This window comes from Leptidea sinapis, chromosome 2, assembly GCF_905404315.1.
Source record: "Leptidea sinapis chromosome 2, ilLepSina1.1, whole genome shotgun sequence".
Classification (NCBI taxonomy): domain Eukaryota; kingdom Metazoa; phylum Arthropoda; class Insecta; order Lepidoptera; family Pieridae; genus Leptidea; species Leptidea sinapis.
The window spans coordinates 8,333,665-8,477,843 of NC_066266.1; the positions used below are offsets into that span (position 1 = coordinate 8,333,665).

At 35.0% G+C, this 144,179-nt stretch overlaps 4 protein-coding genes across 10 annotated transcripts; 2 read left to right on the forward strand and 2 right to left on the reverse strand.

Annotated features, from left to right (window-relative positions):
- Window positions 1-5,879: 5,879 nt before the first annotated feature.
- Window positions 5,880-33,733, reverse strand: LOC126975885 (SET and MYND domain-containing protein 4-like). 4 transcript variants are annotated; one of them, XM_050823983.1, is made up of 11 exons: window positions 33,578-33,733; window positions 22,243-22,392; window positions 20,892-21,150; window positions 19,574-19,751; window positions 18,216-18,360; window positions 16,428-16,580; window positions 14,503-14,640; window positions 12,554-12,761; window positions 9,734-9,926; window positions 8,193-8,289; window positions 5,880-6,080 (listed from the first exon to the last, which is right to left on the reverse strand). In XM_050823983.1, exons 1-11 carry the CDS (start codon window positions 33,580-33,582, stop codon window positions 5,891-5,893), a joined length of 1,716 nt encoding a protein of 571 aa, XP_050679940.1. In that variant the 5' UTR covers window positions 33,583-33,733; the 3' UTR covers window positions 5,880-5,890. The 4 variants fall into 4 exon arrangements, with proteins under 4 accessions (XP_050679940.1, XP_050679949.1, XP_050679958.1 ...); XM_050823992.1 differs by lacking the exon at window positions 33,578-33,733 and adding an exon at window positions 23,231-23,347; XM_050824001.1 differs by lacking the exon at window positions 16,428-16,580.
- LOC126975448 (histone-lysine N-methyltransferase trithorax) lies at window positions 32,533-63,594 on the forward strand. 4 transcript variants are annotated; one of them, XM_050823378.1, is made up of 13 exons: window positions 32,533-32,719; window positions 36,883-38,083; window positions 38,683-38,874; window positions 39,281-39,606; window positions 40,426-40,986; window positions 41,293-41,466; window positions 42,060-42,269; window positions 43,147-43,308; window positions 46,036-55,530; window positions 55,618-55,841; window positions 56,523-56,665; window positions 57,960-58,150; window positions 58,634-63,594. In XM_050823378.1, exons 2-13 carry the CDS (start codon window positions 37,030-37,032, stop codon window positions 58,805-58,807), a joined length of 12,906 nt encoding a protein of 4,301 aa, XP_050679335.1. In that variant the 5' UTR covers window positions 32,533-32,719; window positions 36,883-37,029; the 3' UTR covers window positions 58,808-63,594. The 4 variants fall into 4 exon arrangements, with proteins under 4 accessions (XP_050679335.1, XP_050679307.1, XP_050679318.1 ...); XM_050823350.1 differs by lacking the exon at window positions 32,533-32,719 and adding an exon at window positions 33,841-34,542; XM_050823361.1 differs by lacking the exon at window positions 32,533-32,719 and adding an exon at window positions 33,841-34,542 and having other exon boundaries at window positions 56,529-56,665.
- A 10,744-nt stretch (window positions 63,595-74,338) lies between these two features.
- LOC126976088 (ras association domain-containing protein 8) lies at window positions 74,339-97,272 on the forward strand. The gene is made up of 10 exons (XM_050824278.1): window positions 74,339-74,617; window positions 75,030-75,140; window positions 77,071-77,189; window positions 77,816-77,998; window positions 78,526-78,751; window positions 79,955-80,071; window positions 81,578-81,780; window positions 83,058-83,172; window positions 89,740-89,866; window positions 90,821-97,272. The coding sequence occupies exons 1-10, from the start codon at window positions 74,546-74,548 to the stop codon at window positions 90,919-90,921; spliced, it is 1,374 nt and encodes a 457-aa protein (XP_050680235.1). The 5' UTR covers window positions 74,339-74,545; the 3' UTR covers window positions 90,922-97,272.
- Window positions 97,273-98,115: 843 nt separating this feature from the next.
- Window positions 98,116-112,482, reverse strand: LOC126976378 (inhibitor of growth protein 1). The gene is made up of 5 exons (XM_050824683.1): window positions 112,228-112,482; window positions 106,911-107,117; window positions 104,040-104,225; window positions 101,297-101,410; window positions 98,116-100,353 (listed from the first exon to the last, which is right to left on the reverse strand). The coding sequence occupies exons 1-5, from the start codon at window positions 112,361-112,363 to the stop codon at window positions 100,034-100,036; spliced, it is 963 nt and encodes a 320-aa protein (XP_050680640.1). The 5' UTR covers window positions 112,364-112,482; the 3' UTR covers window positions 98,116-100,033.
- Window positions 112,483-144,179: the final 31,697 nt, after the last annotated feature.

Below are 144,179 nucleotides of genomic sequence, written 5' to 3' on the forward strand. Positions count from 1 at the left end.
GCACGTTTAAAAAATTTATCATTTAAAAGTTTCTTAAGGCCATGTAATGTCGTATTAAAAAATTCGACATCTATTTCATTAGAAAGGTTATTATAACATCTGCATGCTCGTAACATAAAAGTATTTATTCTATAGTTGCATTTTACGTTATATTTTCTATGATTTCATTGTTCCTATTAATAATAATTTTTAAATTATAATTTTTAGTTAATGCTTCAACTATCGAATAAAAATATATAATATTAATAAAACTGCGGTCCTATTTATTTATAAGACGCCAATCACTTCAAAATAACGAGTCCTTTACTCTTTAAAGGAGCAACAAGTATCCTTAGGATCGCTTCGAGTACCAGGCGAACACGACAACGTAGGAGTTGTTTTGTAATATTATTGATTCACATGTCGTGTACTACGCACACTGAACAGACTCGACGTAACAAGGTTGTGTGCGCCACGGTTGTGCCTATTGAATGTGCGCACAGACGGAGCCTTCTCGGTCGCGATAGATTAAATTCTGTAATATTTACTTAGCTCATGTGCTTAGTAACAAAAACATAAGCATCAATATAATAAACAAATATATATGCATATCTATCATTATTTTAATTTTAAATAGAATGTATTGTATAATATATTTTAACATACTATAGTAGGGTAAATTAAATAGAATTTCTTTTAATTAAATTTAAAAAATAATAATTATGGTTTTTAAGGGTATGGTCGCTGCTTGCAAGAATCCCGTCCTTATTTGAATGAAATTAGAATTCCTAATCTAATGTTTAGGTGTAACGAAATGTGACTATAAAAATATGAAGATTCTTGAAAAACCCTAAAATTCTGAGCGGCACTACACTTGCGCTCGTCACCTTGAGATTCATATAATATTAAGTCTCATTTGCCCAGTAATTCACCAGCTATGGCGCCCGTCAGACCGAAACACAGAAATGTTTACACATTAGTGCTTCATGACAGAAATAGGCGCCATTGTGGTACCCATAATCTAGCCGGGATCCTGTCCAAAGGAGTTTATACATTATCTTGGCATATAGACAGACAGAAAACTGAGTAACAAAGTGGTATATATATATAGGAATACTCTATTCCTTTAATGTTTGTCAGATTTCGGATGTTTGTGCCAATTATAGTTTGCACTAGGTAAACGCCGTCTAAACTATTTAATGTATCTATATTAAGTGTGTATCATGCAATCCGGTTACAGAAACCACAACAACATGTAACTTACTGTTTTAACACACACAGAACCGGGCTAAAACTACTTGATGCCATAAGCAAACCAGTACAGACCCAACCTCCTACTAACAAACTTGTATTCGTTTTTTCTTACTACAATAAGTTAACTCCAAGCGGATTTTTCAAAAATTGCTTTGACGACGGGGCATGATACGATCCTCGCCAGCCACGTAGGTACCAACAAGCTCTCGGTTATCGAATTCCTTATGTAGTTTATTCGACTTTTTATAAGATCGTCACTGTCTGATTCCTCTGGTGATACAGGAGAGTAGGGAGCCAGTGATTACATAACGTCTGCCTCAGGTTATCAGGTGATTCGTAAGTACGCCCATTTGTCCTCTTCATCTGAAAAAAAGCGGCCAAGGGCGAGTCGGACTCGCCCATGGAGGGGCCCATGTGACTTAGACAGACAGACAGACAGACATGACGAATCTATAAGAGCTCCGTTTTTTGTCATTTGGCTACGGAACACTAAAAACTGCATTTGTCTTCCTACCTATTAGGTACCTTCTTTGTGCAATGCTATTACACCAATTCAATTCTCGTTTATCATCCCTATCCATTTTAACATCACATGTATATTTATTATATATTCATAATACTATTGGTATGTTAAATATACTAGGGAATTCGTTTCCAAATTCTATGCCTAGCACTAGGCTGCATGAATGCTGCTGCCGAATAAAATCTATACCGCTGTTATAAAATTAATCATATAATTTTATACAATGTACGCAGATCCGGGAAGCTCAGTAAGATTAGAACATTAAATTTTTCAATTTAAATGTGTAACGTATGGTAGTCATATACACACTGCCGGGTCGGTAACCAAATATTTACCGCTATTACTTTTAATTTTATTGTAACTAAAAACCGTACATTTAATATTTTGTTTGAGATTTCGCAATAGCTACTGAATTGATTTAATTGTAATTTTGTATAAACACTAAAGATAAGCCCGAACAACATATTAAATAGGCTAGTTGAATTCAGATTGATACTTGAATACGTCAGACACAGATGTTGTATGTTGGCTGGTTTTTAGTGTCAACAAAAACTAGTTCAGTCATAATATAGTTGCTTCAACCAGCTCATCTGCTAATATCTAGGTAACACCAGGGCCGGATTTAAACTCAATGCCTCCCCTGGGCACCGGAAAAAAATCCGCCCCAATAATTTTACTTAAACTTATAGTTTACATATTTTATTTTTCAAAGCTGAAATACCTTGTTTGATGCAGAAACTTTATCAAAACAAATACTAATTGATTTTTTTGTAATTCCAGAAAATAAAAAGATCGATTTTTATTTTAAATCTCCAAGGGAATAAATTGATTAAATCGTTTTTATTTTTAATTTTTACTAAACGTGCCAAAATTATAACTTACAAATAATGGATAAATTGAATTTCTTGAATTATAAATTAAACCAGAAATTATTAAGAGAATTAATTAATTATATTGAGCAATATTGATAAGACTAAAAAAAAATTATTTCACTTTCAAAATTTTGCCGCCCTAAAAAATTTGCCGCCCCTAGTGTAAATCCACCGCTGGGTAACACAGAAAATCTTTAGAAAATGAAAAACGGGTTAATTTAGAAAGTTGCCAATACTTTTATTGATTTTCGAAGTAATCTCCGTTCCTCTCTACACATAGTCGCATTCGATGGAACCACTGAGAAAAGCAGTGGGCCCATTCTTCCTTAGGGGTCTCTTCTATGGCATTTTCGTACGCTTTCACCGCATCTTCAGGGCTCATAAAACGGATACCTCGAATTTTATCTTTAGTTCGTCGGAATAAATAAAAGTCGCAGGGCGCCAGGTCAGGACTGTATGGTGGATGAATCATTATCTCGACACCTGCCATAGTCAAATATTCAATAGTCCGTTTTGCGGAGTGCGGTGAAGGAGGAACCTGCTTCGAGGGCGCTGCTGTCGAATTATTTCCAAAACAACATGCAAACAGCGATTAACATATCAGTCTGCAGTAACTGTCCTTCTATCTTCTAACACAACTGTCGCGAAATGACCTTTCCGAACAGAGAATGAGGCAATCATCTTTTTTCCTTGACTTCTTCCTTTCTTTACCTTAGTTGGCCGATCCTCGAAAGGAAACACATACTGACCTGATTGTCTTTTGGTTTCGGGTTCGTAGCAATATCTCCAGCTTTCATCACCTGTGACGATGTCAAATACCTACAGCATTTTAGTCACCACCGTTGAACTTATCTAATATTTGGCGACACCAGTCCATGCGAAGGTATTTCTGGTCGTCGGTTAAAGTATGGGGAAACCATCTGGTACAAAGCTTCCTGACGCCTAAATGTTCGTATACTATTTTTTGAACTTGACTCACACCAATGCCTAAGCTTGCCCGTATCTACTGATAGGTCACTCTCTTATCTTCCTCTATCATGCCTCGCACAGCACTGATGTTATCTTCAGTAGTCGCTGTTAAAGCACGTCCCTCACGCGGATCATCATTGAGATTGCTACGTCCACGCTTAAACTCGTTAAACCAATTGTAAATAGTGGCACGAGATGGGGCTTCATTATGATATGCTAATCGCAGCCTATCATAGCTTTGTTGTTGGGTAACCCCACAACGAAGGTCATAATAAATAATTGACCGAAAATTTTCTCACGCTAGGTTCATTTTCACGTGTAACAAGTTTTAGATTTGCCGCCAATTCACAAAAACAAATGAATGCAATATACTGCATTAGGTTACCAAAGAGTTCTGAAATTGAAATTTAAAAAAATGTTTAATTAGCAATGTTTCTAACTGGCCAGTTCTAAACATTTTCAGTGTTACCCACGTATATGACATATAGATTTGAATGATCTATGGTTAAACTAATGGAATAAAACGAAAAAACTAATGTTTCATAACATGTCATTGGTTTCGACAGACTAATTGAACGCTAACGCGGGTGCAAAACGAAAGTAAATTAGAATAAGTGCGCACAAACAGCAAATTTATTTGTGTGCGGCGATGTATAAAAAAACGTATGAGATTCTGATCTCATACGTTTTTTCTATGATCTCTGGATCATCTTTAATTTGTTTTATTCGAACAGAAAAACAAGAATGTGTGAGATTTAGAGCAATATTCAAAGAAATTAACATCTTGACTGTTGCTTCTCAATATATTCTTGATAATGTATTGTATGTTCATAGGCACATAAGGGAATTTGCTAGAAACTGTCATAACCATAATGTTAACACCAGGAACAGACATAAACTTATAATGCCTACTACTCGGCTATGTCGAGTTAGTAAGTCTTTTGTGGGGTGATGGTCCCAGAAAATGTTCAAAACAAAAGTATTACGTTATTCAAAAGAATTGTTAAAAAACGTTTGTGTGGTAAAGGTACTATAACCTAAATGACTTTCTTAATAATACCACAGATTGGGAATGGAGCGACCGCCCTCAGTAACAACCTTCAAATTAACATCATAATGGTTTGGTGTTATGTGGCGAGACACTTCGCCCATGGGGCCCAGAGGCGCGGAGAATATTCAAAATATTATCTTCGCGCCACAATAAGGCTACTAGAAACCCAAGCACTGGCAACTATCTAGGTCAACGGATCACCTATCGCTATCCAACCCGGAAATACCAGTATTCTTGGTATGCTTCCACGTAATGATAGTTTTAATTTTATGTAGTCATAGTATTGTAAACATAGTTAGTTATAAGCAATGTTTTGTTTGAATAAATGTAAATGTGTTATACTAATTTTAATGGCATTTAGTTCGAAAATTACATATGACTGGTAGGAAGTCATTTCATATTAACCTATATCTCTTTTCTTTAAATTTTGTTATCTAATCAAAAAATCCAGCCGAAACCTGAATTTATTTTCTAATAATAATAATTTTTGGACTGACATTTTGCTGTAATTATCACATCAGGAATAGCTCCATTTCAAATACGAGTTTATTTAAAAAAAATTGAATAGTTTGATATACTTTTATTGCTTACTAGCTGATAACCGCGACTTTGCCCACGAACACACATGACTGCAGCATGCCGCTGACACGCATGCATATTATGCATGATAAAAATCGTTCCATAAAACTATAATAACTTTATATTTAAATGAAAATATCGCAATATTTTTTTAGATAAGGGCTAAGTGTCTAAGGAATAAAACTAGGAAGACTTAATTGAAAGCTATCGCGTTGCTTTTCCGTGATACGCGTACAAATGAAAAACTCCATCACTTCATTTATATAGATTGACGTTGACGAGCAGTCTTTTGATTTTTATGTCAATAAAATATTTTTGAGTTTGACTTTGATACAGAACTGTGACAGTTTTCTCGGCTAATTATACGGACTTAAGGTACAAAATATGACGTGTATTCCAAATTGTTTTCTTATTACAACCCCAACAACTAATGTTGTACAATACGCCAGATGTATAGCTACAGGTATACTGCTGTAAGCATTTTGGTGACACGAACTCACGAGATGTCACCCATTTAAAAAGTATCTAACAATAATATATACATATTTTTTTATTATTTATTTATCGCATGCGTCAGTCATGAGCATGTCGGTGAAGATTTTCCCCTACCAAAAAGTGCCCAAGGATTTATACTTATGAAAAATAAACACAATTTGTATAAAATCAATTTATTGTCGTTGTCTCGTCACAGATGCAAGCAGAACAGTTGCACGTGAACAAATATTGCGCCTGCAACTCAGCGCGGCGTGTGTTCGTAGGCTGTCTCGCAAAGTGAGGGCCGTAACAGTTGTAAACCTCGGCACCGGCTGGAATATCACGTGAACTCCTCACAACTAACCGGTTCTTGTAGTACCTGTAACAATAGAGACATGGCTCATGGTCCGATTGAAAAAAAAAGAAAAAAAAATGTTTGTTTGAAAAAATGTTCACACACAGATGAGGTGAAACTATAGAAATGTAGTATTATTATTTAAAATGAAATTACAATCATATTAATATGATTATTAATAGTAGTTTATGGGCATTGACCAAGAGTATGGGTAACTTTTATGTGGGTGGGTTTCATAATAACACCACATGAGTGTTTTAATGCCTAATTATGTTAAGTTACATACATTGCATGCATTCAGTAGCCGCCTGCCGCATATTATGACCTCCACAAATAACCGATATTAGGGGTAGTGAAAAGTTCTCTGGCAGAAGTCATAGTTTTTTTTAGTTCAGAGACAAGCTAGAGTTAGCCCCAACTATCATATCGTTCGATATCTTACCTACGTGCGACATTTGTCAAATTTATTTTTATACATTATATTTAGAAATAAACGTCATCTCGAATGATATTATAATAGCACACTAGCGAAGCTCTCTACGAAAAAAGCTATCAATATTTATAGCACTCGATTGTATGAAACGTGCAGTCATTGACAGATTGACAGATGACGGCTATAATCTTGCAAAAATAGAGATCCGAAATCTACTACGTTTTAAGTGACTGTCAAAGCAAGTAAGCTTTCAATCTTAGCCGGATTATACTTCGTGGCCAATCGCGATACTGTAAATACTACTATTTCAAACTTATGTCAAATCATTGTACATTTCATATTAAATTAAATTTAAATTTTTACTCAGGCAGACCCACCTCTTATGACGTAGTATTTACACCCTCTTACATAGAATAGAGGTCAAAACATATTTCTTTGTTTTTCAGAGATGTTCGTAATTTGAATGAAATAATATTATCGAAATCGATGTTATTAATCAGCAATAATACCATTTTCATAGATATGACATTTATTTGTAACAAAACAGTCTATTTTTATGGTAGTCGTGTTTAGTGGTAGCGTTCAAGAGTTCACACATTAGTGAACTCTTGAACGCCTCATGGAGAGTTTTTGATGATATTTGAGCATATAAATTCATTTATTAGATATAAAAAAACATTATACTGTCAAAATATTTTGTAAATATATTTAATTAAAACAGAACACAGAAATAACGCGGAGCACTTGCACGAATCAATGGGAATATATCTCGATTGCTCTACCGGCTTGAGCGCTCTGCCGAGCACCTTTCACTTTGCCCCTGCTACGCGGCCGACAGTAATGAGGCATGCGATAGATTGTCGAAATTAGTTGAGGCTGTGTAATAATAGTTTCACTCTAAAAAACTAGTCAAGTGCGAGTCAATCTTGCACAGGAAATGTCCGTAGCTAGTGAAATTACTGGGCAAATGACATAGATACGGCGCGACTAGTATACTTTAGTTATTTCCATAGTATTATGTCCTATGGTATATTGCTATGGGGCAACGCTGCCGATATTAATACAATATTTGTGCTGCAGAAGTGGGCTATTCGCGCTATTTATAACCTAGGTCCTAGAGAATCATTGAGAGAAAAGTTCAAAGAAATTATTATCTTGACTGTTGCTTCTCAATATATTCTTGATAATGTAATGTATGTTCATAGGCACATAAGTGAATTTGCCAGAAACTGTCATAACCATAATATTAACACCAGGAACAGACATAAACTTATAATGCCTACTACTCGGCTAAGTCGAGTTAGTAAGTCTTTTGTGGGGCGATGTATATGCTTCTACAACAAGATCCCATTACATTGTAAACATATTTATTCTATGAAAAAAAAGCCCGCTGAGTTTGTTGCGCCCATTCTTCTCAGGTCTGAGGCATTCATTTTGGAATGGGTGGTAGTTTTTTGACTTTCAATAAGTGATGTCACATCCTATTTTGAATGAAAATATTTTAATTTGAATTTGAATGAGACTTGACATCTTTTGTATCAAGGTGACGAGTGCAGATGTAGTGCCGCTAAAAATTTTTGGTTTTTTCAATAATATTGGACGGCACTGCATTGTAATGGGTAGTGGATATCAATTACAATAAGTTGAACGTTCTGCTCGTCTCGTCCCTTATTTTCATAAAAAAATAGTGATAAAATACTAACGTGTTCTGTATATTTGGGTCACAGGAATGGTTCATCATTGCAGCTGATGGGTATATGGCCGTGCTACGATGTACCTCTTCTTCTCTTAGCGTTTGACCTGTGGATTTCACTGTTATTAAGTTTTTTAATAAATAATATTGCACAGTAACTGGTGTATAAATTTCATTTTAATTTTATTTTACGACCCATATAGCCGTATGGTTAGTGACCCTGACTACTAAGCTAGAGGTCCCGGGTTCGAATCCCGGTAGGTGCAATCATGTTTGTTTGCGAGTCATGGATGTTTATATGTATTTATGTCTGTTTAAGTAAGTATATTAAATATATCGTTGTCTTGTACCCATAGTACAGGCTGTGCCTAGTTTAGGGCAAGATAATTTGTGTAAAAGTGTGTCAATATTATTATTATTTTTATAATTTACTACCGCTTCAGCAGAGGCGTCGTACAGCAGATTTGGCGTATTTATGTAGTTTAGCGAACAGTAAGATCGACTGTCCAGAGTTACTTAGCATGCATGGACTAGTAGCGCATGCCTTTCCAATTCGTAACCCTAGCCTTGGCGAGCGAGACATACTCCCATGGCGAGGTGTACCTATCGTGCAAATAGCTTCATTACTAGATCCTGCAGAGGTTATAACGACTTGTCAAATGACGTAGATTTAGATTTATATTCTATATCTAGTACTAAATTAAAAATAATTACTTTAACTAATAAGTTTCTTCAATTTAAATAATTGTATTAACATAGTTTTAAAGCGTAAAATTATCAATAATTCTACATAAATGTGGAAACTTCTAAGTAGCCTTCATTAGTTTAATTTCATAAGTTATAAGTGTAAGCTTAGTAGCTGTAAGTCTCTCAAATAATAATAATAATATTAAATTGTTTATTTCTTTAACAAAAAGTACTTAAAAACTAGGGGCAGGTGTCTCCCGTTAAGCTTATCGCCTGTGTTGGGAGTCACCGCTCTTTAACCTTTATTTATAACAAACAAAATTACATTATACTTAAGAGTTATTCATACATGTAAAAGTTAACTAATAAAAATATAATTTTGACCTTCTTTTTTTTACAATGCAAATTACACAAATGAAATAATATGTACTTCAAAACTATTTATGAAAATTCTACCATTATACGTTACGTTACTACTATATATAAAATAGACATGATCAGAGAAAGGGGAAAGAAGGGAAATGAGTGTGTGTGTGTGTGTGTGTGTGTGCGTGTGTGTGTGTGTGTGTGTGTGCGTGTGCGTATCTGCGCGCGCGTGTGTGTGTATTTATATAAATATACTTGTAGCATACACAACTAGCTACTCAGCAACTGTTCTACCCAATCATAGGATTTGGGTTCTAACCAGTTAGATGTAAGTTTTTTACATTCATTTCATTTTTTGAATATATCTGTAATTCTTTATTTATTAAATTATATAATTTGGCAGAGCGCTTATTATATAAACACTATTTCGGAAAATTAACATTTTTTTTGGCCTTTAAATACGGCAATTATTAACTAGTGTATTTTATTAATATTTACCTGAATGATCCTTGATTGTTTCTGAGACAACGTTAGAGTGTGCATTGCATATTAGTTGACCCATACTGCGTAATACAATTGCCGCAGAAAACAAATGCAACTGAGTCGAGCTCAAAACACACGGGAGTTTACTCGGCACCTCGTCGAAGAATACCGTGAACTTTTCCAGGTACAGAGTTAACATTGTCGCTGTCTGGAATATAAAAAAAACTAAAGTAAAAGGCATAAAAGGCAAAAGGCATACAAAGGCATTTATTTTCTCAAAATTGATTCCTTTAGAATTCTTTTTGATGATTTTCTAATAACTACAAGATATTACTACCGCTTCGGAAACAAATGGCGCTCTGAGAGAGAAGAAGCAGCGCAAGAAACTCTCCCAGCATTCTTTTTTTGCGCTCTTTACAATAAAAATATACAATATTGTACAGTCATTTCTATCGCTAGAAAATAATCATAATCTAGTCCCAGGCTGTCCGATCATTTAGATATTCAGCAGTGGAGTAATAGGATTTACGACAGAGCCATTTTTTTATAAAACATTTAAATTTATTTATAGATAATGCCTGAACAGTGGCTGGGACTTTATTATAGAAGTGTATACGTTTACCCTTAAAGCAATTATGTATCTTAAGAAGCCTACTAGAGTTAGTTACAAGCAATCCCTTATTTCTAGTGTGACTTAAATGACATGACAACTTCCAGATAAAACTTTAACATTGTCGTTTTCTGAAAACTATACATATATACATATAAATAAAATTGGAGTGTCTGTTCGTCACATTGATATAACCGTTTTTTACTACATGTATATGAATATATCAAAATAACATTTTCTACTATTTTTGTCTGTCGGGCTGTCTGTTTGTGCCGGCCATTTTGACGGGACATTTATTGGCAGGTAGCTGATGTAATAAGGTGTAACTTAGGCTACGTTTGTTTTAGAAAAAAAATATTTTATTTTAGAACAATAAAGTAATGTTGCCATGTCCAAAAAACGGTCTAACTCTAAAAATAATAAAAATGGAAAAACAACGTTTGCCGGGTCAGCTAGTGATAAATAAAACTTAAGTGAAATGACACTGTCTGGAATAATAAATATTTAAAAACTAGAATTGTCTATTTATTATTCCTAACAGAGTGACTATTAGATAGAACTATAGAAGGAACTTCCTTAAAGGCCGGCAACGCTCCTATGATTGCTCTGGTATTGCGACGGTGATCACTTAACATCAGGTGACCCGTACGCTCGTTTGTCCTCCTCTTCCCAAAATAAATAATGACGGGACAATAATTTCCATATAAAATCGATAATATATTATTATGTATCATTTTAACTAATAATATCCATTCCAGCTTTCCAAAGGACGATCGTTAAATTACAAGTTGACTTGCGTATTTCGTTTTATTTTTAATAGATGACTAGCTGCCCCGACAGACGTTGTTCTGTAGATTATAAAAATAAAACATACAGTTTTATAGGAATTTGCCAATAATATTTCAAAATATCAAGATTTATTTCGTAAAAAATGCTCCTGTTATAATGAAATTGTTTCAAAGCGGAACTGTCAAACCGTGCGTCACTAAATTCTCTCATAGAAAATATGTCCATACAAAATAAATATTGAAAATAAAAATAATTTTGGGTCCCAAATCGAAATAAAAACTATCCTATCTCTCAAGTTGGACCAAACTGTACTCCATGAAGTAATCCCCATTTAAATCCGTTCATTAGTTTAGGAGTCCATTGAGGACAAACATTGTGACACGAGATTTATATATATTAAGATTTTGATAGATGATAATTAATTTCACAAAGAAACAAGTCGCGTTGAGTTTATTTTATTTTTTTTATTTTATGGAAAAGGAGGACAAACGAGCGAACGGGTCACCTGGTGTTAAGTGATCACCGCCGCCCACATTCTCTTGCAACACCAGAGGAATCACAGGAGCGTTGCCGGCCTTTAAGGAAGGTGTACGCGCTTTTTTTGAAGGTACCCATGTCGTATCGTCCCGGAAATACCGCACAATGAAGTTCATTCCAGTTTTATTTAGTACCAATATGCAATGGAATAATCCGACAGTAGACAGGGCGGGCATTGGTGGACCGCTCTCCTTCATTTCAACTCCTCATCGTGCCCTTTTTATTTTATTTCTTTGGGATAACAAACAGTTCACACAATACATATTACAATTTCAAAGTACAGTATTAAATTAATTTCTAATGAGAACCCACACCGTTATCCTCAGGTTGATTTTGCTGTTTAGTGGCCAAATTGATCCACTATTTGTATTTTTTATGGAAAATGACGACAAACCAGCGTTCGGGTCACCCGGTGTTAAGTGATCACCGCTGCTCACATTCTCTGGCAACACCAGAGAAATCACAGGAATGTTGATGCCTTTAAGGTAGGTAAGCACATATCACATATCTTAATGGTTGGCGTATCCTAATTTATTATATAAACCTATTGTATGGGTACCGAAGATCACATACAATCATGGGCTCTGTGCGCACATTTGTGCCCCACTCCCATAAAAAAAAATTACATAAAGGCAAAAAATAAATTGCGAAACTGAAGTGGCAGTGGGCAGGGCACATGATTCGACGGATTAAGCAGTAAAGTCCTCGATTGTCCACATACCGGAAGTCGTATTGTTGGTAGGCCCCCAGAAGATGATGTGGTCAAGATCGCCGGAATACCTTGGATGAGGGCAACGCAGGACCGATCGTCGTGGAAATCTTTGGGGGAGGCCTTTATCCAGCAGTGGACGTCTCCCGGCTGATGATGATGAAAAAAGATATAAACATTGTCAACTTACCAACGCATAATGCATATAATCGTTGTTGCTCATTTTGTCAAAATTTGTGACTAAATTGAACATTCTATAAAAATCGAGATGATCTCTCTTATATATCGCCATGTCATCTACTTCTGAGTATCTCTTAAACAAATCGGCGGCTGTAAGTACCTTCGGCAGCTCATCAGATATAGCAGGAAACCCATTATATGCACTTATTAACAGTACTCTGTGGATTTATAAATTATTATGTTATTTACCAGTGGGGGGGCTCCTTTGCACAGGATGCCGGCTAGATTATGGGTACCACAACGGCGCCTATTTCTGCCGTGAAGCAATAATGTCTCAAAAACTCTGAACGGCACTACAATTGCGATCGACATCTTTAGACATAAGATGTTAAGTCTCATTTGACCAGTAATTTCAATAGCTACGGAGCCCTTCAGACCGAAACACAGTAATATTTACACATTACTGGTTCACGGTAGAAAAAGGCGCCGTTGTGGTACCCATAATCTGGCCGGCTTTCTGTGCAAAGGAGACTCCCACTGGTAATTGGTAATAACTTGATCTAATAAAACACGCCAGTTAACCTTCCAGACGGAATAGAAAATCACCCGGAGGTCTACTCGCAAAATCGACAACGATACATACGGAACGATACGATAATACTCCGAATATATCGCAACTATCCTACTCTAACAAATGTTCGAATTCCTTATCGTTTATCATTACCTTAGACTAATATTTTGATTTTTTTACGATGTTAGTGTGAATGAAATATGTTCAAACCTAAACATTATCTGTGCTATGTCGCTATTAAGTGTCAAAATTCAAAACATAGTTTAGGCGCTAAGGACCATGCCACACTCTGCACCACCAATTTGGTATCATTTACGCATAATGTAAATGTAAAAAAAATATGTAATGAATATAATATGACCATTTAAAATTGAATAAATAATACAAAACTTGCGGATAATAAAATGTAAAAAAAAAGTAACTCAACCCGACGAAGTCGACGAGAAGTCGACTTCCTATTTCTCAGGCGGCCATTTGCATTATTTCTACGCATAAACGATCAACAAAATGACTTAAATGACTTATTAGTAAAAAAAACCTGTTGAATAGTAAATCACATATAATTTTTTCAATAATATTTATTAAGTATGTATATTGTATGGCAAATATATCTATACAACTTGAAACGATTATAGCATCGACAGCATAGGAGGTGTCGTTGAGATTATCGTAAAAGTAACGTTTGATTATTTGTGTAATTCGAATATTCGTCTCTGACATTTTCAACTAAGAGTAGGGTTAGGACCGATAATATCGAATAATGTTTCGTTCGTTCAATCATCGTTTCGACATTGATTACGATGTAACTAAGAGTAGTATTCGATACGACTAATGCCACGATTTATCGAATATCGATTTTAGGAGTAGGTCCCCTGGTATATTTATATTTCCAATAGATATAATAATAATAACAGAGCGGTTTTCAAGGAACTTTCTTCCACTTACTACAAAGCTGTGGAATGAGCTTCCGCCTGCGGTGTTTCTGAGACGATACGTCATGGGTACCTTCAAAAAAAAGCGCGTAGAACTTCCGTAAAGGCCGGAAACGCTCCTGCGATTTCTCTGGTGTTGCAAGAGAATGTGGGCGACGGTGATCACTTAACATCAGGGGACCCGAACGCTCGCTTGCCCTCCTTTTAAAAAAATACAAATAGTCGCTCAATTTGGCCGTTTGTGTAGAAATGAAGGAGAGCGGTCCACCAATGCCCGCGCTGCCTGCGGTCGTAATATTCCATTGCATATTGGTACTTGTATTTAAGCGTGTCACGTACACGAAATCAGATTAATGCAGCGTTTGGTATTCCGGTTACAACGCGACTTTTCTTCTTACTTTGTGAAATAAATTATCATTTATCAAATTAGTAGCTTCGAAAATTAAGTAAAATTACCTTAAAGCTAAATGCCCTATTCCGATTGTTGCGAAAATACCACATTGGCCTCCAACACATTCCCACTTATGGAACATATTGTACCCATCTGATCTACAAACTTCGCTGCAATACACACTGCGCGAGCAATGACTGCACCTGAATGTTAAAAGAACACAATTCATTGTAATATTCGGTGTGCGTTTTGATTGACCAGTGGGAGGCTCTTTTGCAACGGCTAGTTTATGGGTACCACAACGGCGCCTATTTGCCATGAAGCAGTAATGTGTTAAAATTACTGTGTTATGGTCTGAAGGGCGCCGTAGCTAGTGAAATTACTGGGCAAATGAGACTTAACATCTTATGTCTCAAGGTGACGAGCGCAATTGTAGTGCCGAAGCTTGTAAGTATTACCATCAGCTTAACATCTTGCCCGTCTCGTCCCTTATTTTCATTAAAAAAATCACCCTTTAAGTAAGATTTGAAGTGATTTAGCTTGATCCCCTCCCCGCTAGAACACCTTACGTAATTAATGGACGCCCCAAAAGTCAAACTCACATAAACTTTATTCAATTGGGCTTAAACTCACTCTCTTTTGAATCACTATGTTAAAAGCTATGGTAGAAGCTGGTTGCTCCATTATAGGTAAATTAAACCTTCCTGCCATTCAGAAATTATTTGATTGATATAACAAATATCCAAATAGTGCTGAGCATTGGCGTTGCACTGTGAAGTCGCTTTGCTGTGTGTCTTCTTCCCTATTTACCAAGGGGACTGTTCCGAACAGCTGTTCTGATGTCTGCCGTCTGATGTAATGGGCAGCGTTCGGGTAGCTCTATAAAAACTTCTCGTCCCAAATACCACAGTGTCTGAAGACGAAGGTTTTTAACCAATGTGTGTTGCCAGTGTTGACATACAGAATGCAGACGTGGTCGCTAACTATGGGCCTTATGAGGAAGCTCATGGTCGCTCAGAGGGCAATTGAAAGGGCTATGCTCGGAAAATCCCTGCGAGATCGAATCAAAAATGAGGAGATCCGTAGGAGAACCAAAGTTGAAACACTGACTTAGCCTAGATGGTTGCGAAACTAAAGTGGAACAGGGCAGGGCACATAGCTCGACGGACAGTTTGCCGTTGGGATAGTAAAGTCCACGGACGGCAACCACGCACCGGAACACGTAGTGTTGGTGATCTGGTAAAGATCGCTGGAATAGGTTGGATGAGGGCAGCGCGGGACTGATCGTCATGGCGATCTTGGGGGAGAGCCTTGCCTAGCAGTGTACGTCTTCTGGCTGAAATGATGAAGAGACGTCACAAACTTTATTCAATTAGAATTAAACTAAGGGGTTAACTTCGATTGCGATGTCATTAGCCAAACCACCGTGGAGAATATATGTTCTTAGATGCATGTTGTTTTATGAGAGCTCTTCAGAATTTAGACTTTTTTTTTATTTAGATTTGCAAATAAGCTGTGTCTGCGGTATGATAAAGTGAAGGACGTCCTGACGGGGCCTGGAGAAGATATCAAGGTAAGTCCCTGGAATTTTACTGCATTGGGCTTACGGAGACGAATTCTTCTACCTAATTTCATACAGTCCACTGTAAGGGACGAGACGAGCAGGACGTTCATCTGTTGTTAATTGACACGCCTTGTCCATTTACCATTACAATGCAGTGCCGCTCAGGATTCTTGAAAAATCCAAAAATTCTGAGCGGCACTACAATTGCGCTAGTCAACCTTGATACATAAGATGTTAAGTCTCATTTGCCCAGTATTTTCACTAGCTTCGGCGCCCTTCAGACCATAACACAGTAATTTTAACACATTACTGCTTCATGGCAAATAGGCGACGTTGTGGTACCCATAAACTAGCCGGCATTCTGTGTAAAGGAACCTCGCACTGGTAAATAGTAGTAGAGAACTAATTTCTATTTGATCAACTTACGGCAAAGGGTTAATGTTGGTTTCACAACACATTTCACAGACATACTCATTGGAAGGTAATGCCACCCATGCATATGGCTGCTCTGAAAATAATACGGCTCCTTCTCTTATGTTGTGTTTTGCGATGACATGTCTTCCTACTTTGTCATTATGCCTGTAAATACAAGGGTATAATAAGGGTACTTAAGCCAAGCCACAGACTTAGATTATACTAACTGATCCGACAGACGTTGTTCTGTACATAATAAATAAAATATATTTTTAATGTGTCAATAATATTTCATAACATCAATAATTATTTCGTAAAATATGCTCCCTGTTGTTATTATAATGACATTATTTCACAGCAGGACTGTCAAACCGTGCGTCACTAAATTCTCTCATAGAAAATATGTCCATACAAAACCAAATATTGTAATTAAAAATAATTACGGGTCTCAAATCGAAATAAAAACTATCCTATCTCTCAAGTTGGACTAAACTGCACTCGATGAAGTAATCCCCATTAAAATCCGTTCATTAGTTTAGGAGTCCATCGCGGACAAACAACGTGTCACGTAATTTATATATATTAAGATAAGCGTATAAACGACAGCTCGATAATTGTTTATTTTTTTATTTGGAAAATAAACAGCTGTATATTTTACATAGTTTTAGCCTTAATTTAGATGAATACAAGCCAGAAAAGTTTTCACGAATGTGTAGATTCATAGTTACATAGATTAACATTCCGGGAAATCGGGAAGTGCCCTTTGGCACTAAATCTTTTATATACACCAAAATCGAAATGTAACAAAAGGATGGACGTCAATAGTAGGTAGCTAGCATGTGCCGTGAATTAGGGAATCAAAGACCAAAACGAATTAGACGCCACGTGGACAGATTGATGTTACTATCAGTGTCAAATGTCAATGTGTCAAGAGCTCCTCGCCGCCTTACCGCCGCTGATGAACCACGCATGCATTCTTTAAGTTAATATTCTACATATTATCTAATAATAATAATTAATATATAATATACTATATTTTACTTTATATACAATAAACCTTTTCATGATGTTTACCTAAACATATATTAGGTTGTGTGATAATAAAAGTATCCGCCCATGAAAAGTAAAAAAAACTATTAAAGAATATATGTACTAAATTATTTAAGTATGGAAAAGTGGAAAACAATATAATAGTGAGCTGGATGAGTCGTGAGTCGCGACGCTCGATTAAACGATTCATACAATCGACTTACTGCGAGAGAACGAATCCCTTTTTGACGAGGCGACCCGTTCCATCGCGTCCCAAGACCCGCGTCTTGTGATTCGATCATTCGCGAACGACACATATTTAAATTGGATCGAAATATCGGCTTAAAATTAATTAAAATATATAACGTGGCTACCCATGACAATAATAACTACAGTACTGAACTGTACTGGCACATAAAAATGAAATGCTTTATTTTTATGAAAATAAGGGACGAGACGAGCTCAGTTCAGCTGATGGTAGTCAATACGCCCTACCTAAATTACAACATAGTGCCGCTCAGGATTCTTGAAAAACCCAAAAATTCTGAGCGGCACTGCAATTGCGCTCGTCAGAGACATAAGATGTAAAGTCTCATTTGACCAGTGATTTCACTAGCTACGGCGCCCTTCAGACCGAAACACAGTAATGTTTACACATTACTGCTTCACGGCAGAAATAGGCGCCGTTGTGGTACCCATAATCTAGCCGGCTTCCTGTGCAAAGGAGCTTCCCACTGGTACAAACAATACTACTTTAACATTTTCACGTACCTCAATTCAACAGCATTCGAAGCATTAACGAAGTCTTCATTATCTCCACCATAACACCTGGGCAATTCAGTTTCAGTTTTTACTGTTGAATGCTCTATACTCTGCAATTTGCTTTCCAGTACTTTCATTCTTCTTTCAAAAGTAGCTAAAAGAAAAAATTAAGTCAAATTACAAATAACTTTACAAAAAAGTCATTTTTGTACACTCGAGGCGCCGCACGGGATAGGTAGAGGCAGAAGAGATAGTTGGAGGCTCTCTCGTAAGCTGGTGAAACTCACACGATCAAGATTACGTAAGATAACTCATGTAATAACGGGTCACGGCCCCTTTAACAAACATCTGTTTAATATAGGTGTCACTGACAGTCCCCTGTGCAGGGCTTGCATGGAGACAGAAGAAACGGCCACACACCTCATCCTGGAGTGCCGCAGTGTGGCCACATACCGGGCCAAACACCTGGGGTCACCGAGGACTCTCCCCGAGGTCATGGATGACATCAGAGATTTGAGTAACTTCCTTGAGGAGTTGGGATGGCAAGATTAGCAACCCAACCCTATGACGCAAAATAGGCGCATAGCAAACGTCGAGTTGCGGAAAGTAGCCCGTGAGTACCAATACCTATAGGTAGAGGTAGGCCTGCCGCCTGTCTCACTCCCCATGTAAGTATCGAAATCGTGAGTTCGTGCGGCGGCCTCTACACAGTATTTGTTTCGGACATCACAGTTCCGACCGATATTTTAAATTTTTTTAATGAAAATAATGAACGAGACGAGCAAGACGTTCAGCTGATGGCAATTGATACGCCCTGCCCATATATGACGTCATAAATCGCCGCCATTTTCTACTGTGAGCACTGGCGTTTTCGAGGTAAGGCACTCGCAGTACTTTGATCATTACCAGTGGGACGCTTCTTTGCACAATGCCGGCTAGATGGGTACCACAACGGCCTGTTCTGCCGTGAAGCAGTAATGAGTAGGCATTAAGAGAGGGTAGGGCACAAAACATTCTGTACCACATATTATTAGTCTTGAATAAATGATTATTATTATTAATGTGTTTGGGTCTGAAGCCGTCGTAGCAGTGAAATTACTGGGCGAATGAGACTTAATGTCTTATGTCTCAAGGTGACGAGTACATTTGTAGTGCTGCTAAGAGCTTTTGGGTTTTACAAGAATCCTGAGCGGCACTGAATTGTAATGGGCTGGGTATCAATAACCAACAGCTGAATCTTCTGCTCGTCTCGTACCTTAATGTCATAAAAAAAACAAGCCCTTAGTCAGGCTCACTCAGCACTGAGCTAAGAAGTCGACGGTTATGGCCAATTGCCAAAACTAGATTAGACAAAATTAATTTCTCACCCCACTGTTCTTCAGACATCACTAATCGAGCATGTTTTGATGCAATAACTAATGAATCTTTGGCCTTATGTTGTTGTTTCAGTTCAATATAACACTCAACACGGCGCAACAGTAACTTGGGTTGTAACTCTACTTTATATCCATTTTTCAGTGACAGTTCTATATCAGCAAGGCACTCCTGAAATATTTAATAACAGTACAATTAGGCTTCTGATGGGTATTGGATAAAGGTCTCCATAAATTGTAATAAAATGTTTGTGTGGGAAAGGTTATTGTAACATTAATGGTTTTCTGAATGAAATCACAGACTGGGAATGGAGCGAACACCGAATTATAAATATTTTATTGTACGATATTACACTGTTATCCATATTTTTATTTAAAAAAAGCTTGTTGAGTTTCTTGCGCTCGTTTTTCTCAAGTCTGGGGCACTGTACTTTGTATGGGTGGTAGTTTTTGATGTTCAAAAAGTGATTTTAAGTTGTATAAAAATATTTGAAGTTGAGTATCTTATAATGGACACCAGCAGTTAGCATATTATGAACTACCAGATCTTAACATTAACACGGCAGTTTGTCTGAACTATGGTACAAGGTTATTAATTGGGTTATTAAACACATCCTATGATTTCACAAGAGTTTTAACAAGTGGAGCACCAGCTTCCTTACAAGCCGTAACATATAGTTATCAATGGTTGTTGTTTGAATTCCAAGCCAATGTTTGACCTTGGTGTTTGGTATGAAATCTAAAAGAATTATTAAAAAAATATTTGTGTGGGAAAGGTTATTATAGCATAAATGGTTTTCTTAATGATACCCCAGACTGAGAATCAAGTGAACACCCTCAGGTTCTTTATTATAAATGTTAATTGTATGATATTACATTGTAATCATTATTTTTATTTAAAAAAAGCCAGGTGAGTTTCTTGTGCCCATTCTTCTCCGGTCTGAGGCAGTCTATTTTGAATGGGTTGATTTTGAATATACCCCAAGGCTCGTTAGCATAAATTGTAACGCCAGTGATAGTTATACTGAAGATAGTCTATACACTGGCTGTGATTTTTATTTTATTTTACAACTTTTGTCTACATATTAATTTCTTTAATTACTATCAATTGACTGACGTTCAGCAGATATATAATCAGATACAAGAGACCTATGGTAGGTATCTGAAGTATGATACAAATGGTCTAGTTGACCAACTAACACCATGGTGTCGGTTTTGGGTGTAGGTTTGTGCGAATCGTATTAATTCACTCTGATAATTTTTCTTCAAAATGCAAGACAACTACAACATGTAGAACTTTAAAAATATATACCTGAAATCTTTTTAATCTCATCAGAGAAGCCGATCTATTTGCAAGTGCTGTAGCATATTCAGTATCATTTTGTTGAGCAAAAACAACACTTTTGCAGTAGCAGTCATAACTTTCTTCTATTAAATTTTTTGCATACTTTTCGTTACCCCTTTTCCGCCAAAACAATGCAATGTTATTACATTTTAATGCTGTATCACTATCATTCATCCTCTTAGCGTAGGAAGATTTCATTTCTTTTAACCATGTGACTAGTATTTCCCTGAAAATATAACAATACTAGTGGACCCAACAGACGTTGTCTTGTACACACGTCTTAAATTTGAAAAATCTGTCCAGCCGTTAGGAGGAGTTCACTAACATACACATGAGCAGGAGAATTATATTATATGGACGTAATTGAGAATCTAAACCAATCTCAAATTCACTGAAACAAACAAAAAGTCATCAAAATCGGTCCAGCCGTTTAGGAGGTAGTTTAATTGGGAATGTAAACCATTCTTGAATCCACCCGAAGACACACATCAATCTCAAATTCACTCGAACACACAAAAATCTCATCAAAATCGGTCCAGCCGTTCAGGAGGTAGTTCAATTGTGAATCTAAACCATTTTCAAATCCACCTGAAGACACACAGAAAGTTTCAATAAAATCGGTCCAGCCGTCTAGGAGGAGTTCAGTGACATACACATGCACACAAGAATTATATATATAAAAATTGAATCAATTATTAGTGTGGCTAGTGACAGAGGAGAACGGACCCAGTTGGGGAGGCATTTTATCCAAAAGGTGCATGTGATGTTAAGACTTAATATAAGTTTAATCATTAGTTTTTGTTTTTGATTGTTATGTTTCTGTCTGTAAATGAATAATAGTTAAAAAAACTAAATGACTGGATAAGTGCAAGTCAGACAAGGCTAAGATTTATTTAAAATATTAATTAAAACAAGTACTTGTTGTATAAGACAGTATTATTTGGCAAATTTCATAGTTCTAGACCAATAAGTTTTTGTAACATGGAAAATTGACCGTATTTCTTTTTTTGTTAGCGAGCAATTAAATTCAGACAGCATTTACAGACAGACGGATGAACAACAAAATAATTCTATTAGGGTTCTGTTTTTTCAGAACATGTAAAACATGCTTTAATAGAAAGGCAATCTAAATGAGGAAAATAATTTTCATTAAGCTTAAATTATTATTTTATTAGTACCAATGTCATGACTATTTCTATTAAGAACCCCAAGTGGCACTGCATTGTAATAGACCCTCTTTACTTACTTTAAGGCGAACATCATTATAACAAATCCAAAAATGTCTTAGGTATGTTTTTAAACGGTTATTATTACTTACTTGACCATTTCATTTTTATAAAAGTAATTTAAAGTTTCTATTTCATTCGTTCTAACAATATTCTTTTCTTCTCTTGTTATAAGAAGATCAAGAAGCATAAACCAATTTTTGGCACATTCATCAACCTGGCTTCCATTACTCATTCTGTTACTGTTGAGGAAAAGACACAGGTAATATTTATATTATTACATATTTTTATATATTAATATTTTTAAGCCATTTAGATCAATTATAATTCATTGCCATTTTTTTATGGATAAGGAGGACAAACCTGGTCACCTGGTGTTAAGTGATTACCACCACTCACATTCTCTTACAATACCAGAGGAACCACAGGAGTGCTGCTAGCCTTAAAGGATGGTGTAAGCCCTTTTTTAGAAGTTAAATATGTCAAATTGTCCCAGAAACACCACTCAAGGAAGCTCATTCCACAGCTTTGCCGTATGTGGAAGAATGTTCCTCAAAAACCTCACAAAGGTGGACCAACACACATCTAAATGGTGGGGATGACATCCTAAATTATGGTGTGTCGTGTGAAGGTGGAATTCGGTGGCAGGCATCAGGTGAAACAGCTCTTTGGAATACTTCGGCCATAGACTGACAGGTACTTTGATTAAAGTACTCATGAATTTTGGTTAATTAAAAGTCAATTACCTAGTACTTTTCAAATGTGATTACACCCTGGTTTTTCTATCTACCATTTACCTGTACTGGTTTCTGATAATATGTGTAAGAAAATAAATTTTTCTTCAAAGAGTCTTCATAATAAATATAAACCCAGATAATGTTAAATAAACATATGTGCTACACTATTATGTACAATATGCAAAGTCCATTGGGATTTAGCATAATTTTAAGTGAATAAGTATAACAGCCAATTCTTGATAAACCTTTCAATAATTAATATTATTGTGTTCTAAAGTGTAATAAAGGTATTAAATAACATGGCAAGTTACTTTATTTATATTTACCCTAACGTTATACTTACTCTAAACTACTTAATTTGCAATACTTATCTATTTTCTAACAATAATTAATAAATAAATTAGCTTATCTATTTATATAAATAAGATTAAGAGTAAATATTTTTACTCTTTGATTTTTCTTAAAATTTAAACAAATAACTTTTCATCTATGCTTGGCAATGGTCTTTGACCATACAGCATCAACTGTTTTTTTTAATAAGATTTTATGGCCTGGTATAGTAGCATAGTAACGTAGTAGCGTAGTATAGACGACCTTCAGCCCGATAATCATGGTGGATTATAATTTGTGAACGATGTGGCTAAATTCTCTTTGATATAAATATCAATATGCTGTTAATTTATATTACAGGTTACAAGGTTACATACAATTACTGTAACAATAGATACGCTTTCCTTTACTTCTTTAGAGATGTTCTTCTCTCTTGTATGCTATATTTGTCTATACGCAAATATAAAGTAGGTCCCCATTCTTCATCTTTAAAAATACATATTTCAAAATTTTTATTTTAACCTTTCTGGTGAATTTTTTTATATTTCTTATTGTCTTTCTCGTGTGTATTTTCCTGTGGTATTTTCTTTGAAATACATGTCATTATCAATAATATAATCATTTCAGTCTTAAAAATATTACGCTTGCAGACCAGTTTAACATTAATTTCACACAAAGCCATAAAATACGACCACCTATTTTTGAAGAAATCTCAGTTACAAGATATTATTATCGAAATAATGTCAATATCTGAGTCAAACTACCGGCATAACCGTTCTTCATATTGTACTATTTGGCACCTACACCAAAAAAAATTATCAATCCATGCGTCTTTCTGTTTTAAATATCTGTTAATCATGGTATTGATAACATATATCGGTACACTATTGATAATTTTGTTTGAGGGTTAGTTTATTTTTCGGAAAAAAAGAACTCTCAAACACACAACAGCTTTAAATTGTCTTAGATATACAAATAAGGGCCGTGCCAACATCTCCCGGGATAGCGTCGACGAGAACCGGGACAAACTAGTGTCTGAAGTCTTATGTATGCTTTGTAAAGTCCGGTAAAATTTTCTCCGATTTGACCCTAAGAAGACATATGTTTTTGCGTTCACCCCTTCCCCTTGATTCAATATCACTCCTCTAACTACCACAATTATATATCAACCGACTTTCAGTTCCATGGTCACAATACCAAAGGTCAAATAACGCTCTGAATATTCTGCGTTACCAGTATGGGACCTGTAGACACACGCATAGATGCGAACCGGGATCTCTAAATCTACATCGAGCCAGAGAGTAGACAGGTCCCTACCCTCAAAATTGCCGAGACGGCTACAGTATATGTCCTCCCTAACGTACACACATACTCCACCATGAGACAAAAAATATTCTCAATTTCAATTAACACAAGGCCGGCTGCGCCGTCTCAAGGTGGTGGTGGAAGGTATTTATTGTATAGACATTATTTTATAGTTATGCGTTAGTGTAATCAACTAATTTTAGCCTTTGTCCACTCGTAGGTCCCAAAAACAAAAGACTGTTGACTACAACGCACGAACCGAGCGTAGCATGCCGCAGCAGCGGCCAGCGAGTGCCAGAACCGAATCAGTCCTTGTTTACTAGTAGGTCCCAAAAACAAATTTAATTGATAATAAATTGTTTGTCCAGTACCAATATTAATAGACTCAGCCTTAATCTTATTGTCGGGCTACTAAGTAGCTATTTCTTTAATTGGTGCCTAAGTTAAGTAAGTAAGATTAACTAAGTGAGAACTGTGTGGGAACGATATTTTTGGCTATCTTAATTAGCTAAGAAGCCGGCAAAGGAAGAAGTGTGCTGTTATTGTGTATCCTTGCTAACTGCTCAGTGATCAGAGCAAATGGCGCTCTGAGAGAAAAGAAGCGGCGCAAGAAACTCTCCCAGCATTATTTTTTTGCGCTCCTTTCAATAAAAATATACAATATTGTACAGTAATTTCTATAGCTATAAAATAATCATAAGCTAATCCCAGGTTGTCACCGATCACTTAGATATTGAGCTGTGGAGTATAGGACTTACAACAAAGCCATTTTTTATAAAACATTAAAATTTATTTATAGATAATGCCTGAACAGTGGCTGGGACATTATTATAAAACATTTACCCTTAAAGCTATTATGTATCTTATGAAGCCTACTAGAATTAGTTACAAGCAATCCCTTATTTCCCAATCACTATTAATGCGATCTCACGCGTTCCGTTCGAGCGCTCTTCCATTGAACCAACCGTTTGAGTGACGTCACGTTCATAAATCTTGATGTTTCGTTCAACTCTCAGGTAGTAGCATCATTTACAGAAGTGCCATATATTCTCTTGCTGATCGGTCAATCAGTCACTCAGTCAGTGACAAAATTAAGAAACTTTCAATAGTTACAATTTCTATACTACTGGTTCAAATTGAATGAAATTTAAATATACCGTGTTTATAAAGGGTCGAAAATGGCCTGAACTGCTTCCAGAAAAGGATGGTACGACCGTGCCGCTTGTTTTTGTTCGACTTGGCGGGGGCACTGCCGTGGCCCCAGATAATTCTGTAGTCTACGTTACATAATAAGAAAAGTAATAATTGAAAAACATTTCGTATAATTAAAATAAAGAGAGCCACTTCGTGGTCGCTGAATGATCCTTATCTTTTATATTATCTTTTCTGTCAACTACCCCGATACATCGGGAATTGTGTTCACTGATCGAATATCTTGTTTGTTATATTATATATAATACTAGCTGACCCGACAGACGTTGTTCTGTAGAAAATAAAAAAAAATACTGTTTTTTAGGAATTTGCCAATAATATTTCAAAACATCAAGTATTCTTTCGTAAAAAATGCTTCCTGTTGCTTTAATGATTGTATTGTTTCACAGCAGAACTGTCAAACCATGCGTCAATAAATTCTCTCACAGAAAATATGTTCATACAAAAATATCGGAAATAAAAAGTATCCTATCTCTCAAGTTGGACCTAAATGCACTCTATGAATTAATCCCCATTTAAATCAATTCATTCGTTAGGAGTCCATCGCGGACAAACAAAGTGTCACGTAATTTATATATATTAAGATATATAGAATATGTTTAACAATATGTGTTATTCGTATTTTGTACGTTCTCGGTAATGGTGAGTAAAAAAGAAAAATATAATAAAGTTCAATTCAATCCAAATTTAAATTTTATAAGGTTCCTAAAGACGCTAAAAGATGATCTAATTTAAAGTAATTATTATTACTTATAATAAAATTACAATTACAACGTAGGTTGGTTGCGTTTCGTTTTTCGTACCTACTTAGACCTAGAGCAACGACGACCGCAAAAAAGTTGTTTATTATTACTTTATTATTAATATAATGCCTGAGAGGATGTATGCAAATCTAGCTCGCGTCAAACTCGTATGTACCTACGTAGGTACCTATCTAAGTATCTAAATAGTTCCTACTTTTTGAAGGATTAATAATCTATGTATATATATGATAAATATATGCCTATAATCTAAATAATGTATGTTCACTATCGGCCGTTTTCAATAACGTATCTCTAGTTACGGAAAGATTGCTATCACCGTTTTTCACGTTGACAAGATCTTTTCTTATCCATAGAAATGTCCAATATAGTTTTATTATTAGTTATAGTCCAATGCTATCTGTCGTTAGGTTATTGAAATGTAAAAAAGCTTAAAAGGATAGATTTATTGATTTAGAAACTAAGGATTTTGACGCATAATATTGATTAAAAAATATTTATATTATTGAAAACACTGAGCTATTTTTATAACGTGACCTTTTACTAGGTAGATACAGTTTTTTACCTTTTACTACGCAGTACGTAAACAAATATGTTTTATTTTTTATCAACAAATATCTCTTAATAGGTACTAACAATACAAAGTTTATTTGAATGTAGACACAAGGATTTGCTTGGCCAGGTTCAGCTTTGTTATTTCGGTGATTTTTTAGTGTGTAAGTATAAAATAAATAATTAATAATTCAGATTAATTTGTTTTTTGAGAGAAGAAAACCCTAACATCGAGTCTCGCGATAGAAACTTCTATCTGAATAATGTAGGTTTCTTAGCGCGGTGCGATCTGAAATGCACCGAGTTGTATGAACACAAGAATCCCTATTTCTATAATTGATTTTGCGGAGTGAGCCTTCTGTACTCCATCTACTATTATAATAATATATTCATAGGCTCCTGTGCTGCAAAATAAAACATCATTCATTTATTTTTTCATTTCTTATAGTAGGAGCTGAACAACTAGAACTATAAAAATTAATAATTCTTCTAGACCCCACCTTTTTTACAATATTTTTTTTTTTTGTACACTATTGTCAATTTAAATTTATTTTCTATTTTTTTTATTGAATTTTATATAAAGAGTGATTTTTAGTTTTTTTAAAGTATAATTTATTTTTCATTTTTTAGTTAAATTTTCTATAAAAGCGTATTTTTAAAACTATTAAGTACTTTAACATCAATGCCTTACCGACTATAGATAAAAATTATATAAATTGACAATAATCTTAGTTTACAAATTGAATAATGGAATAATCTTATCAAATTAGTGTATTGTCATCAGTCCTCGATAAATCTTCAAAGTTTGAATGAAATCTGGCCGTTTAAAGTAGCTCAAAATCGCGTCTAAGGGAGTCAGTTACAAACATACAAGTGAAGCTAATATAAAGCGTATAAAAATAAAGATTTGGAAACTCCAAATGATTCAAATCAAGAAAAACTTCTATCTGCTAGTGAATATCTCATTCGAATGGAAATTATTGGAGTGAAAATGGGATGGGTATAAAATGTTAAGCTCGCATCAGGACACCTAAGCTGATCAAAAACTCGTAAGACAGTCGTTGATATTATGGATGAAAGTTGATTTTTCTTATGAGATAAACTTCTTAATCTATATATAAATGAAATTGGAATGTCTGTTTGTAATATTGAAATAACCGTTTTTTACTATATGTAGGTATGTGATATATATATATATATATTGCCATATAAATTTATTTTAGAGTTAGACCGTTTCTCGGACATTTCCACATTACTTTATTTTTATAAAATAAACGATTTTTTCTAAAATAAATGTAGCTTAGTTACTCCTTATTACATCAGCTACTTGCCAATAATAGTCCTATATAGTAGTCCCGTCAAAATCGGTTCAGCCATTTCTGAGATTAGCCGGAACAAACAGACAAAAATTGTAAAAAATGTTATTTTAGTGTAAGTACCTTATATATATATAAGGTCTAACTCTAAAATAAATTTATATGGCAAAACAACGTTTGCCGGGTCAGCTAGTGTAAAATAATTGTAATAGTTAATTTTTTATGTAATATAAATTGTCGTTTATGTGTACGATAGCGCAATAAATGAATATTGTATAAGGCTATATCCACATAAATACTAGTACTATTTATTATACTGATTATTCCCTTAACATTCCAAAATATTCAAGAATGCACAATATTAATGCTCAAGTTTTCACTTCGCCGACACACCCGGAGTGCAACCCGTTATTTTTTTTTAATTTAATTATGTTTGTATATAATATGTAATCTTGTACAGTAATAGTATGGATACAACTGAGCTAAGTTACATTATACGTGGGTGACACTGAAAGTTTTTAGAACTGGCCAGTTAGAAACATTGCTAATGAAAACTTTTTTGAATTTCAATTTTAGAGCTCTTTGGTAACCTAATGTAGTATATTGCATTCATTTGTCATTTGTTTTTGTGAATTGGCGGAAAATCCAAAACTTGTTACACGTGAAAATGAACCTAGCGCGAGAAAATTTTCGGTCAATGACTTATTATACACCTTCGGTGTGGGCTTACTCAACAACAAAGCTATCCGCGATTAGCATACCTTAATGAAGCCCCCTCTCGTGCCACTATTTATAATTGGTTTAACGAGTTTAAGCGTGGACGTAGCAATCTCAATGATGATTCGCGTGAGGGACGTCCTTTCCGAGGAAGTTCAAAAAATATTACACGAACATTTAGGCGTCAGAAAGCTTTGTACCAGATGGATTCCCCATACTTTTAATGACGACCAGAAACACCTTCTGATGGACTGGTGTCGCCAAATGTTAGATAAGTTCAACAACGGTAACCAATTAGCTGTAGGTATTTGACATCGTCACAGGTGATGAAAGCTGGATATATTGCTACGGAACCGAAACCAAAAGACAATCAGCTCAGTGGGTATTTCCTTTTGAGGATCAGCCAACTAAAAGGTCAGGTAAAGAAAGGAAGAAGTCAAGGTAAAAAGATGATTGTCTCATTCTTTGGTCGGAAAGGTCATTTCGCGACAGTTGTGCTAGAAGATGGAAGGACTCTCTCGAACCCATACTGTAGATTGCCGGCTAGAATATGGGTACCACAACGGCGCCTATTTCTGCCGTGAAGGAGTAATATGTAAACATTATTGTGTTTCGGTCAGAAGGGCGCCGTAGCTAGTGAAATTACAGGGCAAATAAGACTTAACATCTTATGTTTCAATGTGACAAGCGCAATTGTAGTGCCACTCAGAATTTTTCGGTTTTTCAAGAATCCTGAGCTGCACTGCACTGTAATGGGCAGGGGGGCAGGGCGTATCAATTAACACCACCTAAACGTCCTGCTCGTCTCGTCCCTTATTTTTATAATATAAGCACAATATAATATTGATTAATTTAATATTATGTACCTACTAATAATATTTCTAAGTATCGGTAGCGTAGTAGTTTGAAACGTTGACTCTTTTTAGAGCCTCCAGTTCAATCCTCGCCCATCACGTACCTTGCGTTTTCAGTTTTCGAATTCACACCGTGTATAGGTTGACAGCGCTCCTGTGATACCTCTTGTGTTACAACAGAGTTCAGGCCGTGGAAGTGGTGATCATATGCTGGTTTATCATCAACTTCCATAAAAAACAATAATTACTGTTGTGGACTAGGAATAAGATATAAATTTTTGAATTCGTAAGGTTTACCATTTTTCCACTGCTTTTAATGATTCATTACATTTATTGTTTGATATCTTTTTGATTAGGCTTCATTATTAGCAATTGTCTTTAATGTCAGCATTTTCTTGTAAGTCTGACACTCTCATTACCTACTAGCCGCTACCCGCAACGGCGTCGCCGTAGCGGCTGTGGATGCTATAAAGCACCACAAAAATATTATTCCTGGATCTAGCGTGAAAATACGGAGCCCGACTGGAGCCTATATTTTGAAAGAACTTTTAGACGAGGCAAGTATTCTTTAAAAAATATTCACTATAGTACTCTATGTTTACTATTTACTTTGTTACGATTTTATTATATATATATCTTTGTCTGGCCATAAATACGGTTACAATTAAAAATAAATAAAATATAACATTTGAATTTGGAATCTGTCATTTTTAATTTTTGTTTTTGATTGTGCATTGAGTTTTCTTGTTTTGGCGCCAATACATTGTACAATATGTTGCGATATGGAGCCAAATGAAATTTTTAAATGTCTCTGTCATATACGCTTGGTATTGGTAAAATGTTTATGTACCGAGCTATTAATAGATACAATGAGACCTCCTCTGATTGTGACAGAAAAAGTTCTGGCCGTCCACGTAGTATTCATACGAAAAAGGTGGTCAAAGCAGTAAGGGAAAGAATTTGAAGAAATCCTGTCTGTAAGGAAAAGATTTTATCTCGGGAGATGCAGATAGCACCTAGAACCATATCGCGTATTTTAAAAGATGACTTAGGACTGCCTATAAGAAACGTACTGGTCATTTCTTGACTGATAATTAAAAAAAAAATAGGGTGGTAAAATCGAAACAACTGAACTGAAGCGATACGCAAAGGGAGGTCACAGAAAAATTTTGATTACAGATGACAAAATTTTTACAATTGTGCAACATTTTAACAAACAAAATGACTGTTTTTTAGTCAAAGCTCAAGCTTAAGGAGGCTTTCCAATTAGTCGACAGAGTGCAACGTGGGTACTCTCCGATTACAGTGATGGTTAGGTGGAGTATTAGCTATGAAGGATTGACTGAGCCATATTTTTGTGAAAAAGGTATCAAAACATCGGCACAAGTGTATCAAGATACCATTCTTCAGAAGGTAGTGAAGCCACTTAAGAACATGTGCAATAACCAAGAATAGTCCTTCCAGTAAGACTCGGTGCCACGGCCGGGTCATAAAGCTCCGTCTACGCAGTCTAGGTTGGAAACGAACGATTCGGACTTCATCAGAGCTGAAGACTGGTTCCTAATCCCGATGTTAATCCACTGGATTATAATTTACGGTCAGTTTTAGAGAGTTTGGCTTGCTCTAAGCACCATGATAATTTAGAGTCCCTAAAACAATCCGTACTATTGGCAGTGAAGAATTTACCCATGAAAAGAGTGCATTCTTCTATTGATAACTAGCCTGAACGTGTAAAGGACTGTATTGCAGCCAATGGAGACCACTTCGAAGAGGCTTTTTATATTTTAAATTGTTTTATATTTATGTATTAAACTAACACACTGTGAAAGTAATAAATGTTATTTGCAATAGATTTTTTTTTTTCTTTGTTTCAGTATTTATGGCAAGACTAGGTATAGATGACGCAACCTTAATTAAAAAATCATCAAGTAATATATATTCCTTACCTAAAACATTTAAAACTTTTGCGGATTAAATTAGAATGTAAGGTCAATGTATTGTTAATGTGATATTTTTTTAGTCTAAGGTTAGGTCGTATGAATCACGAAGTTTTTTACCAACTCTAGCCAAAGGCCCAAATAATACAAAAAATTCTACCTGCTTCAAATAGGGTCCTACATTTGGGTACAATACGGATCACGAGCCACCGGATATCTAAAGATTTTCCATTGGTTTTAAATAAATTCAGACGAAAATGTGCACAGGCAGGGACTGTCGCGCCGATCAATATGTTACAATCAAAATTTACACGGAAGTAAGCATCGCGTTGTATTATCGGTACCGCTCAAATTTGAATATTGAAATGATTGCGCTCGAAACTTTGAACTGTTTTCTGTGCGGCCTACGAATAAAAAAGATTAAACCCTAGTGCATCATAATACGGAGAGCGTGTGTTTATTACAGTGATTCATATGGGTGAGCCCCCAGAAGGGGAGTTTGTCCATTTTTATATTTACATCGTATCCCTCGCGGCATGCGCGCCGCGTCTCTGCCAGTCTCGGTATTACAGTTTCACGCACGTACAACAGTGCAACAAGAGTGATGTAAATAATACGCTTACAACAATATTTACGTGTGTTTTATCATTTTTGTATCATATATTACAAGTGTATATGAAACAGTATTGAATTGTTTTACAAGTTTATAGTGAATCTGTGAGAAATTGCTCATTCTTGGATTGTTACACTTCGATCGGGCTATACTTGAAGATAATGCCTTGAGTTCCTAATGTATTTCAGGAAGCGCTTCAGTACAGAACTTTTCGTTCTCATAACTCACGCTAGAGGTCAGTATCTTGTGTAAAAAAAAATTTATAAGCAAATTATAATAGTACGTATTAGTCTGAGTCTATACGAAGCTTTTAGGTAGGAGTATAGATTTAAGGGTTGATATGTATTGTACGAGTCCCTTTCATCCCTTCTCCGCCCTTTACGCATGATCGACCAGTGGAGAGGCAACAATGAGGGTTCACATTAGGGTGCGAGTCGTGTGTATAATTATCAATAAAAGTATAATATTTTGTTGGCCCTCTCAGTGATTATAAATTTACTTCACTGATGTAGCTGAGTAAATATAATTATATTCTTACAAACAATTTATAAAATAAAAATTATAATATAATGTATAAATGCCTATATAATTTTATTTTCATCAAATAACGAATAATCTTTCTAGCATGATGACTAATCATTATTTATACAGAGTATTTAGTTATATACAATAGGAAGCTGATCATAATTCCATTTAATAAATAGTTACCTGTATTTAATTGATGTTAATTACTGTCGATGGCACAGGAGTTTCATGACTGACAAAGTAATCGTTTAATACAGACTTCTCTGATACATACAGAGGTTCTAGCATTATATTGGTATCAACTAAAATGAAATCTAATTCTAGTCCCTCCGAAATTTTAAAAATACAAGATAAGTGTAGTATATAAAAATGACTCAAATTATCGGAATCGAATCTGGTCATTAAAAATGTTTTACATAGGTTTTATAGCCTGATTACAAAATACTTTGTAGGTATCATCCTATTTGCTTATTATTACATATTTATAAAAATCTAACTAACACTAACAATAATAATTTTGTAACGACCATGCAAAAGTTTAATTTAGTAAACACAAGAAAATAATTACCTCATAATATTTTATCAGCCCAATATGTCGTTCGGAAAAGGAAACGGAAGTTATGAAAATTTAAATCTACATACAATGTCACATAATCGACAAGGCGCACTAGATATCAAATAGACAAAGAGCAAGATAAAAATTTAATATAACTATAAGGTACCTATTCAAACGTGAAACGACATTCATTTCATCGGACATGTTTGTTTTCATACCGGTCCAAATTAAAGTCCCGATTGGTTGAAAATCCATAACTGGCCTCCGAGAGCCAGGTGTCGTTCACACCGCGGCCTCGCGCGCCTCGTCTCGTTAATCACTCGTGTTCCCTATTGTTGCAGTGCGTCGTACAGCCATCTTTGTCAAATTATGGCCGATTAATTTTTGATAAATAACTAAGTAGTGATATCAAATAAATCGAAATATTAAGAATGACAATACTGTTTAAACCAATGCAACGCGTTAGAGGATCGAACATACTACAACATTCTCTTTTGTTTTATCGCCAACAACGCTTTGTTGAATGGAAGCGTAACAACGTTACGGAGTTAAACGATCTGTCGACCAATTAAATGATGGATGATGTCGTTTTTGCAAGGACTGTGTAATGTGATCTAATTATTAAATAATGTAATCAGTGATTTTAGTGTTTGTGTTTTGGTGATTTTGTGATCAGAACTGCGTTTTAGTAATATTTGTCGTACACATTGCATATATAAGTGGAATGGCGTTGCGGATCGCGCGGGCCGGAGCATGCGCGCCAGTTTTCTTACGACTACTGGGAACGCACTGATATGTCCTTCGTTTATGTTCATATCAAAATGGGAAGGTCCAGGTTCCCAGGGAAACCACTCAAATTCCATAATAGAAAACGAATAAGTGTTTTGTCGGGTACTGTTTACCACGAAAATGGTGCAAACAACCACGGTTCAACCAGCCGTAGCTCGACATCCAATGACTTTTCTGGAGATAAAGAGGTATTGCGCATTTGTCTACATATTCAGAATATTTACAACATAAATCATAACTACATTTACCAGTGTTTTGATACTGTGTTGTTTACGTAATTGAAACAAATTAACCATCAAATAAAACAAACATTTTGACATTTAGGAGTTGACTGTCCATTGAAAAAGAAATTTGTTGTTTTCCTACTAAGGCAATCATGGAATAAACTAAATCATAAACTGCAATATTACAACTATAATAAAAACTTGCAAAGTCCATTTAACACTAGTCAAGATGTTATGTGGTGATGTTTTATAACATCTGGTTCACATAACACACAATGTTAAACTTTAGTATGTTGTGTTTTTTTTATTGTTATCTTGTCAATGTACCTATTATTAACTTTATGAACCAAGTGTTGTTCAAATGCATTCAAATATAAGTTGTTTTTTTACAAATATCAAAATATTTTAGCGAATATATATGTAACATAACCTATTAATGTATTACTAAATAAATTAAATCCTCAGGATGATGAATTGCATTTTTTCAACTGTGCAGTTATCTTATTTATTATTATATATTTATTTTCATATATTAATAATGTATTTACAAAATTACTGCTTTGAAGTTTATTTATTTTGTAAAGGAAGACCAACAGTGTACAATAATTTAAAATAAAGTCTAATAGTGGCAGATTTGTCCTCCTTTTTTATAAAAAAAGCCAATTAAAGGTCCTCACAGATAGCAAATTATTAGTTTAGTATAGTAATGAACACTTGATTTAATACTGTCAATGATAGTGGTAGATATAAGTATGTTCTAACAATATAGTCAAAGAATTTGTTTCTCAAAATGTTCCCGGCCGATGGTATGCATGTGCAGAATAGATCTAAGCTCACTCACCTCAAGTAGGAATTTTGCCTGTTTTTGGATTTAAATAATGGTGTATGTGTAAGAGGATTGATACTCAAAAAACTAACAGTTAATCCTACTATAGCTTTTTCTGCACTTTATTACAATCCTACATTTAGTTTATAATTTGTCACTGTAGGTATATGTTTTGGGTACCATTTTTAATACTTTGAATTAAAAATAGCATTATAATAAATAATTTTATTTTAAATATAATAAAAAGTTACTTCGTATTCTAATGTTCTTCCTGTGGCTTCTGTGGAAGATATACCACAATTTAGCACCTTTTTTATGGTAGAGGAGAACAAATAAATGAGTAAAAAGTGATCACTGGCACCTATATTATCTGGCAACACCAGAGGTATCACAGGAGTAATTCCACCCTTCTTTAGAAGATACCAATGTCATATCATCCTGGAAACACCATACAAGGAAGCTCTTTCCACAGCTTCCTGTAATTGGAAGAAAGTTCCTTAAAAATTTTATTGTAGAGGAAGTAACTTTACAAGTGATAGTGATTTGAGTTGTGCGAATAAAAATTTAATATCATCATCAGCCGGAAGACGTCCACTGCTGAACAAAGGCCTCCCCCAAAGATTTCCACAAGAATCGGTCCTGCGCTGCCCTCATCCAACATATTCTGGCTATCTTGACCTGATCAGTAGTCAATCTTTTGGGGGGCCTACCAACACTGCATCTTCCTGTACATTTTTAAATTTAATATAATTTATATAAATTATATGTTTCACTATACTTTGATGATAAGTTTTATAGTATATTATTATTTACTAGCTGACCCGGCAAACGTTGTTTTGCCATATAAATTATTTTTAGAGTTAGACCGTATCTTGGACATTGCTTTATTTTTCTAAAATAAACGTAGCCTAAATTACTCCTTATTACATCAGCTACCTGCCTATAATAGTCGCCGGATTAGCCGGAACAAACAGACAGACAGACAAATATAGTAAAAAATGTTATTTTGGTGTATGTACAGTATATATTCATAATATACATTTAGTAAAAAACAGTTATTTCAATATTACAAACAGACACTCCAATTTTTTATTTAAATGTATAGATAATTCACACAATATTATTATAGCCTATATGTTATTCTGGTGTCTAAGCTATATTATTGCAAAGTTTCATCAAAATCCATTCAGTAGTGTTTGCGTTAAAGAAGTTCAAACATACATCCAGACGTACAAACTTTCACATTTATAATATTAATAGGATATACATTTAATAAGGTCACAGTAGAGGAAAGTGTAGTCTAAGCCTATAGCTGAAACAGACTAATAAGTAAAAAATTCTATTTATTTTAACATGGTGCTATTCTGATATATATAGCAATCACCATTATTTATTAATAGGGCTTTACTCACAATCTATCAGTGTGGGTAGGTAACCATTACAAGTTTTCTTTATAGTTTTTTATTGTTTGCTTCCAGGAAGAAGAAAAGAAAGAAAACAGTAATGATAAAGAAGATTCTGAAAGCAATGAAAATTTAAAAAATTGTGAAAATTCTAGTGAAGAAAATCAAGAATCACATAGTGACCCAAGCACATCTCCAGTCCGCACTAGGTCACAAAATAAAATGGATCCCCCAAAGGGTGAAAAAACTAAACCAGTGAAAAAAACAGTGACATTTGGTACAGTTGAGAGCTGTGAAGATATTTTATTACCTTTGAAGAAAGTTCCAATAAAACATCATGCTCCTCTTGTATCAATTATCAAAAAGAAATCTGCTATTAAATACTCAGATCATTCAACTTTTAACAGCATATTGAAACCTGCAAAGTTGACAGACTTATGCTCAAAATCATCAACAGAACATCAAGAAGGTTACTTAAAGAAAAATTTAAATCCACTTTCAAAATCCATAAATAAGTTTTCCCAACTGAATGAGGGCAGATGCATTTCTCCACCTCCAAGAATTAATTCGCCGGTGGAAAGAGAAAGTGGGGGAGCAGCTAAGTTTGTCTTACCAGTGAGAAGTAGTCATTCCTCTAGAGTGATTAAGCCAAACAAAAAATTTATGGATGGAGAAGAACAAACATCTTCAATACTTACAAGCGTAAGTTCCAGTAAAGTTCTCAAAAAACCTAAACTGAAGAAAATTGTTTTTAACAGTTTGCATAATAATGATAATTCTGAACATGATGAAAATTCAGAGAAAAGTGAAAATAAAGAGAAACAATCATTATCAAGTCTTTTTACAGACAAATCCTCAAATTGTTTCACTGGTCTAAATCCCAAAAAAGTGTCCAATGATGTCTTTTCATTTGAAAAGGAGTCTCAATACTCCCAAGATGAAAATTCCAATATTGATGACAAGTTAAAATCTGATACAGCTAAAGCAGAGAGGTCAAGTCATTCTATGAGGAAACTAATGGATGTATCAGATGTTAGTTCATCAAGCGGTACAAGTAGTGGTTCAGAGTCTGAAGAGAGTTGGGAGAGCGGAAGTTCAAAGCACAGTGGAGATGAAGAAGAAAAGTTAGCACCACCAAGTCCTGAGAAAGATAAGTCAGCTGCTTCTCAACTACTTAGTGGAAAAGTGATCATAAGAGAAGCAAGATTGCAGTTAGCAACCACTCCACCTTCTTCAGGATTGGATGGGCCATTTTCTGCTCTCTCTGGAGCATCATGTAAGTTTGCATATATTTTTTTTAATTCTTTGGTAATTTCAAAAGTTTATTTCCCAAAAAAAAAAAAAAAAAAGTAAAAGTAAATAAATGGAATGTCTTCCAATACTTTTAGGTATCACATCATTATTTGTCAGTACTTGAGGTAAACAAATATTGTTTGAAAGCAAGAATCTCTAATTAATCTGGAAACACCATACCATATAGAAATATGAACAAATTGTTAAGTAAATAATAATATAATTATAAAATGTAAAACTATATGTGTGTTTTTGAAAACACTTTCAATATTATATTAGGAAACTTTTATTTTTAACATTTGACTAAAAAGGCTATGGCTTAAATTCTCATTCCATTCCATTGGATAGACTAGTTTTTTGCCACTGTCCCAGAACAACATTGTACTTATATGGTAGCCATGCATCTACCGCTAGAACTATAAAAAATAACCCAGAAACAAATTTCTAGATTTCTGTTTAAAAGGTTGATTGACATAAATATTTATTGTGTTGATTTAAATAAGCCAAATAGAAGATACCACTATAAATTGTAAGATCTAGAACATTCTACAACATCATTTTATTTCTCTGTTCTTATTTTAGCAACCAATCAAACCACCACAGTAACCTGTGGTGTATGTGGTGCAGTGAGATTTTACAAATTCGTGAAGCAAGCTAGAAAATTTGGAATTTATTCCTGTGAATCTTGTCGCAAATTTGTAACAAAACTGCTTAAAAAAGACAGAACATCATTGAGAACATCTCCAGTTGTTCTACATTGCATAAGGGGTGAAGGTAAGATTATTTAAATATATTACTATTCATTTTCTTCGATTAATGTGAATGTTACACATTTAAAAAAAAAACACTTTTTAATCGATTAAAATGTGTGTTGTTGGTCGCAGAATGTTGGGCTAAGTAAAATAATAATAAAAATGTAACTTTTACATAAAGTCTAATATAAAAACACAGATAATAATTAAATGTGCTTTAATCCTAGACTTGAATTGTCTCTTGTTGCAAAGATGAATTATTTTGACAGTTAATGAGTCATAACTTTTTTTAAATATGTATTTCCATTAATCTTAGATTTAACTTTTTTATTTCCCCACTTACCCATCTGAGATGGGATGTCAATCAAGTGTGGTTGTTAGGTAAAAGTGGTCAGGTACCTCATAATAATCCATATTATAATTTCTAGGTAGTTGTCAAGTCCCACCTGTTGTACGTTCTCAGCAATGGAAGCTATTCAAATGCTCCAACAAAGCCAGGTGTCCGGCGTGTTGGTTGAAGCTGTGTTTAAAAGCATTCCAAGTGCCATCAGACAAGAGAGCTACATTAATGTCAATGTTACCTCCATACATGAAATCAGTCGCCAAAACAAGTGGCCCACAGCCTCAAACAAAGATGGGTTCGGCGAATCCTTTACTCCCAGCCTCACAAGCCGTGTTCAGTACTTTGCCTGCAGCTGATGGAGATTCTAAAGTATTCTCAGTAAAGAATTCAAAGAAAAACGAAATTTGTGAGGTATGTGTGACCAAATAATATTTCTTTAAATAAATTGCAGTCAAACAAACTTTTGGTGAGAGGCTCCTTTGCACAGGATGCCGGCTAGATTATGGGTACCACAATGGCGCCTATTTCTGCCGTGAAGCAGTAATGTATAAGCATTATTGTGTTTCGGTCTGAGGATGAAATTACTGGAAAAATGAGACTTAACATGGTATGGTACTGCAATTGTAGTGCTGCTCAGAATTTTTGGGTTTTTCGAGAATTCTGAGTGGCACTGCATTGTAAAAGGCAAGGCGTATCAATTATGCTCAGCTTGAACATCCTACTCTTCTCAATACTTATCATCATAAAAAAATCCATGTCCAGTGTCTAAGTAATGTTGGTATCCCTACGCAAAAAATATGAAAACAACTGATTTGTAGCTGTGAAAAGTCTTGGACCTGCTAAATTATATTTAAAAATTTTTCAACTACAATTAATTTCACCCAAGGAAAAATTTTGATGGATGTGGATAATATTTTCTTTTAATTTAAGCATGAGATCAAAAACGTACTTCCAAAAATAAAGAAAGGAGATATCAATTTGAGAAATAAATATGTGTTAAATTTTGTTTTTATGAAATTGTTTGAGTAAATTTTTAAGAATAGAAGTCTTTTTTCTAAGTTTACTCGGACAGTGAACATGTTGAAAATAATGTCTGTAATTTAAATTCTTTTATTTAATTTAAGTTAAGTAAAGATTACAATAATATACATACCTATATATACGTAATACAAAAATAAATACCAAATTTGGTAGTGGAAATTCTACATATATTTATAATTTTTGTTTTAGGAGGAAGTTTCGAAACCACTCTCAGATAAAAATGGTGATAAAGACCTAGATGTGAGTGAAAATCGTAAACGTCGACTGTCAAAGGTCAAAGTGCGTAAGAAAGATAAGGCTGACCCCAAAAATACTGACGATAAGCAAGAAGATCCGAAACGACAGAAAATTGAACTTAAAGGGCCCAGAGTTAAACATGTGTGCAGAAGTGCATCAATTGTGCTGGGACAACCGATCGCTACATTCCCTAATCAAGAAGAAAAGGACAAACCAGACAAATGTACTCACGCTGACGATGATGGCATATCCATGTCTGTCTCAGAAAAGGATAGATTAACACCTGATTTGTCAAGCTGTGACTCTGAAGTTGATACTGAAAATAAGCCATTACAGATTGTTCTAGAAGCAACATCAAAGGATAGTGATCAGGAGGTACTCACAGAGCCTAAAAAGAGGAAGATTGATGCCCAGATTGCTGCAAAACCGAAACTGGAGTCTAGTGAGGATGAAATTGTACTTGATCTGGTACCGAAGAAAGCAACATTGAAACCACTCACAAATATTACAAATGTATGTAATGATTATTTTATTCAGACAGAACTCCATATATATTAGTAAATGTATTAGAAACAATATTTCTTATAAACTATCTTAGTATTATTAGCCAAATATATTTCTAAACCTAGAGTTAACTGTATCCAGTGTTTCTGGAAGGAGCATTATAAACAGCTATAATGATTTATTTTATAGCTTTCTGTGTTGTTCACGAAAAATAATCGCAAAGTAGATTGAGTTTAATTGTGCAGAAGCCCATATACCTATACCCAATTCGTTTTTCTCGTAAGTTAAAATGTTTTTGTTTTTCTCTTTTTGCAGATTCGTGGCCGCACTCAAAAGTTTGGTCAAAACCGACCAGAGTTGATTTGTGTAGACTTTTGGGAAAGCTATGACCCCGACGAAGTTTGTAATTCAGGATTTGGACTCATTGGAACTGTTCCTTTCACCGTGGCAAAACTTTGTTTCCTGTGTGGAAGTGCAGGAAAGGAAAAGGTAGGTCCTCAATCAAATATATTATCTTTAATTGATATGCTCTGCCCATTCTTGAAAAACCTGAAAATTCTAAATCAAATCAAAATTACTTTATTCATGTAAGTTCACGGAAATGACACTTATAAATGTAAAAAAAAAATATTTTTTTATTATTGAATCTACCAATACTTCGTAAAGTATTGAGCTAATGAGAACAAGTAGCAAGAAACTTATTGCGACTCTTTTAAATCAAGATTTACATTTTCATCATGTTACAAATCACTTCTTAGCAACACATCAATAGCGCTCATAACCTTGAGGCAAGATTTTGAGTCTCATTTGCCCAGTAATTAGTTATGGAACCCATCAGACTGAAACACAATAATGCTTACACATTACTGCTTCACAGCAGAAAAAGATGTCGTTGGCCTCCCACTGGTAAATGCTCTTAGTTGCCTCTTAAAACTCCCTTGAGCCTGGGTCTTCTGGGCACAGGGTGAATCTTTTTTTATGATATTTTAATAACAATTCATAAATGACTATAGCAATGGGATAGCTCAATGTGTGGTATTTCAAAGAAATATAGAAATCATGCAAATATTTTCATGGTACAGATGCTGGTGTGCTCAAGTTGCTGCGAGTGGTACCACAGCTGGTGTGCAGAGGACTCTGGGAGTGGAGTCGGGTGGACATGTTCTAGATGTGTCTGGTGTTCTGCGTGTGCCAAGCCGGCTGCGAGGGTGCGGTGCCGATCTTGTGCCAAGCACTACCATGCGGCTTGCTTACCTGCGCGCCCGCACGACCATCGCAGTGACTGGCCACAGGTAATTAAATTATCATTAATATATAAGGGTTACAATAATTTGCGAAAAACATAAGCTAGAAAAACGTTCAAACAAACCACAATCATGCCCAAATTGAGCTAAGAACACAAAACTGGTGATGTGATTCATATTAACGGACTGACAAAAAATAGCAACCCTACTGTCACTCTTTAAATGACATCATATCTTAGTAGCCCAACCCACATGTATGGAATACACTAATGTTTATTAAACTTTAAACACGAATTCCTCATATCGTGAGAGAATATACTATATAGGTGCATCACTTGGCTTTATGATAACACATGTCACCTACAAGACGGCAAAAAGTCATTAGGCAAAATGTTTTACATTAACTCAAATTAAATGTAAATTAACTTAGAAAAACAACATATTGAGAATTCATACGGGATGTGAAGATACTTTTTCACCAGAGCATATACCAATCAGCCAGAACACATCCACTGTTCCACAAAGATTTCCATGACGATAGTCATTACCGATAGGTCCTACGCTGCCCTCATAACGTATTCCGGCGATCTTGACGAGATCGTCGGTCCATCTTGCGTGGTCCTACCAACACCACGTCTTCCGGTACGTGGTCGCCATTCGAAGACTTTACTGCCCCAACGGCCATCTGTCCGTCGAATTATGTGCCCTGCCCACTGCCACTTCAGTTTCACAATCATTTGAGATATATCTGTGACTTTGGTTCTCCTAATAACTTAATTAAAAAAAAAAACACTATTATTAAAACATTGATCAAAGTACCAACAATCTACAAGAACTTTTATATTATGCTACTTGCTGCTACGGAACCCTTCATGGTTAATAAGCGCTCTTAATAGTTAAAACATTTTCATTATCTTATTAACAGATCTGCAGTGCATGCCTCAAATGTAAAAGCTGTGACAGTAGCCGTGTCAACAAGTTTGTGGGAAGCTTGCCGTTCTGCAGGCCGTGTTTCAAATTGAGACAAAAAGGCAATTACTGTCCTCTTTGTCAAGCATGCTACAGAGATAATGACTTTGATAGCAAGGTATGTATTTATTTATTTAAGCACTCCACATCTATATATGTATAAATTAATTGCTGTTCGTTAGTCTCGCTAAAACTCGAGTACGGCTGGACCGATTTGCCCAATTATGGTCTTGAATTATTTGTGGAAGTCCAGAGAAGGTTTAAAATAAATATGAAAATGCTCGCAATTAAATAAAAACAACAATTTTGTTCTTCCTTCGATGTGTCCTCCGTCGTTCAGAAATCAAAATGAAAGAATAGTTTAAAATTAATAACTAATTAAGATCTTTATATAGTTTTGTCACAAATTAAATTTCTGAACCTTACCATAATATTTGACATTTGACAACCAATATGTCGCTCGATACCTTAGACAAAGAGTGCATCATTCTATCTTTGTGAGTGACGATTACCGTTACGTGCGCGAGAACTTTCTTTACTTCGGTTATCCTTTGTGGTAGTGACATTTCAAGTTACGTGCTTATTTTTGTGATGGTTTACTGTGCGCGAGAATTTTCTTACTCTGATTAATTACAATTAACGATGCCGAGGAGAAGACTACCGGAATTAGGTCGTCGCAGTCTCTCAAAGAAAAATTTTAAGAAATAAATATTACGGCTGATCATTGCCAGTACATTTATGAAAATTTAATATACGTTCAAAAAAATCAACACCTTTTTGCTCTTAATAGTGATTTTCATTATTTTAACACTAGAAATAAGGGATTGCTTGTAACTAATTCTATTAGCCTTCATAAGATACATAATAAGGGTATTTACCCTTAAAGCTATTAATTATAATAAATCCCAGCCACTGTTCAGGCATTATCATATTATAAATAAATTTAAATGTTTTATCAAAAACTGGCTCTGTCGTAAATCCTACTACTCCACAGCTGAATATCTAAATGATCCGACAGCCTTGGACTAGATTATGATTATTTTATAGGAATAGCAATGACAGTACAATATTGTATATACATTAAAAGAGCGCCGTTTCTTCTCTCCCAGACGCCAGACGATGTTTCCGAAGCGGTAGTAGTATCTACTATATTAGAAATGACAACAAAAATAATTCTAAAGGAATCAATTTTGAGAAATAAATGCCTTTTATGACATAATACTATGGAAATAACTGAAATAAATCAATCTCGCTGTGTTAGTATCAGTAAGATTTTCTATTCTTCTGATACCAAAAGTAGCAGCGCTGAGTTTATTTTAGATTGCCTCAATATGAAAGAAGTAGAATTAGCCAAGAAATGAAGTAGAATCTACAAGTTTTAAAGGTTCAATATTTAATATTACACTTTTTTTGATTTGGTAGGTAGTATTCAATACATTTTGTTTTGTTCGCGTTAAGTGACCAATTATTCACCTTGAACCATTTAGATATGTTTTTCAAGGACAGGTTATTGTATCTGTGAATGTCTATCAATATTATAAGAATAATCTCACATTATTTCGAGGCTACAATTGGCAAATCTTTAATGTAGACTAGAAATAGAGGTCCTAGAATTGAACCCAGAGGCACGCGCATCAGCCTTACAATTCCTGCTGAATGTTCATTATTAATTACTAATAACTAATGACTTCTGGTTTCCATTAGCCTTAGCTAATCCTTACTTAATGAAGTAATAAGATCTAATAATTTTCTTTTTATTACATAATAATAGTATAATGGTCTACGCAATGAAATGCTTTGGAAAGATCACAGAATATTCCTACGGTGTTATCTGATTTGTCCCAAGCTAATTTGAAAGTTCTCTATGTATGCCAAATAGGTATATCGATTTATGGCAATATTGAAGTCTGCTGGTGCCATATAATAATCAAAATTTAATTTCTGTAAAATTTTATCAAATTATCGTCTGTTAATCTCACATATTATTCTTATTATATCGTGAATATTTTCATAGTTAAACGACTCCTATACATTATTTACAGTCATATCCAATTGAAAATTTGGTACGGACTACTGACAAAATCGAATAGACGAGTTGATATTTTCTGTCCGGATGTGCATGTCTTCTTCAACCACACTGTGTTTTGTCTGTATTTTTAATCGACTTCGCTAAGTAAAATGACAACTAAATATGGAGCTAGTCACGCAATCGATTTGATACGTAGCACATCACTATTTAACTTGTAGACAAAAACGCCATTCTAAAACACTTACTATAGAAAATTTATAACCTATGAAAAGACATGACTGCACAGGATCACTGTTTATGTATTTATGGGGGCTAGGAGAGAATAACTTTTCACTTTCAATTTTTAAAAATACATCTAAAGTATCGCAACCTAAATACCAAATGATAAATAGGTACCACAACAGCGTCTTTTTCTTCCGGGAACAGTAATGTGCAAGCATTATTGTGTTTCGGTCTGAAGGGTGCTGTAAAAATAACTGGACAAATGAGACTTAACATCTTATGCCTGAAGGTGACGAGCGCAGTTGTAGTGCCGCTCAGAATAATTGGGTTGGTCAAGTATCCTGAGCGGCACTGCATTATCTCTCCATCCTGGCCATTAGGACAGGGCGGGTCAATTACAACCAGCTGAACGTCGTGCTCGTCTCGACCCTTATTGTCATAAAAAACGGGTGTGTATCTCATCTGATGCGAGGTAATCACCGCCGCCACACAATAAATCTCAGGAGTGTTGCCAGCTTTTAAAATATTTATGATGTATTTGTTTATCACACTACAAGTATTTGTGCGATATTAGTCTTAATTATTTTGTTGCAGATGATGGAATGTGGCTGGTGTGCAAGGTGGGTTCATGCAAGTTGTGAAGGATTATCTGGTGAGGCCTATCAACTCCTTTCAGCTCTTCCGCCCTCAATTGAGTATATATGCTGCAAATGTATGCCATGTAATCCACCTTGGAGAAAAATGCTCACTGAACATCTGAAAGGGAGGTTACTACACCTCCTCAAGCTTCTTGCTAAAAATAAGAAAGCTTGTGCCTTACTTAAACTGACACCTCACAAGAACACACCAGTTCCAAATAAACCCTTCCGACTGACCTCTCCACAAGCCATCAGGAAGTTACATTTTGATAACTCCGATCATGCTATGAAAAATACTACAGAGACAAAGGTGTATCGTAATACAGCAAAAGGACGCAAGAACAACAGTGCTCTTCAAATCACAAATGAGTCAACACCATTATGGCAATGTGCTCCTTTGTTAAATAATGTTGAAATCCAAAAGGAAGACATTCCTCTCACATCACATAAAGTTGTGAACCTCCAGGAACCACTAATGCAAAATAAGGAAATATGCTTTTCAACTGGATTATACAGTACCAAATCTGATATTGGAACCCCGTGTGTTGAAGTCCATGAAAATAACCCACAGCATAGTAAAATCGAAAAAGCCGTCACAATGCTACCTTCTTTACATGTAGATAAATATGAACCCATATCTGATGATGATGAGCCTGACAAATGTTTTCCACAAGCAAGAAGTGAACAAGACCTAAGTCCCGCAATAGTGAGGCAAACTGAATGTAATGAAGGTTTTGATGATAGTATTATGGAAGATCTAAGTCGACTTATATCACTACTAGATATTAAAAAGAGAGTAAATAGTGATGAATATAAATCACTCAAAGACTTCAATCACGATATGAAAGATGTTATAGAAAGGACAGCAAGTGTTGATCTAAAAGCTATTTACAAAGATTTATTTTCTGAAACATTCCCCTGGTTCAATTGTGAAAGTAATTGCCTACAGCCCAATTTAGAAGTTGAAGGTGAGCAAGAAGACAGTGAATCATTAAAAGATGTTGAAATGTCCAATCCTAAAGGATTGAAAACGACTGAGCAGTCCATTAAACATACTAATGATCACATGGTGCCAAAGTTGGAAGATCAAGTAGTGAATGAAGAAGATCTTTTGGAATTTTACCAGACAGTTGATGCTCGAGTTTGCGTTCTTTGTAAATCTGTAAGTGACAAATCTCCTTCGATGGAAGGCCGCTTACTTTATTGTGGGCAAAATGACTGGATTCATGCTAACTGTGCCTTATGGTCAGCAGAAGTATTTGAGGAGATAGATGGATCACTTCAAAATGTCCATTCAGCTATTTCTAGGGGGAAAATGATAAAATGTGCTGTATGTGAACTAAAGGGTGCCAGTGTAGGTTGCTGCGCTAAAAACTGCAGTGAAACTTACCACTATGCTTGCGCCAGAAAAGGAAATTGTGCGTTTCTGGATGACAAAAGAGTTTTTTGTCCAACTCATGGAATAGATGTGCCAGTAAAGAGTTTGCAAAAAGATGGCGATTTTGAGCTGACAAGGCCAGTATATGTGGAACTAGACAAAAAGAAGAAAAGATACAGTGAGATCAGTAAAGTACAGTTTATAATGGGATCACTAACTGTCAATAGTTTGGGCAAGATTGTTCCATCAGTGTCTGATTTTGAGGAGTATTTAATGCCAGTTGATTTCTCTTGCACTCGATTGTTTTGGTCGATTAAAAAACCTACAAAAATTGTGAAATACACAATCAAAACAAAACTGATATTAGCAGAACCACTACCTGGATTAGATTTTGGAGTAAATATAACTGTGAATCATAACATGTCTGTGCAAGTTGTAGAAAGAGTAATGGCTGAAATTGGTGCATGGCATAAAAGCATTGAAAATAATACCAGCAAAGCTGTATTAATGCGAAGTAAAATCGACAAGTCACCATTGAAATTTGGTAGCAATGTGACATTGGAAGATTTAGCAGTCAAACATGTTGTTGAATATTTGCTAGATAATGTTTGTAAGCAAGAACAACAAGACGAAGAAGAGCCTCAAAATACAGCTGATCTTTTACCTCCTGAAGTGAAAGATGCTATCTTTGAAGACCTTAACCATGATCTGTTAGATGGTATATCAATGCAAGATATCTTTCCTAAATTGATGTCTTATGAAGATCTTGTAAACATGGATTTAAAAAGTGAATTCTATGGCGCTATGAGTCAATCTGATGATAAGTCAGATTCAAAATCAACAGATTTTATTGACGAATTACTAAATGGAAGTAAAGAATTTAAAAGAACTAAATCAGATATGATTCTTCAAAACCACAATCTAAAATCGCTAACAACGGGGCGTAGTCAACAAAGATCATCAAGCTTAACATGGAATAATAAATTTGATACAAGTTTGCTGACTTCTACCATTAAGAGATGTAAAATGGGAAAATCCTCTACTGTCACTGGAAAAATGAGTCCCGTCCAAAAGAATTCAGTGATGGAAAATTCGTTGGACACTAACAAAGAAGCGGAAAGTAGTACCGATGATAAAAAAGTTAAACAGCAGACAAGTACATCTGCGGCATTGTGTGATGAAACACCTCAAACTTCTGGAATAAACTATCGCACTACATCGCCGAAACAGAAAGATGACGACACATCCAATAAGAGTGATAAAAATGATGGGTTTTTCCCTGATGTTATAGACTTTTATACAAAGATACAATGCAGTCCTATATCTCAATTAGATGGTGCTGCTGATTGGTCAGGTTCAGAAAGTAGCTGTAGCTCAAGGCCAGGCAGCCCTAATGAAGAGTTTACTCCTATCCAACAACTAGATGGAGCAGAAGACCACTTGGGTGACAACACGCAAAAACATCAGACAAATCAATTTGTTTACAGAGCAAGTGGTTCAGAGAGCACTTACACAGTAACCATTGCTGGCAACTCATTGAGTGGGCAGCCAGAATTAGTAATGCGCCCTTTGGATGACAACTCAACTTCTGGTCAAATTGAACCACTAGTGAGGTGTGACAGATGTCAATGTACATATAGAAACAAGGAATCATATGATAGACACGTTCCCACTTGTGACATGATGTCCACGAGTGAAAGCGAGAGTGAAAATCCTAAATCACCTGAAAACAGAACTTTAACCACACTACAAAATGCTTTCCAGAGTGGTTTTGCACAACCGATGATTTTTCATGGCGGAGTTGTAAACAATGAGAACAATCTTAAGGCCGATTCGATTGCCACCAGGCGTACGTCAGTTAACACAAGGCAAATAACAATTAACGGCACGATTGTGGAGACACCTTCACCTGGACCATCTAATGAAATGTCCATGACAGTAACAGAACAAATGAAGTCGGGAACTGTAATATTCGATCAGAACAAGTCAACAAATGTTCATGTATCATCTAATCAACATGTATTGTCATCGCCGCAAATTGTTGTTACTCCACAAATGCTACTTCCTCCCAAAACTAGTTCAGCAAGTGGCCAAAAAATTATGGCACCCCAAATAATAACTCAACCGGGCATTCTACCCTACAATATTTGTGTTAAGCCTGGAAATGCTAATATACAGCAAATACAAAGTGGTGCAGATATGACTCAATTATTATCGGGGTCAGGAGGTATTCAAGTGATATCATCAAATTCAAACCAGGTTTTGACGATTCCTTCAAACCACGGAAATATAACATCAATGATGCATGGAAAAAATAATTTCCCCAATATGGCTAGTGCCTCATCCATCGCGCTACCTATGAATTCTATTCAGAGCATGCCTAATACTTCCATTATACAAAATATTCAACCAATGATAAGGTCTCAAATTCAGGGCAATCCTACTATAGTAGTCCCAGGGATGACAAGTCAACGTTTGCAATCGCCGAGCTCGCAAGGAAAACAAATCCTTATATCAGGAGCTCCACAAAAGTCACCAAAAAAGCAACCAACTCCAGTTCAGCCAAAGCCAATCTATCAAGCCCCTAGCAGAGGTAGAGGGAGAACATTACCTAAACCAGCAAATACTATAAAGAGAACAAAGTTAGAGAAAACTTTTACTACTATAAATCAATCTCCTCTTGGGCCCGGAAATACTGTTATTCAATTGCAAACTAATAATCAAACCGGTCAACCATCAATAATAGTACAGCCTGTTGCCAATCAAAATATAATGTCGTATGTAGAGGCGTTATCTCAGCAACAAAATCAAAATATGCAATACATAGCCACCATAACACCTCAGGGAGACTTTAAAACTGGACCAACTCAGTTTATTTCCCAAGGTGGTCTAATGCCACAGACATTTCAAATACAGCAAACAGAATCTGGTAGCCTTGTTGCTGTGCCTAGTGGAGGCATCCCTGTATTACTACCTCAAGGCAATGTTGTTTTACCACAAACAATTCAACAAGGTGCAACTATATTGCCACAAGGAGCAATACAAACGCAAGGTATTATTTCTCAAGGTCCGAGTGGTCATACAATCTTACCACAAGCAATACATACTCAGAATGGAACAACAATAATACCTCAAAGTACACTGCAAGGCTTGACATCAGGAAATTTAACATCTCAGACAGCGACTCTACTTCCCAATAATACTTTACATACTACTGGTGCTACAGTTGTGTCGCAAAGTGGTATGGGGAATGGACAAACTACAATTATTCCCAATGCATTATCATCTCAAGGAAATACTATCATCACCCCTGCTACTGGAACAACCATTTTGCCACAAGGCACACTTTTACCACAATTTTGTAATGATCAGGTTATCCTTGGATCAACACCAACCCTGGAAATGGTTACAGATTCCTCCGGGTGTATGTATTTAACAACACAGCCCGTATATTATGGACTTGAAACAATTGTTCAAAATACTGTTATGTCATCACAACAATTTGTTTCTACTGCCATGCAGGGAGTACTTGCTCAAAACAGCAGCTTCTCAGCAACAACGACTCAAGTATTCCAAGCCAGTAAAATAGAACCCATTGTAGAAGTGCCGACCGGATATGTCGTCGTCAATAGTGTAGGGGATGGGGTGACCAATCAAGTCACTTCATCAGCTCCTAATATTGTTGGACAATCAAACGCCCAAGTACTGAAAAATGTGAAGACAAGTGTACCTAATTTGACGCTACAACCACTTCCTGACAAGCAAGCAAATAACCGCCAAACACCCAAGATTGTCCAAATGGGCCCAGCACCAATTCCAGTGGGGTCTCAAGCTATCATCGGAGGAAAGCATACTATTAACCCTATTACATCCCAGGTTCATAATATGACATTGGCAAATTCATCTCAAGGTAACCAGAAAAACATTTTAACCAAACACAATGTATCAATGTCCCCGAATGTTACGTTGGTATCTTCGACTGGTCAACCAGTAATGGCAATATCTCAGTCTATTCCCAATTCAGTGTCATTTTCAATGCAGACTATACCTCTATCACAGCCAATAGTTGCAAGTTCAATTTCAACATCAAACAAGAACAATCCAATGAAGATTGAAAATTCCCATGTTATTGAAATCAGTGGAAACCTCAATGACAACTCAAACTGCAATAATATGCCTACCATCAGTGTTACTCCAACTACCAAGATGCCAACACCTTGGAGACAAATTAATTCCCAAAACGCTAATGTTGGTGACAATAAGTTTGAGGTGCATAATATTGGTTCCAAGTCTAACATTTCGTCTAATAATATGTCTATGCAGAATAATATGTTATCTAATCGCCAGCCTTCGCATATTGATGTAGATAAATCGAACCAGAATTGTGTAATCTCCATTAATGACAATGGTGGTTCCAACTCTCTTCATTCCCAATTCGATTCAACACCACATAGCAGCCACCATTCAATTAATACTTCGAACAACATGATCCAAATATCATCTGGGAATATTTATTCACCAGCTTGTTCACTTTCTAACAATTTTGATGCGGATACAACACTTAAATTAAGCAAGATTAATGCACTCTCTAAAACAGAAGGTGGACATATGAATTTTTCACAAGAAATTATGGCTGCTCATTCACACCAGCATCTTCAAAATGATAAAATGTTCCAAAATATGGGAACTAATGAAAATAAACACAATACAGATAATATGATTGGATCTATGAGTGTACACAAACTCAGCAGTTGTCAAATAAATAATAATAATAATAATAATATGAACACATCCTCCCCATCAATAAGTATAATTCCTCATAATAGCAACACACGACCACAGATGCAAAACAATCAAAATTCTTTAACTATAACAAATAACCAGAACCAGATGTGCTCCATTTCAAGTGGATCTGCACAAGGACAAATGCAAATTTTAAATTCTGTTAATACATCTATGCAGAATGTTAATATGGCATGCCAAGAAATGGGTAACAGCAGATGTAATGTTTCCAATGATACAAATAATTTACAACAGAGCAATCAGCAGCAACATGATTTAATGAACATGAATCATGGAGGGATGCAAATAATCTCACATGATAATAGCCAAATATCTATGCCAAATCAGATTCATATTCATAATGGGCAAATACAGCATAATCGTCAATTAGAGAATAACAATCAATTACAACAACAAAATCAGGGAACAAATAGATCATATCATGAAAATTTGATGAATAGTCAAGCGAATCAGCATCAGAATATGTCGAACCGTAATACACCTGATCTTGGAAATCTTAACCAGAACATTAATATGCACAGTGTTACGAACACCCACAATATGAGTCGGTCTGATATGACGAACTTAAATCATATGCATATGAACCAATCGTTGACAAATATGAATAACATGCAAAATAACAGAATAATGATAGATAATATGCAACAACACAATATGAATAATATGAATCACCAAGCTCATTCAAACAGGTCAATGGAACTACACAATCAGCAATTACATTCTATGCAACAATTAAATCATCACAATATGAATAACAATAGTCGCTCGCAGTTAGATAGTAGCATGCACATGAACCAACAAATGTCAGCACAACAAAACAGGAATATGGATAACTCAGTGCACCACCATCAAATGCCTACTGTGATGCAAATGCAAGGTAATCGGAGTCATATTGAGAGTAATTTGATGGACATGCATCAACATACTTCCAACCAAATGCACAGAGGATCGCATATGGATACAAATTTACACATGCACCATATGCAAGGAAGTAATACCAGCATGAATCATGGGAACCAAATAGAAAACAGTAATTCTCTGTCAAATATGCACTCTATTCGGCATGACAATTCTATGGGCTTGCAAAATCACACATCCTTGAATCAAATGCAGAGTAATAGACCACCAATGGATCATTCAAGTATGATGCAACATCAAATGAATAATATGAACTCTGTAAATACCATCAATATGCAAAGCAATGGCAACAGTAACATGCAAATAAATAATTCTAACCATCAACAGATGACTAATCCAATTATGCATATGCCTAACATACCTGATATCAAGAATGAACTACAAAATAGTTGTAGTGGCCCATGTTCTAACAACAGCTCACAATATTCAGGCAATCAGTCATTTGAATTATGTGGAAACATGAACTCGATAAGTAATAACATGGGAATGAATAATAGTGGCAACATGATGCACAATATGAACAGTACAAATACAATGATGATGAACAATGTTAATAATAGTATGTATGGGCCAAACAATCAAGCTAATCTTTCTGCACATGACATGTTAATGAACTGTAATTCATCATCAGATCATGCTATTAATAGTCTTATGGCGCATAATTCTAATCACAATATGATGATGAATAATCAACCAGCCTTAGGGAATAATACGAGTCAGATGATGAACAATCAAATGTGTAACAATAACCAAATAAACATAAATAGCTGTAGCATGACCAATAATAATGTCAACCAAAATCAAATACATGGTGTAGAAAATCAAACAAACTCTCGAAATACCATGTCGATAAACGAGGCGCCTAAATTTACTGGGGAACCTATTAGAGGGAAAAATATAATGTCTTCTGGTAATGGTAATATGAATGTTACAAATTTACCAAACAATGATTGTAGTAAAGCTAACATTATTGGTTCCAATGACAAACAAAATCAGAATATATCCGTAAGTAATCAAATTAATTATATGCAAATGAATCCACCTAATTCTAATAGAATTATCAATTTACCGGAAAGGAACAGACTTAACAATACAATAGACGGAAATATAAATCAACAAGTTCAACAGCATAATATCAGGGTTGTAAATAATAACACTGCAAACAACGTTCCCAATATAACACCGGAACCCTTAACATTCCAACCAAAAAGTGAAAATACAATGATTAACGTACCGTTCCAAGCAATTCCAAACAGCGCTCCGATGAACATTAACGTTAATTCAAGTAATAATACGGTTAATATTACAGTTCAAAATAATTTAGTGGACCCGAAAATTGCAACAAAGGCCTCAGCTGAGATAAACTTTCCGATTCAGACGAACAATAATAATTTGTTGCAAAATCAAAGCAATTCTAGTAATATGATTTGTATTCCCGTGCAGAACAGCACAATAAACTTGCCTTCTCAGAACAGTACAAGTATAACCTTACCAAAAGCCCCTCCTACCCAGCAGTCAGGAATCCCAACAAACGTTGTAAATCCCATGTCAATGAGACCAATGAATCGGGTACTACCTTTGCATAGAGATGGACAGAGTAAGTCGAGGACTGTGACTATAAAAACATGTGTAGCTCGGCAGAGACCTGTGAGCAATGATATGCCGGATTTGAATGTTAAGGATGAAGGTATAGACAGTGATTTGGAAAAAGCAATTGAAGAATCTAAACGCGTAATGGAACTGGAGAAGGCTAGAAGGGAGAGAGAAGAAATAGATGCTGCTCGTGCGGTTCAACTATCCATTGAAACACCTCAAGCAAATACAACTTCACCATCAATAGAATCATCATCAAGTGGAAGTGTGGCCGCCACAGAAATTGTACCAAAAATGACATCATTGCCTAGTTTAGATACTGACTCGGAAGTAGAACCACCGAAAATTTTAACCGTGGTAGACGTAAATAAACCATCACTGCTGAGTAATAAAACATCGAACTCTCAAGCAAAAGTAATGAAACGGCCTTTCAACGATAATAAATCTGAAAGTGACGCGACCGTTACGAAGAAGCAAACAAAAGTACTGAAGGGTCAAGAAAATAAACTAAAGAATACAGACCCTCCAAAAGATGACGGACCTAAATTGATTTATGAAGTGACTTCCGAAGATGGATTTAATTATTCTTCGCCATCTCTTACTGACTTGTGGGCCAAAGTTATAGAAACTGTGCAAAATGCGAGGAAAGAATCTGGATTGCCGCTAATGCAATATAATTTACCATCTACACTGTCTGGGGCACATCTCCTAGGACTTAACAACAATGCTCTTAGATATCTAATAGAACAATTGCCAGGCGTAAGTAAATCATTTTTTTAGCCTTTTTTATTGCTTATATTTCGGTTTTTTTATTCGATATAATATGTTTAAATTTAACTTTTTCAGGCTAATCGATGCACAAAATATAAGATACGTCATGGTCGGCCGCTAAACAGCTGGGACAACGATTTGGATCTAAGTGAAGGGTTCAAGGAAAGCCCTTGGGGCTGTGCACGCTCCGGTCCGGTTGTTCGGAAAAATAATCATGACATGTTCAGTTGGATGGCGTCACCATTCAGAGAAGAGCCTCCACCATTTGGCGGGCAGGAAGGAGAGGGCTCTATATCAAGGTGGCTAAAATTATTTTTTCAAAGTTCCTACCATATAAAAGCGTAGCTTTTTATCCACAGTATCTTTGTGAAATCCCGTAACACTCGTCTTGCACGCGTGCTTTTGTTTACATTAGTGTGGTAACTAATATTTTATGTTAGCAAGATGGTAGACAAAACATTAATTTCTCTGGTTAAAAATACAAATATTATTTCAATTTTAACACTAACAATGAATTTTATGCTACCTACATTTATTGTAATAAAAATTATAACTACGTAATTATGGGTAAGAACACTAGATTTTATGAAAACACTTATATTCCAATGACATTACCTACAATACTACACGGGTTCCTAAAAATAACACACTCCTCAAGAACAACGATGATTTTAAACATTTCAATAACAGTTTTCTTGCTTACAATTTTGTTGTTGTTCGATATTAATAACTTGCCATTCAAGCCAAGGCGAATAATAGAAAAAGATTTTGATAATGAATTTATTTCCATATACAGGAAGATACTTAATCATTGTCTTAACTGATATCGGCAGTACAAATTGTTAAATTTAACATGTCTCCTACACTCCCTGTGTTGATAACTAATTAGCAATACTAAATTGCCGTCATTATTTAATAAAACTAATGTTTTTTTTTACCTTAATGACTATGACAATAATTTCGTATAATAAACCACAAAGATTTAGTTATTTCAGACGCTTGGCAACACTGCCACCTGCAATGAGGTTCAGGCAACTGAAGGAAACATCGAAGGCTTCTGTGGGCGTGTACAGATCACATATACATGGGCGTGGACTATTCTGCAAACGGGACATTGAAGAAGGTGTGTATAGAATATTTCATAAAAATATACTTATTTTATTGCAGTATCTGACGTTTTTTTTAAAGGAACAAACAGTCATATGCAAATTAAATTTTGTCTATTAGTTATAAAAAAAAATTAGACAATTTTTATACAATTTTATTACAAAAATGTAAGCTTAGAGAGTAAAGACCTAGTATACTAAGTTTATGGTAAAGACAGTGGTAAATTATATAACAGTATGACAGTGAACTATAACATTATTGTTTTAAATCAAAATATAATTTTACCAACTTCTTTCTTATATCTAATTAAGATTAAATAAATTATATCTGCGTCACAAAGAGTGTTATTGTAATAACTGCATGAACGATTTACATATGAGTGTCTAGAATAATTTGTACGAGTATATTTTACATAAAATTACTTTTTTTGAACATGAGGAGATTCTGGGAACCAATAAATTAATTTTTGATAGTAATGTTTCAGAGGCTAAAAGGTTATTAACTATTTTGAAAATAAAAATAGAGTCCAAATTGTTGCGACGTGTTTCTAATGAATAAATAAGATGTCGGGTTGAGGCAGTCTCGTATTCAACGAAAATGTGCCCAGTGCGATATTCTAGTGACTTTAAAAATTTAGTTTGTTCTTTTCAATGCCGAGCAATGTGAACAGCGTACTGAGGATTCCACACTACACTTGCGAATATTACTACAGAGAATATAGATATAGAATACTATACAGAGTTAGACTTAAATTACTTTGTCCTAGTCCATCTATCTATCCTTTGTTTGAATATTTATTGAAAAAAAAAAAACTCCGCTGACTTTGTTGCGCCCATTCTTCTCAGGCCTGAGGCATTCATTTTGGAATGGGTGGTAGTTTTTTTTTGCCTTCCAATAAGTGATTTCACATCCTAATTTGAATTTAAAACTTACCAAGTTTCAACAGTATAGTTAGTTAGTTTCGGAAAAAAATGGCTGTAACTGTGGCTGTTCCGTTTTTCACCATTTGGATACGGTTATATACACCAAAATCGGAAGTGCCGTTTGGCACACTACGCCCTGACCAAGTTCTGACTCTCATTTTGTATATAAGATAGTTTATTTTCCATTGTCTTGTATCTTGTTTCAATAGTTTTCTTATAATATATTCTTTCATACCATTCTAATTATAAGAAATCTATTAATGCACGTAAAATAGACGCGCGCCAAAATGGCGCTGTTCTATGGCACACCGCGGCGAAGGGGCACTTGCCGATCGTGGTTATCGAAGATCGAAGTTACTGTTTTTTAATTATAAGAATGTGATTCAGGCGACATGGTGATTGAGTACGCGGGGGAGGTGATTCGTGCCGTTCTGGCCGACCAGCGAGAGAAGCGGTACGAGGCCACGAGTGGGCGACGCGGCGTGGGTGGCTGTTACATGTTCCGTATCGACGACAATCTCGTGGTGGACGCAACGCTCAAAGGAAACGCCGCCCGATTCATCAACCACTCGTGCGATGTGAGTTCATATCTAAACTACTTTTAACCAAATATTACCAGTTTTCGGGAGGCTCCTTTGCACAGGATCATCACGTAATTGATACGCCCTGCTCATTACAATGCACTGCCGCTCTGGATTTTTGAAAAACCCCAAAAATTCTGAGCGGCACTACAATTATTGCGCTCGTCACCTTGAGACATAAGATGTTAAGTCTCATTTGCCCAGTAATTTCACCAGGCGCCCATCAGATCGAAACACAATTATTGTTTCACGGCAGAAATAGGCACCGTTGTGGTACCCATAATCTAGCCGGCGTCCTGTGCAAAGGAGCCTCCCACTAGTATGACCTCTAAGCTCAGTAGGCAGGGTTACTAACCACTGGGCTACAGCGATTGTCACTTTATACCTTCATATTTCTACTAGGATCTAAGTATAATTATCATGACTACTTCATTTTAGGTTACATTTATATGAAATGTGATACAGTGATTTTGTTTACAGCCCAACTGCTACTCTCGAGTTGTGGACATACATGGCCACAAGCACATACTGATATTCGCGTTGCGTCGCATCACGACCGGCGAGGAGCTGACCTACGATTACAAGTTTCCTTTCGAAGAGGTAAAGATACCGTGCACGTGTGGCGCGAAGAAGTGTCGCAAATACCTCAACTGAAACATTATGTGAGTGGTTTATAGCGATACAATAAATATTCTCTTAATAAAAGAAAAGAATACTATCCATTTTAACAGTGACCTGAGCTGAAACTGAACCAGCTAATGACGTCTTGAGCGTGACATCAATGTGGCACTTACCTGGAGTTACTATGAAGAACAAAATAATGAACGATATGTACATAAGTTCTCAAGGCAAATTTGGTCATAGTACTAGATATAATGTCTTAATTATTTAGGCTGTTAGAATATTTTATATTTTTGAACATTTAAGATCACGTTTCTCTAGTAGCATAATATATATAAGTACATTCAGGTTTAGGCTTTTATTATGTAACATTTAAAAATTTATTGAATAATTTAAAAGATTGCAGAACGGTTGATCTGCAAAGCTGAGGCATAAAAGCTTTGATTAAAAGTTGAACTAGATTTCCTAGATTCTAATGGACCAAAAATGAGTTTAGTTAATTTGCCATAGATTCCTAATCACTGTGGTATTTTATTATAACTAGAATGAATTTGTCCGATACAGTAGAGATTGTGATATGGTGTCGCTACAATCAGTTATCTAGTACAGTTGTTGATTGAAGCTTGTTGGATTAGTTGGGTATGTCAAATGCTGGGTTTTGAGCACAAAAAATGCATGTACATAATAATTTTGTGACAATAAGTCTAAATCACATATCCTTTCCCACCTTACTTTGTTTGTTTCAGTGCCAGTGCAATTTGACTCATAATGAATCTTGTTATGATCTCTATTAAGAATCTACCCAGTGTTTAAATGTTGGATTGTACATTTAGATGTAAGCTAATTAATTGTAATGTGATAAGTTTTTGTGTAAATACAAACTGGATTATTTGTTTGATTAATTATTGTGATATGTGGTCGTGCTACGGTGACAGTTTCAGTAGAAATAATATTTGTTCCTCATTCGTTCTATTCTCTTTGTTTTGTGATCAGTAATGTCTCGACTAGTTGCTGTACATATTAGGTAACAAGTAGCTATTATGGAGCCGGTACATTGAAATTAACGGTTTGCAATTTTACAAGTACAACATTACTGTCTAGTAATTTTTTTATGTATTGTATAGAGAGAAATGTATATAAGATGAATTATTTGTCATAATAACTTGGTTAGGCGACAAATCGTTTTATTGTAGTCATACTTTTAGTGAGTACATCGTTTTATGTAGTGTATATAATAATAAGTTATTGAATAGGTGTGGTCGCCGAAGTTGTTTATGAGTGTTGTATGATCTTCGTTCGATGTCTTTACGTGACAAAATGCACATTAAATTAGCTTTAATACTTTCAGCACAGCTTGGGTTCTAACCTATTTGTTTTATGAGTTCGCGTGTTTTTAAAATGGAACACAATTAGTCAGAATGCAACATCACATTGTCATCACAATAATTATTGAAAGTAGGCACCTAAGGTGTTTGTTTGGCCGCGACCGTCAAACAGTATTAAAGTTGTGTATATCATACAAATCATAATAATATTGTGTTTATTTGCTATTTAAATGAATCATGTATTTTATATGAAAGTATGGCAACACTGTTCTTTATTTCAACATTTACATATTGATTGCTTTGCATTTATTTAATTATGATTTAAAATTGGATATAAAATTATGATAAAAAAAAAATTCAATCCAAAGATAGAAATGGTTTTAAGACAATGAAAAATCATACATATTTTATACTTACGTATTAAAGTTGTTAATAACATCACAAATTCACAAAATAGAAACTATTAGATAAAGCTTAAGTAGTATCTACCCAATAAAACTATTTCGTTAAAAATATATGACTAAAAATATCAACAGTTAGTCACATTAAGCAGTAATTAATATGTGGAATTTTACTTTATGACCATACATTTGTATGATAGAAACAAAAGAGTATTAAAATAGTGCTGGAATGTAAATATTATTGTCTTGAATGTAGATATTTCCATCTTCTGCCTAAACAATGTTCTGAGGTCGTCAAATAATTTGAAGTAAGCAGACTATTTTCAATGTTCACATTATAAGCTTTGGATATAACAATGGATTGTAATTAATATGATTATTAAAAAATATTTGTTAAGATTGTGACATGGTTTCGAAGTTTTCATGTAAATATTTCGATAAAAATAAATAGTCTTACCACAGATATACTTAGTTTGACAGAAAGATTATTAAATTCGTTTGTAATGTTATTGTGATACTCAACAGTTTCCCTGCGCTTGACTACAGCTGTCCGCCCCGTACCATAAAACATCCATCATGGATACTGCGACAGCGGCAGTGACCCGAAATATTTAATAATACTTTTTAACTCTAGCCCAACTTTAACAGTTGATAATTTATTACGTTATGCCTTGCGTTATTTTGTATTCTGTTGTAACAGATGATGATCTGTAGATGATAATAATAATTGACAGAGATGATCTAGCATCGAACTAGGTATAGTTTGTACTATGGTTGCAAGGCAATGAAATATTTAATACAATATACATAAGTAAGTACATATCCTTGACTCAGAAACAAAAATTCCAATTCATCACAAAAGGCATGTACCGGGATTTTAATCAAATCATTATCATCTGCTATATGTATCACTGAAACAATCTATACCAAAATCAGATGAATCAATAAATTCAGTAAGTCAACTTTACAATCAAAGCCATAAGTATTTTTATGGCGATTTTTTTTTTTTGAGTAAAAAACAGAACAATTATATAAAATCTAGGTACAAATAAGTGGCTTATAATATGTAATCCTAAAACAATTGTTCCTTAAAAATTTCTCACTAAGACTATATATATATATATATATAAATATAGATAATTCAAATTAACTATTAAACTAACAAATAAACCGTTGAATAACCAAAGATTATAATGTGCTCCGCTCGTGTCATACGTGAGAACATATTTCCATCCATTTTATAATTATGTATTAATAATAAGTAAAGGTTTTGACTCTGTACGTACTATATTAAATTTGACCACCTCAGAACCGTAGCGGATGATTATTCAATGGAAACAAACCATTGGGATATCAATTAAAAGAAATCTTGTATTTATTATCATATTGACAAAAATAATGAATTGTATAAAATGAGAATATAAATTCTTAGATCATTTATTAAGCGCCTAGATATACTGCGGCCGCTGTGAAAACGTTGGAAAAAAATAGAGGTTAACTGTTAACCTCTATTTTGAGCGATGCACTCACACTAACACAAAGTGTCATACAAATCGCGCGTGTGATTAATAACTTGTCACGCACACTAAAGTAATAAATCTGGACTGTTTTCGTTGTTTGTCTAACAGCAAGAGGCAATTTCTAGACGTATTAATACATGATTTATATATTGAATTCGTATAGTCGCTGCTATAAAACGGAACACTTAATTTTGACCATGTAATTAAAACTTATGACCTTACCTCTGAATTGAGTGACAATATATTTTCGTCTGCAAGTATATTCCATTGATTAATCATCCCCGCATCTAATTATTATTGTATTTGAACTATATGTTCCGTTCCGGGTACGCCGACTGCCGTTACGAAATGACGTCATAGCTACAGGTACGGTTGACAAAAAAGGATATTATTCATAAATATGAGTGAAACTCTATTTGATTTGATTATAATATATAAACAATTTTTTGGACAATGGAACAATTTTTTTCACTTCTGGGATTAATTGTACAAATTAAATTTGTAACCAATGCTTATGAACGATGCGGGACTCGAACTCGCGACCTCTCGGGTTCCGTCCGAGCGCTCTTACTAACTGAGCAAACTGTTGGAGTGACGTTTCGTCGTAAATCTTGGCATGTCTTTTATTATCGGCAGCCACAACCTGAGAGTTGAACAAAAGACATCAAGATTTACGATCCATGCGTCACTCGAACGGGATTAGCTTTATAAGTTTTGTTTACGAAAATAAATTTGTATAATATATTAAATATATTATAACGAATTGTGGTTTAAAATTAATATCGTCGGCACTTGGCGTCACTCTTGGAACGTACGTACTAACCAATAATATATCCAACAGCTAGTCTCTTATAGAGTTTGAATTAATTTTGAACGTAGCCATATTATATTGTTGTTCTATAATTACAAATCAAACTTCATTACATTTTATACATGGTTTAGTATGATACATCGATTTATGGATAATAATAATATTAGAAGTACATATTTTAATGTTGTAGCTACATAATTATTTTGATAAATCATTTTTCCTCTTGGATATCGCGGATTTAATTCACTCGTATAGGTTTTATTATTATTTACAATATTGGTCGACCGAATAGCGGTGTTGTGATTTTGTGATCGTTTATAATTATGATTTTGAAAATGAATTTTAAAGTTGCTGAATGCTGAGGATATTAAATGCCGGAGGTACTTTTTATTGGATTCATAAAAATATTGAGTTCTATTTGTATATCTAAGTCCAAATCACACCCGGCCTAGTAAAGTTCATACAGAAATCATATAGCAACTTGTAAAATACCTTCTTCACTTTAAGTGATTATTTTTTTATCATCTACCCTCGATATTATGATTTCCTTGCGTTTTAATGATGTGACTTTATTTTTTATGTATAAACACATGCCATTTTGCCTAATTGTTATTATAAATTATATTATTGCTTTAAAAGCACCAATTTTACAATGCATAGAGTTCTATGACCTGTCTATACATTTTATTACTTTATTTATTTCTATTATTTTGTATTGTGGTAAATTTTACCAAAAATAAAATTACTAAAATGTGCTTTATAAGGTTGTTTTATTTTTGCAATATAATTGATCACCATGGAATTGCATACCCAGGTAGGTACAGCTTAATTACAGGTCCATGGGTAAGGCGTAAGAATCATTTTCATGGTTTTTAGTACGGCATAATACAAATTTTGGATCATTTGTTAAATCCAAGATGGCCGCGCACTATTATGATTTCATCTACAGTATTGATCATTTAATAACTCAAATTGGCTGCGCAAAATGATCATCGCAACAATTTTTATATTGTTTGTTTTCCAAAGTTCCCGGGGGTTTGAGATCCAATTCATATTTATTAATATTGATATAGGAGATATTAGCAAAATAGATGTTGAAATTACCAAATGCCGACGGAGAAACAAACTTCCGTTTGAAACCTGTGCCCCAGTGCCATTCTTAATTTTATTACAAATCCGTGCCTTCTTTTGTTTAGCGTCAATCTTTAGAGGTTGCTTAAATAGTTGGACACTGTTTAATAAAACACGTGTCTAAGCCATGTTAAAATTTGTATTTTTTGTAATAACACCGAGAATGTTAACATTGTAAGTAGGACACAAAAGTAGCACTTTTAGATGTCCTGAAACAACATCCACTGCTGAACGTAGGCTTCTCCCAGAGACCTCCACAACGATTGAACTTGAGTAAATTAAACCCAATGATTCCGCGCTTCCTTTAACAGGTCATCAGTCAGTTAGATCAAGTGGCTTGCCCATTGCTACATCAACTTACAAAGACTTCGCGCTATATCGGAACTCCTTAGCTCATTAATTTGTATTTTAAGATGTTTTGAAGAATACAGATAACATAAACAAAAAATTATTGATGGAAAGCGATTTCAGTAAAAAAAGGCGGCAATGGATTTTTCTTTCATATAAAAACTTTGATCCCAAAGGATAACGGTGCTTGCTTGCGTGTGACTTTGGCCTTCAGTAATAGATCAACAGTGAGGGAGCACGTTTCGGTGACATCACTGGCTAATAAACAAAAAAGCGCGTACACTTTCCCAAAAGCCGGCAACGTTCCTGTGATTCCTCTGGTGTTGCAAGTGAAGGTGGGCGGCGGTGATCACTTAACACCAGGTGACCCTAAAGCTCGTTTACCATGCTTTTCTGTAAAAAAAAAACATTAATTGAAGTGTTTTGGCACGTGAAGATACTAGCCCAAGCGAATTGGATCCTTCGATTGACCTCTGTCGAAGTTGGACTTACCTAAAAGGATTTTGTGTCCTCGGCACTCTTAATAACTCCGAGGGATGGTCTGTACCAGATTGTTTGGCTGGATGAAAATCAATAAAAAATGCGCATGAGACGATTCGTAATGACTCTCGAACACAACTTGTAGACGTAGTTCAGAAGCGATATCTATATTTATTTATTTTCAAAAAACATGTTAAATAAATAGCTGTTACATATAATAATATCTAGGTGTCGTACATGTTTAGCTAATTTATGTATTGGCATTCAAATTATTAATTTAATACAATTTAAAATTTCCATGCAAATATAATCACACAAATCTTAATTAATAAATTAAAGATATAAAATAATTATGTCAAACAGTGACGACCCGCTGTCAGTCCGTCCCTCGCGTGTGTCGTGTCTCCTGCATTTATTTATAAGTCAAAAAAATATAGGTTCCGGATACGTAAAATATTAACCTTCTCCGGAACACGCTGTAACTTATGGAGTAGGGATAGATACTTAGGTATAACCAAAGGAAAACAGAACTACTTTACCTATACTAGAATAATCGCTCCTTTCGGGCGGCCTCGCACGTTTATTTCTTTAATTTACAACGTAGATAATATATGTGCCACAATAGGCATATAATAGCTGAAGTATGATACAAATCGTCTAGTTTCATACTAACGTCAGGAGGTCTATAGACTGAAGACCGTCTACTCGCAAAATCGTCAACGATAAGTACATTCGGAACGATACGCTACGTGGGTAACACTGAAAATGTTAAGAACTGGAGCGTTAGAAACATTTCGAATGAAAACATTTTTGAATTTCAATTTTAGAACTCTGGTAACCTAATGTAGTATATTACATTCATTTGTTTTTGTGAATTGGCGGCAAATCTAAAACTCTTGTTACACGTGAAAATGAACCTAAGGCGAGATAATTTTCGGTCAATGATTTATTATGACTCTCGTTGTGGGCTTCCTTACTGTTTATCGGGTTTATCGTAACCATAGATATTTTGATTTATGTGCAAACCTTGAAAAACTAAATATTATCTGTGCTATGTCGCTGTTCATTGTCAAAAGTCAAAACATAGCAAGCGCAAGGACCATGCCAGACTCTGCCCCACCAATTTACACAAAATCTAAACATTCAAAAATTATCGAATGAATATAATATAACCATTTAAAATTGTATAAATAATACAAAAGTTGCGGATAAGAAAATGTAAAAAAAAGAAACTCAACCTTTCGATTTGACTTCCTATTTCTCACGCGGCCATTTGCATTACTTTCTACGCATAAACGATCAATAAAACGACTTATACTTGGTAGTAAAAAAAATCTTCTTGAATATGTTCTTAAAATAATGTTATTTGTTGACATTAATTATTATATATTGTTAATTATAGTACATCACACATAATTATTCTAATAATATTTATTATGTGTATATTGTATTGCAAATATAACTCGCTTCGCGCATTGTGAAAGGAAACGTCAGAAATGTCAATGCCGTCATAAATCATTTATGATCCAAAGAGTATAATATATTATGATCTTTGTTAGGTAAACACAGACATGTACACTGTGATTTATATTTTGAGATTTGAGTGGCCTTGCCTCAAGTGTTCTGTGCCTTGCATTTAGTTAGAAATCCGGACTTTTTAGTTGATCTCGTAGATTTCGTTTCTTGTAAAGATTGAAAACTTATTTGATATATTATACAGTATGGAACTACTACTAATAACTTATATGAAATAAATGTAGGTACATACTTGTTAGCATATTTGCTGACGATATACCACAAATTAACGAAAGCCGTGCAATGGTTTTGTCAAAAAGTAGACTTTTCATTTTGCACAAATTGTTGTAAAAATACACTACACCCTAGGTATTTATAACTAAACAGCTTCGTGATTTTGTTTTTATAAATTATCAAGGAGTTGAGAGATCATTATTGTGAATAAGGAAGAACTTAACAACAACGATTTATTACTTGTTTGACTTGTTATGTAATTTGAAAGCAGCCTATAAAAAATCGTACCAACTTACCTATTTGCTGCTCAAGAAATCACTCAGATAACAGTGGTTTTGTAAGTTGAACTTACAAAAATAATTTCTTTTCTACAAAATTTACCCATTCATTAATTTATTAATAATTGTTATAGTTTGTAGGCTAGTTTATTTTGTTGGTGTATGTGTAGAAAAGTATCGATAAAATAGAATTGTGGGGTAGGTATGCCATACATCTTACATAATACAGCAAGCAATCTAATTGTTAAAAATCGTACCAACTTGCCCGTTTGATACTCAGGATTTTTTATGGAGAAATGAGCATTGCTAGACCTTTAGAAATTTGTACATACTTTTTTTGACATTTGTCCACGATACACCGCACAAGGACCTTCATTCCACAGCCTGCTAGGTTGTACGTGGGAGAAAGTTCTTTGAAAAGCGTACTGTAAAGTAATACCAGACACCCCGATGGTGGGGATGACATCCTAATTTGTGGCGTGTCGTGCGATGATGGAAACCAGCGGCTTCTTCCGAACTCTGCCCTTTATAAATGCGGTAGAAGACATAATTGAGCGGCGTTTCATCTCTCTCACTCGCCCACATCGAAAAGGTCTTGTTTGATCGTACAAAAATATTTTTTTATCTAATAAATAATTTGTTAAAATTATTAAGATATTTGAAAAACACAAAAAAGTAGCTATGTTTAGGTATTAGGTGATGGTTGCTAAATAAGTATGAAAAAGTGTCGATAAACTATAATTGTGAGGAATTCCCTATTAAGGAATTATTTTTTCGTTATTTTAAGTGAGCACCACTTTAGTTTATCGCGAGTCTTCTGGGCAAATAGGCTAATTTGCATTTTGCAGTGATTTCATACTTTTTGCGCGATTGCCTCAAACGATTGACTATGAAAAACTAATTGTACTTATTAATTGAAGTTCTAGCTAACTAGCGTAGTAAGTAAAAAGTAATTGTATTTGATAATTTAATTTTTAGCTAGTAAAATTAATAAATGCAATTAGTGAAATAGACACTTATTAACTAGATACTTGACTTTGTGTATGTGTAAATTGTGTTTTTAAGTTAGTTGTTATTATTATTTCTGTGAATTTGACATTTATTTTTATGAACAACATTGTACGGTGATGTAACATGTGTATTCATCAAGAATGTGGTGGACATTTAGAAAATTTACGTTTCCATTATTATTCTAATGCACAATATTCAATTTAAAGTTCAGTTCAGATAGGTATCCCGTAATATAATAGTGTTCGTATAAATGAATATAGTGAATTTAAATTACGTCGCAAATTATCAAACGAATCAAAGGTAAAGCCGACAACTTGCTGCCTTCGCAGATCGTTCCGGGGTCAAGGTAAGTTGTCTATATAGACTGTTAAATTTTACTACATTTATTTAAATATTTATTTTGTTTGATAATTTCACTTTTTCAACTTAAACTTTTTAACCAAATAATTAATTTTGCGATAGTTCTGCGGACTAGTATTACTTATATGTTTATTTATTTCATAGCTATGCAATCCATACTGTATGTTGTTCTATTATTATATTCCATCTAATTAGTAATAACATCCAGATAAGGATACGGACTAGACTCTAAAAGTCCGTATTAATCCAGACGATCATTTTGAAACTCAACTTAGATTTTTATAAGGAACTTTTAAAGTCTCAAGAAATGACTCTTAAATCACAATAAAAGCACAACTACTACGATAATTGCAACGACAGCCTAGATGGTGTCGTTGAGATTGTCGTAAAAGTGACGTTTGATTATTTCTCAAATTCGAGACTGACATTCTACTATATAATTTAATATAGAGCTATAGATATAAATAAAATTGGAGTGTCTGTTTGTAATATTGAAATAACCGTTTTTACTACGTGTATATGAATATATATACGGTACATACACCAAAATAACATTTTTAAAGTGAAACTTTTATTACATCATCTCAAACTTTTTCGTCTGTGTGTTGCATGTCGCGTGACTATCGGGCGGCGCCTATAGTATAGACTATTACTCATTTCATTGGAGACAATACTAAGTCTTTTATTATTTCTCATTATCATTCCAATTTCCAAGTATAAAATTAAGATTGATAAGGCGATTTTTATACCCTTAATGGAATATTATTCCAAAAATTACCGTGGTTTCACAAAATCACACAATCATTTTTACAATTTTTGGTCTGTCAGTCTATCTGTCTGTGTGTGACTGGACCGATTTTGACGGGACTTTTATTGGTAGGTAGCTAATGTAATATGGAGTAACTTAGGCTACGTTTATTTAAAAAAATAAAGTAATATAATATGTTGGGAACGGGAGCGAAAACCGGAACTGGAATACTTCATCTTCAATTACAAACTTGCTTTTTATTTTTAAAAACCCTTTATCTACGCGGATGAAGTCGCGGACATCAGCTAGTGTCGAATAATTTCATTCTGGTTATAATTTCCTGACGTGCCAAAAGAAGTATAACTTCAAAAATAAAAGCATACTTATTTTATTCACAGATTGGTAGTTACATGTTACGTCATGTAAAAAAGATGGATACAACCTGAAAATTATCTATGTGTATTATCACAACTACTGAAATAAAAAGCACAAAAGCATTAGATAACATATCTATATTTGTAGAGCAAGCCCCCACACATTTACAATACAGTACATGTACTTATTTTCCCACCGAACAGTGCATGTGGCGTCCGTCGCTGTATCCCAATAGTAAGCGACCGCAGTGTGCAAACCTGAACCATTCTTCTGAGTTATCGTAATTCTCACTGGAATTAAATAAGTAACATAATTCAGTAGAACCTAAGTGTTTTCTTATAATAAATCACCAGCAGACTTAAAGACTTATTAGTAATAAACCCGAACATTCCAGAGGTCCAAAATCAAGTTAAATACGTAAATATGATACATGATGGGTGATGAATGATGAGTATGTATAATTGTGTAGAAATAGGCTTCTACAAAGTTTTAATTTTTCAATCCTACAGCTAGTTACACTTATCGGCAATATACTATTTATTTTTAAAAAATAGGTAAGTATTAAATGTAAAACAATATGTTATCAAACTGCCGATATTAATGCTATATTTGTGCTGCAGAAGTGGGCTATTCGCGCTATTTATAATCTAGGTCCTAAAGAATCAAATTTAAAGAAATAAACATTTTATCTGTGCTATGTCGCTGATGTCGCAAAAGTCAATACATAGCTTAAGCGCAAAGGACCATGCCAGACTCTGCCCCACCAATTAACATCATTTACACACAATTTAAATATTCAAAAATTATGTACTGAATATAATATGACCATTTATAATTATATAAATAATACAAAACTTGCGGATAAGCAAATGTAAAAAAAAAACTCAACTCTTCTATTCGACTTCATATTTCTCAGGCGGCCATTTGCATTACTTTCTACGCATAAACGATCAATAAAACGACTTATACTTGGTAGTAAAATAATCCTGTTGAATATGTTACTACAATAATGGTATTTGTTGAAATTAATTATTATATATTGTTAATTATAGTAAATCATACATTATTATTTTAATAGTAACTATTATGTATGTATATTGTATTGCAAATAAAACTTCGCTTCAATTCATTTTTTTTGATATGGTGTGTGGCTGCATCACTTGGGCGCAAATTATTTCGCCAATGTCTAGTGTAATTGAAGAGACACGTTATGAATGGAATTTTTTTATAAATTTTAAATCTTTTTTAATTTGGATAATTTATAAGTGGCATGTTTTTTTGAGTATTGCGTTATTTTATATGGTTAGTTTGCCAATATCAACGCCATCATTTATGATCCAAAGAGTATATTATTATCTTTGGTTGGTACATTGTGATTTATATTTTGAATGTAACTGAGGCATCCCAGGAGGAATGCTGGAGGATACATGAATGGGTAGTATCCAAAGGTATGTTTGTACACAAGCCTGAGAAATGTTTTTTGACCTTTTCAAGCAACCTGTATGATGGAATAATGGGAATAATAATAATAACTATGTCAAATGACTGCACGTTTCATACTAAACAAAATTTCAGTTTTTACTTAGGCAGTCCTGCCTCTTATTACGTGGTATTTACATCTCTTTGGTGCAAGGGTTCTAAAGCATTACAGACCGAATGACATAAGCGCGATATTATCAAAATTATATATAAATTCTTCTGTACATGTACATAAGTATATATAGATAAGAACAAATATTATTTTAATTACCAATATATTTAAAAGGCTTATTGAGTTTATTTAGCCTCTGCAAGGTCTTCTCTGTTATAACTGTGATCCATTGCGGTGTGCGAGAATGACTGTAGATATTGCCTCCTAAACACATTTCAATATTGTCTCTTACTAACTTCTGTACTTCTTCGACGTTGAATACTAAGTCCTGTTAAATGATAGTTATTTTAATGTATAGCCTATAATACCATAATTAGCAATGTAGGCCCGATCATTTCATTTAAATTTAGTTTTGTGCACTGTTTCAAGATAGTTTAGAAATTCATACGTCCGACTACCGATGCCCCACCACTTTAAGAAAATACCATGTTCGTAGACCTACACTGCAATCATATCACAACATTGATGACTGCGAACCCAGAGGGCCGTTATATGCTGAATGGGCATGTATCCAAAATTGGTCTAATCCAACCTGCGCAGATTCTTCTGTGAAATCACTGAATACCCTATACATATACTACTGAAGTGTTAGGCCATTACTAAGGTTAGAGTGGTCGCCTTAAAATGCCTTTAGATAGTAGAGGACACCGACGAACCCTCTCTGGGGATTCTACGCCTATTAAAAGTGTTTAAGTCTCGAGGATGTTATTTAAACTCCGGCAATGCAAGCTTGCTTGGTCCCTTATATTAATCAGGCTATTAAGCCTCAATTGAAACAAATTTGAAGGTATGCAGCAGAGGACATAATTAGGGAATTAAATGCTGCGACCCAGATGCTTCTATAATAAGACTACTACTACTACTAATAATAACTAACTACTAAGATAAGACAGAAATGCTTGTGAAGAATAATTGAAAATGAGAGTTGGAGGATATAAATTAACTGTCAGATGCAATGCAGATAAAATAAAGAGTTGGTTGAGGGCAGCTTTTTTTATTTCGCAGTTTAATTCGGTCGGTTCATCTTGTTGGAGAACGACTTTAAATCAAAAAGAATTACAGCTTCACGGCAGAAAAATTCGCCGCTGTGTTACTCAACTAGCTGGTATCAATAATGGTATATAACGATGATGTATCTTAAACGTGAAAAGGATTATTAAATTTTCTAAATAACACTAGTTACTTACTTCTTCATCATCATCTTGAGCCATGATTTATCGCTACCAAATAAATATTAAAGATCAACCAATATTTGGCTATTTTTAATTACGAGTAACTATAGCAACCAAAGCAACCTCATAGAAGTTATCATAGTGACCCTAGAATATTGAGACAGTATTTTTTTTTAATCTACTAAATATTTTATTTAATCTACTAAATAAGTCAAAATATTTTTTTTATATTATTATTTTGACAAGGATGTAAATAGGTAAGTATTTGGAAATATCACAGATATCTGAAGAGCTGTAATCATAATGCTTTTCTTTATATAACTGAAGTAGTAGTTTATGTTTGTTCATGCCCCGACGCATCGACTTCCAATGCTCAGTTTATTTATTTGTAAGTATGAAGGTTTTCCTTTAATACCGGCCATTAAATGAATGTTTTGGAAAATATTTACAAGGCCAATAACTATTTATGCTCTGTTGTTCATGAAAACTGGCTGGTTGGCATCATATTAATCACTGACCTCTATGGTGGTATATTCATAGAGGTCAGTGATATTAATTACACTGTTGTCCAAACACTAACTAGAGCATCAAGCCCAATATAAAATGATCTCCCTCGCATCAGTTTTACTGCTGAATGTCTGGCATTATATCTAAAATTTAAGTGTAAATTTTAGTGATTCCATAGTCAGCTTTTTGGAAACGAAACCTGGCTTCATCCTGGGATTTGAGCTTTTCTTCGTGACTGATACTAATACAAAATTCAATTGGAGGATGCAATGGGTCCATAATAGAAAGAGGGTCTGTACTCTCACATATTTAAGGGATTGTTAAAGAAATGAGTTCTATATTAGATCAAGTATTAGATTTTTGTTGTTGAGACAATAATTATATTGAGAAGGATTATTTAATGACATAAATTATACTGTTTACTAAGCTATTTGTTCAAAAGAGGTGCTGCAAATAGGTCAAGGATCCCACTCACCAGCCTTTTACTGTGAAACCCTCTGCTTTCTCAATCACGCGTAAATGACGGTCATCAAATAATTCACTATTAGAAAAACTACTGTTTAGCTATGTTTCTGTAAAAACTATTATAATTATCAAAGTAACAGCATACGACATTTTTAAAAAGTTCAATAGTTTTGGTATTTAATCCTCTTAAATTTTGATAAAGACAGCTTAGGGTGCCCCTTGGTATAAATAATTCCAAATTAAGCGTCACTATGACAAATTATTTTATTAGCCAGTGTCGTTAGTATACATATAGCCGGACTGCTCATCTTTCCACTTGTATATCTTGGAGTCACGTACCCATATGAATTTTAAGCCCAAGTTCTTTAGCTTTCGAACGCGAAGCCGCATGCAAACTTAATCTCATGGGTAAGATGTTCCGCCACATACATAGAGTTCTCATATAACATATTCCTAAGATTGAGAAAAATCGGCAAAGGATTTTCTCACTAGGAAATATTCTCTTGTGACATCACTAGTTTGATAGATTTTTGTCTCGAATGTTCAGGGGATTTTGAATTCGTGGCTTTAGGCTACCGGAGCACAAGACAGAGGTAGGGGTCAGAAATATACTCGTACAATTAATATCAGCATGAGGTTCAGCGCAGATGAAACATCACTCTTTTGACCAGCATTGCGTAGCAACATGCCCAAATCTGCAGCATTTGTTACACTGAATAGTTGGCAAAAGCTGGCTGGGAGCTAGCGTCCGATGAATGCTAGTACCTACCACGGTTGGGGTTGGAGTCCAAATAGCTGTATTATCAATCTCTATTAATATACGTCACTTTATATTTTTCTGGAAGGTCGGGTCAAACCCATATCCATGAGGGATGGAATATTATATGAATTTTGATAAGAAGCATAATCTCCACCGGGATTGGGGAGAGGGATGCCACCGATCATATTTACACAAATGCAATAGAATTAATGAGAGAGCACACTTATATAAACACACAAATTACCAATTAGATAATCATTAGAAATTAAAGTGTAGCAAAGACACACGAAAAGAAAGTTAATAGTAAGAAATTTATCTTAACACTTGTTACAAGCACTCACCCCTACCGCCAAGCTCCAGCTCCTTGATAGGAGTAGAAATAAAAAGAAATGTTTAGCCATTTGACGGCTGTTGCTTAGTAAATGTAAGGCTTAAATTCTCTTTGTTAGGTTCCTACCAAGTGTCAGGCGTCAGCTGTCTTATGATGCCTAGCCAATGTCCGAATCTACGTTAAAAATAATAATAATTGTGTATGGTTGGGTTGAGAATTGGGATGTTTAATGACATCCTAATTAATTTATCTTGATTATTTACTATTTATTCTAACGGGTAGTCTGTGCTACAAGACTCGCAATAATGTTAAACTAGTTCGTTGTGTGTAGTGTTTTGTCTCAAATTAATGGAGCTGAAGGTCTGGGTCGAGGGCATACAAAGGATCGTTTGTGGAGTAACTGAAACCACTACATGTCAGGTGAGAAAATAAAACGTATTTAATTCCACACATAAGCATTATAACATGAGTCGAGAAATTTTGATTAAAAATCATTATTTATTTGAAAACAAACTTGATACTGCAAAATTTTCAGGATCTAGACTACTTCAAGTTCTAAATGTGTTTTATATAGGGTTACTAAGATATTACTCCCAACTACTAAGTTAAACTGAACCTGACTACTGAGCTAAAAGCCCCAGTTTTGACTATCTGTTGTTGCAAACAGTTCTTAGATGAATATTATGTGTGTCTGTTTTATAAAGTATATTAGTATTCAATATATTGATCTCTTGCACTCACATTATGCTATGCCTAGTTTCGGCTAGATAATTTGTGTAATATTTATATTTATACTATGAGATGAGTCATTAATTGTTATATTTGTTTCTAGGATGTAGTCTTTGCACTGGCCCATGCTACTGGTAAAGTAGGAAGGTTTACATTAATAGAAAGATGGAGGAACAATGAAAGACTGCTAGCTCCTCAGGAATATCCATTGAAGGTTAGTGATATAATTCTTGATTAGATTTAAGAATTCACACACTTCTCTTATAAACATAATATATTGTGCACATACACACAAAATAAAGAAAAATGGTGATGATGAGGAGATGAATCAGCCCAGTACTGAAAACCCCTGGCTTTGAATTCCTGTAAATGCAAATAGTTCTTAGATGATGAAGAATATATTTCTCTGTATGGTTTTTCGACAATCGGGATGCTAGGTAGCTACGATGAATGAGTTGAGTGTTATAACAATTTTATAATTGACTTTCTTACAGAGCCTATTAATAACTTGTGTACAGCAGTTTTTATTTTCTTATTGGTGGTTGAGTATTTTTTACTAGTGAGTATTCATTAACAATTTAACATAGATATTTAATTGCTTGCCTACTAACTCATACATTATGGATATAAGCCCCCAGAAACTCCAGATAGATTAATAATAATAATAATAATCATTTATTCAACTAATAATATGTGGTACAAAATGTTTTGTGCCCTACCCTCTGCGATAGGATACCCTGAGTTGCAGAGGCTAGGTCCTTCCGAAAGGCTATACATTATTAAACATAATTAGCAAACTCACTAAAAAGAGGTATGTGTTGTGTGTGTGTGTATGTGTGCGTATGTGTGTAAATGTGTGTGTGTGTGTTTGCGTGTGTGTGTGATTGTTTTATTTATTTCTATTAAGTCTTTGTTAGTATGTCAAACTGTGCACAAGATTAAATAAATGTTAGTAATGGAATATTAAGTTTTAATTTTTAGAATGTTTTCTGTATCATCATATTTTAATACTACTAGCCATGATTTTTAAGAAAGTAGTTATAAACTGATTGGCTACCCCTTTTCAAATCAAAAATATTTTTATTTCATAGGTAAATCATATTACACTTGAAAAATGTATTTTTTTCATATAGCTCATTTGCAAGTCAGTTTTCCTCATAGAAGAATGAGCAAGAAACTCTAAGGTTGCTCTTTTCAAAACAGATTAGGTTTTACAAGTTCTTATTTTTAATACAATTTACAAAACATTTCAATTACAATATATACAAAGTGACAAAACAAAAATAATCAAACATCAAAAACAGAAAGGTTTACATGAGTAAGTCAAAAAAAAAATTAATAATTATAAGCACATGTTATTGAGTACAGTAGATGCAACAATCCACACATACCGTAAAAAATAATGACATTATGTGAGCATTTTATTAAATAAAATATATAATAACTTTAACCTTAAGATAATTAAATAAAGGAAATAAAACTAAATGGAAATAAAAAACATGAAGCACACCTCACACACACCACTCCCACAGATGTTCACGAGCATGACACATGGACCACCCATCACCTCCCTTGACCATATTTTAGAGAAGGGAATGACCCGACCCATGTCGCCGCCCAAGCAGTTGCATTTAAGCAAGATTGATGTTGTCTGTCACGAGAAATCTACCAAATAACATATGAATGTACATCTACATATTACACAATACTTACTTAATGCCTTTAATCCCCCTCCCCACCTCCATGAAATCCTTCCTCACCCTCGTTTTCACTCTTTTTGTAAATATTTTACGTAAATATATTCAACAAAGTAATATTAACTTATAACTAACACAATAAATGATTTATATAAGTAATAGTATATAATAGTCTTTGTCCATTATTATCAAACAATAAGAAAATAAATCTGTGTTCTATCTCCGCACGGATTATTACCGTAATCACTTGTTAATTTAATGTTAACACAGATAATATAAGCTTGGTGTCTGTCTATGTGTGTTGTTTATATGAATGCTGAATGCATTCATATAAACATTTAGTATATGGATGTCTATGCCTAGTTTGGGCTATATAATTTGTGTAATATTATTTATATGCATTACAAAATGTGAATATTAAATATTTTTGTTTGATATTTTTTACAGATATTAATGAAGTGGGGAGAATATTCTAATGACATTCAATTTATATTGAGAAGATCGGATAGCGATAACCAAAAAAATTTACAGAATAATAGCAACACTAAACCAACACTAGGAAATGTGTATGTATTTTTTATAATATCTTCATTAATTCTTATAACTTACAATAATTTATACATCTAGATAGACTATGACAGCTGTCAAAATATTGTACTGTTAACCTCTATATCCCGCAAACACACACACATAAAAATTACTGGTGTATCTCAAGTGTTTGATGTAGCTGCCATGCACACTAAAGTAATCAACCTGGCCTATTGTCATGTGTTGGCTAACAGCAAGACACTCTATCTAGATTTATAAATTATCTAAGCTAATATCAATAAAAAATTAATTATATGTTGATTATTTGTGTACATTTGACGACCCCTATAGCCCAGTAGTTAGCGATCCTACCTACTGCGCTAGAGGTCCCAGGTTCGAATTCCGGCAGGTGAAAACATTTATATGATGAATATGGACATCCATGACTCAGAAACAAACATTTGTTTCTGAGTCATGGATGTTTATATGTATTTATGTATGTTTAAGTAAGTATATTGTATTAAATATATTGTTGTCTTGTACCCATATTACAGGCTATGCCTAGTTTGGGGCAAGATAATTTGTGTAAGAGTGTGTCAATATTATTTCTATCATTTAAAGTTCACTATTTTGTATGTCACAATATGCTTTATCTTTTCTTTAGGCATCAAAGCACACCCCAGTCAAATGTACAAGACAAGCAGAGCTCACCAAATAAATTAAATACGGGACCACTAAATAATGTAAATACACCATCTAATAATCCTGTGGGAGTAGTGAAAGGGGTTCAACAGGCTAAAACTCCAGAGCCAGATAGCACAATGATTAAAGATGTTCCGCCTTATAGGTAAAATTACAAATAATCTTGTAATATTTTCTCTAAATACGGTTTTTAAATTGGTATATAGGGGAATCTGTTGTACCTTGGCACTATGTGTACCCAGGCCATTAGGCTGATTTCAAAAATTCATTTCAACTGACTATTCATTTTGAAAGTAGTCACTTACTGCCATTAAGCTGGTGTTTGGTGTTATCGACATTAGAAAGTATTTTGGGGAAAAACGTAAGTATTTATAATAAAGGCTCAGTCATTTTTGTTATAGTTAAGGTTACTATAACATAAATGACTGAGCGACCGCCCACAGGCTATTAAATTATATAATTACGATTTTACATTGTAAGCATATTTTTGTATAAAAAATAAAACCCCCTGAGTTTGTTGCGCCTGTTCTTCTCAGGTCTGAGGCATACCTACTGGAATGGGTGGTCGTTTTTGACTTTCAATAAGTAATATTATATCCTATTTGGAATATTAATTTTGAATAATTGCCAATTGAGATTGATAACTTTTTAATCAGTATATATTTTCTTCAGAGACCCACCTCCGCCATACAGGTCACCCCCACCACTAACTCAGGGTCTACGGAAGTCTCCGAGCCATTCAAGAACACAACCTAATCACATGTCGCCAGTAAACGTCCCTGATGATATAGAGAGGAATCCGGAAGCTGTCAGTTATAATAGTCAGTACAGGGAGCTCGTGTCACTTGTGAACTATCAGAGGGAAAAACTGTCTACACAGCAAGTTGACTTAATAAAGGTAAGCTAATGATTAAATAGAATTTAAGTAGCACCTTTTTAGGGTTCCGTAGCCAAATATATACCCTTATAGATTCGTCATGTCTGTCCGTGTATGTTACAGCCACTTTTTTCCGAAACTATAAGAACTATACTGTTGAAACTTGGTAAGTAGATGTATTCTGTGAAAAGCATTAAGATTTTCACACAAAAATATAAAAAAACAATAAATTTTGGGGGTTTTCCATACTTAGAACTGTAACTCAAAATTATTTTTTTCGGTCAGAATTTCTTACTTTTTCAAACACCCTGAGTGGCACTGCTTTGCAATGGGCAGGACGTATCACTTTCCCTCAAATGAACTTCTTAGCACATTTTCTCATAAAAAATTTTACTGTTAGATGGTTCACGCTACGAGGAATAAATTTTGACTGGGTACTTTTGTTTCAAATGATTAACTTCATCCTGTGCAGAGGTGCCTCCTACTGGTGAATGTCCTTAGTCGCCTTTTACGATACCTTTGAGAATGGGTGCCCAATTTTGGATAGGTGTCCTTTAAGTATACAATGTCCAGATGATGATGAGATGTTTCCCATGTGTGGGAATATTGTAGAGTATAGATTTTTTTTTGATCAACGCGAGTGTTACACATTTTAGTAAAATAGTTTTCAAAGGATTAAAACGCGTGTATTTAAAATTAAGTTTTTGCGTAAAAGTTAATAAAGATAATACTTTGAAAAGTATTTTATTTAAATTGTACAGTAATTCAATTAGAATTACATCGTAAAAGAGTTTTTAGAGCAAGAAAACAGAATTATTAGACCATCCGCCGTACAGCCCCGTCCTAAGCCCTAATGATTTCTATACTCTCCCTAAAATAAAGAATAAATTGCGTGGTCAGAGATTTTCATCATCTGAAGAAGCTGTGGACGCCTACAACGGCCATTTTGGAGACCCCAACTTCCGAATGGATTGGTTGCTTCAATGATTGGTTCCATCGTATGGAAAAATGTGTCAAATTTCGCGGAGAATACTTCGAAAAGCAATAAATACATTTTTAAATAGTAATGTTGTGTCACTTCCTTGACTCCCGAAATTTTCAGTGCCGCCTTCGTAATATGTGTAATCATTTTTTGACTACATTCACAATTGCCGTATATTATCATATATAACAAAAAATTGGAAAATTATTGGATATTAATTTTAACTTAATTTGTATTTACAGTATGATGCAGAAATTGGGTTTTGGGAGAACAAGGGAAGAGAACAAGAGAGACAGGTTGAGCTGATTCAACAGCAAATAAGTTCTGCTGATAATCAGCTACGGATAAGTACAGAACAGGTAAACGGATCTTCATTAAGATACAGATATTTAGTGCCCGACCGACGGTCATCGCTTACTACATCGGTTAAATGTAGCTATAACAATGAAAACATATGAATGCCTACATGCGCTATTAGTATGTATCTTCAAGGATTTTAATAATTATATTTATATTTCAAATATATAAGGCAAGTGTGTGTGGGCAAGTCGGTCACGGGAGACCCCGTAGAACATTCGTCGACCAAATTGGGGACATTTTGAGAACAGGAGAGGTCCGAAGCACCGCAATCGGCGAGCATGTATGAAAAGAGTAATGAATGTAGAGGAAGCGCGTGAGGTTTGTAAGGATAGAAGCAAATGGCATTCTATTGTCTCTGCCTACCCCGACGGGAACAAGGCCTGAGTGTGTATGTATGTATGTATAATTCACAAATAAAATTTGAAAACAAAATTATAAATCTACATAAAATCTCGTATGCCTTGTTCAACTCGCTGGTTGTGGCTTCATCTACGGGATCTACTTTATGTCGTCGTCGGATACGTCACTCGAACGGTTAGCTCAGTTGGAAGAGCACTCGAACACAACGCGAATTTTATTTGTGAATTATAAATATAATTATTATGATCCTTATATTAAATCCTGTCAGCACAAATTGTAGAGAGACGAACGATCCGGTTTCCTGGCGTACCTAATTATTATTACTGACCTCAACTGAAGTCAATTTTGTGTGATTCGCGCGGTGTGTGCCTTTTAAGGCTATATTTCAATAGCACACTACGGTGGAGCAACCAGTCGCCGCTGCCAACAAAAATTTTACAGCTTTTATAGGGTTACTTAGTTAGTTTGGTGGCGCGACCAGCTCGGACGCGTCATGACTCTGGTGTCTGTATGGTGTCTAGTTTCGTAGCTTACGGACACCCCGGTGACGTGACAGTTTGCGCCACTGTGGTGTCCCGATGAAATATAGCCCTTAGAGTTGAGTGCTACAGGTCAGATTTGGTTGTTTCGGCGATTTGATTTGAGTTCTTTTTACGATGGTACAGACTCTTCGCGTGCAGGTCCGACTGGACTGGTTTTATTCACGGACTAGTATAAAAGAAGGACTCCGCGCCGTGATATTAGCAAGTGAAGCACCTTTATGCTAGTGTGTGTGAAGTTACGGGGTATACCAGTAACACAATTTTTTCTCCCTTAGATAATCATATATCCACAAATACTTTTATATTATTGTTTTTACACTTTTTCACAACGCACAACGGCATTTTTAAAATATTTTATTGCGACGCAAACTGATCTCTCACAGAAGATGGTAAATCTCATAATGGCGGCCGATCGGCTTACTGGCTTGTTATGGTGCCTCACTGTTATGTAAAGTGACACGGAGTCCTTATTTTTTACTCGTCCGTGGTTTTATTTAGTTTGATATAAGTAACGCTTGTTCGAAATAAAAATTCATTTAATCTTACCAAAATCTCTCTCTCTCTTTCATAATATATTTTAATATTGCTTCTAATTCTTTAAAGATTCAATCACTAAATTATGTGGAGGAAGAGAGTGAAATCGTAAAACAAAATGAGAAGACCTTGAAGTCGGAAGTAGTACTGTTGAGATCAAAGCTGGCGAACTGTGAGACTGAACTGCTGCAGTGCAAGAACAAAATACGGAAGCTGTTGGAAGATATACACAATGAACAGAGGATGATCAGCTCTCGGCAACAAGAGAACAGGTGAGTTTCAGTTTTATTTTTATGGAAGCGGAGCTTTACCGGAGGGTTACCCGATCTCTATAGAGGGCTATTCGCGCGATTTTTGACCTAGGTCCTAAAGAATCATTAAGAGAAAAATTTAAAGAAATAAACATTTTGACTGTTGCTTCTCAATACATTTTTGATAATGTTCTGTATGTTCATAAGCACATTGAGGAATTTTCTAGAAACTGTGACATTCATAATGTTAACACGAGGAACAAACATAAACTTGTTATGCCTACTACTCGGTTGGGTCGAGTTAGTAAGTCTTTTGTTGGGCGATGTATATGCTTCTACAATATGACCCCAGAAAATGTACAAAACAAATGTGTTACGAAATTTAAAAGAATTGTTAAAAAACGTTTGTGTGGGTAAGGTTATTATAGCATAAACGATTTTCTTAATAACACCACGGACTGGGAATAAAGCGAACACCCTCAGGCTCTTTAATTATAAATGTTTATCGTACGATATCACATTGTAATCCATATTTTATATTTAAAAAAAAGCCCGCTGAGTTTCTTGCGCCCATTCTTCTCAGGTCTGAGGCAGTCTCTTTTGAATGGGTGGGTCCTATTTGAATAAAAATATTTGAATTTGAATCTCATGAACACCGATGTCCAAATAATCAAAATCAAATCAAAAATATATTTATTGACATTATTTTAAACAAACATTAACATAATTTGGGTTAGTGACCTCCGCTAAGCAATTAATGCCTGTTTTGAAAGACACCACACTTCCTAAATTTCAATTCTTAATGTAGATTTCACCAGTGGGAGGCTCCTTTGCACACTATGCCGGCTAGATTATGTGTACCACAACGGCGCCTATTTCTGTGAAACAGTTATGTATTAGCATTACTGTATTTCGGTCTGAAGGGCACCGTAGCTAGTGAAATTACTGGGCAAATAAGACTGAACATCTTGTGTCTCAAGGTGACGAGCGCAAGTGTTCTGCCGCTCAGAATTATTGGGTTTTCAAGAGTCCTGTGCGGCACTGCATTGTAATGGGCAGGGCATATCAATTACTATCAGTTGAACGTCCTGCTCGTCTCGTCCCATATTGTCATAAAAAAAAGATGTCCACTCTCTCTTGCAATAAAAGAGAAGTGTTGCCGGCTAATAGGTGTGTTTACGCGCTTTCTTTTACATAAGAGGAGGCAAATTGGCGAGACACGTGATAGGAAGTCGGGATGTTTGTTATGTATACCGTTCCAACCAGAGGCTAATAGAGTTTTTCCTGTTATGTTACAGACAAGCTTTGGAGAGGTCGATGCTGGCTGAAATGGAAAATCTTCAGACACAGATCCAGCAGGCGAAGCACGCCACAGAGATCAACCACCTCACAGCAGAGAACTTGAAACGGGAGGTGAGTGAGATACGCCTGTTACCATAAATATTATACATGCTCGAAGGACCAAAAAATATTTAGGTTCCTTGATTGACACTACACTCTTTTCGTGATAATTGATAAATGCTATTTCATTGTATTGCTATGAAATTAATACTCGAGTATTTAAAATGTTATTTATAATATCGATTGATAATTTTTTAATTATATTGCTTATTCTGATAAATTATTCATGCTTAATGATGAACGCGCGATTGTCTTGCTGCTTTTGTGCGAACTAATTAATAAAATCGTGTGTATATGTAAACTGCTGACAAGTACAACTAATACAATATGCGATTTAGGTACAAGATCGTACACATACACCAGTGTTAACTCTAAATACAGGCTAATTCCTTGTGGCGTGTGAGTAGACTTTAATAAAATTGATAAGCTAGTAGACTTAGATCTATTCTGCACTAGAGTAGCACCGGCCAGGCAGTTGTTCAAGAACGAATTCTTTGACTATTTTTTATGACAAAAAGGGATAAGACGAGCAGGCGTTCAGCTGTAGTAATTGATACGCACTGCCCATTAAAATGCAGTGCAGCTCAGGATTCTTGGAAAACCCAAAAATTTTGAGCCGCACTACAATTGCGCTCGTCACCTTAAGACTTAAGATGTTAAGTCTCATTTGCAAATTAATTTCACTGTGTTACTAATTGCTCTATTTTAAAATGTTTACTAATTTACTTGATCATGATAAAAAAAAATCCACAAGTTCGTGGTATGAATAGGAATAAGACATTCATTGAAAATATTTAAAATGTAATTTAATTAAAATGTTTTAGTTATGTAGTTTAATTTATGTATTTAAGTTAATGCTTGTTTGTGAACTATATTTCTTGTTAAATTTTTGAGCATAAATAAAATAATAGCGAAGATGGTTTCCCTACACGCGAGCATGCCGCATACAGCTGACCATGCGAAAAACACGAAAATTCTAAATTAATTCTGAAAATTTCCAATGATTGGCCTTGCGATTTGTTTATGGTCATTGCAAAAGCCAGTTTTTTTTTTATAAAAATAAGGGACGAGACGAGCAGCATGTTCAGCTTATGGTTATTGATATATTGAGCCCATTACAATGCAGTGCCGCTCAGGATTCTTGAAAAACCCCAATAGTTCTGAGCGGCACTACAACTCCGCTCGTCGCCTTGAGACATAAGATGTTAAGTCTCATTTGCCCAGTAATTTCACTAGCTACGGCGCCCTTCAGACCGAAACAGTAATTACACATTACTGCTTCACGGCAGAAATAGGTGCCGTTGTAGTACCCGTAATCTTGCCGGCATCCTGTGCAAAGGAGCCTGTCACAGGTGCATAGGGGAACTGTAGTCGCTTGACCTCGAACGGCAATTCTGTTGAAAACTTCGGAATACGTGGAATTAAAACATGTTCTACTTTGTTTTTTCTTTTATAATTGTTGCTTCAATGACATTATTCCTGAGTTTCTTTACAGTCCATTGCATAACCGAGGTAGATTAATGTTACGCAACATGATAATAACGAAACCAATTTTTAGTTGTAAATTATGAGTTGGTAATCGAAATAATTCTAGTGAATTGTGAAATTCTGTAGAATAAGTTACCACATCATTTTGATTGATAATAGTATCTATAGACTTAAAGGAAAAATACTGTCCTGGGATAAAATTTTGAATGTGCCATGTTGAGGTTATCGACATCTCTGTTTTTTGGTTCTAACATTGTTCTTTCGCTCAACTAATTGGACGTAGTTCCTGAAAACCTTAAAATTAGAGTGCACATTTTAAGGAATTCGTGTTTAAAATTTAATAAATATTAGTGTATTCCATACATGTGGGTTGGGCCACTAAGTCATGATGCCATTTAAAGAGTGACAGTAGGGTTTCCATTTTTTGTCAGTCCGTTTATATGAATCACGTGACCAGTTTGTGTTCTTAACTCAATTGTGACATGATTCTGGTTTGGAACGATTTTTTTAATTACGTCCAATTATGGTTTTTGAATTGGTGCGCTATGTCAAGATAAACATGCTGATTAAGCTCCTCCGTTGATAAATCCAATGGAGATGTTAGCTGCAATTTTAGCATCGCCATTATGTAACAATTGTTTTGAAAACGCATCTGCACCGTGATTTTGTTGTAAAAGTACACGCGTATTAGCTGTCAATGTGAGTAAAAATATCGCCACAATGATTTCAAACACACGTTTAGTTGATCGTGGAATAACCGGAAGAGTCTGACGGAATTTGCCGGATAACAGAATGTTATCTCCACCAATTTAGCGATGTTGCAAGCTGGTGTCTCTTCTATTTACATTCTTAACCAACAAAGTCGCTGCTATTCCAGATGATGCCAACGCTAGGGTAGTGTCATTCTGCGATCGGATCGTCGCTAAAAGCAGACGTGATATCAAAAATTTTTTTTCAGTTCCTGTAGTATCTTAGAAATAAATTCCACCAGCTTCTATCTAAAAATATAAATAAATTAAAATGTTTTATAAAAAAATGGCTCTGTCGTAAAACCTATTACTCCACAGCTGAGTTATCTAAGTGATCGGACAGCCTGGGAGTAGATTATGATTATTTTATAGCGATAGAAGTGACTTTATTACATACATACATTTAAATTTTTAATTGGTAATATTTTAATATCATTTGGGAGTTTATTATAAAATATAACACAGTCCACTTTAAAAGATTTAGCAATTCTACGGAGCCTAGTAGATGGAATTGCACTATACATAGTACAATTAAACTTAAGAAATGTTTTAAATAAGCAACACTGCCTTAAAACAATATTTTGTACTTTATTGCTATAAATATATTTTAATGATTGCATTATATAGAATTTTTGTGGGCTTGCTCTGTGGTCGTGTGCCGGGTCGTCTCCTTCCCTCAAATATGCGCGAAGGTTACGATGGCTGGTCCATGTTGTGTTTGTGGTGCCAGGTCGGTCGAGGTGTTTGTTGGATGCAATTACTAATTGTGACAGTAATCACGACCATCATGTTCACGAAGCATCCTTACACAGACAATGAATTCAAGCTCTAAAGGTTGATGCATCCAATATACAATAATTTATATTTATACAGGTAATTCCTTATTATTTTTCATGAAATAATTTATATTCTTTAAACACGACTCATATATTAAATGCAGCACCTTACAAATTAATTTGTTATGTGTATTACGTCCATTGTAAAATACTCTATTTGATTGAAAAGAGTGGCCGTTGAGTTTCTTGTATGTTCTTCTCGCGAGCTCAACTTTTTACGAACATATGGTAAATTCAGTAATTTAAAGGAAATATTTATAGTGACGGTTCAAAAGCGCTTAGTTTAAGCCTTATTGAATAAAGTTTATTTTAATTTGATAGTATTATTGTTTTCACAGCACTTTTGTTGAATTCTTTTACAAGTATGTGTGCGCAAGCGCCGAATATATGAGGCGATTTTGGAAAACTAAAGTAATTTGACTAAGCGAATGTGATCAGAACAAAATTAAGAATATAACTTATACACAATATAATAATTATATGTATATAAATTTTCAAATTAAGTTTGTACCAAAACGTATAGACAATGCTATGGGGCAACGCTGCCATTATTAATACAATATTTGTGATGCAAAAAAGGGCTTTTCGCGCTATTTATAACCTAGGTCCTAAAGGAAAATTCAAAGAAATTAACATCTTGCTTCTCAATATATTCTTGATAATGTAATGTATGTTCATAGGCACATAAGTGAATTTGCTTGAAACTGTCATAACCACAATGTTAACTCCAGGAACAGACAAATGCTTATAATGCCTACTACTCGGCTCAAGTCGAGTTAGTAAGTCTTTTGTGGGGCGATGTATATGCTTTTACAACAAGATCCCAGAGAATGTTCAAAACAAAAGTATTACGTTATTCAAAAGAATTGTTAAAAAACGTTTGTGTGGTAAAGGCTACTATAACATAAATGACTTCCTTAATGATACCACAGATTGGGAATGGAGCGACCGCCCTCAGGCTATTAAATAATAAGTTTAATTGTACAATATTAATTTGTAAACATATTTTTTTGATGAAAAAGAAAACCCGCTGAGTTGGTTGCGCCCATACTTCTCAGGTCTGAGGCATTTGTTGTGGAATCGGTGGTTGTTTTTTTGACTTTCAATAATGTAATAATATTTTTATTCAAAATAATGATGTCACATCCTATTTTGAATAAAAATATTTGAATTTGTACAATAGACGAATATATGTATGCCATATTAAAACTAAACGTATAAATGCGATGCAAGTGGGTGCACACACTGTAGCGAATAATTGCGCGGTGCGAAGAATTAATGTATCGAAATTATCGATTAAGTCACGCGCCGCGGCAAATGACGAAGCGACCGGCGAAATTTACCAACGACCCGCGCGGGCGACTGAAACAAATGCACATGCTTTTAATTAATTTTTTGTATGAATAAACATGAAATCGACTTATTATTTTACTGCTTCATAACTGCTACATTTATTTATGTAGAAACAGTTAATTATTTTAATTTAAAAACCCTTTTTTCAAGGGTGTCACTGTCACGACAAGTTGCATTCATAAAATATAAAAGATCTGTACTTAGCATTGATATTTAGTTCTATTTCTATACTGCATTTACGTGATGACATTTTAATGTAAAAGATATTAGAGTCGCATGGCCAAAACGTAACTCAGTAGAAAATAAATATTATGAAAACAAAAGGAATTATATTTTACTCAGTGGAACATTAAGATGCTCAAGCTGAGACAAATTAATAACATTTAGCAATAATCAGTTTGCTTTTTATGAGAACTTTAAAAAAATATAATGGTCAAATGAACTAAGATTACAAGATAACCCATAAGTATCAATTAGCTTTCAATATCAAAACCACTTTGTCAATGTAAAAAAATGCTAGTAAGTTGGATAAATTCACTCACTTATACAGAAACTGAAGAACGTTTAACACAATCATAATATTAATTTAACATTCACTCATTTGATCGCAAACACACATTGACTCACACACACTTCATTATACCTCTCACACCTTACTTATCACTCACAACACACCCAATGCTATGCAATGCAATGTTTATAACACACACACACCTTACACACCTTATTTCTTAGTATACATACTTTTTAGATATACTTCTTAGAAGTTAGAGTTTGATTGTCTGTAAATAATATAATCAATATTAATAACCTATGGAAGAGCGGAGTCTTCTAAGGAGGCTCCAATGATGAATATTGGCATAAAAAGGCATAAAAGGCATTTATTTTCTCAAAATTGATTCCTTTAGAATTCTTTTTGATGTCATTTCTTATACTACTAGATACTACTACCGCTTCGGAAACAAATGGCGCTCTGAGAGAGAAGAAGCGGCGCAAGAAACTCTCCCAGCATTCTTTTTTTATGCGCTCTTTTCAATAAAAATAAACAATATTGTAAGGTCGCTATAAAATAATCACAATCTAGTCCCAGGCTGTCCGATCATTTAGATATTCAGCAGTGGAGTAATAGGATTTACGACAGAGCCATTTTTTTATAAAACATTTAAATTTATTTATAGATAATGCCTGAACAGTGGCTGGGACTTTATTGTAGAAGTGTATACATTTACCCTTAAAGCTATTATGTATCTTATGGAGCCTACTAGAATTAGTTACAAGCAATCCCTTATTTCTAGTGTTATAATAATGAAAATCACTATTAAGAGCAAAATTGATTTATGTACATACTTGCTAAAGAAAATAAACATTTTGTATTTTGTAAAACATTTGTATATTTCTTTTTCGTCAAATATTGACTTTGGTACACAAAAATAAAAAAAGAAACGCCCAAATACTACGTAATAAAAAGTGGGACTGCCTAAGTAAAAATTGTAATTTATTTTAGTATAAAACGTGCAATAATTTGTCATAAGTTTGGAGTAATAGTAATTATAGTATCGCGATTGACCGCAAGTATAATCCGGCTAAGTTTGAAAGCGATAAGTTGCTTATAACGTAGTGGATTTCGGCTATCTCCTATTTTTTTTACAAGATAGCCGTCATCTGTCAATTTATCAATGACTGCACGTTTCATACAATCGAGTGAATCGCTTTTTTCTTAGAGAGTTTCGCTAGGCTGGCCACGGAGTCGAGCGATAGCCGCGGCGAATACTAAACAATTTTAGTTGTTTTCGCTGCGAACTGTGAAACTTTTATTTTTTTTACGGTTGAATATTCATAAGAATATTATAATCGAAGGTTTCGATACTCGAAAAATTTTTCTGGATATATTCTGTATTTCTAGTCAAATAGTAAAGTACACAATTCCTTCCAAATATTACGTTCTGAACCAAAAAACTGTTAGTTTCTAAGTAATATGGAGATAACTTTGATAAGGCGAACTTAACTGTCCGTGGCCCTCAAACTGTGCCGCGCGGATAGTCCGCCAGTTAATGTTACCGAGTCGTAGGTTGATAGTAAACACAAATAGCAGGTAAAATTCTGATTAAGTAATATTATTTCAATATTTTAATTAGTGGACATATACTTCACAGGTGGGTCTGCTAGAGACGGCCATTATGGAGAAGAAGCGTCAGGTTGAACGTTTAGTGCAGGAGATGAAGGAAGCTAACCTGCAAAGCTTGACTGGAAGTATGGATGAGCTGAGACATCCTTTAGATGGTCAGTATTTGTAATATTTAAAGATTTGTTATTTTTTTAAAGTACCCTCACTTCTGGGATTAATTGCACAAATAAAATTTAAACACAAATTTCATGAACGATACGGGACGTATCGTTGATAAATATTGTATGTCTTGTTCAACTTTCAGATTGTGGCTGCATCTACAGGATTTAACACTTCAAAACTATTATATTTTTACATTAAAAAAAACATCTCTCAGAAAAATCATTTGGCATCCATAATTTCAACGACTCTCATCATTTTCTAATCTAAAACTGATACAATAGGTTTATGGCAGCTGAAGTAAGAAATAAAATAATAAAATTAAAAAGAAATACAGGTATAACTATCGCCTTAAGGATGTCTTCGCTAAGGACAGAGTAAAATTACCTTTATACACCGATGCACATACTCATCTCTCCTGTTCTATAAGCGCTTGCATGGTGTAATAAATGAACATATAAGTCAGACTTATTATTATTTAATTCCCTAATCTCCAACATCGCAAAATATTACACCCATAATTTCAATGTCTTACAAATTACAAACACTACCACGGCTTCGGAAACCAATGGCGCTCTGAGAGAGAAGCGGCGCGAGAAACCCTCCCAGCATTCCTTTTAGCGCACTTTTTTAATAAAATATGCAAAATTGTACTGTCATTGTTATTGCTATTAAATAATTATAATCTAGTTCCAGGCTGTCCGATCGCTTAGATATTCAGCTGTGGAGTAGGAAGATTTACGACGGAGACATTTTTTACTAAAACATTTAAATTTATTTGTAGATAATGCCTGAATAGCGACTGGGACTTTATTATAAAAATATGTACATTACATTACAAAAATTCAGTCTGATAATATTTCCCTAACGCGCCAAAAGATGTGTAACATCAAAAAAACCTTAAAAAAATGGAATTCGAAAGCTATATTTTAAAGATAATAATATTTCAGGCATGTGTAAGTCAGGCAGTGCACGAAGGATTATCGGGTCACCGCGGCAGCTGGAGAACGCCGCTCCCACCAATAAAAACCCGCACGGGGTGTGGGTGTAGTCATCGGTCTTGTATCAACCAATCAGAAACCAGCGGTACAGCCACCGATCTTGTATGAACCAATCAGCAACCAGAAGCACAGCCACCGATCTTGTATGAACCAATCAGCAACCAGAAGCACAGCCACCGATCTTATATGAACCAATCAGCAACCAGCAGCACAGCCACCGATCTTATATGAACCAATCAGCAACCAGCATCACAGAAGTGGCGAAAATAATGAAATTTGACACTTACTGAAATATAATAATACATATTTTATGTATGACCAGGCCTGGCTCACTTCCCGTGTAGGTATCGATCGAAATCGCCCGGCGGCCCCGACAGTGTGGCTATTCAGAAGGGACTCACAAGCGAGCGGTGACGCACGCGCTAGCTTTGTTCGTCACCTTCTTCACGTAAAAAAGGTTGTGGCTCCATCTACAGGATCTACTTTACAGTTGATAACATTGTCAACCCCAATAATTGCACATTAGAAATTTGACTTGAGATGTCGCTCATTTAATCTAAACAATTTGTTATTTTTTAAAGTGGGCCCCGCATCGTACATAAATTTTGGTTACAAATTTAATTTGTACAATTAATCCTAGAAGGGTCATATCACTTTAAAAAAATAAAAAATAATCAATTGTTTGAGTTTTTGTAACGTAGTAATAATTTTGAAGATCTAAGAATTTTTTATGGTAGTTAAAATTTTGTAGCTTACCTACAATATGGTCTCAACTTAGAATAATAACGCTCAGAACGTGCCCAAGCGAAACGAATAATTTCAATGTGGCCTTTTAAGGCTAAATACGTTTCCCGCTGCCTCAGTATCACGCTGTTAAGTTCTATGACAATCAGCGCGCGAAATTGAATTGAAATAATTGAAAAATGACTCACAGTGCAGTGAAAGAGTGTCACAACGCATCTCATAATAACCTAAGTACTATTTCACAACTTATAATTTAAGCTAATAAATTCGTCAAAACGGCAAAATATTTTGTAAGCAAAACAGACGCCACTAAAAAAATATGTTGCCAGCTATGAAAGTGCTATTTACCCGGAGTTCCTCCGCTGTTTTTGTGTTTATTGGTAGATATTGATATTACCATAATATATTCGAAAAAGTTGAGCTCATGAGAAGAACATACAAGAAACAATATTTTCCATCAAATATAATACATTGACTGTAATATATACAACAAATTAGTTTGTAAGGTGCTTCATCCAATATATAAGTCGTGTTTAAATATTATAAATTATTTCTTAAAAAGCAATAACGAATGAACAGTATAAATATAAATTATCGTATATTGGATGCATCAACTGGAAACGCATGGGGCATTTAAATGGTGACATAGAGATCTAACCACAAAGTCAGCCATATATGAAACTATTTGCATTATATATACTAGCTGCCCCGACAGACGTTGTTCTGTAGATAGTAAAAAAACAACTGTTTTATATTTCAAAACATCAAAAATTATTTCGTAAATATGCTCCCTGTTGTTAGAATGAAATTGTTTCACAGCGGAACTGTCAAACCGTGCGTCACTACATTCTCTCATAGAAAATATGTCCATACAAAACAAATATTGAAAATAAAAATATTTATGGGTCCCAAATCGAAATAAAAACTACCCTATCTCTTAAGCTAGACCAAACTGCACTCCATGAAGTAATTACCATTAAAATCCGTTCATTAGTTTAGGAGTCCATTGAGGACAAACATTGTGACACGAGATTTATATATATTAAGATTTACAAGCTTGGTTATATATAATATAACTGTCACTTTCATTCTCATTAGCATCATCAGTCCGTGAAGATGGAGCAGATGTATTAATATTATGCAGTAAAGAAGAACACATAAAAATACTGACGTTTCCTAGTGTTTCGTGTTAAATAGCACAGAGTTTAAACGATTTTAGTTCTATGTGGCACAACAATTTCCGAAAGATGCCTTTTAGCTGTTTGGCTTTAATACCCTAATCATTATAACCACCACGCTATACTTATGTATAGCTCATAAACATATTTACGATGCGGCCATCTTGAATTTATAAATAAATCCCAAAATTTGTTCTCTGCGCCCTCGAGAACCTCGGATACGATATCAATATTGTTGACATAATAATATTGCGCGGCGGCCATCTTGGATTTCAAAAATGATCCCGAATTCGTTCTCTGCACCCTCGAGAACTTCGGGTAGGATATCCATATTGTTTGAAATAGTTAAAAATATGTTTTTTTTACAATTTACAATTGTAACAAGTTACACTTCAAAAATTGTTGCAACAAAATTTATTCGTGCTGTTTTTATTTAATCCTAAATTTATATTTTATTTCTTCTTTCTTATTACATATTATAATCTAGTATTTGTCACAATTGAATGATTTAGGGAAATGTTTATTCACTTGCAACATTATTCGGCTGTCTGTGTGCGTGTTGGCGAGTGTAAGTACGTGACGCTCACGCACACATTAATTTAAATGTTACTTCTATATTGACAGGAACTATGAATGAAACTATCGTTCTGAGCCTTATTATTCTAAGTGTCTCAATTACAAGTTTACCATTTAATAGTGTAGATTGTAACGGATGTCTTGTGTAGTGGAATAATGATTGGTTATACAAACTAAAATTTGATGATGACATAATCAGGACTTGTAATACATCTGCTAGTTGTGCCCCGCGGTTTCACTTGTATTTTATGACCATAATAGATAGGTAGTGGATTTTCTTCCAACGTACTTCACATATCAATACCTGAGTTCCAAAGGATAACAGTTTAGAAAACGGTTTTAAAAAAAATTTCAAACAACCATTCCGGGTTGTTACTGTATGAAGAAATATTGGAAGTAATAAAATACTGCATTCACTTATCGACTTCTTTCTCTTTGGCAATGATGAGTTAGCGTTTATTGAGCAATTTCTCATACTTAATTGTTAAATCAAATCAAAACCACTTTTCATGTAGGTTACGGAAATGACACTTATGAATGTGAAAAAAATATTTTTCTTATTGAATTTACCACCACTTCGTAAAGGGCTGAGCTTAATGAGAAGAAGTAGCAAGATAATCATTACCACTCTTTTAAATCAACATACACATTTTTATTATTACACACACACACTTTGGAGCTGAGGTGTCGATATATTTTACTTCTACTATTCTTCTTCTAGCTTCAGTAATAATTATCAAAAAAAAAAACATACAAAAATTAATTATTCAAATCTGTCACGTAGATCAAGAGATTGGTGTGTTCAAACAAATGGGAGAACTTCGGCTTTGCTAAAAATTAGTACAGAATCTTCACGTCCTTAGACCTATAATTTTTAGGTCATTTGTCAAGTAAATTAAGATTTTACTACAATATTTATATACCCATTGGTAGATAATAAGAAAAACTTTAAAATTTAATAAATCTTACTTATCTCCACTCTTATCCTTAACGATCTTTACATAAGTTCACGATATATGATTGCTTTTTGCTTAAACGCTTCATACATATCTGTTGGTCAGGAATTAGATCAGCTCCTAACCAGTACCGACTTACCTAGTAGCTACCCTCCATATTTCTTTAATCCTTCCAAATTCACTGTATGCTTGCGCAAGTTATCCTACACGCCAATGATTTATGTCATCGCTGGCAACGAGTTTTTGACATTTTTGCGATATATTTCAGAAACTTTATTTATCTCAAAAATAATAATAAATAAATGCTATATAACTTAAAACAAATAACATATTATACAGTCTTAAGTCAGACTACGCCTGCTTAAAGGATAAATTTAATTTCAACCAAACGATAAAATGATATTTTTTTATGGTAATGGAGGACAAACGAGCGTACGTCACCTGGTGTTAAGTGATCACCGCCGCCTCTTTCTCTTGCAACACCAGAGGAATCCATTAATTAATTTCAGTCGCGATCCATTTACTAAAAAAACGCGTTCACCTTCCTTAAAGGCCAGCAACGCTCTTGTGATTACTCTGGTGTTGCAACAGAAAGTGGGCGGTGGTGATAACTTAACACCACGTGACCCATACGCTCGTTTGTCCTCCTATTCCATAAAAAAAACGAACCTGCTCCTCTAGGGATACGTCCCACCGTTCTTACCACCAAGCCAACCGTCCAGATGGCACACACCAAAATCTTGGTATGTTTGTCCAATGCACTAGCAAAGTCCTTTATGATTATGTCATCCATCTTGGATGATGAACAAAACTTTTAGCTTTTGATAATTTATACGTCTAGATAGTCCCTTGCTGTTAGACAGCCGATAAAAACAGGCCAGGAATATTAGTTTAGAGTGCGTGACAAGCTACATCTTACACTCGCGATTTGTATGACACTGTGTGTTTGTGTGCGTGAATAGCTCCAAGTAGAGATCAACTCTCAACTTAATTTTTTTTCGACGTTTTCACAGCTGTTATAATCTATCTAGACGTATTAATGATCTAAGCTTTTTAGCCGATGGTAACGTGTGTTTGAGTGATTCGTATTATTTATTTTACGTTATTAATGTGTTCAAATTGTGTGTCATACCTAAATAATGTCACAAACTATATTAGGATAAGATTTTTACAATAGTGTTTTAAATTTTTTCAAAGTATTAATTCTTGCCTTTGTTTTTCTAAATATGTGGCTAGCCTACGTGCGGTCAACCGCTAGTATGAATAGGGCCTTAGATAAATCAGGATCACATTCTAGTGTTTGCTTGTAAAGTTGTCATCCACGCCATGGAAGTACTTTCGAAGGTAAAACATTTACTATCTTCGAAAAAAATTTTTGTTATGATTTTTCGTAGAAAAAAAATATTGGACTTTGACTGTGAAAAATTTTGAAGCCATTCTATTATTACTTTATTTCAAATATGTTTTTTATTACTTACTTACTTATTCAAATAGGTTTTTTAACGGTACTCAGTCAAATTATTTGTGGACCTGACGCCGATGACGTCACATCGTCGCTTTGTTACGGTGTGCAAAACAAGTATCACTTGGATTTATTTATGAAGGTGTTGTGAGTATGATTATTATTATAATTATGAAAAAATCTGGACTAAGTACAAAAAGTAAGTTAACCTATTAATTTTTCTGACAGTATTATTATAGCGACACAGAACAACAGAAACTACAAAACAATAAACAACAAGAGCTAAAACGTTACAATAAAATCTTTCTCCAATAAATTCTGCACTAAGCAGCTATAGCACGAAAATGTCACATATAAAAAACAATACCTAGTGAAACTACAAACCGTAGTGACGCAAAATGACGAGCGCGGGGGTGGTGAAAGGGGAACAGGAGGGGGTTTTACGTTCCAGCGAAGTCCAATTATAATCAGTTTTAGTATGAGGCCTTGCCTCTGACCTCTACTATATACCACTGGACTGGCGACTGTCAAATTGCTTTTGTGCCTGTTTGATATGCGCCATTTTGGCGCTGTTGGCCATGTAGCGAGAGTCTGCGGTACTAAAACAAATGACAACCTCAGCTAAACAAACATCGATAGATTGTGGGAAACTATTTACAATAAAAAATGTGTACTTTATTATGATGATTCTTGAAGTATAAATAACAAGGAAATCGAACGAAATTAATTCAAATTGCAGAATACTTCAGAGTATTGTACGTTCCTTTGCAGCCTTTTGTATTATACGTCAAAACTAGTTCTCTGGACGCTCGCGAGTGGCGCGCACAAAAAAATTTGCTGTCAAACATATTGAACAGCCTGTCCAGTTGTATTTACACAGGTCAGTGGGCCTCGCGCACGCTAATCACGATCTTTTTAATAAGAGACATATTTATTCGGAAACTCTTATTTTTTACCATTTCCGAATTCTATGGTGTGGATTGTATAAGTTGAGTTACAAACGAGTGTAATTATTATGAAAGAAATGAAAAGTTTTAGGTTATGTTTCATGTTGATTAAAGAACGCAGGTATTCAATATAATTAATTGTAAGTTGTGTTGTGTGTACATAATTTTATGTGCCATCAGCAATATGTATTGTAAAAAAAATATGATTAAAAGGCCTACAATAATATACATGTTTAAATCTAGTCCAGAATGTACGCCATTGCAATATTCACAAATGATAATTTGGTTGTTTACAACCAACAAGTTTCCTGTAAACAAAATACCTAATGGTAATAAATAGCTTATAATAATTATGTTCATTTACTATATTTACTTAGATTTCGAGTGTTTAAATATAACCAAATGTATTCATATTATATTTTTTCGGAATATTCTAGGTACTTAGTTTAATTTTATATATTTTCTGTATGGTTGCTATTAGATAGAGAACTTGTGTATTATATTTTAGAAGAGAATAAATATATAGATGTGTCTTGAATTTTATTTTATTTCCTGTGAGGAACTCTTTGGACAATTACTCTCTATTTTGAATATATAGTCCCCTAAGTGAAACAATTTTTAGCCGTAAATGGGCGTTGAAATTGCTTTAATACTGGGAGGCAATCTAGAATAGTGGGAATAAACCATTTTATCCCCCCATGGAGAGACAATTTGGTATTGTAGATACATTATCATAGAAATCCAAAGATTAATTTATACCAATCGATAGGTAAATAATTAAATCAATTGTTACGTTGAGATGTGAATTATTGCGACCGGTGGGATCTCCACACATTTAAAGATGCGTAACAAAATTTCTGTTTAGAATACTAACCCTTAGATGAAGAACTAAAACTCTTATGTTTTAATCGTCACCTCTCGTCGAGATTTATCGATTGCGTACATGAGATATTAGTGGGATATAGAAAGAAATCTAGAATGTTATTAAGTAAAAAATAATATACTTTGTCGGCCTATATCCTATTATAAAGATTATTTATTATAGCTATCAAGCCATAAAAACCATATAGGGGAGAGTCCTACAGTACCGGCCGTTTGCAAGCTATATAACGACCGTTCCCAATATTCAGTCTATCTCTTACTTGAGATGTAAATCGCAACTATCGTTGACTTTTCTGTCCCAATAAACTTATCGACGGTAACTCACCTTATCCGTACTCGTTATCTGTCAATGTGAGAACGTATAGCTTACCAGCGATAAAAGTTTGTATGGAATTTTAATTCACGCGTCCCAATATAAGGCGATAAGAATTACTTATCGGGTATATTGGGACAGCCTTTTTTCACAGTAAATAGTCAAAATGGTATGAAATAAAACTAATTATTAAATTTTTATTTTTAATTATTTACTTTATGTCTTAATATATTATTGTAATAATTGTAAGATTGACAAATTATTCTGTGCAATCATAGTCATTAATGATAATATTATAATATTTATAACTAACTTATTATAAATGCGTTGACCGCTGTACTTCGAGTTGAGCGTACACACAATATTTACAGAAACCATCATTTCATGAGCACTTGAATTGGATTTCTCTGTAAGTGCTCACCCATAAATTACGTAACAGGTTTACGGGGAGGGAATCAACAATAAGGGGGGGGGGGGAATCCTAAGTCTTGTGACATCACATTTTTTGAAAATATATATAAGTTTCGCGAGTCAACATCTCCTGAGGATGCCTCGTGTAGAGGCGACGCACGTGTCGAATTGGTTAAAGACGAATCTTGGCGGAATTTACACTCGAGAAGGCTCACAACTACACAACTATTGGAATAAATAATATTTTAATATCTAAGTATTTTTTTATTTTAATATTTTAACAACTTATATCTCAATGTGACGAGCGATATTGGAGTGCCGCTCAGAATTATTGGATTTTTCAAGAATCCTGGGCGGTACGCCATTGAAATACGCAGGGCGTATCAATTACCATCAGCTGAACGTCCTGCTCGTCTCTTATTGTTATAAAAAAGATCTAAGTATTGCAACATTAAATTTAAATTGCATACATAATTAATAATAACATTAGAATACCTAGTAGCAGCTCTGTCGGCACGACTAACGTTTTATTTGGCAAATTTTGAAACAATTTAATTTTCTTAGTTCTGCTATTTACTATTTTAAACTTATGAAACACTTTTATGAGGTATACAGTGCAGCTGATGGTAATTGATACGTCCTGCCTATCGTGAGTGACATTGCAGTGCCGCTTAGGATTATTGAAAAAACCCAAAAATCTGAGCGGCACTACATATGCGCTCGTCACCTTGAGACATAAGATGTTAAGTCTCATTTTCCCAGCAGTTTCCTAGCTACGAAGATGAAAAATGTGTGAAAAGTAGTCACTTAAAATGAATGAATTGCAAAAAAACTGAACTTAGACGCACATAGAAATAATTGAAAAATATGTGACATCACAATAGGTAGGGGGACGGGGTCTTACATAAGTGACCAGCAGCATCTAAGGGGGGTGGGTTTTGTCAAAAATCATGAAATTCGTCTGACTTATATACTACTGACGGCATTTTATGAAGAGATTCTTATATTAATGTACCCTCATTATTTACATCTCAATATATTGACCAACTAATGGAAAATAATATTTCATCACCCAAAGATGAATATGTCATAAGTATTTATTTTACATTATTATGAGTAAGGTCTGCTATGGAATGGATCATCTGTATGCATGTTTAGATAAAAATTGGAATTCTTTATTCGAATTGTCAAAATCTGTGATGACAAAAAAACTTAACGACATATGCACGAGTTAGATAATTTGTACGCCTAGATAGATTCAAAAGCTGCGAAATCTACGTAAAAAATAGCGGCGAACTGTTAGCCATGCGACTGTCGTATCGCGAGTGTAAGACGTAGCTGTCATTATGAACTTGGCCAGTTGTCATGCGCTGTCTGACATCAAGAGGCTCTATCTAGGCGCATAAATAATATAAGTACATGTAATATTACGTTCTATAAAGCTTAAACGACATTTATTTCATTTACAATTACGTATTTATAATTTATTAAAAAATCGGAAAATAAATCACAATTGTAAATTAGATACGACGATTTTAACGAATTTAATTTTGAATAAAAATCCATTTTAAAGTGTATTATCAATGTACAACCGTCAAAAAAATTTTTTTCAGTTAGACGTACAACAAAACATTGACTTCCATTCGTCGGCAACCATCGGAAATCACAACCTTTAGACGAAACAAGAGATGATCTACGCCTTCTCCTCTTTTTCGCGATTATACCTTTCCAGCTCCTTCAGGAATTGTCCTTTGGGTTTCATCACGTTCGGCCTGTCACCGCGACACTTCGGGCAGAACCATTTGCCCTTCGGCTTGATCGATAGAGACACGCACGAGAAATGGAACCACTCGATCGGGCACAGGTCGTTGTCGCAAAGAATCATTTCGCCGAACGATATCTGGTCACAGAGGCAGTACCGCGGCTCGTCGGGGTCGATAGCATCTGTCTCTTCTGGCGGTGTTTCCGAACGGGCGATCTGTCTGGATTTGCGCTTCTTCTTTTTACCAATACCTAAATAAAATAGAATAATATTTATGTAACAATAACATAACATATTGCAACAACACTTGGTCAACGTCATGAAAATACCGATGCAGTTCAGTTTAGGTACTTAAAATGAATCGCTAAGTTTCGTACCATAAAGTGCCTATAACTAACTGGCGTTTGAATCGCTTATAGAAGAATGAACGAAAGAAATTTGTCTGTGGTCCGTGCGGTGTGAGAAAGAGATGACGCTGTACAGTCGTTGCATAAGTCTGTCTCTCTTACTCGAACCATATGTGTTGCGATCCGAAACCTATAGTGATATGAATTTTGCGGTTTTTTTAGTAGAACTTACTACAAATACATTATAAAATTGCGCTTTATAGCGTCAAATTACAAACCGTTAAGCCCTTTTTAGTACTATTATTATATTATTATATAATAGAAATTAATATATAATACTTTCAAATACAAATTAAAGGTTTTCTTAGGTGTTTTCATAAAAATAAACTGATTAAAACGATTATGAACGGACCACCATTAATGTTTGATTTAGCACTTTCCGTTAAGAAAATAGCAACTTTTATTGAATCGCTTACTTTGACACATAAGCTATCCAGTTTAGCTTAAAATACTACCTCATGGTACGAATGAACGAACTAAAACAGTTTAAAAAGTGTTTACAAAATATTACCAAAATTATTAGAGTAAAAATTTGTGGGTGAGTTTACAGCCATAATTTTTTACTAATAAGGTATGAATTAAAACTGGAAATGACCTCAATCCTTTGCCACCCCGCAATCCCTTAACATCGTAAGACGTAGCTGTCGCACACTAAAGTAATAAACCTAGCCTGTTGTCATGTGTTGGCCAACACCAAGACTCTCATGGCTCAGATAACTTCTAGACGTATAAGTTATCTGAGCTTGAAGCAAGAGACTTCTTGGTAATTATCCTTTATTTTTATTACCTTTCTTGTGTGTGGTGTGTGTTGGTCGCTCACTATCGCGTTCACTCGAGTCTGCACCGTCAGTTGCAGTACCCGCTGTTGTTCTTGAACGACGGGCTCGCTTAGACCATCTCTCTGTGAATTAATTTATTAAATAAAATGATATTCATCATCAGCCGGAAGACGTCCACTGCTGGACAAAGGGCTCCCCCACAGATCTCCACGACGATCGGTCATCGATCAGAATTACACACACGATTTACACCAGTGGGAGGCTAGATTATGGGTACCACAACAGGGTGAAGCAGTAATGTTTAAGCATTATTGTGTTTCGATCGGAAGGGCACCGGAGTTAGTGAGATTACTGGGCAAATGAGACGTAACATCTTATGTCTCAAGGTGACGAGCACATGTTGTAGTGCCGCTCAGAATTTTTGGGTTTCTCAAGAATCCTGAGCGGCACTGCATTGTAATGGGCAGGGCGTATCAATTATCACCAGGAAAACGATGCGCTGCCGTCATCCAACGTATTCCAGCAATCTTGACCAGATCGTCGGTCCATCTTGTAGGGGGCCTTCCAACACTACGTCTTCCGGTGCGTGGTCACCATTCAAGGACTTTACTGCCCCAACGGCCGAGTCCGTCGAGCTATGTGCCCTGCCTTCTGCCATTTCAGTTTCGCAACCACTGAGCTATGTCAGTGACTTTGGGTCTCCTACGGATCTCCTCATTTCTGATTCGATTTATTTTAAACAATAAATATGGATTGTAATTATATGTAAACTAAAATAATTTGTTTGCAACAGCAGATATAATATAACTTCTTCTTTTAAATATAATTTAAACGATAGAACTGTACCTTATCTAATATTATGAAGAATCTTTGATGGTATGTTTAATTAAAACCATATGATTTCAAGTTATTCATATGGTGAGCGTATTTAGACTACATTAATTAAAGCACATTGAGGAATTTGCTAGAAACTGTGACAATCATAATGTTGACACGAGGAACAAACATAAACTTGTTATGCCTACAGCTCGGTTAAGTCGAGTTAGTAAGCCTTTTATTGGGGGATGTATATTCTTCTAGAACATGATCCCAGAAAATTTACAAAACAAATGTGTTACGAAATTTAAAAGAATTGTTAAAAAACGTTTGTGTGTGGGCAAGGTTACTATAGCATAAACGATCTTCTTCATGATACCACAGACTGGGAATGAAGCGAACACCCTCAGGCTCTTTTATTATAAATGTTTATTGTACGATATTACATTGTAATCCATATTTAAAAAAAAATATCCCGTTGAGTTTCTTGCGCCCGTTCTTCTCAGGTCTGGGCAGTCTTATTTGAATGGGTGGTAGTTTTTGACGTTCAATTTTTTTTTATGGAATAGGAGGACAAACGAGCGGACGGGTCACTTGTTGTTAAGTGATCACCGCCGCCCACAATCTCTTGCAACACCAGAGGAATCACAGGAGCGTTGCCGGTCTTTAAGGAAGGTGTACGCGCTTTTTTTGAAGATACCCATGTCGTATCGTCCCTGAAACACCGCACAAGGAAGCTCATTCCACAGCTTCGTAGTACGTGGAAGAAAGCTCCTTGAAAACCGCACTGTGGAGGACCGCCACACATCCAGATGGTGATGATGATATCCTAACTTGTGGCGTGTCGTGCAAAGGTGGAATTCGGCGGCAGGAATCAGGTTAAACAGCTCTTCGGAACACTCCCCGTGATAAATGCGGTAAAGTATTATCAATAAGTGATTTTGAATAAAAATATTTGAATTGATTGATGTGATAAAAATTAATAAAAATAATTCTTTATTTTCATTTGTAACACTCACTGCAAATAACTTACAATTACTAAATTTACAGTGTTATTTGTGTAACACTAACTAATTACTTGTCTTTATAGTTAATCTTATATCTTTAAAACGAGCAATTCTTGTATATATATATATATATATATATACAAGAATAGAATATATGTATATATATATATATTTCATAATCCGAACCTCGGAAACGGCTCCTACGATTTACAAAATTTAGTATACAAGGGATTTCGGGGGCGATAAATCAATCAAGTAGTTTCAATTTTAAAAAATGTAGTTTTATCCGTGTTTTTATTAGAATCTGCTACATTTACATTAAATACAAATGTAAATTTCGCCACTATATACACAAGACTATAATAGCTCAGGTGGGATTGGGTGATCCGGACCCCGGTTTCGAATCCAGATGTCCTATTAGTTTAAATTTATGTACCTTCTTAAAAATTCGAGCAAGGCTCAGTCGTCCGGATATTTGTAATAAAATTCAAAAATGGTTTTGCAGTAATGTCAAAAGGAATGGACCTGATCCCGAGACTAGTTAAAACTCGACAAATGACTAGTGTAACATATTTTATCTATATATTTATATATAAATGAATTGCTGTTCGTTAGTCTCGCTAAAACTCGAGAACGGCTGGACCGATTTGGCTAATTTTGGTCTTGAATTCCCTTCCTCTGATGTGTCCTTACATAATTTCTATGAGAGAATTTATTGACGCACGGTTTGACAGTTCTGCTGTGAAACAATTTCATTACGACAGCAGGTTGCATATTTTACGAACTAATTCTTGATGTTATGATATATTATTGACAAATTCATATAAAACATTACTTTATTTATTATTTACAGAACAACGTCTGTCGGGTCAGCTAGAAATAAATAAAAATGTGTATGTGTGTGTGTCAAATTGAAATTGAAACAGACCTCCAGATTTATCTTTCTCCGGTTTCTCTTTTTCTTTCTCAACTGTTCGTTCTGTTGGTGGGGGTGCTGGTGCACTCTGTTGCTGACTCTGTTGTGTGGTCGTCTCCTTCTCAGTGGTCTTAATTTCTATGTTTGGAGTTGGTTCTTCTTTTGCAGCGCCATTTGTCTTTATCTCTAAGTATGACACTGGGAAAAATAAATAAAATAAAATTTACGTTACTAGAAGTTACCAGGCTCCTTTGCACAGGATGCCTGCAAAATTATGGGTACCACAACAGCGTATTGTGTAAGCATTATTGTGTTTCGCTCTGAAGAGCGACGGCGCTCTTCAGAGCGAAACACAATAGCTACGGAGCTAGTGAAATTACTGGGCAAGTGAGACTTAACATCTTATGTCTTAAGAAGACAAGTCTTATTGTGGTAAGAATATCATCCCCACCATCTGGATGTGTAGCGGTCCTCCCCTGTGCGCTTTACAAAAATAGCGCGTACGCGCAAGAGAATTTGGGTGGCGGTGATCACTTAACTCCAGGTGACCCGTGCGACGGATTGTCCTCCTTTTCCAAAAAAAAAAAAATATAAGACGATGGGAAGAAATGCGGCGACTTTGGTTAGAATGTGTGTAACACCAGCAAAATCTGGTATTTCCTTCTTATTTAAAAAAAAATAAGTGTTGTATAAATGTAAAGTGTATATGTTATTAAAAACATGTGGTGGTCATTATTTAAAATCTGACGATAATTTATGGAATATTTATGCTGCAGAGTTCAAATTCAAATTCAAAAATACTTTATTCATGTAGGTCACAAAAATGACACTTATGTATGTCAAAAAAAATATATAAATATTGTTTCTTATTGAATTTACCGCTACTTCGTAAAGGGTTGAGCTAATGAGAAGAAGTAGCAAGAAACTCAATGCCACTCTTTTAAGTCAAGATTTACACTTTAGTTGTTTTACAAATCATTTCAATTACAATATATGCAAAGTGACGCAACAAAAATACTCAAAAGTCAAAAACTGAAAGGCTTACATGAGTAAGTCAAAAAAAGAAAAAAAAAGTAAATTAATACTTATAAACACAAGAGTAATTGAGTATAGTAGATGCATCAATCCACACATACCGTAAATAAATAGAGGCATTATGTGAGCATTTCATAAAATAAAATATATAATAACTTTAACTTTAAAGGAAATAATAATAATAAAAAAACACATCAAGCAGACCTCCCGGTAACAAGATCATCCAGCCCCCACATGTTCATTTTAAATGTTTTTGATACATATTTGAATTTTTAATTTATGTAGGAAACCACAACTTGTTCTTGTTTCCAAACAGTAACCGTGTTTATAATTATTAATAAACACAGTGTAACGTTACTCCAAGTTTTAAATCGCTTATCCCTGTCATGTAATTCTGTAGTGACAAAGGCGAGATAAAGACAAAAAAATTAAACTTGAAGTAACTTCACACTGCACTTATTAATAAGACAGATTCTTGGTATAAAGTTATACATAAGAAAAAACCAAGAATATGCAAAATATTTACAAATAGACATTTTGATTATGTTTGATTTATTCGGACATATAATGTTTCCCGTTTTAATTTTCAAAGATGCTTGACATTTGGAAAACTTCAGAATTATCATTGTATTTACAGTGTTTTCAGCGATATAGTCCACAATTTGCATATTCTTGGAGTATTTTCAAGTATAACTAACTGTAAACAATGTTTATTTGTAAGGCTTATGGCCTTATGGTGTTTATGGAGAGAGTAGTTAGTAGTAGTAAACTTAATCCTTAAATATTTGTGTATAAATTACATAACCAAAGCTATATTTATAACTATATGACAACCCCTATCGTCCAGTGGTTAGTAACACTGAATACTGAGCTAAAGGTCCCACTTTCAAATCCCGGTAGGTTCAAACACTTATATGATGAGTATGAATGTTTGTTTCCAAGTCATGGATATATGTATGTTTAAATAATTGTATTAAATATATTGTTGTCTTGCACCCATAATACAGGCTATGCCTAGTTTGGGGCAAGATAATTTATGTAAAATTGTGTCAATATTATTATTATATGGGAAGAGATACCAATAAATGCCTTTATTGCACAATTTCATATTGTTTGTATGTTGTAGGTTATTAAGGTGAGGACAATTCTGATATTAAAATGTGCATTCACCGTTATTCTTACGGCCATAATGGGAGCACAAAGTGACACACACATATTAAACGCCAATTTTACATGTCATGTCACTATTTGTAATTGATTAGGAAAGTGGACTTTTATACTTAAATTTATATACCACAAATTTTTGTTTTGTTTTTTGGTTGGTCCATAAATTGTATTCTCTTGGAAGACTATATTTATATCTTTCTTGTAAAATAGCAATACATATATAAATATAATTGATATCGCAATGATGAACTAAAAATGTTTTTGTTGAAAAGAGAAGTTTTTTTTAAATGAAAATAAGGGACGAGACGAGCAGGACGTTCAGCTGATGGTAATTTATTCCCCCTTGCCCATTACAATGCAGTGCAACTCAGGATTCTTGAAAAACCCCAAAAATTCTGAGTGGCACTACAACTGCGCTTGTCACCTTCAGACATAAGATGTTAAGTCTCATTTGCCCAGTAATTTCACTAGCTACGACGCCCTTCGGATCGAAACACAGTAATGGTTACTCACTGCTTCACGGAAATAGGCGCCGTTGTGGCACTCATAATCTAGCCGGCATCCTATGCAAAGGAGCCTCCCACTGTTATATAACTTGTTACCAGCCTATGATTTTTGTAACATATTGCCAATTATTGTTATAATGTTATTTTTAAATGAGTATTATTAAGTCACACTTACATAGTTTTTTATGATCTCCGTCCAGAGCTCTCTGCTTATTGTCAATCAAGTCCTGTATATGCTGTACAACTTGAAGTTTCTCATCACCGATCTCCTGTGCAGCAACCAATGCTGACTGTAACCTTAAAGCAGCTCTACCCCTTCTTCTCTCTTCAGTGTGTGTACCAACACAAACACCTAAATGAGTTTCAGCATCTCGAAGGCATTCTGTAAATATGCAAACAATGCTAAAAAATATACAATGAATATCATTATTTAATCACACCTGTGCAGAGTCTGCTCTAAAGCCGCTGAAGACACCATACACATCCTTCTGGAATGCAAAGCCATTGCCGGAATCAGGCTGGAGTGTCTTAAAATACTTTCACTCGAAGCAGAGGATGTGCTCTGCCTAAACATTCCGAGGATCTTACGCCTCTTAAAAGTAATAAAGCCTCAAGGATATCATTTCAATCACGACACAGTAACATGTTTACTAGTGACATTTTTTAGAGACAGGCAGTTGAGAGCAGGCACGCTAGCAGTGGGCACAAATGATCCTAGGATTTAAGTGCATTTTAATCCTTGGGGATTGCTTTGGAGCAATAATAATAATAATTATCATTCATTAATTGGTGAAAGTTTTGGCACAGGAAAGAGGGATTAATATTTAATATAACATATTACAATCATCAAATTAAACAGGATATATAAGGCAAAAGCAGTAATGCTCAACAGTGAACTATAGGATGACACTCTCAAAACAAATGTTTTCCTATAGATAATCATTGAAGTTACTTTACTGTTGATGCTAGTGACCAGATATCTGTGATATGTGGTCAAAAACTTGCATACACTTCCTAAATTTATAATTATAAGTTAACAAAGTGAACACAAGTGTTGGTATTGTTGGTATTTGAAAATTTTTTCTTAAGGAGGCTGACATTTTGCAGGTAATATTTTGTTCTACTTTTTTTTCCATTTTGTATTGCTATAGTTCAATGTATAATATTATTCAAATACTTTTATTCAAAATAGGATTCAAATTCATTTTTTGAACGTCAATAACGGGTAAATGGGCGCAAGAAACTCAGCAGGCTTTTTATACATAAAAATATATTAAAATATTATAATTTTCATCAATCATCTGCAAACGGACAGCCTCACTGATGCGTAGAATTCGTGCGAGTACTAACAATGTCCTGATGGTTACAGGTAATAACAAGAATGTGATTTTCTGAGACACTGCGTTCATATACACGCCCATGTACCTGGTGCCTCAAAACAACGCAGATTTATGAATTGAATTAAATTAAATCAAATATAAATATAATGTTCAAATGTTTTAATAATTTTGCTAATTTTTAATTTTACTAACATAGTTTTAAGTTACTACTAGTTTTAACTTACTACTCTACTGACAATATATGGATTTATAATGGTCTGAATTAAATGAATTTTATTTTATTTTATAATAAGACCATTGTCTTTGTATTTTAGTTAGATTTCTTTACAATTTAAAGTGTGTCTAGTGTGTAGTAGTGGAGTACCAGAAATTAGTGAAAACCTGACTAATGTGTCATTTACACAACCAACTAAATTACTAAGCTTATATTCATGCAATTATTGCCTCTATGTCCTGTGAACAAAGCCCTATTTAATTTCTGCTATTTTTAGATGACAGGTGTCAACTATTGGGGTATACTAGGTGTCATCTATCCAGATTTATGTTTGAGCATTATTTTCTGAAGCTGACATGGAAGTAGCTAAACAAAAGCTGCAGGGGAGACATCCCCACAGCTGCTGTGGCAAAGAAATTCATTGTACCTACATTTACATGACCAAAGAAATAGAATGTAAGAGAAATTAGAGGAGGAAAGGAACTTTGGCTGGCCCATGCATCAACTATCTCATATGGTTAGTAAATGATTACATACATTTGCATTATGTGATTACTTATCTTTACATTAAAAGGCATTTATTTCCTCAAAATTGATTCCTTTAGAAGTCATTTCTAATAACTACTAGATACTACTACCGTTTCGGAAACAAATGGCGCTCTGAGAGAGAAGAAGCGGCGCAAGAAACTCTCCCAGCATTCTTTTTTTTGCGCTCTTTTCAATAAAAATATACAATATTGTACAATCATTTCTATCGCTATAAAATAATCACAATCTAGTCCCAGGCTGTCCGATCATTTAGATATTCAGCAGTGGAGTAATAGGATTTACAACAGAGCCATTTTTTTATAAAACATTTAAATTTATTTATAGATAATGCCTGAACAGTGGCTGGGACTTTATTATAGAAGTGTATACATTTACCCTCAAAGCTATTATGTATCTTATGAAGCCTTCTAGAATTAGTTAATGTCCACTCTCATGTTCACGAAGTATCCTTACACAAACAATGAATTCAAGCTCTATAAGTTCTTGCATCCAATATAGTTATAATTTATATTCATACAGTTTTTTTTTTATTACTTTTTATGAGATATTTAAAATATTTTTCAACTTTGAACATTATTAATATCTTGGATGCAGCATTTTACAAACTAATTTGCTATGTAAGTATATTTATTAAAACTATTGTAAAATGACAACCTGTATAGCTACTCAGCTATACTGCTATATATAGCTGACCACTCGGTCAGCGATCCTACCTACTAAGCTAGAGGTCCCGTGTTCGAATCCCGGTAGGTGCAAGCATTTATATGATGAATATGGATGTTTGTTTCCGAGTCATGGATGTTGAAATGTATTTATGTATGTTAATATGAATTTATGTATGTTTAAGTAAGTATATTGTATTAAATATATCATTGTCTTGTAACCCATAACACAGGCTACATATGCTTAACTTGGGGCAAGATAATTTGTGTAAAAATGTGTGTCAATATTATAAAACAAAATTATTATATGTTTTTATTCATTTAAAAGAATGGCTGTTGAGTTTCTTGTATGTTCTTTCACAATATTTACTTTTCCAAATATATTTTAAATAAATATTTATAAGGACTATTGAAAAGAGCTAAGTATAAGGCTATTTTATTAAAGTTTATTTGACTTTGACTTTAAAGAGAATAAGGAAGATAAGGGAAGGGAGGAAAGAACAAAATACTGCAAAAAAGAAAACTAATAAGAATGATTTTAATAGTGCCACAAGTACAGAAGAAGAATGTGAGCATTCTGGAGATAGCATGGTTGATATATCTGAAGAGTGTGAGAATAGTGATAAAGAAAAAATTAAAATAGAGATAAAGAAAATGACAATGATAAATGTTAGTATGTAGGATTAAGTACAAATTAGATTTTTCATTTCTCATACTCGGAAAGTATTGTTCTTTTGATCTGATTAGTGGGTAGAAAATGTTGCTTCCCTCCACAGAGAGGGAAAAACTCATACAAATTACTTCCCACCCAAGGGCCGGAATGAACTTTAAAAATAGAACTGCTGCCACCTGTGTACAGTTTTATGTAAAAGAAAAACGAATAAAAAAAATGCAGCGGCCATGTGACTTTCTAAACAGCCAGTGTGAACTTAGCACAGACTTCTTTGAGCGGAATAAGCCGCAACAATTACGAGGTGAGTTCCATATTTTAAATTCAAAAAGTCAACATAAATTATTGTCCTAATTTGACAACTAATTTTAAATAGGTACTACTAATATTATTTCATATTATCTCTGAATAGTTAAGATGAACAAATAGTTTTATTTTCCTCATATTCGTCATGAAAAGTAGAGTGTTTATACTATAGCCGTCTACATAGACTATAGCCGTCTTAATACCTCAGGAATTGATTCTTTCGACCCTCGGTTAACAATCTACTATTCCATTACAAGATCAATATTAAATATATAAGTCATCAACACACCAAATATTACTATAACAAATGAGAGGATAAAGAAATATTTTTATTTTCTGTTACAAGCTCATGAATAACTTGATATGATAGTTTATTATGATTGTTGCTTTATTTTCATGATTGTACAATTGTCTAGTATTCGTGCTAATGGCGGTCTATTATTAGTGATTTCGTTGTTTGGCAATGTTATCTACTAGTTCGCATGTACTAATATAAATTTAAGTATAAAAAATGCTCATAAACAAAGCTTTGATTATAGAAAGTTAATTTTTTGTAAATGTTTCTGTCAATTGTAATAAAATATGCTTTATTTTGAAGAATAAAATTTGTGTTTTTTCTTAATGTGTCGAGCTTTAGTGCCTTTACCTTATATGAGAGCTAGTGTGATATGAATCGGCATATTTAAAGGAAACTGTTTTAAGTCAGTTATAAAGAGGAATTATTAGAATAATAATATTGACACACTTTTTACACAAATTATCTTGCCCCAAGTTAAGCATATAGCCTGTGTTATGGGTTAGAAGACAATGACGTATTTAATACAATATACTTACTTAAACATACATAAATTCATATAAACATACATGACTCGGAAACAAACATCCATATTCATCATATAAATGCTTGCACCTACCAGGATTCGAACCCGGGACCTCTAGCTTAGTAGGTAGGATCGCTAACCACTCGGCTATACAGGTCGGTATATTACGATTAAGACCTATTTTCGTTTCATGTTACAAGAAAAAGTTTTCATGAATAAATTGATATGATAGTTTATTATAATTATTGCTTTATTTAATGATTGTACAATTATCTAGTATTAGTGCTAATGGATGTCTATTATTATTGATTTGTTTTTTTTGGCGATGTTATCTTCTAGTACCCATGACAAAGACCAAGTGTACAATAATATAAATATAAGTATAAAAATGCTTATATATGACTCTTTGGATTATAGAAAGTTAATTTGTAAATGTTTCTGTTGTTAATAGAATATCTGTAACTGTAATCTAGTAATAAAATATATTTTAGTTTGATGAATAAAGTTTGTGTTTTTTTTAAAGTGCCCTTACCTTATGTGAATTGGCATATTAAAAGGAAACAGTTTTAAGTCTTTATACATAGCAATAATGAGGGATTAATATTTAATAAAACATATTATAATCATCAAATTAAACAGAAGGTATATATTAATGGGAGCTAGTGATGTAAATTCGTATATTTAAAGGAAACAGTTTTAAGCATTTATACACAGCGATTTGTAAGGATAGCCTAAAATAGAAAAGATTCTATTTTATTTTGGTCCATGGCTATCGAGAGTAGACGCTAGACAACAACTCACGCGTTATGAATCGAATAAAAGAGAATGTCAACACAGCGTTACAAACATTTTTAAAGCCCGAAATGAGATGAGAAGGCATGAAGGTGTATTTTATAGACATATTTATAATAATAAAATAGTAATAATTACCTCTATATGTAATATCTAGCTCTCGCATACGCGATAAATGTCGTTGCAAATCGTTGGGTAGATTTTCGACGATATCAAGATAATTCTCAACATATGTTGCTGAAAGCAACCCTTCTGTTGAAGATTGACTCAACATGGTTAAACTCTATGCACAGTTTTCATGATCTTAAGCAAACACAACAAATTAAATGATTCTTTATATTGAAAAACAACAGTACTACAGCTTCTATCGCCTAAAGGTAGGAAAATAGTAGAGTAAGTTCAAGTTTGTACAAACATGTTAACTTCTCGCCGTCAGCGTCAAGCGTCCGCGTCAGCGTCAAAACTTGTGACAAATGACAATTACAATACATGCTACCAAATGTCTAACTTAAATCTGGTTTATATATGTCCATGCTTACTGAAGGCTGCATGGCCCCCGACCTTTGCCTGTCGCCGAAGGGACGAATGGAATAAAAACTATGTTTACTTACTTCGTAGAAGGATATTTAAACTGACAAGTCTTTATATTTTTTGCTGCTGAGAGATGGGCCTAATTAAATTCTTGTTCAATAAACATTGTTAAACATTTAAAGGGACATTTAAAATAGCAATATAAACTTAAATCACGATCTAGTTTCTGCAACTCGACGACCACAAATCAAATCAAATTCACTTTATTCACGTAGATCAAGGGAATGACGCTTATGAATCTTAAATATTTTCTTTTCTTTTTACATTAACCACCACTTGAGCATGACGCATGGGCCAGCCATCGCCTCCCTCGACCATATTTTAAGGAAGAGAACAACCCGTCCCACATCACCGTCAAGCCTGATACAATAACTCAATTAAATAACAAAAAGGAATGTTTATGTACATATTATTCAATACTCACTAAATACCTCTAGTTATTAGAATATATTCTAAGGGCGTAACTAAAAGAATCACAGACAAGTTGGACTTTGAATAAGATTTAATATGCTGCGTAAGGCACACACCTGAAGACATAATAGAAAGCAGCGAAAGCGGCATTTAAAATGAACACTCGTAAAACTCGGCAGATGAGGAAGGTGCATGAAACGCATCCATAAATACACTTGTCTCTGGAACTAGGAGTCAGAGACTGGAGGACGCCACTTCATGGATCGTGAATAAGAAAATTGCTCTGGCAATGACTAAACTTATAACGAAGGATTGTGCTAAGCATATTGCGGCCCAACGTTAGTGCTGCATTGCTGAATGGGCGAAGGGAAGGTAATTTAGTATTTAAACTCGTATGAAATCCCATGTTTTCGTAAACTGATGTCTGTATTATTATTTTACATTTATAAATTTTATAAAACTTACACAGGTCTTCTGAAACGCTGTAATGGAAACGTCGCGACTCATAATATGACTTCAGAAATATCTGGATCCATTGTGGACACCTCTATCCAAGGGTATAAGAACAAAAAAATGGGCTGCAGCGGTATCTGCTACATTATCTGGATAATTCCAATTTTTTGTGAGATATCAATAAAAGGGAACCAAACACTTAAAGACAGTGAAAATTCTAGATACGGTTAATCTGCACCACATGAGGCTAAAGGCCATGTGATCCTTATAGGACTTTATATAAGAGGGGGCAGACGGGCAAGAGGCTCACGGGATGGGGAAAGGTGAGGCAACCGCCCATGAGAACAGTACTCCATGTGAGGCCGAATTTGCGCCTTATAAAGTTGCACGCGGTGGCTTTTAGTCTTCACTCAAGTACTTCTACTGTCTCGCCTTACTGAGTACACCAAGCTTTTTAGAGGCCAGTTTCGCCTTCTCTTCCAAGTGACCACGGAACTGAACGTCGCTCGATATATCGACGCCAAGTATGCCAATACAGGCTGTGGCAGTTAGAGGAGTGGTCTCGAATCGAGGGGATACGACGAAGGGAGACTTTTTAGTGGTGAACGCACAAACTTGTGTCTTCTTGGGGTTGATTGGACTAAATTTTGTCGGCCCCATTCCGAGGCTTTCCAAGCATAATCTCGATTTCAGACACAAGTTTGTTCCGGTTCTCGTCGACGCTATCCCTGGACATGTTGGCACGGCCGGTGTAGGAAGCATACCCTGTTCCTATAATTTATTATTAATAGAAATATAGTCTCTAAAATAAAGCGAGAATCAGTAACACAATATTTTAAAGGAGATCAAATTATCTAAATAATTCAATCGAGGTCGACGGGACTGCCTACACAAAATTCGCCCACATTTCCTTTTGTTACGGCCATAATATTATAACCGCATATTTATGATAGCTCCTGCATAAGTTGTTCATAAGAGCAAGAAACTGGCACAACTTTGGTGGCTTACATAAAATAATAAAAGTTTGAGTTAAAGCATTCAATTTTTGACATACCTGTCGGTCAGTCTGGTATTCGGTTTTGAGTTAGCAACGCGATTAAAAATTTTTCGTGTGTGTTAAAAATTTGTGCTTTTTTATCTTATAACAGAAAATTACCAATGTCGTCCACACTGATTTACGTCGGGCTTCCAGAGGATTCCAAAAGTTCAATAACAAAGTAAGTACCTGTCTAATCTATACATATTATGAGACTTTTACATGATTGCCTCAACGCGTAGACTATTTAAACTACTACTTTAAATGATGTTTTACTGTTTAATACCAACTTTTGTAAACAATCAACAATATAAAATTAATAATACCTGAAACTATGCTTATAAGTCTTTGCTTTCACCATAGGTCTTTTGCAACGACATCTGTGCCTAAACGGAATACGGACAGATTACCTACTAACGGACGGTCCTTTCGTATAAAATTAATTAATAATTGATTTATTTATTTCTATCTTAGTCTATTTAGAGATAATAAAAAAATATATAATTTATAATTTTTGCTCTCAGTTCCTTCTTGCCATATCCTCCTACCTTTACCAGCTAGGTACATATTACCTATACAAGGTTGCCACTTATGCATATTTAAATATTTTTATTTTATTTAATTAAGCAAACTATACAGCATTTTTTTTCATTGCCTTAAATTATTGGTTAAAGTAATAATAACGCTCATAATAATATTCTACAGATTGTTACTACTATGGTAATTATATAAAAAAGTACTTGTGTTTGTGATACATAATTATTAAATAAATATGTGTATGAGTAGTAGTGTGTTCTAAACATGTGAGAGTGTTATGAGTTGTGAGTATACGTAAATATTACATAAAACTTTAACAGCAGTGCTATTCACGAAATTCCAAAATCGTGGACGTTAAGGTCCGATCCTATCCTCTTTTTAATCAATATTTTTTATCATTTCCTAAGAAATTAAACCGAATTGAGCCACCCGTAAACGACATATTTTGAACAACGATCTCGGACGAAGTTAACAAAATTATTCAACCAAATCTAAAATATTCCAAGGCATATGTAAAGGGTTATCTATACTCTATTATAATTTTAATATCTAGACGACCGAGCCTTGCTCGGATTTTTAAGAATGTACAAAACAAAAAAAAAAACTAATAGGACATCAGCTGGATTCACGCCGGGGTCTTTTGCTTTCCGGATCACCCAATGTCCCTGAGCTATCATAGTCTTGTATATAGTGGCGAAATTTACTTTTTATTCTAATGTGATTGTAGAAACTATCTGTATACTAAATTTCATTAAAATCGTTGGGGCCGTTTCCGTGATTCAAATTATATATATACAAGAATTGCTCGGTATAAGATGATGTTTTAAATTGTCAACTCAACGTAACGTCAATATATTGTTGAATACGCATCTCCCAAGCTTTCACACATCAATCATAATATTTTACACGCTTTTTATTAGCTTGACCTGTAGGTACCTTTCTATGTAACTGCTTCTTTAGACGCGATTATTGAACCCTTTAAGATTTCGGATTCAATTGAAACTACCAGTGGGAGGTTACTTTGCACAGGATGCCGGCTAGATTATGGGTACCACAACGGCACCTATTTCTGACGTGAAGTAGTAATGTGTAAGCATTAATTTCGGTCTGAAGGGCGCCGTAACTAGTGAAATTACAGGGCATATTATGAGACTTAATATCTTATGTCTCATGGTGACGAGCGCAATTGTAGTGCCGCTCAGAATTTTTGGTGTTTTTCAAGAATTCTCAGCGGCACTGCGTTAAACGTCCTGCTCGTCTCGTACCTTATTTTCATTAAAAAAAATGGGCAGGGCGTATCAATTACCCAGCTGAACATTCTACTCGTCTCGTCCCTCATTTTCTTAAAAAAAAAATTACACACTTCTCAAGGATCGATGACAATACTATATTTTTAAACAGTCCATGCCACTTTATTAGCTTAGTATGTATGTCGGTTTGTATGTACTTAACGGAATCTTTGAACCTGGATTTCGTATCCCGTCAAAACGTTGGATTAATTTGAAACTTTTCACATCAGTCAAGGACGGGTGTCAATTTTATAATTTATATAGTCTATCCCTTTTTACTAGTATACTCTACTACTAGACATTTATACCAATTAGTATCAAGCACTTCATATTTTTGTCACAATGAAATACTTAATGTATATTACTGTGTTTTACAATGCTCGGCGTATTTGTGAGATACTAGCAAGTTTATAAATTAAATTTGTATCAAATTTTATGGACGATGCAGTAATAGAACCCACCCCATTCGGGTTGACCGTCATCCGTCCGAGTCCTTGTTCAATTCTCAAGTTGATACAAATTAAATTTGTCTATTATTTAATCCCAGAAATGAGGGATATCACTTAAAAACAAACTAGTGGGTTCTAGTATATCTCAAGCATTAAAGTGTACTTATACGGTCATATTAGGTAAGCTCTAGCCAATTATATTGGCTATAAATGTTTGTTCTAAGCTAATTGAACGTGTAGGCAGTATTATTATTCTAAATTTACCAGCAGTGGGCGTTGACTGAGTCTACCAATTAAGGTAAGCCCAACTATTGTTAATGCTGAGCGTTCCAACACGGATTGTTTCTTTGTTAATGTTTTGTAATTATACACAATGTGCCCTTTAATTAAATAACTCGGATAAAGTTTTAGTAAATGGTGCATTAAAATTTATTTAATATTTTATTGGATTTACAATGCGTCGGTTATTGAGTCGTGTTAATATAAAATCAAAGCGGAATGGATTGTATAGTTTAACTAATCTTCATGAAATACATTCTCTTACATGATCTGTGGAATGTACGCAATGGAACACGGGAAATAAGCCGCCTCTATACTTTCTTGCCATCGCGGTAATGATTGTTGAGGCCTTCATCAGATTTAACTAAGAATTCTAAATCAATATTATACCGCGCGAACGCGGGCAGGACGATAATGAGTGCGATAAGGACGACTCAAAAATCAGTGTTTCGTTCTCCGCAATTTTCTGCTCCATAAATCAACCGATGGTTTAAATATTGGAATCTGATTGGGAAAAAAATATTCTGTGTCAGACTGTTTTAATTTTTTCGCTCTTTGTTGTCGGATTTGTATATTAGGCTTCTGTTATCGGCCTAAATGATTTAAAGCCGTGCACTTTCTAATGTAGGTACTTTAGCACTGACAGAACAAAGAGAAGCAAAACACAGAGGCAAAAATAATGATGATTGATTATGGTCTTTTTTGGAAGAATTTTAAGTTGATAAAGTAAGGAGAAAAGAGTCGAGAGCATTTTTATGGAAAAATGGCCTTTAATTTTTTCTGCCAACGCGTGCGACGAAGTGAGCTATTCGTGACTTATTAAAGACTATATTCGCATTGTTATAACTTAAATGATAGCTTAAGATCCCACCGCTCGATTCTGTACGTTGGTACGTGTTTTTGGATGAAACTCATTTTAAATGAACGTTTATGGAGTATGTATTAGCGATAGGTTGCCTATAAAAAAGGGGCAGCAATTACCTGTAAATATGCAGCTATATGTTTTTCTAATAAATTGTACGTCATAATAAAGAAAATTATGTCAATAATTGAAAAAGTCTCAGTCAACCTAAAGGTTGCCAGGTGTAAACATGTACGTTTTTGTTGATCATTTGTAGTCTGTAGTATCTGTTTTTTTTAAATGGCCGCAAGCAGGGCTGCCATGATTTTATTGAACAATTCTCGCTGCAGTTAAGTGTTTTTTTTTATGAAAATAACAAGACGTGCAGGACGTTCAACTGATAGTAATTGATGATTAATTTATAAAGTGTGAGCATGTCTATGTTTTTTTAATTAATATAACGTTATTTTAAAGGAAATTATGTAAGGAATTGAAAAAAAAAGTAGTTGCCAGATCTCAGTCAGCGGCAATGTTAGGGTTGCCAGTGTAAACAAGTATTTTATTGTTGCAATATGTAATATGGAATTATTGGGGTTGAACATATTATCAACTGTTCCTGTATCCTGTAAATAATTTGGTTTTTATCGCGCGTTGAGCTTTAGAAATATGTTATGGATACGGAACAATTTAACCGATGACGCCGCGTTGAAACTGTGGCCAGGCCTTTACAACTTGCAACAAGATGGCGCTGCAGTGCATTAACATATTAGTGACATTATAATAAGAATGAGTCACCATTGAGTATTGACTCGTTTAACCTTTTACATTTAATATGATATTATAAAGGTGACCGATTTGTTTGTCATGAATAAACATGAAAACAACTTGAACTTATTTTAAAGTTCTCGCACCAGAAAATGCTTCTATTATCCCTGAATAACATGGGCTGTATTATATTTAGTTAATATATCCCTAGCAAAATTGCAATAATGTTAAATTAAGTAATTAAATAAGTGTCCAATGTTGCCATGCAGCATTTTGCTGTTAACAATAGTATGGCGTTATATTTTTCATTCTTATACGATCGAATTCAGTCTGAAGGTAGTCGGCTCGAGGAAGTAGCGTCTCAATTAGAGTAATTCCGATGAGATATCTGACGTCATTTTGGTGCCGACATCTTAATTCGCGCTACACGCGATTACTGAAAATTTAAATGAAGAATATCGAATCGCTGACAGTTGTGACATCATTACACTACACTCACATGTAGCGGCACACGATCTTATGTCGGCATGTCCGCAGTATACGTCGTAAACCGTCGTAAGTAATATATGTCACGATAGTTTTCCGACAAAAGGGAGTACGCTTGTTGGTATCGAAACAAAAATTTATGTATTTCTTATATTTAAGTTGCCGTTTTGGCGTACTGGCTCGTCATCATCATCATGATTGGTGGTGGTTTTTGTCCACCGACTTTAATGGACTTTTTTCCCAAACAAAACATAGTACAAAATTCGTTCCGTGGTGTTTCCTAATCGATATGATACTTTTTGATGGAAGAGGAGGAGAAACAAGCGTTCGGGTCTTCTGATGTTAAATGATCACTGCCACCCACATTCTCTTGCAACACCAGAGGAATTAGACATCCAGGTAGTGAGATGATATCCTAATTTGTCGTGTGTCATGCGGAGGTGGAATTTGGCGCCAGAAATCAGTTCAAACAGCTCTTGGGAACACGCTCCGTGATAAATGCGATACACAATGAAGCGATGTCTCAGCTCTCTCAGAAACACTGGATGTTCGACAATTCGTAAAGCTCTGCGTTCTGCGTCAGACCCTCTAGTTCTACAAGAACAATAACGACAACATTCTAGCGTTCTAAAAAGCGTAGGTCCGGCCACATAATATGGAGGTCTCTCTCATAAGACCTGCGCTAGAATGTGGACCGGCTTAAGGTATTGCCGTGCCCAATTTCTTCGAAGCCAATTTGCATCTACCTTCCAGATGACCGCGTAACCCTAGAGATCCAGAAGATTCCAGGTTGCAATCCTTAAATTAACTGGTGAAACATTTTAACGATTCAGGGACGCTTTTGGACTACCGATGGCTATGTTTGATATTAAACCATTTTGTGTGGCTTTTATCATACAAAGAGATGGGATTAATTTTAACGCCCTTTTCAAATTACTCACAAATCAAAGTACTCGAGAACGTAAAAGTTATTTTATATTATCGGTCTGACAATTTAAAGTGAAAAATAATATTCCGCACGGAAACCAAATTACCAGGCGCACAGAAGTGGCAAGGAGTAGCGGAGCATGTAATGGCGGATAGCTTCCGCAAGGGAGCGCCCGCGGTCGCTATTGTCTGCCAACTGCAGCCGTGCGGAACTATCGACAGCAAACTATGATTTTTGCTTCTAGAGATTTCTATTTTTATTTGTTTTCAAGTTTCCGTTAGTATTATTTGGCAAAAAAGAAATTCGTAAAGTTACTTATGACTCAATTTATCTAAACTTCTAAACTAATATTATGAAGATTTCTACATCTAGATCTAATACATTTGTGTTTTTGTATGTATGTTTGCAATGTTTTAACACAAAACCTTTTGGACCGATTTCAAAAATTCTTTCAACATTACAATCTTCGAAATGCATTTTACCTGAGTGACATATGCTTTATTACATTTTCAAAAAAAAAGATAGGGATCCTTAATAAAAACGCAATAATATAACCCAAGGTGTGAAAAAGTTTGTCATAATAAATCTGTCATCGCATGCACTGCGGAAACTATTGATGATAGAACAAAACGTGTTCGACAGTATTATAGAACGTATCAATATCTACAAAACAGTCCGCGATACCATATGTCCAACTACTATATTTATGCAACTATAACTCCTTTTTTAGATTTTAAAAGTTGATAAAAGTGCCGACAATAATCAAACCACATTATTCATACCGCTGTATAAATCCTTATGCCATTAAATATTTTATTAATGACTATTTCAATACCTGTAAAATACTTTTTAAATTATTATATTCGGACATTCCATTCAAAAGATATTACGAAAAATGTCAATCTAAAGAAAATAATACAATCATATCTAAGTGAAAACTTTTATGTTTATCAAAATAAATCTATAGTCCGATTTTGTAGACTTTGCACTACCACGAGACCGGTAGGTATCAACGCGAGTGCAACCGCGAGGCATTGCTATGAATAAATAAATATATAAATCCTTCCAATAGGATCGGGTGATTTTTGTTGGTTTCAAAGAGTTTGCATCTCATTCTCATTATTTATTGAACATCCTTCATATTGGAACGCCTTCTACAATACGGACCTTAGGTACAATAGGCTTTATGGGTAAGTGTATGTATACACTTTTATAATAAAGTCTCAGCCACTGTTCAGGCATTATCTATAAATAAATTTAAATGTTTATTAAAAAATGGGTCTGGCGTAAATCCTACTACTCCACAGCTGAATATCTAAGTGATCGGACAGCCTGCGACTAGATTATGATTATTTTATAGCAATAGCAGTGATATACAATACAATATTGTATATTTTATTAAAAAGAGCCCATAAGAGGAATGCTGGGAGAGTTTCTTGCCCGTTTCTTTTCTCTCAGAGCGCCATTTGTTTCCTATGCGATAGTAGTGTCTAGTATATTAGAAATTACATCAAAAAACAAATTCTAAAGGAATCCATTTTGAGAAAATAAATGCCTTTTATGTCTTTAGGTCTGTAAAGAATCGCCAGAGACAAGTAAATAAATGCAAGTATCCTCAGACTGCCAGCGTACATTAGCGGGCTTCGGATACCTGACCTACGCTATCCAGTTACTGAATTACGTTCCCAAGCCCCCACAAATCTTATTATGCCTGCATAAACCGGAATAGCCTATGAATAAATGCAGATTTTTTTTCCAACATTATGAATTATCTTGGAAGTAGTCAAGTGACTATTTAATAATTGTCGCCGTTTTAAATAAAATGAGGGCTCCTTTGCACAGGATGCCGGCTAGATTATGGGTACCACAACGGTTTCGGTCCGACGGGCGCCGTAACTTGAACTTAAAATCTTATGTCTCAAGGTGACGACCGCAATTGTAGTGCCGCTCATAATTTTTGAGGTTTTTCAAGAATCCTGAGCGGAACTGCATTATAATGGGCAGGATGCATCAATTACCATCAGCTAAACGTCCTGCTCGTCTCGTCTCCTATTTTCATAAAAAAAATGTCCTTGTTGTAATAGTTGTCCTGTATGGATGTCTTTTACTCATATAACTTTACAACTTAGATTAAGGATTGGTCTCCGCTGCGCTCCAACTAGATACCGTAGGTGTAGTTGCAAAGTGCGGCTACTAATAGTACGTCACAGTGGGCGTACTCGGGCCAGTCTCGAACAATGTGTGACGTTGACGTGCCATATGTTCTGTTAAACTTTGATAATAATTGAATATAAAATGACGGGTTGCGTAGTAAAATTTTGTAAAAACAATACTAAAAGAAATAAGAAAGACACTGGGATCACATATCATCAGTAACTATTTTGTAATTTATTAATTTCAATGTAAAATAACACCAAGCGTATGTTACAATATTTGTAAGATGCCAGTGAGTGTTAAGATGCCACGCACACAAGCATCTAATAGTTGCCGTAATAAAAAAGCTATATTGTTCTTAGGAAGTGCGGTATCCAGTTGAGCGCAGCGAAGACCACTCTTTAATCTATGCTTTACAATAGTATAGCTTATCCATGAGAATTACATATAGGCCATAATTTATAATAATCGTCTTGTGCCCAGACTCGACGACTTCCAGCCTACCGAACAAGCTGGATTCCGAAAAGGCTTTAGCACCATAGACCACATACTTACGCTGCGGCAGGTTATACAGAAGACAGAGGAGTATAACCAGCCACTATGCTTGTCGTTCGTGGACTATGAGAAAGTCTTTGATTCGATCGAGACCTGGGCGGTGCTTCAGTCTCTCCAGAGGTGCCACATTGATTACCGATATATCGAAGCGTTGAAGTATTTGTATAGAAACGCCACCATGACAGTCCGTCTCCAGGATCAGATCTCGAAGCCTATTCGACTGCAGCGGGGAGTCAGGCAAGGCGATGTCATATCGCTCAATCTGCTCACCGCTGCGTTGGAAGATGTCTTTAAGCTTCTGGACTGGAACGGACTGGGAATCAACATCAACGGCGAATACATCACTCACCTTCGATTCGCAGACTACATCGTAATCAGGGCAGAGACTATGGAAGACTTCAGCCATATGCTCGATGGCCTCAATACAGCTTCCCTAGGAGTAGGTCTCAAAATGAACATGGACAAGACGAAGATCATGTTAAATGGCCAGGTCGCACCTACTCCCATAACAATTGGGAACTGTACTCTCGAAATTGTCGACGAGTACGTCTAACTCGGACAAACAATCCAATTAGGCAGGTCCAATTTCGAGGAAGAGGTCACGCGTTGAATCCAACTGGGCTGGACGGCGTTCGGGAAGCTCCGTAAACTCTTCTCGTCCCAAATACCGCAGTGTCTGAAGATGAAGGTTTTCAACCAGTGTGTGTTGCCAGTGATGACTTACGGTACCCGGGAGTGGTCGCTAACTATGGGCCTTTTGAGAAAGCTCATGGTCGCTCAGAGGGCAATGGAGAGGGCAATGCTCGGAGTTTCCCTGTCAGATCAAATCAGGAATGAGGAGATCCGTAGGAGAACCAAAGTAACCGACATAGTCCAAACGATTGCGAAAATGGAGTGGCAGTGGGCAGGGCATAGGTCGATGGACAGATGGCCGTTGGGGCGGTAAAGTCCTCGAATGGCAACCACGTACCGGAAGACGCAGTGTTGGTAGGCCCCCCACAAGATGGACTGACGATTTGGTCAAGATCGCCGGAATACGTTGGATTAGGGCAGCGCAGGACCGATCATCGTGGAAATTTTTGGGGGAGTCCTTTGTCCAGCAGTGGACGTCTTCATTGATTGGAACACCTTCTTGGGTATAGGCCTCCTCCAGCTTGTTCCACGCCTCTCTGTCCATTGCTATCTTTTTCCATAAGTATCCTGCTGTCGCTTGAATATTTTCTGTCCACCTTTTCCTAGGACGTCCTATTCTCCTTTTTCTTATAGGCCCTTCCCACAAAGTTGCCTCTGAGGTCCATCAATTGTCTATAAATCTTGCTATATGTCCAGCCCACTTCCACTTCTGTTTCAGAGCGTAATGTAAGGCATCTACAACCTTTGTTTTTCGTCGTATCCCTTCACTTTTTACTTTATATATTTTTTTTATTTTAAGTACGCTCCTTTCCATTGCTTTCTGGCATGAGACAAGTGTAGGGAAATATACATAGTAAATTACGTTCATATTCCAACCACTTTTTCTATACATGAATATAAAGAGATTTTTATTGCGAAATCGTAAATGTTTGTTTGAATGTTATTTAGGCTTTATACTTTCGATTGATACCTATTTCATTGAGTAAGTAGGCGAAATAAGTAATTAAAAAATATTAATTTTTGAATTTTTAATTACTCATAGCTTGGCAGGATATTTTCAGCCTTCAGTTTGTTTTTTTATTACATTGAGGGACGAGGCGAGCAGCTGATAGTAATTGATACGCCCTGTCCATTACAATGCAGTGCCGCGAAGGATTCTTGCAAAACCCAAAAAGTTTAGCGACACTACAATTGCGCTTGCTTCATTCCTTGAGAGAGATGTGAAGTCTCATTTGCCCAGTAATATCACTAGCTACGGCGCCCTTCAGACCGAAACAGAATAATGATTACATATCAAATTAATGTAATCTAACCTCAAAACAGATAAAAGTTTCTCAAAAGGCCAAGTAGAAGCCCCACTTCGCCCATATTATTAAAAAAAAACACGAAGGGGTTGGCGGGCCATGCCCTTCCACCTAAGCAGCTGTCCGGGTCGGGGTGTGACTCAAGTCTCAAGCTCGAATCGCTCGCTTTTACATCCTAAGTTCTTCTAGTCACGTCACTCATTGTCATTTCACGGAACAAACCCTGGCATTTGACGAAATCACTAGATTTGTCTAGAGAAATAATAAAATCGTGTAGTTCTTTCACATACTCCGTGATTTGATCAAAATATCACTTAGGGAATTGACCAAATCTCTGTTATTATCATTTCTCTGCAACATATACATATTTTTGTATACTTTAACGATATTTATTGGGGGTGCCGAAAAATGTAAGCCGTCTGGAAGTTTTGTTGTATCTCAAAGGGGAAAGATATACCAAAATTATGCACGGGGGAATTGTGTATCTTATACTGGTATACAGAAAAGTCTATCTCTGGTGGTATATATGTCTATCTCTTAACGATAACATTGGTACTATATACATTTTATTTAAATTTTTTGCAATAATAAAGCGCTAATGTAAAAGCTGTTGACACAAATATTTACGATATTAATTGTTATCAGACTCTAGTACTCCTTACATAACTTTTTTTCTATTGACAGAACAGACTACGACACACAGACGACAGACTATCTGTGACGTACTTTTTAGTCTGTGAAAATAAAACATATACCCCTTTATTCATAATAATCTGCTAACTTAAAGCATTGCTAATTCTCACTCTGTCTTCTTCTATTGACCTAAGTCAGAACTAGAAAAAACACTACTTAGCGGCTTTTTTAAGTTAGCGGACCATTATGAATAAGGGGGATAGAATTATATGCAGTAACGCAAACGACGCGCAAATGTCTGACACACAAAATATCCTCGTACATCTGACAGACCACGCCACACCGCGCTTTTAAAAAAGTGCGCCAAAAATATAACGTTCGCGTTAACACGCGCTAGCGCAGACGAGTGACGACGCACAATTTAGTCTGTAGTCTGCACTTGCTAGAGATTGACTTGTATCATGGCGCTAGACATCGATGTATTGATGTTGATTCAAGAAATAGAAAACAGACCAGCACTATATGTACCATCTTTGGCGTATTTTTTAACCTATCATGACATTAATTTAAAAAGAAAATTTCGGGACGAAGTGTGTAAATTTATTTGGATATAGTTTTAGAATTCTGAAATAATAGGATGAACCCAAAATTCTGTATTTCTTCTTCTATTTATATCTACAGTACGAAATAATAAACCGCAATCTCTGTATTTCCATTGCGTGTACATCCCTACAGTTCTCCGTCAAAATGAACGAAAGTGTACGTCGTGTGCGTTGAGTCGATTAGCTGTAATAAAAGCCTTAACACAAATAGAAGAAAACAATGTAACACTATCGAAGGGATACAATAATTCTATTGTGCGCCTTTCCTTTCGTTGTACAATTGTATTCAAAGTGCGAGACAAATTATCAAAGAAAATACTTAAATTGTAAGTAAACGCCTGTGATTTAGTAACAATCTGTCGTTGCAGGTTAAATAGCCTTACGGCCGTTCCCAATTTACTATCTACAGATAGAGATAAATTACTACTTTCAGTAATTAGCTGTCAATAATCTGAAGCTGTCCCAATATACCCGTTAAGTCATTCTTATCGACTTATATTGGGACACGTGACTTGCAATTTCCATACAAACTTCTATCGCTGGTAAGCTGTACGTCGTCCCATTGACAGACAGCGTGTACGGATAAGGTGAGTTACTGTAGATAAGTTTATTGGGACAGAAAAGTCAACGATAGTACGTATATCTCCATTATCTAATCTCAAGTAAGAGATAGACTGAATATTGGGAACGGCCGTAAAATATATATACAAATAAAACCTTTTTGCTTATAATAAATGCATATAATTACTTTTTTTTATGGAAAAGGAGGACAAATGAGCGTACGGAACACCAGAGGAATCCGTTTCTGGCCTTTAAGGAAGGTGTACGCTTTTTTTGAATGTACCCGTGTCGTATCGTCCCGAAAACACCGCACAAGGCGGCTCATTCTACAGCTTTGTAGTACGTGGAAGAAAGCTCCTTGAAAAGCGCACTGTCGAGGACCGCCACACAGCCAGATGGTGAAGATGATATCCCAACTTGTGGCGTGTCGTGCGAAGGTGGAATTCGGTGGCAAGAATCAGGTGAAATAGCTATTCGGAACAATCCCCGTGATAATTTATTTGATAATAATAATTTCTATCACAATGTTTTGTTTACTTTTGTAGATCGAACGAATGACACTTAGGATTGTCAAAAGTTTTCTTCTCTTTTTACATTTACCACCACTTCGAAAAATGGTTGGGCTTTAATGAGAAGAAGTGGCAGGAAAGTCACTGCTACAGCATTGAATTTTAAAAACATGAAGTAGAGTTTTTTGTAACAGGATCATCCTGACACCACAAGTAGCGACCGTTCACGAGCATGACGCATCGCCTCCCTCGATCATATTTTAGCCTGCCCGTCCCACGTCGCTGCCACAATCAGTGGCATTTAAGAGAGCATGACGTCACATCTATACTAATATATAAAGCTGCAGTGTTTGTTTGTTTTTTTGTTTGTTTGTTTGTTTGAACGCGCTAATCTCTGGTACTACTGGTCCGATTTGAATGATTCTTTCAGTGTTGGGTAGTCCATTTATCGAGGAAGGCTATAGGCTATGTTTTTTTTTCAAAATTAGGGATCCGTAATAAAATTGCTATTTTGTAACACAAGGTGTAAAATCGAAAACCTATTTCTGCGTGCGCTGCAAAAACTATTGACAAAATGATGTACAGGCTATAATATAGGCAATATTTTATTACTTATAAAACTATCGCGTGAATTATAATTTATATGGCAAAACTACGTCCCGCAAGAGTTCTGTTTATTATGAACAGAATATCGCTTTTCGGGTCAGCTAGTATAATATAATTATTTTATGAATTGCTGTTCGTTAGTCTCGCTAAAACTCGAGAACGGCTGGACCGATTTGGCTAATTTTGGTCTTGAATTATTTGTGGAAGTCCAGAGAAGATTTAAAAGGTGAATAAATAGGAAAACGCTGCTAAATTAAATAAAAACAACAAAATTTGCTTTTCCTTTCATGTGTCCATACATAATTTCTATGAGAGAATTTATTGAAGCACGGTTTGACAGTTCTGCTGTGAAACAATTTCATTACGTCAGCAGGGTGCATATTTTACGAAGTAATTTTTGACGTTATGATATATTATTGACAAATTCATATAAAAACATTATTTTATTTATTATATACAGAACAACGTCTGTCGGGTCAGCTAGTATAAAATAATTATTTTAAGGTAACACTATACCTTAAAAATTCATAAAATTATTATCCCAATATTATTTATTGTAACAATTCTCAACAAAAAGTCGTTAGCGTATAAACTCTGTCATTCTACAAAGTTTTTCTCCCATTGATCACATTTTCCCATAAATTAGAAACTGAGTATTTGGACATAGGTGTTAGTACGTGCCAGTGGCATTCATATCACAAATATGGGAAGTGGCTCAAAGGAAACACAGCCTTTGTGCTGACGTATCGAGGACGTGGCAATATATTGCACTGGAATCGCTTATGTTATTTCTTCGACTGGAATGATATTAACGTTAATATGTCTCCTTTTCTGAGATATCTTCACAACATCTATGTATAATGTTTTATGTACCTACTAGCTTACCCGACAGGCGTTGTTCTGTACATAATAAATAAAATACTGATTTTTATGAGTTTATCAATAATATTTTATACCATCAAGAATAATTTCGTAAATTTATATGCTCCCTGTTGTTACAATGAAGAAAATCGTATTTTCTTTTTTGAAGCGTTTATGACTTGTAAATTAAGATCAGTGACGATAAGTAAAAGTTAGGATATCATCCCCACCATCTGGATGTGTGGCGGTCTTCCACAATGCGGTTTTCAAGGAGCTTTCTTCCACGTACTACAAAGCTGTGGAATGAGCTGCCTTGTGCGGTGTTTCCGGGACGATACGACACGGGTACTTTAAAAAAAAACGCGCGCGTACATCTTCCTTAAAGGCCGGAAACGGATTCCTCTGGTGTTGAGAATGTGGGCGGCGGCGATCACTTAACACCGTGAACCGTACGCTCATTTTCCTCCTTATCCATAAACAAAAGTAATTATATGCATTTATTATAAGCAAAAAGGTTCTATATGTATAGATATTTTACGGCCGTTCCCAATATTCAGTCTATTCAAGTAAGAGACTTGAGATTAGATACTGGAGATATACGTACTATCGTTGACTTTTCTGTCCCAATAAACTTATCGACGGTAACTCACCTTATCCGTACACGCTGTCTGTCAATGGAACGACGTACAGCTTACCAGCGATAGAAGTTTTTATGGAAATTGCAAGTCACGTGTCCCAATATAAGGCGATAAGATAGTGTACTACAAAGCTGAGGAATGAACTTCCTTGTGCGGTGTTTCCGGGACGATACGACATGGGTACCTTCAAAAAAAGCGCGTACACCTTCCATAAAGGCTGGCAACCCTCCTGTGATCTGGCTTTGCAAGAGATTGTGGCGGCGGTGATCACTTAACAACAGGTGACCCATACGCTCGTTTGTCCTCCTATTCCATAAAAAAATAGATTCGCATTCTTTTTCTATCTCGCTGTATTTCCCTTGGAGATGCTCATCTCTCTCGCCTATACACTACAATATTGTAAGTAATAAAAGCTAAGGAGAGTTGCAAAATTGAATATTATGCCTATATTTACGTTGCAATAAATGATTGAACTGTACAAGCGCGTTATTGAACATCGGCTGGATTATACGTATAATCTAGAACTTGGTACTGTTATATTATATTGTAGGTCTAAAGCAGTGGTTCCCAACCTTTTCTTGGCCATGGATCACTTCGATTTATTTATTGTTAGCAGGGACCACGATGTACAAGAAAAATAAACTGAATCAATCCGAAAATAAACTTTAAGGCGAAGAGTAAGCAGAAAACACGCAAAAATGGTGTTTGTTAGACAAGTTTTGTGGTGAAAGTATAGCATTTCGAGCTATGAACACTACTTAATCCTGTTACACATATCCTTAAGTCTTATTTGTAGGTTGCTAATGCTTGCTGTTGATTGTAGTTAGCACTGCCGAGCCTTTTTGAACTACCACTTTTCTTTTTGAAGTCAAACAAGTTTTATGGCATGGCGTGACGCATTTTTTTGGTACTTCTCTCAGAAAAGTTATTCTTATAGCTTGATTATTAGTGAATAACGAGGATTGTAAGCATATAAACTGTGTTCCACGCAAGAATTTTGCAAATATTGGCTTTGTTACATAGATTGTGGGCCGGCAGCCGTGAACTCATATCGCTCAAGGTCGCTGGCATTTAGTATCGCCTTAATCAAATAGAAGAATTTAAAAACTGCATTGTATTTGCTTTGTATTCTTAAGGCATAACGCCTGACGGTGGATCATACAATGCGTTTTTGTTGCCTTAGGATTCTTCTGTTTTACTAACGTCGCCAAACCAGAGCGTGATCCCTACATTGCTGGCCAGAGCGCCATCCGTACAGAAACCAACGAGTTTCTCCCAGCTAATTATGTTTCTGATTAATAACTGTTATGTTTCTGAAAATATTCCGATATAGTGTTCATGACGTTAGTATCTTTTGAAGTTGTGTAGAAGGGGTTGGTAATTTAATCGCACTTAAAATTGTATTGTATTTGTATTTTTGTATTTTACAGTTCCCACTAACAATTATATTGAAAAGCACTATTACTCAATACAATTTGGGCAGCGTTACCTGGCCTGTATAGGGCTTTTTTTTGAGAGGAGGAAATACATTTACGTATTTACGCCCCGGAACGGGGCGTAATATGTTGGACTCGAGTGTCCGCGTAAGCGGACACCCCATACCGACTTAAACCTCCTCTATGCTGTTAGCCCTGGCTTTTACAGCGAAGTAGGACGTGGGCCGTGGAGGCCGCAAAGACTACGCAACAACAGTCGCGGGGAGACTCGAACCTCGGACCGGCTGTGTGCTTGTGGGAAGGAGAGAATTTCCACTAATAACTATTATATCTTATACAATTTGGGAGGCGTTACCCCTTACAATTCACAATCAGTAATGTGATCTCGAACTGAGCGCTCTGGCCTATATAGGGCACGACCGTCTACCGTAATGATGCTACCAACTGTTAGTTGGCACCACTGTAATGCCAACATCACGCTGACAGTTGTTTCCAGTTCTCGTTAAATCAATGCACGTATTGAAATTGATGCGCGGTCCGCGGACCATATTCTGACTGATTAGGAACCACTGGTCAAGAGCTTAGATAATTTATACGTCTAGATGGAGCCACTTGCTGCTAGACAACCGATGAAGACAGGTCCGGTTTATTACTGTTTGCGCGATTTGTATGTCACTTTGTGTTAGTGTGCATTGCTCAATGTAGAGGTTAACTGACAACTTCGATTTTTTATCGACGTTTTGACAGCTGTCACAGTCTGTCTAAACGTAGAAATGATCTACGGTCTAGTGCTGGAGTTGACGATGTCTCTGTGAAATCGTGTTCACCCACGCGCTAGCGATCCGAGAGCGAATGATTTAAGTATGACTGTAAGTTGCAACACAGATGTGCAGGAAGTAATCTTATAACGTGAACTTGTTATAAATTAACGGCGGATTTAATCAATTAATGGACGTCTATTGAATATGAACAGTTTTGAAACATTTAGTAAGCCAGAAGGCTGATTTAATAGTGAAAAAAGCAGTTAAAAAAGCATGTAAATAAATAATAAGACTTTTACTTTAATAACGTTTTGTTATGCTTTTAAAATGATAACCCTCACTTCCGGGATTAATACACTCAACTCTCAGGTTGTGGCTTCAGATTTGAACAAAGCATACAAGATTTTATGACGATACGTCACTCGATCGGTTAGCTCAGTTGGAAGCGCACTCGCACGGAACGCGAGAGGTCGTGGGTTCGAGACCCGAATCGTTCATAAAATTTTTTCAAATTTTATTTGTTTGGTAACGTTGTGTATTTTTTTTTTATTTTTAACTTAATCGTGTAAGTGATGACGTTTGCGTATTTTTGCTGCATCGCTTCGTATTGATTGTAATTTAAATAATGATGCTAGTGTAGAATGATGAAGATATTATTTAAATATTGATTTAAAACAGTAGCAATAAGTTGCTATAAGCTCAACATTTATTAAAGCGGTGTTAAATAGTTAAATGTATGACTTTTAATATTTATAGCGTATAAATTTACACAACCTTAGATAAAGAATTGTACTCCGCTGCGGTCCAACTAGATACCGCAGGCGTAGCCGCAAAGTGAGGCATCTTATACTACGCCCAAGTGGGCGTTCTAGAGCCAGTCTCGAACTGTTAAACTTTGCTAGTAAGTGAAACTAAAATGCCGAGTTACGTGGAAAGACTTTGTAAAAAGAATACTATAAGAAATACACTGTGATCATTCATTACGAATAACAAATAAAATTTATTGATCATTCATCAAATAACACGAAGCGTATGTTACATTTGAAAGAAAAGAAGAAGCATGTAATAGTTGCCGTAATAAAGCAGCTTTGGTCTTAGGTAGTGCGGTATCTAGTTGTAGCGCAGCGAATACTAATCCTTAATCTAAGAAGACAGCTTATGAAATTTATAAGAAAGCAAGATTCACTTGGTTCAAGACGGGGTAGTCACTCATACATACACGACAGCATTGTGCATGTCTTGGGAACTGTGTTTATCTAATATATAAAATTCTCATGTCGCGGTGTTTGTAGATAAACTCCTTAGAAACGGCTTGACCGATTCTCATGAAATTTTGAGTGCATATTGGGTAGGTCTGAGAATCGGACAACATCTATTTTTCATCCCCCTAAATGTTAAGGGTGGTCCATGCTAAATTTTTATTTTTTATTTTTTTGACATTTTTTTTTTAATTTGTTTGATCATGAGTCAAGTAAAAATACATACAACTTCAAATTTTCACCCATCTACGATCAACAGTTACTTTTGTATCGCGATTTTAATATCGGCAATACAACGTTTGCTGGGTCAGCTAGTAAAATAATAACATTAAACATCTCTGATCAAAGAGATAAAAAGATATAACAAATGCTTATTTTTTTGTTTTCTCACACACCAATCCTTTTAAAATCGGACAATACGCTCAGCCTAGCGAAATTCTCTAAGAAAAAAGCGATTCACTCGATTGTATGAAACGTGCAGTCGTAATTGATGGATTGACAGATGCTATATTCTTATAAAAAACGAAGATAGCCGGAATCCACTACGTTTTGAAACTAAGCCCGATTATACTTCGTCGCGATTACGCCATACTGTAATTACTACTATTTCCATCTTATGTCAAATGACTGCACGTTTCATACTAAACTAAATTTCAATTTATATTTAGGCAGTCCCGGTTCTTAAGAAGGGTAAGGTAGTATTTACATCCTCTTTGAACACGTCTGTAAATTGTTTTTTTTTTTTTTATAAGATTTTATGGCCTGGTTACGAGACCTTTAAGCCTGTACATTGATTAGTACAATACCATAGAGAATGCGTGGACCAACAGCTCCATAAAATTTGTCCTAAAGCCATTGTGTCGAAAGTTCTAATTAACAGATAACGTGAGACGTGGAATGAGGAAAAAGAATCGAACAATTTGAATTCATTTTACAGAACGGTTTTACAACTGGTCGATTGTTTGACATGTCGATTGTTTGACACTATAAACATACTCTGCGATATTGTTTGTGCTTTTTATGTAAAACCGAGGCCAAACCGATTTAATTAATGGACTTCGAGACCCGAGACGCCCAGGGGTTTTTTCGTAATTCAGTAGTCTTAGGACTTTCGGGCCGAACAAGATTATCAAAATTGTTACATGTAATTATAATTATTTCCAAATAATTAAAGGTTCCTAGCGCCATCTGTTACAAGTATTTCCAATTGTTTGCCTAGTTTTACAATTTTATGAAGGTTTTTAAAACACAAATTTAATAAATCAATTCAATTTTGTAATAACAAATGACACACATTACAATATTGCACGAAGCTAAATATGAACTGTACAAATCATAGTCCGGTCAATTTAGACATTCGAAGTTACATAAAGTCCCAACAAGCTGAAAATCAAATTTTATTCAAGGTCAAACGTCAAAAAATGAGTTTTTCGCGATTTTTAGCAAAACTGTAATTTTTATCCTATAAAAGTACCTTAGACAAAAATTGTAGATCATAAAATTATATATAAAATATGTATCGATACTTTTATTCTTACGAGCCACCGTTTCTGAGATATGATGGGGAACTTTTAAACATTGTTTATAATTATGTTTTGAACAATTTCACTGATTTTCAACTTGTTGGGACTTTATGTAACTTCACTCTCATTTTTTGGTCTAAATTGACCGGACAATCATTAAAAATTTCACAGTACGGAAATATGTGTATGGGAAATCCCCGAGTTATATGGGTGTATGCACGTGTTACACGGGCGATTGAAATCGCGTAAGTTTTAGAGTTTCAGGCGCCGCTTTTCTCTCTCGGAGCACCATTTGTTTCCGAAGCGGTAGTAGCATAGTAGTAGTATATTAGAAATGACATCAGAAAGAAATCTAAAGGAATCCATTTTGAGAAAATATTAGCGTTTTATGCGTTAAAGGCGTTTCGATTTATGACAAATAATGAAAAAAATCATTCTGCGTTTTTTTTAAGCATAAGCAGGTAGATGTAATATATACGGAATCCTCGGTGGCCGAGTCCAACTCACACCTGTCCAAATTTAAAAAAAATACATGCAGTGCGCATTAATCTCGTCCACCGCTCAAGGGTCCAATAATCAAGCGTTTATGACTATTATTTTTCAATCGAGTAAAAAGCACTTATTAAAAACCGATCTGTGATTGTAAGACTATACTCTACAATTAATGTTTCATTGATGCTATCTCTAATGGCCACACAGATTTATAAACCGATGATTACACACGCTGACTAAATACTTTTGTAAAAACATGCTTTTATTCAATACTAGCTGGGGTCCGGCACAGTTTGCTTCACGTAAAAAATTATGAGTCAAAAGATAATGTCCCTACCACCAGCGCCACCTGTCGGCGTTAACTATGTTCGTCGGAGTGTACATATCATACCTTAATGTGTAAATTCATTTCAAATGGGCTGACGGTTTTCGAGTTTAAAAAAAATACAAATACAAAATGTTTATTTTCTTTAGCAAGTATGTACATAAATCAATATTCTTGATTGGACCTCCTTTTAAGCACTATAGCGCCTGTGTTAGAAGACTCCGCTCTTCCATAGCTTATTAATATTAATTACATTATTTAAAGACAATCAAACTCTAACTACTAAGAAGTATATCTAAAAAGTATGTATACTAAGAAATAAGGTGTGTGCATTGGGTGTGTTGTGAGTGATAAGTAAGGTGTGAGAGGTATTATGAAGTGTGTGTGAGTCAATGTGTGTTTGCGATCAAATGAGTGAATGTTAAATTAATATTATGATTGTGTTAAACGTTCTTCAGTTTCGTTATAAGTGAGTGAATTTACCCAACTTACTAAGTTAAGTTTTAAGTCAACATACGCACAGACATTCACTTTTTATTTATTTATACGCCTTAGGTACACAAACAGTAACACATTATTGTAAAATTAATCGACTATGTAGATATTTTTATCATTACACGCTTTTTATTAGCTTCACCTGTATGTATATTTGTTTGTAAGCGACGCAATGGGTGCGATTTTGACCCACTTTAATCTTTGTTGAATTCGTTCAAACTTTGTAGATTTATCGAGGACCGATGACAATACATTATTTCGATAGAATTATTTAATTTTTCAATTTGCAAAATAAGATTTTTGTTAATTTATGTCATTTTCATCTATCGTCGATAAGGCAGGAATTGATGTTAATTTTAAATTTCAACCATTACCTTTAACCGATCTATCTAATATTAGGATATTTTCGAATAGCAAAGAGAATATTTTGCTCTTTAGCGTCTCTTTTAAAACTATTATTAATATTCCAACTTCAAAGGGCTCTGGGCCCAATATAGATCCGATCCTGGGATATAGAACTTTTTCCGACCTAAAATTAATTCTTGGCGAGTGTTGCAAAATTTAACGTATCGTGTAACATCTCAAACATAGTTCGTAAGTTTTATTAATATATATTTTACGTAAACTTTGCTTGCCTCGTTACTCATAAAAAATATTTACGAAATATGTGCGGGCCATTTTAAGAAACAGCTTAAAGCTGCAGCGTAAAACATTTGACTTATGAGCTTATATTTTTAACAAAAAATAATTACATATTTAATTCACATTTTTTACATTTCAATTTTTTATAGACACTGCGAAAAAAATGACCAAATAGCCCTAACTTTTACAGCTGGAGCCATGCTAATCATTCAATCTAGATAAAAATTGTCGATAAATTTATTAATGGTACACTAATACTATTTAACATGAGATATAGTTTTGTTAGTTTTGTATAGAAAACTGTATTATGTTTGTAATAAATTAAAAATGCTTGTAATTCTGAATTAAAATTATGGCGATCTTCTGCGAGAGAGGTAACGTAGCTCCGCTCGATTTCTCAAGGCCATTGGCTCGGTCCCCAGCCTTAACGATGTATTGCAGTATGCTTTCCGCATGCGATAATCTGCATGGCTTGTCAATCAAAATCAGTTCTAGTTACAAAAGATTCGCTTAGCTTTTCTCTCTTGCTGTATCTCCGTTAGAGATTTGCTACTCACGCGCACACTTTGTTTATAATCTAGTATATAGTACAGTCAGCGTCAAAAAGATAGCGTCACCCATTGAATTCAAAAACATGGCAACACCCATCGTTACCATATACATCGATTCACCGAAAGTGACCAAATAGTTTGTGTCATCCAACGTAGTCAAATATATCGGGACACCACAAATGTCATAAGCATAGAACCACACTAAGTGTTCAAAAATTATGGATAGGAATACATTTGTGGAAAATGAACTTTCGTTGGAACGATATAGGATTAAAATTTAATCTGTCAAGAAACTTTAACTTCATTTGACATAATATTAATATTAACATTGAATGTAATAAATTTTGACGCTGACTCTTGTAAGTCTTTGGTAACTATGTAGTATACACCCACTGACCTCTACTATATACCACGGGACTGTCGGCTGTCAATGTGCTTTTGGCCTGTTTGATATTCACTATTTTGGCGCTGTTGACCATGTAGCGAGAGTCTGCGGTACTAAAACTAGTGATGACAACCTCAGCAAACATCGATAGATGGTGGGAAACTGTACAAAAACCTGTGTACTTTATTCCGTTGATTTTTGAAGTATAAATAACACGGAAAACGAACGAAATTAATTTAAAATGCAAAAATACTTGATTATTGTACGTTCCTTCGCCGCCATTTTTATACGTATACGTATACGTCAAAATTAGTTCTCTGGACAACAAAATTTATGAACGATGCGGGGCTCGAACCCATGAACGCTCGCATTCCGTGCGAGTGCTCTTCCTCTGAGCCAAATGTTCGAGTGACGTATCGTTGTTAATCTTGGATGTATATGTCTTTTTCAACTCTCAGGTCATCAGGCTTCATCTACAGGATCTACTTTACAGTTGATAACCTGCTCAACCCCAATATTTGCATATTAGTAAATTGATTTGAGATGTTGCTCTTGCAAAACTCAACAGTTTGTGATTTTTTAAAGTGCTATCCCTTACTTCTGGATTGATTACACCCATTAAATTTACAAACAAAATTTATGAACGATGCGGGCCTCGGAAGTCGGGATTATCACCTAAAAAAATAACAAACATATTAAAATACCGGTTAAGCAAAAAATGTGTTGCACCATTTGACAATTCTTAGATGACGTCATAACTTTGTAATCCAGGAAACTGGGAAAAACCTGGCTATTTGCTATCATTTAACCTTACTTAAGACTAATGAATAGAGCTTTAAAATTAACTTAAAACATAAATATATACATACATACATATAGGTAATAAATACAAAGGTAAATAAATACATAGATATGTATATACATGTATAATAATAAATATAAGAGGGGTGTGGGATGGGGGGGTTAGGGGGAATCGAGGATAAGGAAAGGAGGGAGAGGAATAAAAGCTACTATGATGTAACCCACCCTTATGCTGAATAGGGTAGTCTGCAAGACGTAGGTAATAAGACCTGTGTACGCTTCAGTGTGTACCGCCAGTAATACCTTAGTATTTCTCTCTTACATCTTTTTAGGGTTCTGTTATATAGTCTATGTTAAAGTCAGCGGTACTGCTAACGTTAAGCCTTAACTATAACAGGTAATATGATGCAACGCAGCCTTAATCCGCAAGATCGGAAGCAATAATCGATATTGGCATTTCCTTTTTATTTCTTGCGAGAATGCCTTGATTGAAATTTATAATTGCTTCATTGCGATCTAGTTTATACTGGGTTGGTGCCGATTGAATCTAAATTAGGAAGGAGATGACAGATTGGCGGATCGTGGCGCGAATGCAGACCGTAATCTGAATTACTTTTTTACTTATTAATCTTTGATACGTTCCGTTGTACTGCCAGCAAGTTCCTGTTAAATTTGAAACAGTCTTTAATTAAAGTGTACGTTTGAGATGAAATCATAATTATGTTGTTGTTTTTGATGCCGTGTTCAATGCAGCAATGAACGTAAGTGCTTTACAATTTGATTACAGACAGTTAGAAATTCTGTCACAGATAGCATCCTTACTGTAAGTCCTTAAGGAGTCCCATTGATCATCAAATTCGACTATGACAATTTCTAGACCATAACTATGTGTTGATAGATGACTTAAATATCCGGATAGCATAAAAAAGATTCGACCGAGTATCGTTAATTTGCTCCTAAGAATTTTTAATAGTTCCGTTACTTTGTCATGGATTCCGTAATCAGAACCTAACCAAACTCTGACAAACTATCTTTGAAGTATATCCTTTTCAATATAAAAAGAATCATCGAAATCGGTTAGCGCAATATTGAGTAATTCATAAATTTATCATCCACTTTGTTATACACATGTATAGCAAATTTAAGACTTATGGTTTTCTCATGGATGCCACTGTCAGATCTGGACCAAATTACAAAGGGACCACACGGGAAGCACCAGCTTTAAAATAAATTCGAATTATCAAAATTGGTTCACCCAGTCGAAAGTTGTGAGGTAACAAACATAAAAAAAATTACCGACGAATTGAGAACCTCCTCCTTTTTAAGTCGGTTAAAAAGAGATTCACCATATTTCAAATAAAAATAGAATTATCAAAATCGGTTCGAAAGTTTTTAGGTAACAAACATAAAAAAAAGGAACATACCAACGAATTGAGAACCTCGTCCATTTTTGAAGTCGGTTAAAAATAAGTAGTAAAAATAATTATACAATAAGTTTAAATACACGTACAGAACCGTATTTAATTATTAGCTGCCAATCTAGGTTGACCGACATTATAAATGCAATTAACAACATTTTATTATGCTCGGTTTCCGTTGTATTTAAGTTCTAATCTGTTAACTTTATTCAGAGAAAGTTTTAATTCCTTTTACGCCTTTTAATGTTGAGTAAACTGTATTGTTTAGAAATTCGTCACCGTACTCCGAGCTCTGGTAACTATTTCTACCGTAATGTTGTGTGATTCCATTACATTTTAATTAATTTATCACTATCCTTTTTTTTTATGACAGTTAGGGACGAGACGAGTTGGACGTTCGGCTGATGGTAATTGATAATTCTTGTCCATTACAATGCAGTGCCGCTCAGAATTCTTCCTAAAATCCCTTCTCGTCACTTTGAGACATAAGATGTTAAGCCTCATTTGCCCAGTAATTTCACTAGCTACGGCGCCCTTCAGACCGAAACACAGTAATGCTTACATATTACTGCTTCACGGCAGAAATAGATGCCGTTGTGGTACCCATAATCTAGCCGGCATCCGGTGCGTAAGAGCCTCCTACTGGTAAAAAGATAAAGATATTTTGACTTTGACTTGACTACCTTGATAGATAAGTAAAAGAATGGGTACTCTAGGACGATCTCAACGATGGAGATGGAGAGCGTGGACGAGCTCGTGTCAACAGCGGACATGCACCAGGACTCGGCTGTCAACACCTGCATTAAGCTGATCGAGCGAGGGTGAGCAGGAGTAGGACAGAAGTAGTAGTAGAGGTAGTTTAATACCCAAGTACAGACTGAATGATAGAGTGGAAGTAGGATCGCTCAGTGGGAGGAAAATTATATAGATTAGTCCCGAATAAAGTACCGCAAATCATGAAAACACACAAGGTAGAGTATTCAGGGCCGGACCGTTATTTTGTGGGGCCCTGGGCTAATACTATATAGAGGCTTCCTTAGTTATTCAAGTAATTACCGCTATGTCAAAAAACTGTTATCGATAATCTCCACCACAGTACCCTTTACAACCAGTGGGAGGCTCCTTTGCACAGGATGCTGGCTAGATTATCACAACAAGTACAACAACGGCGCCTATTTCTGCCGTGAAGCAGTAACCTCTAAGCATTACTGTGTTTCTGAAGGGCGCCGTAGCTAGTGAAATTACTGGGCAAATGAGACTTAACATCTTACGTCTCAAGGTGACGAGCGCCACTCAGAATTTTTGGGTTTATTGAGAATTCTGAGCAGTTCTGCATTATAATGGGCAGAGCGTATCAATTACCATTACCTGAACGTCCTGCTCGTCTGTATAAATGAATAAAACACTTTTACAAATGAGTCATACACTGGCCTGCAAAAGTAAGTATCACACTTTTCAAATTAATTTTTTTCTTAACTATAGAAGGTAGAGATTTAAGATTAAAAACGTTGTGTTGCAATTTTTATAGGCTTTAATTATTAGAAACTAAAATTATACATTAGTAACATTTTTTACTTAAAAAAGATAAAACAATGAAAATAGACATTTTTAGTTTGGTGTAAAAAAATTCAACTAAAATGTATTACATGTTATTTAGTTTTTATTAACTGGTATTGCCTCCTCGAGCTCTGATTACAGCTTCGAGCCGGTTTGGCATACTAAACAATAGGTTTCGGAGCCGATGTTGGGGAATATTCTCCCAATCTTCGACCAGGGCCTGCTTTAGTGCCCTGAGGGTAGTAGGTGGTGGTCTGCGATTTCTGACCAGCCTCGCCAGCTCATCCCAGGCGTGTTCAATCGGGTTGAGATCAGGACTTCTTGATGGCCAAGCCATCACGGTGATACCGACCTCCTGAATATACTCTTGTACGATATGAGCCGTGTGTGGCCGGGCATTATCATGCATCAGCATCGATCCATCACCCATATTTGCTAAATACGGCCCTGCAAACTCATTGAGAATCTCTTGAGCATATCTTTGCCCAGTGAGGGTGCCATTTTCTATGGCTACTAGCTCTGTGCGACCTTCTGAAGATATGCCAGCCCATACATGTACACTGCCTCCACCGTATTGGACTCTTTCTGAGATGCAGGCTTGAAGGTATCGCTCACCAGGTCGCCTGTAAACACTTCGCCTTCCATCAGAAGTGTTAAGTGTATTCTTGACCATTCTTCTTCATCCCACTGCATGTGTTCACGGGCGTATCGCAGTCTCGCTACTCGATGCTGTCTCTCGAGTTTTGGGCTACTCGCTGGTCTTTGGGGTTTCAAATTTGCTTCAGCAAGTCTTCTTCTCACTGTACTGTCACTAATGAAGTCCCTCCGGGTCTGAAGTAGCTGTTGCTGGACTTCAACTGCATTGGTGGCGATTTCTTAACACAGTGGAAATAATATAACGATCTTCTCGGGCACTGGTACACCTGCGTCTGCCATTACAAGGTCTCCTCAGATGGTGTCCAGTCTCTTCGTACCTTCGCTTTATCTTCTGGACCGTTCGTACCGTCACACCCACCATTCTTGCAGTGCGACGCATACTGTTGCCTAGTTCCAGACAAGCCATGATCCTAGCACATTCTTCAACTGAAAGAGGCATGATAAATAAATGTTATGTGCTTTTAAGCATAACTTTTTTAAACAAGACCCATCGATCTTGAAAAAAAATTTAAAACAGAAAGAAAAATGTGAATGGTAAAATTGTAATTCGAATACGTCCACTTTGAAAAAGGAATGGTTTTGTTTTTGAAGTTTTTTTTTCAGCCAATTCTTAAAAGAAGGTTACCGACTATAAAGTTTTTATGTACAAAATTAAATTCTCTTTGGAGTCCTTTTTATTTCGAAAGTATATCTTTTGAACTTAAAACATTATCCCAATTTTAAAAGTGTGATACTTACTTTTGAAGGCCAGTGTAGATAGTTTCATCTGCAGTCCCCCTGTAAACGAGATCTGGAAAGGTTTTGAAACGTCAGAGATAATTTTAACTGGTAGTAAGTACATGCCTACACTGGCAACCCTAACGTTGCGGCTGATTGAGAGCTGGTTGATTTTTGATTTTTTTTTTTGAAAATAAGGGACGAGACGAGCAGGACGTACAGCTGACGGTAATGGATACGCCCTGTCCATTACAATGCAGTGTCGCTCAGGATTCTTGAAAAACTCCATATATTCTGAGTGGCAATACAACTGCGCTCGTCACCTTAATACATAAGATGTTAGGTCTCATTTGCCCAGATATTTCACTAGCTACAGCGCCCTTCAGACCGAAACACAGTAATGTCAAATCAAATCAAATCAAATCAAAATCAGTTTATTCAAGTAGGTCACGAAAATGACACTTATGAATGTCAAAAGAAATAAAATATTTTTCTTATTGAATATACCGCTACTTCGTAAAGGGTTGAGCTAATGAGAAGAAGTAGCAAGAAACTCATTGCCACTCTTTTATATCAAGATTTACAGATCATTTCAATAACAATATAATATGTAAAATAAAATGCTAACACATTTCTGCATCACGGCAGAAATAGGCGCCGTTGTGGTACCCATAATCTACCCGGCATCCTGTGCAATGGAGCCTCCCACTGGTGATCTATTCTTTGCATCATTTAATTTAAATTGACATAAATTTTATTAAACTACATCCCTACATTTGTAATTTATATCAGACAATTAATAACAAGTAATTAAGGCCAATTTTTTATAGGCAACATATCGTTAATACATACATACTCCCTAAATGTTCATTTTAAAAACTACGTTTAATAAAACCGACTTCAAAAAAATCTAAAAAGTATCAAATAACTAAAAATTTAATTTAATACACCTGTTTATATGTGCTACCTACTCTTCAGATTTTGAAGTCGATTTTTAAACGTAGTTTTTTTATTGTCAGTTAATAATAGTAATATATAGTCAGCCTGAATGAAAACTCTTAAAAAGCCGTACTCAAAAAACAATTATTTCATCCACGTAGACAAAAATGTTCATAAATTGAGAACTACTGGGCCAAACTATGTAAAATTTTTGTGTGACCAAATGGCATCTATTACGTATCGATTTTATTAGTTAGTTAGTTATTTCCGCAAGAATTACGTAAATCACATCATAAATCTCAGAGTAATCGGTGAACATACATAAAAAAGTACCGATCGAATTGAGAACCTCCTCCTTTTTCAGGTCGGTTAAAACAGATGTTAGTAAGTTGAGTTAATATCTTAGAACACTTTTAATAAATTGTTCTAGGATGTCATACGGCCTATCCATAGTTATTTCCAATATACTTATAGTAAAGTACTTTATATCGATAGGTTATTGAACTGTAAGTAAGCGTAAAATGATAGATTTGTGTACCTCTAGTAAGTTAAACTAGGGATAGATAGGTTATTGAAAACGGCCGATAATCCTATTATTAATATTATAAATGTGAAAGTTTGTATGTCTGGATGTATGTTTGTACTTTTTTAACGCAAAAACTACTAAATGGATTTTGATGAAACTTTACAATAATATAGCTTACACGCCAGAATAACATATAGGCTATCTTTATATATATAATTCTTGTGTGCGTGTGTATGTCACTGAACTCCTCCTAGACGGCTGGACCGAGTTTGATGAAATTTTTTGTGTGAGTTCAAAGGGATTCGAGGATGGTTTAGATTCACAATTGAACTACCTCCTAAACGGCTGGACCGATTTTGATGATATTTTTGTGTGTTCCAGTGAATTTGAGATTGGTGTGTGTCTTCAGGTGGATTCGAGAATGGTTTAGATTCACAATTAAACTACCTATTAAACGGCTGGACCGATTTTGATGAGTTATTCGT

Coding starts and splice junctions, on each gene's coding strand:
- LOC126975885 (XM_050823983.1), bottom strand. Junction 12,762..14,502: donor ATAGGGCATTTAGCTTTAAG/GTAATTTTACTT, acceptor ATAAATCCACAG/AGTACTGTTAATAAGTGCAT. Junction 9,927..12,553: donor ATTATATGCATTATGCGTTG/GTAAGTTGACAA, acceptor TTTATATTCCAG/ACAGCGACAATGTTAACTCT.
- LOC126975448 (XM_050823350.1), top strand. CDS start 34,360: ATGTCCTTCGTTTATGTTCATATCAAAATGGGAAGGTCCAGGTTCCCA. Junction 38,084..38,682: donor TGCTCTCTCTGGAGCATCAT/GTAAGTTTGCAT, acceptor TTCTTATTTTAG/CAACCAATCAAACCACCACA. Junction 43,309..46,035: donor ATAATGACTTTGATAGCAAG/GTATGTATTTAT, acceptor ATTTTGTTGCAG/ATGATGGAATGTGGCTGGTG.
- LOC126976088 (XM_050824278.1), top strand. CDS start 74,546: ATGGAGCTGAAGGTCTGGGTCGAGGGCATACAAAGGATCGTTTGTGGA. Junction 77,999..78,525: donor AAAGATGTTCCGCCTTATAG/GTAAAATTACAA, acceptor TATTTTCTTCAG/AGACCCACCTCCGCCATACA. Junction 89,867..90,820: donor GCTGAGACATCCTTTAGATG/GTCAGTATTTGT, acceptor ATAATATTTCAG/GCATGTGTAAGTCAGGCAGT.
- LOC126976378 (XM_050824683.1), bottom strand. CDS start 112,363: ATGTTGAGTCAATCTTCAACAGAAGGGTTGCTTTCAGCAACATATGTT. Junction 101,411..104,039: donor GGAGAAAGATAAATCTGGAG/GTCTGTTTCAAT, acceptor ATTAATTCACAG/AGAGATGGTCTAAGCGAGCC. Junction 100,354..101,296: donor ACACACCACACACAAGAAAG/GTAATAAAAATA, acceptor TATTTTATTTAG/GTATTGGTAAAAAGAAGAAG.